The 144179-nt window shown below is 41.6% G+C and overlaps 3 protein-coding genes across 5 annotated transcripts in view; 1 reads left to right on the top strand and 2 right to left on the bottom strand.

Moving 5' to 3' along the window:
• Positions 1-9172: 9172 nt before the first annotated feature.
• On the bottom strand, positions 9173-11801 carry FZD5 (frizzled class receptor 5). Its single transcript, XM_014064826.2, has one exon. The coding sequence runs from the start codon at positions 11424-11426 to the stop codon at positions 9705-9707; it is 1722 nt and encodes a 573-aa protein (XP_013920301.2). The 5' UTR covers positions 11427-11801; the 3' UTR covers positions 9173-9704.
• Positions 11802-38830: 27029 nt separating this feature from the next.
• On the bottom strand, positions 38831-107805 carry PLEKHM3 (pleckstrin homology domain containing M3). Its single transcript, XM_087706685.1, has 8 exons — positions 107721-107805; positions 96458-97336; positions 89724-90647; positions 74048-74193; positions 70925-71118; positions 60389-60452; positions 46333-46490; positions 38831-39270 (listed from the first exon to the last, which is right to left on the bottom strand). The coding sequence occupies exons 2-8, from the start codon at positions 97056-97058 to the stop codon at positions 39093-39095; spliced, it is 2265 nt and encodes a 754-aa protein (XP_087562811.1). The 5' UTR covers positions 97059-97336; positions 107721-107805; the 3' UTR covers positions 38831-39092.
• A 23045-nt stretch (positions 107806-130850) lies between these two features.
• The window catches only part of LOC106557415 (uncharacterized), a 16131-nt gene continuing 2802 nt past the window's right edge, over positions 130851-144179 (top strand). The window contains exons 1-7 of one of the 3 annotated variants that reach the window (XM_087706666.1): positions 130851-130973; positions 133054-133212; positions 133977-134098; positions 136294-136371; positions 139041-139129; positions 139825-140099; positions 141501-143309. In XM_087706666.1, coding sequence (XP_087562792.1) covers positions 130901-130973; positions 133054-133212; positions 133977-134098; positions 136294-136371; positions 139041-139129; positions 139825-140099; positions 141501-143309 — 2605 coding nt within the window. In that variant the 5' untranslated portion in view covers positions 130851-130900. Of the gene's footprint in view, positions 130974-133053; positions 133213-133976; positions 134153-136293; positions 136372-139040; positions 139130-139824; positions 140100-141500; positions 143310-144179 lie in introns of all 3 variants that reach the window. The other 2 variants (XM_087706660.1, XM_087706675.1) reach the window with 2 other exon arrangements.

The raw sequence follows: 144179 nt of genomic DNA, 5'->3' as shown, positions 1-144179 counted from the left end.
TCACCACCTGAACCGTGTGTTCCTTTCAGCAAGGGGGCCTTAGCAGGTGGCCGGACCTTTAGCTACCCTTGGTTGACCTAAGAGGTTATGTGACATCAGCTCTGATTATAGCACTTGGACGAGGGATAAGCTGCAAATTCTGGAAAACATGGTCAAAAAACAGTAGAAAGCAGCAATGGCAAATTGCCTCCGTGGTGCTGCTAAGGGAGCTGCGTATATGCGATCAGCATGTGCCAAGCTCAACTTCAGGGTACCTTAACATAGCAAGAGATCACAAATACTATGGGTTTGCTTACTAATGGCGAGTTTAATTCTTTCTCTGCTCTTCCTCCTTTATCAGAAGACATCCCCATTTTTTTTCTAGGAATAAAAGTAAAGATTGGTTTAGATGGCTCTCTTTCCCATGCTTACGTAGCTAAAATAAGAATAATAAAAAAAAACATAGGTACAAACAATTTAGAGCAGTGTTTCTCAACCTTGGCAACTTGAAGATGTCCGGACTTCAACTCCCAGAATTCCCCAGCCAGCGAATGCATTCGCTGGCTGGGGAATTCTGGGAGTTGAAGTCCCGACATCTTCAAGTTGCCAAGGTTGAGAAACACTGATTTAGAGACTTATCTGACTCCACGTGATTCTGGGGCAGTTTCACTTTTAAGAGCTGGCTGGGGAATTCTGGGAGTTGAAGTCCGGACATCTTCAAGTTGCCATGGTTGAGAAACACTGATTTAGAGACTTATCTAACTCCACGTGATTCTGGGGCAGTTTCACTTTTAAGAGCTGGCTGGGGAATTCTGGGAGTTGAAGTCCGGACATCTTCAAGTTGCCAAGGTTGAGAAACACTGATTTAGAGACTTATCTGACTCCACGTGATTCTGGGGCAGTTTCACTTTTAAGAGCAAGGACAGTAAAATAGCACAAGAACATAGGCATCCAGAAGGTGACCACACTTAGACAAAATTCACAAGGCCAATTTTGCAGTGACTTCTGAACATCACCAGGGTGGGACCCAAATGGCTGTCTGGGGAATATTGTTCCTGAGGGCAGGTGCTGTGCCAGATGTTTCTTGGAAAGCTGTTGCCGTAAACTTGGCTTGCTTCGCTCCTGGAGTTTTCACAAGGAATCCAGATGTTTTCCATTGGCCGTACTGTTTTTCTCACAACTGCCGCTGATGAGGGCAAGACCAGCGCTCTGCTTAGCGTCAAGGTGTCAACAGCTATGAATGAAGGCCTGCCTCTCACACGGCTCCATTGTCTTCATTAATCTGAGCATTATCAAAAGTGACCACACTCTTTTTCTTCCTTCCTTGTATTTGAGAGCTCTTCCTGGGCTGTTTCAAAACCTGTCTGACCCGAAGGATTTCCTTCCACGGAGGAGCATTTCCAGTTTGTTTCAACCACAATCTTCTAGCAGAGATACCTTTCTTCAGTGATATAAAAAAAAGCATTTGTATCTTTTAGTAAAGTTGGGAGATAATTGGATTTGTAGACGTATTACTTTATCTCGGCTTCTCACTATGATGTATAGTAAAAGCCAAAGCTTGAAGATGTTTCCATGTCTAGATCATTGAAGCTCCGTTTCAAAAATATGCAACTAAATTATGGACATTCCTAGGCATACCTAAATGTTTTCTTCTGAACCTCTCCTGCTGGAAACCAGGGGACACAAATTGGGTTCCACCACAAAACCGCGGTAGACTAAAGCGCGCTCGACAAAAGCGCGTACGTGACATCATCACAGCACGACGAAAACAGCACGCTGTGAGCGGTAAACTTAAAATTAACGCGTAAATCTAAACCTAACCACCCCCAAACCTAACCCTAAACCTAACCCTAAACCTAACTCTTAACCTAATGCTAAACCTAACGCTAACCCTTAACCTAACCCTAAACCTAACCCTAACGCTTAACATAACCCTAAACCTAACCCTAACCCTAACCTTACCTTTATGTGAATCGGCTTGCTTTAAAAGCGCTTTTTAAAGCACCCTTTTTCTTTCTTGTCGCGCTGCTGCTGATGTCACGTACGCGCTTTAATCGGGCGCGCTTTAGTGGACCGCGGTTTTGACGTGCCACGCACAAATTGATGCCCTGGACTTCTCTGTAATCCTAAGAGCCCTTCCCTATTTTCTAGGTTGGAACATGGAAAGTTATATAGTGATGTGACTTTTTTTATTCATCAAAACCATCAAAACCCAATTCTGCTTTACTTTGTGGGAGGAGTGCCTGTTCTATTTGGTAAAAACTCTAAAAATATACATATATTTTCAAACTACATCATGTGCACCTATATTTAAGATACAGTATTCTTAAACAACTGAGCCCAACGGACATTGAATTGGGTCAACAATTTGATTGTCTTGTATACCATGTGCTTCTCCTTTACCACCAATTTTAGGTTTGATACAGAATTTTAGAGGACATGATCCATTTTTTTTATCACACCGGTGACTATTGTGTGTAGCAGTAAGTAACCTAATCCATATTTTAAAAGTTTATGTCAGTTTGTGGTCCCATATTAAACAATCATCTAAATATGTACACCATAATGTTCAAATATTTATTAAGTGACAGACTGAAGCCCATTTCTTTTTTTAAAAAAAAGCTTTTTACATATTTTTTATGTCACTTGTGTAACCTTTTGGCATGTTCATAATCGTACTGCAAGTAGTATGTAAAAATTTCATTTCCACAAGGCACAATTGAAAGAGCAGTATGGCCGAAGCATGAATCCAACTTTAAATACAACGATTTAATGCCCTAAACTTTCGTCCTGTTATCTACAGCTTTCAAATTGTTTGGACAAAAATGTACAATCTTCTCTCAACCCATATCTGTTATTCACACTAGATTCCGTATATACAAACATCCTTCTTTGAAGACAATTGTACAGCTATTTACATATTATACTACATGTAATTTGATCTTATTTGAGAGTACCCAATACCTTAATTAAAGAAACCCTGTCACACCTTGCTTAGAAGAAGCTTTAATTTCAAAGCTAATAATGTACTTGACAGTTTTCTACGCTGAAATAAAGCTTTGCATTCTGTTTGTTAATTTTCCATTTTTTTTTAAAGCCATGCTTTTTCAGCTTGCTCGCAGGAAGCAGTAACATTCCTAAAACACCAAACATGTCACTTGGATTCACCAAAGCCCCCTTAAGCCATGAAATTCTATAGATGGATGTATGCTCGGTTCCCAAGTTCACTGCCTGGTGGAAAAAGGGTGCAATAAAACTTTAGGTTGACTTCAAATGCTCTTAAAGAGTTTTGTTGTAACCTTTCCCCCTCAGTCTGGATACCCCCATGGAGCATATCATCTTCATGAGTCGCCTTACTTTATCACTGGAGGAAAAGCTCGGGAGTTCTAACTGTATATATAGCAACAGCAATAGCAGTTAGACTTATATACCGCTTCATAGGGCTTTCAGCCCTCTCTAAGCGGTTTACAGAGTCAGCATATCGCCCCCAACAACAATCCGGGTCCTCATTTTACCCACCTCGGAAGGATGGAAGGCTGAGTCAACCCTGAGCCGGTGAGATTTGAACAGCCGAACTGCAGAACTGCAGTCAGCTGAAGTAGCCTGCAGTGCTGCATTTAACCACTGCGCCACCTCGGCTCTTATATATATGGTTCTATTATTAAACATCTATGATTGGTTATTTTCAGGCAAATATTCCCATCTGGAATTAGAACTCCCTGTTTTCTAGTATCTTAGCTTTGGGGGCCAAAAAGCCTATTTGAATACTGGGAAAATGTTGTTTTCCAAAAATGTCTGCCAGGGAAGTCGGCCCATGCAGTCACAAGCTTACCCCAATCCTTTTATGGGTCATCACCAAATACCCAACAGGCAGAAAAGCAGATTTCTGAGGCTGCTCTAGCTTTTCTTCAGAATAGATGGTGGATGTTAATACATCAGCAGGCAACCATTTTCTTCCATTAAAACTATGTCCTGGGGTGGGGATACCGACAAAGCAGTGGGGGAGTGGGGGGAGGTAGCTGCAAATAAACCGGTGCAGTTGGATGGGGAGGGACCCTAAATACAGAGCGGTCAAGCAGGGCCCTGTGGACAAAATGTTTCTGCCATTCACATGACAGGCTACAAGGGCTATTTCAGACTTTTTGCAAGAGATGAAATCGAGCAGTTGCCCCTACTAGGCATACCTCATAACGCAGGCACATCGGATCTAGTTCATGTAAGTGTATCAAGTTGGTTAATTTTATACTTGAATGGATGGTGTCTTCCCCAACTGCTTTTGTATCAGAGTGGACTGGGGGGGAAAACAGAAGTTGTGCTAAATAGATGCTAGGAACACTCCCAACCCCCTTTTTTATTATATATAATGCAGCCAGGTTTAACTTGCTTGCAACCCTCAACTAAGTATCCCTTGTCCGCATGGCTGGGCAGTGCCATATCGCCCCCGAGGAACCAATGTGAATCTTGGGCAGTTTTGATGCAGACCTTTTCAGACAGTTTGGACTGAAGTCAACTGTTCTAGGCTGAGTGTCCTGCGTGTCTACACAGCACACAGAACCGTGACCCGTCAAAACCGCGCTCGACTAAACCGCGCCCGATTAAACCGCGTCGCTGACGTCATCAACAGGGCGACAACAGCCAGCGCGGAGAAAGAAGGGTGCTTTAAATAGCGCTTTGAAAGCAAGCCAATTCAACTTAAGGTAAGGGTTAGGTTTAGGGTTAGGTTTAGGTTAAGGGTTAGGTTTAGGATTAGGTTTAGGGGGGTTAGGTTTAGGTTTAGGGGTTAATTTTAGGTTTAGGGTTTACAGCGTACTTCTGTCTCCACGCTGTTGTCGCCCTGTTGATGACGTCAGCGATGCGGTTTAGTCGGGCGCGGTTTAGTCGAGCGCGGTTTTGTGGTGGAACCCACAGAAGAACTGTAGGTAAGTCATTTCAGCTGAAATTCCAGATTTCTCAAATATCTGAAATTTGATTGAGACACTCAATAACTAGCGGATAGAACAAATGAATTTTGTTACTTTAAATCAAGTAAATATTATTCAAGTCATAACTTTGATCTACGAGATTCTGATTTTCCTTATGTATGAGTTTATACTGTTCCAGAATCATTAAGCTGGAGCTCTTCCCATCTCTTAAAAAAGGGCAGTGAATCTGAAGTACGTGTTTTTTTAAAAAAAGCGTCTTCTCCACTATACATTCCCATTTGTAAGAAATAAATCTAAATAATGCAGTAGAGTTGGTTAAAGCGTTTCTAATGTAAAGTCGCCAATAGAACTTAGGGTTTTAATTCATTTAATTGTCTGCAATTCTACATGATTTAAATATTTAGTGCTACCAGGTTTTAGACCATCCGTCAAGGTGAACAAAGCTTTGCTGTTCAAAATTGAAAGTCTAGAGATGAAACTCTCCAAGTTATTTAGTGACACTGCTCCTCAGAATCTTTCTTGAAAAGCCCATGACCCGTCAAAACCGCGGTCCACTAAAGCGCGCCTGATCAAAGCGCATACGTGACGTCATCAGCAGCGCGACAAATAAAATTAAAAATAAATTAAATTAAAATTAAATTAAAGCAAGCCGATTCACATAAACGTAAGGGTTAGGGTTAGGGTTAGGTTAAGGGTTAGGGTTAGGTTTAGGGTTACGTTAAGTGTTAGGGTTAGGTTTAGGGTTAGGTTAAGGGTTAGGGTTAGGTTTAGCGTTAGGTTAAGGGTTAGGTTTAGGGTTAGGTTAAGGGTTAGGCTTAGGGTTAGGTTTAGGGTTAGGTTTGGGGGGGTTAGGGTAAGGTTTTCACATTAATATTAAATTTACCGCTCACAGCGTGCCGTTTTCATCGCGCTGTGATGACGTCACGTACACGCTTTCGTCGAGCGCGCTTTAGTCTACCGCGGATTTGTGGTGGAACCGAAAAGCCAACCTATTGAATACATCATAAAAATTTATAAAACACAGAGGTAATGGGTCCAGGACTTGTAGCGTTAAAGCTAAAATCAAATGTGACCTCTACATGTTTTCAATGTCTTATGGCCTAGAATGGTCTTCTATCCCATACCAGGCATTCAGATCCACTTGCCTAATGCACCATTTTCTGCTGTGCCTTGGTGAGTAGGGACCACAATGTCAGAACTATGAACTGGAAGAAGCCAACAATATCCCTTCTCTACCTTCAAGGCATGGTCTTCTACTTAACCCTCAGCATCCAGGCTTAATTTGTTATCAGAGAAGTAATAAAAGACGGTATACGTGCAACGTGATCACTGAAAAGTAGTCCTAGATTAATATTTCCTTCTTTCAGGTATGACATTCAGAAGGTGACTGAAGGAGGCAAGGCCAGTGAATGAACTCCCCGCGGAGATCCGGACCCTCACCTCTCTCCAGGCCTTCCGGAAAGCCGTCAAAACCTGGCTGTGCCGGCAGGCCTGGGGTTGATGAGTTCCCCTCCCCTCTCGACTTGTATGGCTGTATGACTCTTGTGTATTTTAATTACGTGTATTGTGTTTGTATCCCCTTTCCCCCTTTCTGAGTTGTTCGCCGCTCTGAGTCCCTCCCGGAGAAGGGCGGCATACAAATAAACTAAATCTTAATCTTAATCTTAATCTCAGTGTGGTTAACAGGGGTTGCTGCAATTTAATCCAGGTTGGGATCTTCTCGGGGAACAAAAGAAGATATAAAAATCCCGCAAGCCCTTGAAAGTCCCTAACTTACCTATGGGAAAGCTCCTTCAGACTCAGCCACTGGGAACATTTCTAGCTCAGAAAGCAGCGCCTAGGCCCCAATTACGTTACGTCTTTAGGATTTCAGTTCTTTCCTTCAAGTAATCCTCAAAAAACCTTGCAAATTATTTGGGTTATATTAAAGATCTTTTAAATTATTTAATGAAATAAGAGCCATAAAGAGTCTTAGGCAGAAAGGGGAAAAACAAAACAAAACAAAATAAAAAAAGATTGTATAAAGTTCCGTGGTTTAGCATTCATAATACAAATGAAAAGGGACACTTGGTCGTAAGTACATAGTCTGCCAAGCTTAAACTGCATCTGTGGGAGAGCATCCGATGAGGTGGACTCAAGTTCACAAAAAGCGCTCCGCGGTCTTTACAGCGTCGCACAACTGAGAAAATGCAGGTCTCCTTCTTCTTCTGGGCAGTTGATTCAAGCGAAGAGTTACAGCTTGCAGTTGAAGAAGCCATCTGGATTAGTTCATGTGCAGAACTGACCGACTGTAGAACTGTGAACAAAGACAATCAATATTCTGCCCCAGCGGCTTCTGTTACTTTCCATAGAACAGGAGGAATAAGTCAAAAGTATTGCTAACTCCAATCCAGCCCCCAATTTCTGTGGCCATCTTTCTGCAACGTCCTGGTCAAACCTCCATTCAGGCTCCTTCTACTTTAGGCGTGTGTTGAACATCTGACCCTCAATACCATAACCATCTGCTCCAGGATCCAGATGTGATCCTTTCAAGTGGCCTACTTGCTTTCAGTTAACTATGGCCGGAATGCACGTGAGGTCTCCCTCTTCATTCTGGCATCCCCCACCCTATACAAACCCAAGAGCAAAGAGACATTCTGCTGCTGAGACATTCCCTAGACCAGTGGTTCCCAAACTTGGCAACTTTAAGACTTGTGGACTTCAACTCCCAGAATTCTCCAGCCAGCTCTGCAGAGCTGGCTGGAGAATTCTGGGAGTTGAAGTCCACAAGTCTTAAAGTTGCCAAGTTTGGGAACCACCTTAGGAAAGAGGTCCTCATAATGCCCATGGGTGCCTCTCTCTCCTCTGCACACAAGGCAAATGTGCAGAGACGGAAGGCCACGAGCCAGGTTAACTTAGTAGGGCAAAAACTCTTGGGAAAACAACAGAGATCCTTGGAAGGTTCAGGTGAAAACTTTAAAGTGCACGGTGACGACTATATTCAATAAAGCAGTATAAAAAAGCAAGGCTACTTCACCAAAGAAACATTTAGAAATGTTTAGAAAACAGAATCCTTCTAAGATTCTTGGAAATCTAAGAATTTCTAAAGGGACGGTTTTAATCTTTTCCTCAAGAATGGGGAATATTAATCAGTCCACGTCAAGCATGTCTACTCAGATGTAAGTCTCACAATTCAATTAGATTTATCTCTGGGGTCAAAACCATAGCCTCAAGGAGCAGGGAAAGAGTGACATTTGTGAAGAGTTAAGTCAAATCCCAGGCATGTGGCTATAAGCCACCCTTAGAAATAATGGCCTATAAAAAGAAAGTAAAACTTTCTGCAATCTAATTTCCAGGAACACGCAATATGTTCCCTGTAGTGTATATTTAAATTGCTAACATTTGGAAATGGGACTTTTCTCCCTTTTGATTTATGGCTACTTCTAACACTGTTTCACTTTGGTAAGAGCCGGCAACTTCAGGTGGTTTACAAACCACTTAAGGATATGATATGACCACTCTCTGGAAGATGAGATCCCAGTGATCAATCTTTTACAGAGGCGTCCTTGCTTTCTAAGAGTGGAGTTGCGAAGGGATGGAAAATTGCTCTCTGTCCCTGCCGGGGAGCCAAAATGCCAAACATTAACTTGAACAGCCAAGAACTTTGCACCAATTCAATCTGTGACGGGCAGCAAGTGGAAATATCTGCCTTGTCTTAAGGCTGCCCTGTTGCCAATTTGCAGGCAACTAATTCCCACCGCACTCGGCAAAAACATCAAACAAGCTGCCTCTCTCCTGCCAGATGTTACTTCTGTCAAGTGTGAATAAGCTTTCATTCATAAGATTTTGCACTGCATATGTTGCCCTACATCAACTCCAAAGGCAATCAGGTTGCCTTTGCAATTATCATTTGGAAATCAGCAGCAGAGGAGAGACAATCACTTCCCTGTCTTAGGTGGCTACCTGGCAAACATCTGTGTGAAAAAGGACAAGGGTAGATTTAACACCAAACTAAAAGGTGAAACTGGATTCTGTGAAGTCCTACAGTCACAACTGGCCACTTTAAAGTAGCCTTTCCCCTTCAAACTGATTCTATTTGTTTTCAATATTAACCTGTAGCTTCAACAGTGATACAACTGCATTACTACCTGTAGAATGTATTAGATCAACAACGACTGACTGCGGGAACATTTCTCAAACTGACAGGTGCCTACCCAGAGTCCAATATTGTGGAGTTCCCCTCTTGTGGTTTACATTCCATGAAAGCTGTAAGATTTACTTCTGAGTAAGGGTTTGCTTGCTAAAAAAACAAAACGATAGTTGCCAAACAGAAATGTAGGAATTGTTTAAACTTTCAGTTTCTTGTTATTTGTAATCTGCTCAACTTACACATTCTGAGTTTTCTCACAAGGTGGACAAGGAAAAGGGTGAAAAGAGCCGACTTCATTTTGAATTAAGCAGGTTGAACGGAAGAGACTACGTATCTCGTCCTCCCTGATCCTGTACTTTCACAGCCTTCATGGATTTTTTTTTTATTATTATCCAAAAGCAAGCTCTTGTCCAGAGATGGATTTGCCCAATTCCCATCATCTATAGTTAACCCTAGTCCTAAATCTAAACATGCCTTGCCCAAGGGCTCAGTGGCTTTCTACCAACTCTACCAAGTCTCGACCTCTGGCCAGATCTTCTCCCTCCCCTCCCTTTTCTGAGACCAGAGGCAAATCCGGGAGGCCCAGAATGAGCAAAACTCCCGAAAGGCTCCCGATGGGCCCTAGGATGAGTGGTGCTTACCTGCCCCCCTACAGACCAAGCAAGATGCTTTTTTCACACATGGGACAGGGGAACCTGTTTGTGGTAGGAAGCAGAAGTAGCCAGCCCAGTCCGTCCCGTCAGTGCTATGTTGGCCTCGCTGTACATGGTGGCGCTCACCGGCTTCCCTCCCCTGCAGCATCGACCCGTGAACTGCTTCCAAGACTCCAGCGTCTTGCCTGACCAAATCCAGACCCCAGAGGTGATGCCCACCACCAGGCACATGAAGTACTTGAGCATGAAGACAGCGTAGTCGGGCTTCAGTCTGGCCTTGTCCCCAGGGCAGGAGCAATTCTGAGCCGTCTCCCACTCCTCCCTGTAGTGCTGCTCGTAGATGTAACAGGCCACCACAATGGTAGCCGGGACGGTGTAAAGAACAGTGAAGATCCCGATGCGGATCATCAGCTTCTCCAGCTTGTCCGTCTTTGTGCCCCCTTGTTTAATCACACTCCGAATTCGGAAGAGGGATACGAAACCAGCCAGCAGGAACATGGTCCCGGTGAAAAGGTACACCACCAGCGGAGCGAGGACGAAACCCCGCAGCTTGTCCACATTCTGATTGCCCACGTAGCAGATCCCAGCGACCGGGTCTCCGTCGACTGAGCTCAGGGCCAAAACGGTAATGGATTTTACGCTCGGGAGGAGCCAGGCTGCCATGTGAAAATACTGGGAGTAGCTAGCGATGGCTTCGTTCCCCCACTTCATCCCAGCTGCCAGAAACCAGGTAAGAGACAAGATGACCCACCAGATGGAGCTTGCCATGCCGAAGAAGTAGATCAGGAGGAAGACCACGGTGCAGAGGGCAGGCCCCGTGGTCTCGTAGTGTATGTGGTTGTAATCTTTGTTGCAGGCCACGTTAGCATGGCCCACAATCAGCCGGATGATGTAGCCAATGGATACAAAGAGGTAGCAGGCCGATAAGAAGATGATGGGGCGCTCGGGGTACCTGAACCTTTCCATGTCGATCAGAAAAGTGGCCACTGTGGTGAAAGTGGAGATGAAACAAAGGACGGACCACAAGCCAATCCAGAAGGTGGCGAAAGTTTTTTCGTCTTGGGTAAAGTAGGGCTGGAAGCAAGGAATGGCGCAATTGCGCACGTGGCCAGTCTCGATCTTGTTGTAGAGCGGGTGAGTTTCTTGGGAGATGAAGACGAAGGGCTCCCTGCAGGCGCATACCCTCTTGCAGTCACTACCGGTTAGGGGGGTGAGGTTTTTGTGGCTCCCTTTGGAAGAGCGGGTGGGCTTGGTCAACAAGGGGGCCAAGGTCGTGACCTCCGTCTGGTTGTGATCCATGCACAGCATCTCCGCATCTCCTGGAACGGGCAGCTTATCGCAGTTCATCCTTTCCGGCCAGGCGAAGCCGTACTGCCTCATCAAAGGGGAGCAGCCGGCTTTGGCCCTCTCGCACACTGACCGGCAGGGGGGCAGAGGCTTGGCGTAGTCCAGCAGGCAGATGGGGGTGTACATGCTGCAGAGGAAAAACTTCAGGTCCAGAGAGCACTGAATCTCCACCAGGGGCCAGAACTGGTGCACCTCCAGGCCGGCTTCGTCTTGAGTATCGTGGTTGAACTGGTTGGGCATGTAGGTTAGGTTGTAGCCGATGCCTTTGCACATGGGCACCGTGATCTCCTGGCAAACGATGCCCTTGGAGGCGGCCGGAGCAGGCGCGGGAGCCTTCAGCACCAGCAGCAGGAGGCTCAGCAAGGCGCCTCTCGGGCCACGGCGGGGCCCGGCCATGGCGGAGCGCGGAGGGCGCGCGGATCAGCCTCCCCCGTGCCCGTCTCCTTGGCTTCAAGCCCTCCGGCTGGTCGCAAGGCGGGAGGCGCTGGGCTCACAGGTGGCCCGGAGAAGGTCCGAGGGCCTCCCGGCCGGCCTGCGTCTCCCTCCCGCGGAGCCCCGCTCTCCCCATGGCCCGAGCGGCGGCTGCCGATCCCGCGGAAGAGGCGCTGCTCCGGCAAGGCAGGTGCGCTCCGGGCGGGAAACCCGGCAGAGCCAACAACGGGCGAACTCCATACCAAGCCAGCCTGGCGGGCGCCGCTCCTTCGCTCCGCCGCTCCGCCGCCGGGAAGTTCCGCGCAGAGCCAGGCGGGGAAAGTTTGGCCCAAAGTCCTGGCGGGGAGAGGGCAGGCTCGGCTCGGCTCGGCGCGCGTCCTCCGGCTCCTTGCGCCTTCCCCGGGAGGGGAACCGGTCAGCGGAGAAGGCGCGGACTCCCCAGGCTTCAGCCGCAGCCCCGAAGGGCTCCCGGGGACGGGCTCCGCGAAGGCGAGACTCCCTGAGACCCTCCGGGGCGCCCAAGCCGCGATCAGCGCCTCCCGTCCGCCTCGGAGCCCTCCAAGCGCCACGGCGGGCGACTGCAGCTCCCAGCCGGAGCCACCTGCGCTCTAATGCCCGCGAGACCGCCTCCCGGGCCCGCCCACCCGGGCTGGAGATCAGCCCCCTCGCCGTCCCCGCGGGAGGAAAGGGCCGCCTCGGGAGGGAGCCTCGGGGGAGGCGGCGCGCCGGAGCCTCCCTTTGCCGGCCGGGGAGGAAGAGCTTTTTGGAATCCGCGCCCACTGGAGGTCGGAGAGGCTCCGGTTGCGCTTAAAGCCCTTTACGGCCAGCCAGGTCCGCTCCGGCCACTGAGCGCCTCCATGAAGCCTCCACGTGGAGAGACGGGGGAGCCTCGAGTGGAGCTTTCCTCCCACGCCTGGAGGCCGGATTCTCTCGCGAACAACGCTCGGCCACCGAGGTTGATGGATCCCAAACGGTGATTGGGATATTAGAGTTGATTTTCAGCTTCCAAGAGTCACGTGTGAATTCGAGGCCCTATTAAGAACCCAGTTAAACTTACAATCATGCTGTGAAATAAATTAACAACATACAATGAAAAACTTATCTATCTATGAATTGAATACTTGAGAATTTTTTGCTTTAAAAAGGATAAGGATAATCATGATTTTATGTATACTTGATAGAGGATTGGTGATATAATGTATAACCTTAAGAACATGTTACAATGATATCTTGTTGTTGATAAATAACTTTAATAAGGGAATAATTTAAAAATTGGTATATATGTATGTGTGTGTGTGTGTGTGTGTGTGTGTGTGTATATATATATATATATATATATATATATATATATATATATATATATATATATATATATATATACACACCAATATTTATTTATCAGCATAAATATAACATATGTATATATATATATATGTATATATGTGTATGTATGTATGTATGTATGTATGTATGTATGTTATATTTGTGCTGATAAATAAATAAAGGGAGACTAGTATAGATCTATTTCAAGCTATTTAGCTCTCATCAGCTAGCCACACCCTTACTGGGAATCGAGCCTGGTAAGGGTATGGCTAGCTGATGAGAGCTAAATAGCTTGAAATAGATCTATACTAGTCTTCCTTTATTTATTTATCAGCACAAATATAGCAAATGTAACAAAAAGGCAACAGTAAAAAATATTGGGTTTCTGCCTGGATGGTCTCTTGTGACGAGCCGAAGGACAGAAAATGGAAGTAGTGATCTTCCTCCCATATTTGGGCATACCAGGGGCTGTGACTTTAAATATATATGTGTGTGTGTGTGTGTGTGTGTGTGTGTAATTAATATAATATATTATTATATAATATATTATATAATACTTATAATATTTTGTTGAAAAATGAAGGAATAAGATTGCTGTTTGAAGGTATGAGGTACAAGGATAACAAGGAACATAAGCATACCTGATAGTTGATTGGTGGAATTATGTATAATGGAAAATAGTGATATACAAATATAAATGGTTGGTACCAAAAAAAAAATCTTTCACATGTGACTATATAAAGGTATATTGTTATCAAATAGATAATCAAGAATGTAAGGGAACTATGATTTATTGGAAAAAAGAATAACACTAATCGTAATTGAACGTATACTGTACAATGAAAGTGAGGCTTTTAGTTATACCAGATGAAAAATCCGTGATGGTAAATGTTATTCGAGAATATGGATGTTAAAACACCTGTAACCAAACGACATGCTGTACGTGATGATGCTTTTTTGTGTATTTTTTTTGTTCTCTTTTTTATTGTTGTCTTTATGTATTGTCTATGTAATAAAAATAAAAATTTATATATATATAAAAAGAACCCAGTTAAACGATATCACGGGATTTGTTAGCACAGCACCCTGTTGCTCCGAATGATATCCTCAAGAGATCCCCAGGCAGTTCATTGTCCTGCTTCCTCCCTGAAAGTGGTCCCTCTTGCTGAGCCTGGAGGTTCTCCAGCCATCCAGGAACCTTCCCTGTGGAGCTTTACGGCATAGCAATAGCAATAGCAGTTAGACTTATATACCGCTTCATAGGGCTTTCAGCCCTCTCTAAGCGGTTTACAGAGTCAGCATATCGCCCCCACAGTCTGGGTCCTCATTTCACCCACCTCGGAAGGATGGAAGGCTGAGTCAACCCTGAGCTGGTGAGATTTGAACCGCTGAACTGCAGAACTGCAGTCAGCTGAAGTGGCCTGCAGTGCTGCATTTAACCACTGCGCCACCTTGGCTCTTCCCCCTTATAGAGTCCCTTAAACCTCCTTACAGCTTCAGATGCTCCCAATTAATAATGTGAAGTATGAACAAGTCCTTTCTATGTTGCCCTGAATCTATTGGCCCTACCTGTCCCACTGAATTAAGAGGAACTGAAGAAGCAACCATACTTTTTCCCTTTTTAAAAGTTTGCCTATAATTTCAGAATATCTGCTAATTATGTGCACCTTTTAGAGACTCCGGTTGATTTAAAGAATGTTTATACATCTCATTTCCAGGGTACAATTGGCTTTCTCCATATGCCGGAAACAGTGAAATAAATCTGAGATTAATTGAAACATTCAAAACGTTAAAACATCCAGACAGCAAACCAGGCCAGTTGGTAAAAGTGCTGTTGAAGGGATTATTTGCTCACTTCCAAATTTCAATCCGGTCTTCTAAATGAGTTGATATCCACAGAGAATTGTAGCCTAGCATATCTGGTGCTCTGCTTGCCAAGTTTGGAGGCTGCCATGGGAACAGGTGTGCATGAGTGTGCCTGTATGTGTATATGTGTATACGTACACACCAGTGGTGGGTTTCAAAAATTGTCCGAACCTACTCTGTGGGGGTGGCCTCCTTTGTGGGAGTGGCTTGCCGCCCATGTGACTGGATGGGAGTGGCTTGCCACCCATGTGACCGGATATGAAGATGCCGACGACACTTGTCAGAACCACCTTAAATTACCCCACACACAGCACTGGCATGCATAAGAATAGGATGTCAACTTGTTTTTTAAAAGGCATCTTTGGTTTGCGTTAAAACAACTTCAAGACACGCAACGTTCTGACTGCACCACAAACGCAGTAGTCATCCTTACCTTTCACAGAGGCACTGAGTTTTATAAATAGGAGCATGATAGTGTAGAATAATCACATCCAAGGACCAGTGGTGGGTTTCAAAAAATGTTGGACCCTCTTCTGTAGGTGTGGCCTGCTTTCCGGGTCCACTGGTGGAACCTCTTCTAACCGGTTCGGTAGATTTGACGAAGCGGTTCTACCGAATAGGTGCGAACTGGTAGGAACCCACTTCTGGTACACACATAATTTTAGGGTTTTCTGTGTGTTTTTAGCATCTTTGTTGACTCTTGCTTGATTTTGTTTCTAAAGTGGGATTATAATTTGGGCTCTTGGGTTCCTAGCCTGATGCCTTAACTGCACCAAACTGGCTCTCATCATTTCACTACTTTTCTCTACTTCTTATGTCATAAAAGCAACGAAGTAGATCATGGGCAGTTGGGATCACCCAATAGACTGCCAGTTTCCCCCTACAAGTTATTTAAAAATAGCACTGATTAAAATGGTCATCCCGCCCATTCCTGATTAGGGTGCTGAGTTTAAGAGAACCAGGAGTGTATATCTATGCAAAAAAAAAAAACTGGATTCATGATCATGGGTTCCTTCAGTTCAAGTTTCCCAAATGCTCAATGGAACACATACCTACTTCTCAAAGACAATTGGCCCAAAATAGGAACTGCTGGTCTCTTTGTAATGCTACCCATTGTTGTTACCCTCTGAGCTGCTGATACACCAGTTGTGATTTTACTTTGCTTGCACCTGAAGCTCATCTGTTCTTTATCCCCTCTGTGAATCTCAACTCATTCTTCTGATTTCCTGAAACCATCTATGCAAATCTAGTTTACCATTGTGTGTGTGTGTGTTTTCATTGTCAGTTTTTTTAATCTAACTTTTTTCTGCAGCTTGCTAGCTGAACTGTAGCACTTTCCTCGAGGAACCAGAGATTTAGAAAGGTAATGCACAATAGACACAGGTGCACCAGCGGGGGGGAACAGGACACAAACCATTGTGGGATTTCTCCTTTATTAGTGAATTAAAAGCATGCAAGCTTTTGAGGCAAGATGGTAAACAAGAGCCACTCTGAGAAAGAGATGGCGGGGGGTATCTAAATCTGATAAATAAAAGTTACAGAATATTCTAACCGCATTGAACTATCTTTCCTCAAAGCATATAATTAACAGAATTCAGAGCTGCAGTATAGATTGCTCAATCTTGAGTTGTACACACATCGCGGATGACTTAACTGAGTTTCTGATTCTTCTCACTCTTCATATAAAGTTATTTATTGACTCGGGCTTAAAAGTCCTTTGCCCTACAGCAATGAACGTTAGCGGTGGGATAGGAGAAAAGAGTAAACATTTTGCACCACTACTGGCACTGAAGCATCCAGTAACTTCAGTAAAAAGGGCCAGGGATGTGGTTTAACGGCCACAGAAGCTTCGGATTGGAAGTGCAAAAATCCAAACATCTCCTGAAATGGGTCTTTCACCCAGAGGCAACCAGAGATATAGCCGGTATGGCCTGGCCAGGATTTTGCTTTTCTAAGTAGCATAATACACACCTCGTGTAATTACATTTGTAAAATTATGTGTAACCAATTTTCCAGTTTTGAAAATGGTCCTTAAGCAGTATAAGCACCTTTCCCTTCTATTACTCGAATACTTCATAGTCAGAAGGACAAAATAGGGGATTGGGTCCTGGTGATTATATTCCCTTGCTTAAGGGATTGTTTAAAATCTTACTTGTTATAAAATATATATATATATAATGCATTTGTATACATTATAATTATAATATAATGGGCTCTAATGTAACCTCTATCATCTCTGCTGTTAAGACAATACTTAAGATTTCTTCAAGCTGTACTTCTGATAGAGCCAAGGTGGCGCAGGGGTTAGAGTGCAGCACTGCAGGCTACTTCAGCTGACTGCAGTTCTGCAGTTCGGCTGTTCAAATCTCACCAGCTCAGGGTTGACTCAGCCTTCCATCCTTCCGAGGTGGGTGAAATGAGGACCCAGATTGTTGTTGCGGGCGATATGCTGACTCTGTAAACCGCTTAGAGAGGGCTGGAGAATTCTGGGAGTTGAAGTCCACAAGTCTTAAAGTTGCCAAGTTTGGAAACCACTGTGGTAAGTCATTGCTTTCTCCCAATGTGTTGTTTTTTTTTAATTTCCCAGGCTAACCTACAGAGCTTTGCTTTCCTGGTGGCCTCCCAGCCCAGCATTATCCACGTCTGTCCCCCGTTTGGCTTTCAGGATAAGCCAAGGTTGGCCAGTTGCTGCCATCTGCTATATTTATCTAAACAAAACGTCTCTTTCTGTAGAAGGCACTTCTGTATACAGCAGAGAGAATGAGAGTCTCTGACCTCCTTCAAGGAGTTCAAAGTATCAGAAATGTTTGGAGGCTGACCTTTCGGCACTAAGGGATAAGGGGCTCCCCTGAACAAAATTGATGATGCAGGTCACAATTTTAGCAACTTCAGGGTTTACTGGCGCAGGCAGTTTTAATCTGAAAACTAAAGGTTGAAAGTTTTGAAAGAAAAAACAATATGAAACTAGATCCATACCATTTTTCCAGAAAGCTACATGAATCTGATTTGATTCCAGGAAGTCTTTTTTTTTTTTCCAAATAGGAATTAGTGTCTTCTTGATACAGTGAAATGTGTGATAAAAGATTTTCAGGTTTTTTTTTAAATACTGAATTTTAGTCATTATCATCAGATTAAAATGATGCGTTATGGAAAATGGAAAGTCTTCCTTATACTTTTTGTTTCATATAAACATATTTTTATTTCCATTTTCATAACATACAATCACATGTATACTATACATAGCCAGTATCATATAGTATTAAATAATGATTACATCAGTTCCTCTTGTCCTCCACGCCCCAAAAAGATTAACACCCATTATTAGCTCTACTCTCCATACACCTCTTTCTTCTACCTCTCTCTTACTTCCTATCTTCCCTCCATCTTCCTTTTCTACTCTACTTCCCCTTCCTTTCTCCTTCTCCTCTCTCTACATTCCACTCCTCCTTATCCTCATCCTCCTCATCTTCCCCCCTTACCCTCTCTCCTATCCCTCTCTTCCCACTTTTCTTCTCCCTTCTGTTTCCCACTCTTCCTTTCGTTGGTGTATTTCCGCTTCCATACTATATTTCCTCTTCCTTTCTCTTTCTCCTCTCTCCCCTTACCACTCCTCCTTATACACCTCATCTTCCCCCTTCACCCTCTCTCCTATCCCTCTCTTCCTATCTTCTTCTCTCCTCTACTTCCAACTCTTCTATATCCTGACTTCCCTCCATCCTTTTCTATTCTACTTCCCCTTCCTTTCTCCTTCTCTTCTCTCCCTTTACCACTCCTCCTTATACACCTCATCTTCCCCCTTCACCCTCTCTCCTATCCCTCCCTTCCCACTTTTCTTCTCCCTTCTGCTTCCCACTCTTCCTCTCATTGGTGTATTTCTGCTTCCATACTACTCTACTTCCCCTTCCTTTCTCCTTCTCCTCTGTCCCCTTACCACTCCTCCTTATACACCTCATCTTGCCCCTTCACCCTCTCTCTCTTCCTTAATACTTTTTGACAAACCTGTGTATCAAGGTGGGCGTTGTGATCCCACCCACTATCAGAGTCTTGATCTTTTCTCCTGAACGTTTGGATTATCAGATTTCAATTATTTTAAAATGTTGACAGTATGTGTACATGCATGTATGTTTGATTAAGCACAGTTTCTCCAACAATGTAAACTGACATCTCATTTGAGAAACAGCCGTGATAAATTATGCTGGGTCAAGGGGAGTCACCCAGTATTGTTGAGGAAATATCTCAGTTATAGACTTTGAATCAGTGAACTACATTAAGGACACATGAATAACTTCTCCCATTCCTCACCACGTTTATTCAACAGAACTTAAATGGGTCCTTCAAACCAATTAGGGCTCATTATGTTGGAAGCAGTTGTGTGTTTTAGAATATTTTTTAATGCAACAAGCTTTATTTGCTTAAAACAAGTCGATATTTATTCAAGAGGTTCTCTATAGTAGGGTTGGGCAGACTTTTTGAAAATGCTTCAGAAAAAGTGCTCTGGGCTTCACACAAGCGTAGCCCCTTTGCAATTCATTAAAGCAGCCTGGTCTCGCCACCCCCTCAAGGTTTTGGCAGAAGCCAAGAAAAAATAAATGAGATTCAGCCTGCTTTTAAGGAGTCGATTCTTATTAAAAATAATGCAACTCTTACAGCAGATGCACAAACACACACACCCCAAACACACACACATATTTACTGTTGGGCAGGAATAGATGTGGCTTAAAAAAAGCCATGGGAATACTCATCTCGTAAGAGCCTTGATGGTGTAGTGGTTAGAATGCAATATTGCTCTGTCCACTGCCAGCAGTTTGATCCTGGCGGGCTTAAGGATGACTCAGCCTTCCATCCTTCCAAAGTCAGTAAAATGAGGAGCCAGATTGTTGGGGACAAGATGTTTTGTTCCTGTAAACTGCTTAGAGAGGGCTGTAAAGCAGTGTTTCTCAACGTTGGCAACTTGAAGATGTCCGGACTTCAACTCCCAGGATTCCCCAGCCAGCATTCGTGGAACGATCTTAACCAATACATTTTTCTGTTTGTTTATTAGTCATACGCGTAGAATTTCTCCTTATTTTTGGTTCAGTGTTTTAGTGTTCACTGTTTTTAGAATAGTGTAATTTTAATTTTGCTAACAATTTGAATGTAGGCCCCTCTTAATCTTGAGGCCTTAGGCTGAAGCCTAGTTAGCCTATCGGAAAATCCGGCCTTGGTCCCCCCTCCCAATTACTGTATCTCCATCTGGTTTACAAAACCCAAATGAATTTGGTGGAGAGAAAAATTGGTTTTGCTCCCACTCTGAAATCAATGGGCTTTAACGGCCTTACCTGGAAAACAGATACAGATTGTACTTTATTAATCAATGTAGCCTTTCCTCAATCAACAGACCGCGGGGGGGGGGGGGGGGAAATAGCGGCATTGCATAAGATTCCTGAAAGAAGGAAAGCCTCACCTTGCCAAAAAAAAAAGAACACAAAATCCCAAAACTAAAGTGGAGGCCCAGGTCGTTTTTGAAAACCCTCCTTGTACAACTGACCACACATTGGGAGAAAATGCCCTCCTCCCCTTTACCTGCATGCCTCCTCCCCGTGTTTAAAGGAGCGCAGCCAGGCGCGCCGCGGTACGGAGAACAAGAAGTGTCTGCCCCCCCCGCGCCCCCCCCCCCTGCGCCTTTTCTATCCGCGGAGGGAGGGGAGGAAAAGTTGGGCCAAGCTGCTAAAGGGGCACAATATCCTTTTGCGCAGTTAGCCCACTAATTACTATTAAGCTCTAGTTCTCCTTTGTGTTCCAATGGGGGAGCCTTCAATGAGACGCTGCCTCTTGGGTCTTTCATGAGGTTGGCCAAACTCTTGAATAGCAGACCTCTCTCTCTCCCCCCCACCGCCGCTCTTCTTAGCTGTTTCTCCCCCCCTCTTCCCTCCCCACGTCCCCCAGCTTGGCTCCGTTTTCTTCAGATGCTCTCCCTCTCTCTCCCCCCCCCCTCCGCTTTCTTTACTTTTCTGGTAGCGTTTTTTGTTTCGTGCGTGTTGTGTAAAGCCCCAAATGAATCTTGACTGCCCCCACGGCCGACTGGAGAAGCACAAAAGCGCTCTGCTCCCCAGCTCCATGCTCCATTGTGCGCCCTAACAATGCACTAATTGGCGGTGACAATCGTGCTGTTGGGGAGGGAAGGGTGGGGTTGAAGGGAGGGGGGGGGGCTTTGTTCCTTTCTAATCAGCGAAATTAATTTTTTTTCTCCCCCAAAAAGGAGAGAAAGAGCGCGCAAGGCTTTTGGGCTTGGAGTGGCGCGCTGGAGAACAAGAAAGCAAGGGGGAGTTTGCAAGCCCTGGAGTCATTTTCTTGGGGTCAGGGGATTTCCAGGAAAGCGCCCCCAAGTCCTAAAGTGGGGGGGCAATGGGGGGGGCTGAGGAAGCTCCCTGGGCTTCCCCTCTGAAAAGCCCACTTTCCGCCTCCCCCCGAGGGAGAGAAGGGAAGGCGACCCCAACCCAGACAAAAGACATCACCGCGGCGCGCGCTGCTTTCCAGAGGCGCTTTGCGCCAGTTGGTTTCCGTGACTCAACGGAGGGAAGGGGAGGGAAACGCCGCCGGGTGTCGGTGCGCAGCGGGACCGTTTGGGGGGGGGGCTGCTTCTCACCTGTCCCACCCCCCCAATTGCCCCGCGGTCCATCTGATTCCCCCGCGGGAGCCTCGGGAAGAAGCTCCAGTCGGTATTCCCAGGTTTGCGCTTCGTACCTGCAAAGAGGCGTTTTGGTTCGGTCTCTGAATACCGTCCGTAGCCCCCGACTTGTGCAAACTCAGTTGCCCCAAAGGGCGCGAGTCGAAGCGACTCTTGCCGGTTACACGCAGTGGTTCCCAAACTTGGCAACTTTAAGACTTGTGGACTTCAACTCTCAGAATTCTCCAGCCAGCATAATCTTTTGTTCCTTTTGCATCTCAAGAATCTGATCGTAGCATCTTTGTGCAGTGGCCTTGCAAACCTTTCCAGGAACATTCTAGTCTGAGAACATATTGACTGGAAGGGAATTTGCCTATTTTAATTTCTCTAGAAATGAGGTTGGTGCCTGGTTATGTATCAGTATTATTACTCATAAGTGCACAACACAATATTTTTTGCTAGCTTCAATTTAGCAAATGTAAGAGCAATCCTATGCTGCTACCAAGTTTTAATCACAAGCAAATATGTCTAAGTGCGTATGAGATTTCAATTCAAATTTCCAAATACAGTTACTGAATTTGAGTTAATGGTTTCTAGATATGAAGAGCTAAGACCTCCTTGCTTAATTCTTAATAAAGTGTCAAAAGAAAAACAAGCAGTCCTTTTAGATAGGAATTCCCAAATGATAACTCTTTTATGTCTGAGCTAAAATTAATAAATAAATATTAAGATATTAAATGATGCTTACATGCAAGACAGCAAATACTTCATGTATTCCAGTGGTTCCCAAACTTGGCAACTTTAAGACTTGTGGACTTCAACTCCCAGAATTCTGGGAGTTGAAGTCCACAAGTCTTAAAGTTGCCAAGTTTAAAGTTGCCAAGTTTGGGAACCACTGGTCTAGGGAATGTCTCAGCAGCAGAATGTCTCTTTGCTCTTGGGTTTGGAGAAACCCAAGAGCAAAGGGGGTTTGCTGGCTGGAGAATTCTGGGAGTTGAAGTCCACAAGTCTTAAAGTTGCCAAGTTTGGGAACCACTGGGTTACAGGAATGGGTATTTATGGCCCTTAATTTGACATGAAAACGAATGGGGGTGTAGCTGGCCTGAATCATGGTCCAACACTTGATAATTGCTTTTAAAAAGGTTCTTCAAAACGTTCAAGGGCATGCCTAAAGAAATACATAACATGAGGAAATGGATCATACTTTCATACTATGTACTCCCAATGTCAAGACTCAGGAAGTCTCTTCTGGATAATTGTCATTTTCCTGCGTCTGGCATTTTGAAAAAAAAAAGAAGAAGAAACAGGAAGGTGTCAATGTTTACTTTCTGCTATGGACAAGTAGTTTGATTTTGAAATCTCAGCATGATTCCGCCTTGGCAAATCTTAATCCTGTCTTCTGCACATTGTTTCTGAAATTCTTCCAATTATTTCACTAATCATTGTTAAAAACATGCGATAGATGCAGCCTTCATGGTGGATGTTCAATTTGCAACAATCTATGAGTCTGAATGTTCTCAGGGTGCATAGCAGAGGTGGGTTCCTACCAGTTGGCACCTATTCGGTAGAACCGGTTCGTCAAATCTACCGAACCGGTTAGAAGAGGTTCCACCAGTGGACCCGGAAAGCAGGCCACACCTACAGAAGAGCTTCCAAAATGTTTTGAAACCCACCACTGGTCCTTGGATATGATTATTCTACACTATCATGCTCCTATTTATAAAACTCAGGGCCTCTGTGAAAGGTAAGGATGACTACTGCGTTTGTGGTGCAATCAGAACATTGCGTGTGTTGAAGATGTTTTAACGCAAACCAAAGATGCCTTTTAAAAGACAAGTTTACATCCTATTCTTATGCATGCCAGGGCTGTGTGTGGGGTAATTTCAGGTGGTTCTGACAAGTGTCGTCGGCATCTTCATATCCGGTCACATGGGCGGCAAGCCACTCCCATCCGGTCACATGGGCGGTAAGCCACTCCCACAAAGGAGGCCACACCCACAGAGTAGGTTCGAACAATTTTTGAAACCCACCACTGGTGCATAGGGCTGCATTAAATACATAATTCACGTTTCTCCCAGTTAAATGCTAAACACTAAGATCCTAAGGACTATTTGTCCTATTTGTTGGCTAATTCCTCTGCCTCATTTGCTCTCAACTCCCCCAGCAGGTCTAAGGACTTTCTTGGAAGAGAGAATAAGATTTGAACTAGTTTCAGTTTGTAGTGTAAACATGCCTGACGTTTAACATAGTTAGAACTTGTTTGCACATGGTGGTGTTTGATCTGATATCTTCTAATTTTTCAAGCACTGAGCAATATATTCTAGGGCAGTTTTTTCCCCAGCTGGGCCCCTTCTGTTGGATTACAGCTGAGATCCTCTGCAGACAGCAAAACAACACGGTATGTGGGTGATGGAAGTTGTAGCTCAAGAGATCTGGAGGGCACCAAGCTGGGAAAAGCTCTTTGTAGAATATGTGGGCATTGATAGGATACATTTTTAACTGCTATGAAGAAAGTCTCTGTGCTGGGTGTCAGTTTTGATCCAGCCATATTAAGCTATTAGATGAGCAAAAATGCACTTTCTCAGAAGGCAATTAAAGCTATGAGATTTAATTGCACTTGCTTTTTTAAAAGCCAAAATGGAATAGAAGATAGAATAGCAAATAGGATTGCCACAACCCGCTTTCAATCCTGTCCATCACAAGTTGCAGAGGTTCTGGTTACAAACTGTTTAACAAGCCAATGTGGTTTTTAACACACACACACACACACACCACCACTCCCTGAACATATTCATAAAAAAGGAAATCCGGCTATCTTCTGTCGGGCTTAATCCCAGATAAATGAGCATAGGACAGCAGCACCAATGTGCCTAACATTGCAGAACTAGGAAAGAATGAGGACAAGAATGCTTGTAGTAAAATACTTATTCCCTGCCACCCAAAAAATCTTAATCAAAATCTTCTAAGACCCACATCAAGAGCCGCCCTGAGTCCCCTTCGGGGGAAAAGGGCAGCATATAAATATAATAAACAAACAAACAAGAGGTGGGTTCCTACTGGTTCGGATCGGTTCGGCCAAACCGGTAGTAACTTGGTGGCCTGGCACTGGAACCGGCAGCGACCCAGGCCTGCCATGCCCCCGAACCGGTTCTCCTCCGGGGCCGACATTTTGTTTTTCAGTTCTGCGAATGCGCATAACAATTTTCATTGCAATTTCTTTTCATTTTTTAAAAGGTTTTGCCCATGTGCAGACCTTTTTATTGGCAAATGCACATGTGTGTGAGGGAAAGGAACCGGCAACATGTGTTGGCAGCAGCCCACCCCCTGCCCACATCTATTTACATCTTAAGCAAAAGATGTAGTAACAGAAGTGCAGAATGGCCATTGCCGTACTGAGGATAGATAACAGGTAGTTTTCAATTTACGATTATTTGGGGCCAGAATTTCTGTTGCTAAGCAAGGCAGTTTGTTAAGTGAATCGTGCATAATTTTACAGCCTTTTTTTTGCCATGGTTGTTAAGTGAACCACATGGTCATTAAGCAAAATGGGCCTCCCTCATTGATTTCGCTTGTCGGAAGCCCGCAAATGACGATGACCCTATTGCAACTTTTGTAAAGGTGTGTTAGTTGCCAAGCCCCTGAATTTTGACCATGTGACTGGGCATTCCGCAGTGGTTGTAAGTGCGAGGACTGGTCGTGAATCACTTTTTTTTCAGTTGTAACCAAATGGTTCTAATTTGAGGACTACCTGTATTATAATTCTGTTTTGATATGTTTTAGGCCTTAGGGCCATTCGCAGTCTACCGTAGCGCAGTCGTGCCCTAACAATCCCAAGCCTTTCCCCATGGCTGCACAAAATCCATTTGCCTCGCAACCTTTGAGTAAGACAAGCTTAAGTTGTCGAGGGGGTGTAATGGTTTTGAAGGAGCAGTTTCCAAGCTGCTACCATCACACCACAACTTCAAGGCATGCCAAATATGCAGCACTTTTTATCACCGAGAGCTTGGGAGGTGAGGTCAGGTGAACCGTTGTGATTAGAGCAGTGTTTCTCAACCTTGGCAACTTGAAGATGTCCGGACTTCAACTCCCAGAATTCCCCAGCCAGCGAATGCTGGCTGGGGAATTCTGGGAGTTGAAGTCCGGACATCTTCAAGTTGCCAAGGTTGAGAAACACTGCTCTAAATTGTTTGTACCTATGTTTTTTATTATTATTATTTTAGCTTATTATTATTATTCCCCAGCTTATCTGTGCTGGATTGCTGCCCAAGCTGGTCTGTGCCGGTTTGCTGCCAAGGACCTGTCTGTCTGTTAATTAAATGCCGTAACTTATCTTTGGCTCGGAGTGTTGGTGTGGGACGAGGGGGGGTCAGAACAGGAGGGGTAGCACTTTCCCATTCAAGGATGGTGCATAATTTCGGGGTCTTCCTAAAGTCACAACTCCTGCTTGGTGAGCAGGTAGCAGCTGTGGTCTGATGTACTAGCTGTGCCCTTTCCTAGATCAGGGGGGGCTTTTAGACTGTCACTCACGTCCTAATCGCCTCATTGCTTGACTACTGCAATGTGGTCTTCATGGGGCTTCCCTTGAAGGTCACCTGGAAGCTCAATTGGTTTCGAATGCAGTGGTGCAGGCAGTGATGGGGATGCCTCAGTATGCCCATATAACACTTCTGCTTCATGAGCTGCACTAGTTGCTAGTTTGCTTCCAGTGCAATTTAAGGTTCTGGTCACTACCTATAAAACTCTATATGGCATATAGCTTGGTTATCTGAGGGATCATCAGTGCCGCATAGTATCTGCCCAGCCAATCTGATCTGGCAGGGTTGGGACCATCCAGGTTCCTTCAATCAAACAATATCATCTGTTGAGACCACAGAAATATGCCGGTAGAAGAAGGAATGAGGTTTTCTGCGAAGTACCCGTGGTTCGCCCATGAGGCCAATGTTGAGAAAAGACACGGACACGAGCTTTCTCGGGATGAGGCGACCCAGAATGGAGTCTGGTAGCCTCTTTTATTGAGATAGGACAAAGGCAGGAGGACCAATCAGCATGTGATTTAAGACAGCCTGTCAAACTACAATTGCTAATCTACTGCTCAGGGAAGTTCTGTCTATATATGGTCATATCCTGGTCAGGATGTTTTATCTTTTGGGACTTGTTTTTTCCTGTGTGGTTCAGCGTGGCTGCGCATGCCCTGTTATGCACTGGGCCATGGGTGACCGCCACACCTACACAAAGATTTATGTGACAACAGTTCCCCCCCACCCCAAGATTCAAACAGCTTCACCTTACAGATGTCTTGAATGGCCTAACTCTTCATCTAGGTCTTCAGCAAGGTGATTGAAATCACCTTTTATTCTTTTTATTTGTTCCATCTGGATTTGTTATGCCTACCATATTTTTATTATTTGTTTTAAGCCTTTTACAAACTACCCAGAATCTTTTGAACTTAGGCTGTAAATTCAGTCGATCGATCAATCAGCAGTTCCTGAATTAGTGCATGTTCTCCCTAATAGCTGGTGATGTATTGGAAGGAGATGGCATCAAACCAGAAAACGAATAATCTTGCCTGTAATAAATGATAAAATGGCTTAATGATGGAGACAAGCTGCTCATCACCAAGTGGGCTGGATAGACCCAGCTAGAGAAATATTACATGCATCTTTGCAAAAGATCCTGATGAGTCCCAATAGTCTCCGCTACACATTTTTAATACTCTGGTTTATGCAAATACGTCTGCATTATGTTAATTAAAGCACAGAGATTTCTTTTAGAGCCACCTTTGGGGTGTGAAAGACAAACAATCAATGCAGCAAGACTCGGCAATTAAAGCAAGTATTTGAGAGTCTGTAAATTCCTTTTTAATTACAGATGCACCAGACTTCTGAGAATCATGGTATTCTTACATAACACAAACACTGGGATAGGTTTATTATCAATGTTTAAAAGAGCTCAGTTTTTTCTAGGAAGTGGGTCAGCCCCGATTAGTATTTGCACAGGGAGCCGTCCATAAAACTCCAGGGCTAGATTGAGTGGTCAAAACAACACAAATCATTCCTCTGACATTGCCAAGAAAACTGCATTGGTGCAGCCAGGAGTCAAACTGCCCCCCATTCTCCCTCCCCTCAACCCCCAGCCTCAAACAGAACAAGTTGCTTTGCTGGGTTGAAATAAGGGCCACCAGTCTCGTTCCAATCCTTGCAAAGAATGAATGCAAGGGTTTTCTTTTGTTGCCTTTGTTGCAAGCCAAGGCAATGCGGTTCCCCAAACAGATATTTTTAGCTGCCATAATTCATGATCTCTGATATGCTAGTCTTGTTAAAAGCCATCTCTATTGACTATCGGCATAGTTTGCAGTAATCCCCTGAGTTCCATTACATCAGTGTTTCTCAACCTTGTCAACTTGAAGATGTCTGGACTTCAACTCCCAGAATTCCCCAGCCAGCATTCGCTGGCTGGGGAATTCTGAGAGTTGAAGTCCGGACATCTTCAAGTTGACAAGGTTGAGAAACACTGCTTTACAGCCCTCTCTAAGCAGTTTACAGGAACAAAACATCTTGTCCCCAACAATCTGGCTCCTCATTTTACTGACTTTAGAAGGATGGAAGGCTGCGTCATCCTTTAGCCCGTCAGGATCAAACTGCTGGCAGTGGACAGAGCAATATTGCATTCTAACCACTACACCATCAAGGCTCTTAAGAGATGAGTATTCCCATGGCTTTTTAAAAGCCACATCTATTCCTGCCCAACAGTAAATATGTGTGTGTGTGTTTGGGGTGTGTGTGTGTTTGTGCATCTGCTGTAAGAGTTGCATTATTTTTAAAGAATCGACTCCTTAAAAGCAGGCTGAATCTCATTTATTTTTTCTTGGCTTCTGCCAAAACCTTGAGGGCGAATGCTGGCTGGGGAATTCTGGGAGTTGAAGTCCAGACATCTTCAAGTTGACAAGGTTGAGGAACACTGCATTACATATTATATCAAATTGCACTAACTGCAGCCAATAATGCTTGCTGCAAGCATAATCCCTATTGTTCAATAACAGGAGAGTATGCGGAAGGTTGCAACAGAAAAAGGATAAAACAGCTAAGCACATGGCTATCACCCATGGCTCATTATGTTTCAGTCAAACATTAACATGCTCCCTATGTCCAAGCCTCATTTCCTCCTGTGGATTTGAGGGAGCTGTGGGAAGTAAAAGGCAATAGTGAATTCAGAACCCTCTTAGACACTTTCCAAGTGTTTTAGAATAGAAATATTCAGTAACCAACACTTCATTTGAAAAAAATAATCAGCAAATATAAGCAGTCCTCCCCTCTCCCCCCCAAAAGAAATGTCTGATCCAGCTAGGCAATTTATTAAAATTAGATTTCATTTTCTTTATCAGTAAGATGAAAGGACCCACAAAGTCCTGTATAAATATATTTTCTCTGGATGCAACAGTTAATCCACTCGTGGTAAATACAGTCTTACATAGTTGTTTCAAGTTTCAAGTTTGATTTTATTTATAGGCCGCCCAATCCCGGAAGACTCCGGGCGGCTTACAGAGGGGGGAAATAAAATAAAATAAAAATAAAATAGACAAGTTAAAAAAACAACACAGATACATTCATTTCAGTCGGGGCTGGACCTCGACGATGAAGTCAACAGCCCCAGGGCTGCCGGAATCGTGGCACGACAAAACCGCGCTCGACTAAGCCGCGCCCGATTAAACCGTGTCGCTGACGTCATCAACACGGCGACAACAGCGAGCGCGGAGAAAGAAGGGCGCTTTAAATAGCGCTTTGAAAGCAAGCCGATTCAAGTTAAGGTAAGGGTTAGGTTTAGGGTTAGGTTAAGAGTTAGGTTTAGGGTTAGGTTAAGGGTTAGGGTTAGGTTTAGGGTTAGGTTAAGGGTTAGGATTAGGTTTAGGGTTAGGTTAAGGGTTAGTTTTAGGGTTAGAATTAGGTTTAGGGGTTAATTTTAGGTTTAGCGTTTACAGCGTGCTTCTGTCTCCGCGCTGTTGTCGCCCTGTTGATGATGTCAGCTACGCGGTTTCGTCGAGCGCGGTTTAGTCGAACGCGGTTTTGTGGTGGAACCTGCCGGAATAGCCAGGTCTTGACAGCTTTTCTGAAGTTGTGTGAGGTTGCACAGAGAAAGTTAACACTGATTTGTTTCAGTGCTAAATTCTACTAAACTACAAAGTCCGATTAAGAAGCAAAAAGCAGCAGCAACAGAGACTGTTTTCTCCACCAGTTTCCAGATAAGGAGACCCCACCTTTGTGGACAAAGGAGATGGCCTGATTGCTAGGATACTTTCTCCCCCTTCCTCCACCCTTATTTACATACAGGAAGGAATGAAAACCTTTTCCTTCTTGTTATCCAGTGGCTCTTGCATTGTCAAGCACTACAACGTGGTCTATATCAGGCTAGCTCTCTGAAGAAGCAGACTCAAGTCTCTCCCAGCCTGGGGCATGGAAACTGATTCAGAATTACATTGTTCCACCTCAGGATCTAAGCTGCACCTGATTCCTACCCTGTTACACTGGGTTTTACACAGCTCAGCCTTGTGGTGTGGTCTTTTAAGTGGGGAAGATCCTGCTTTTAATATTATCTTTTGATTTTTTTTCTTTTTTCTTTCCCAATATTTTGTATATTGAAATGGAATTATGAATACCATCAACACAAAAGGGAGTTTGCTCAGAAGCTGAAATGCACCAAGTGAATGAGAGGAAGAGTGGGAAGCAGAGGAGAGAAGAAAGATAGGAAGAGAGGGACAGGAGCATTCGCTGGCTGGGGAATTCTGGGAGTTGAAGTCCAGACATCTTCAAGTTGACAAGGTTGAGAAACACTGTTCTATAGCCTTAAGACATAGCGAAAGCTTCTGACTGTGTGGAATGGCATTATAAATAATTTGGATGTAAGTTTGCAAATTTGATCAGCATGATATACTTTTCAAGCCTGGGAACTTTTGGATATGCTGTAGGATTTCTTTTTCTTTCTTTAAGTCAATGTTGACTTCTGGCAACTGTAGTTTCCTTGGCAAGGTTTTTCAGAAGTGATTTGCTCATACTTCCTTCTGAGAGTTTGTGATTGTCCCAAGGTCACCAGGTGACTTCATGGCTGAGATGGAACCAGAGCTCCCATCTCCCAGTCCCTAACTGATGCCTTCCCTATTACATCAAACTAGCTATTTTGGCTATGTACCTCAAGCAATTTCCCATACTTATAATCAGAGCTTCTCTGGTTATACATGTAAATGACATGGGGGGGAGGACACTAAACTATGAAATATACTATTAATCTTATAGTTATTTCTACATATACCATATTTTTCAGAGTATAAGACGCACCTTTTTCCCTCAAAAAAGAGGCTGAAAATCTGGGTGCGTCTTATACACTGAATACAGCATTTTTTGCCTCCTGAAACCCCCATAACCAAAATGGCCGTGCATACCCTTATGGAGGCTTTCAGAGAGCTCCTGGGGGCTGGGGAGGGCAGAAATGAGCAAAAAATGGACCTTTTTTTGCTCAATTTCGCCCCCCCCCCAGCCCCCAGGAGCACTCTATAAGCCTCCTAAAGGCTATCCATGCCCTTTTTTTTACACAAAACGGGTCCTTTTTTCTCTCCCCCCCCCCCGGAGCACTCTACAAGCCTCCTAAGGGCTACTCATGCCCTTTGGGGTGGGGGGAAACGGTACCGTTTTTGCAAAAAAAGGCCGTTTTTGGGAGGTTTGCAGAGTGCAAAAACTTTTTTTAAAATTTGCCTCTTCAAAATTGTCTTGTACTCTGGTGCGTCTTATACTCCGAAAAATACGGTACCAACAATGAAGGAATATTCTTCATTAAAATAAAACTTTTTTAAAAGACCAGTTACTGTTAATTATGACACAACATCAGTCCCATTTACCAGTTTTAGCTAATGATCATTTAGGGCACATCTTTCCCCAATAATTGCATAAAGCAATAACCATCTTAACATATTGCACAACTGGTCCCAGAAATAATACACAAAGTTAACATTCCACTAAGAACATGAACTTATTCTTTCATAAGTGAAATATATTTGAAAAAAACCTACACCTTTAAGAATTACCCTATGAATTCAGCATTATAACAATTCTATACATGTATTCTTTCATACAATCACATTTTCTTAATCCATAAATTTATTCTCTCGGGGAGAAAAATTCAGCTCACAAGAATCCATTGATCCTATGTACCAATTTATACCAAAACACTCCACAGCCAACAGCAATGAGTTCTATTACACAAGCGTAGAGAATTTCCACAACAGTGAATTTATGAAGTAAAATACAATGACCATTTTTAAATTAAAGTTCTCCCGTTTATTTCAAAAGACATACACAAAAATGGAACCTGATTTGAAAATCCAATGCAGACAAATCACTTAAATTATCCAAGCATTTCCCATTATTTATCAATTATTATTATTATTATTATTATTATTATTATTATTATTATTATTTCCACCGTATTTGTAACTGGCAAACATCTCTTCAGGCTGCCAACTGAATACTATATGCCCCCTGCCCCCACCTCAATCAGCACATTACTCAACATGATGCTTCAATTGCTATTATCCATGGTCATTTAATAAGTTTATATTTCTGTCATGAAAATGGAAGCACATAGCAATAGCAATAGCAGTTAGACTTATATACCGCTTCCTAGGGCTTTCAGCCCTCTCTAGGCGGTTTACAGAGTGAGCATATCGCCCCCACAGTCTGGGTCCTCATTTCACCCACCTCGGAAGGATGGAAGGCTGAGTCAACCTTGAGCCGGTGAGATTTGAACCGCCGAACTGCAGATAGCAGTCAGCTGAAGTGGCCTGCAGTACTGCACTCTAACCACTGCGCCACCTCGGCTCTTCATAGCATACTTTGCTCAAGAAAGCTGCCAATATTAGACTAATCCATCTGGATTGCCACTATGTGCTCCCTTCTGCATCTATTTTAGCTTTCCTTCTATCCAAGATCCTTTAAATCAGAGGCTTAGTAACTTGAGAACTGGATCTTGTTCCAGTTCTCCAAATGTTCAAAGGAAGTTGTACATTTAAAATATCAGTCTCCTCTCATCTTGTCCTTTCATGCATGGAAAGGCCACAACAGATATGAGAGAACAGACTTTGTGTGAGGGGAAAGATTTCCAGTCTTGTCAAAGAGCACTGAAAAAAAATGTGTTACGCTTGAAACCCTTGGTAGATAGGGAGGTATTTGGATATGGTTTGGATTGGCACAAGGCATAATATTTTGTTCCTTTTGCATCTCAAGAATCTGATCGTAACATCTTTGTGCAGTGGCCTTGCAAACCTTTCCAGGAACATTCTAGTCTGAGAACATATTGACTGGAAGGGAAGTTGCCTATTTTAATTTCTCTAGAAATGAGGTTGGTGCCTGGTTATGCATAAGTATTATTACTCATAAGTGCACAACGCAATATTTTTTGCTAGCTTCAATTTAGCGAATGTAAGAGCAATCCTATGCTACTACCAGGTTTTAATCACAAGCAAATATGTCTTAAGTGCGTATGAGATTTCAATTCCAATTTCCAAATACAGGTACTGAATTTGAGTTAATGGTTTCTAGATATGAAGAGCTAAGACCTCCTTGCTTAATTCTTAATAAAGTGTCAAAAGAAAAACAAGCAGTCCTTTTAGATAGGAATTCCCAAATGATAATTCTTTTATGTCTGAGCTAAATTTAATAAATAAATATTAAGATATTAAATGATGCTTACATGCAAGACAGCAAATACTTCATGTATTCCAGTGGTTCCCAAACTTGGCAACTTTAAGACTTGTGGACTTCAACTCCCAGAATTCTCCAGCCAGCAGAGCTGGCTGGAGAATTCTGGGAGTTGAAGTCCACAAGTCTTAAAGTTGCCACGTTTGGGAACCACTGATGTATTCCATATGCTCAAATCATCCAATCAATGAATGCCACAGACTAGTGTTGCATCCCAGTTCTAATAAAGCTATACGTGCTTTCCCTGTACTAGCACCAAAAATAATTGCCGTAAACCCATGTTTTGGGATCTTAGATTAGATTCATGCTTTAGACATCCCATTTTAGAAGCCGCCTCTGGATTTTTACAATTCCACAGGCACGTCTGTGCATGAAAGAATGCAAAAAGCAGTAGAAGACCCATGACACGAATAATGCCACAAATGACAACACATCAGTGCAGCAACAAAAAAGGAGACACAATTTTCGCAGGTAAATTCAGATGTTAATAACAACTTTTTAAAAAGAGTATTTTCCCTATGAAGCTACTGAAAACCTGAATTTATCAGGTTTTATATAAAGCACCTAGCCTTTCCACATCCAGAAGAGGCAGATATTTAACAGCATAAGCAACTAAATAGAATGAAGCCACCTCTTACCACTTATTCTAATCCTCTAAAATATTTCCTTTAGAAATGCAGCCTTCCCAGTAATTCTAGAGCCCCCTCAATGTGTCTTGGTGTCAGGAAGAGCATAGCATCACATCCAAAAGAAATCAGCAATCAAAAGAGAGGCAGCCTTTCGAGGCCAGTTCCACCACAAAACCGCAGACGACAAAATCGCGGTCGATGAAAGCGCGTATGTGACGTCATCACAGCGCGACGAAAAAGATAGAAAAAAGTAAAAATAAAGCGAAAACCTTACCCTAACCGCCCCAAACATAACCCTAAACCTAACCCTAAACCTAACCCTTAACCTAACCCTAAACCTAACCCTTAACCTAACCCTAAACCTAACCCTTAACCTAACGAAAAACCTAACGCTAGCCCTTAACCTAACGCTAAACGTAACGCTAACGCTCTAAACCTAACCCTAACCCTTAACCTAACCCTTACCTTTATGTGAATCGGCTTGCTGTAATTTAATTTTTATTTCAATTTTTCGATCTTTTTCGTCGCGTTGTGATGACGTCACATACACGATTTCGTCGACCGTGCTTTTGTGGAACGCAAAATTATAACCACTTGAAGTTATGAGGCCAAGTCATAACCGCCAAAATGCACTCATAAGGATGTCCTGATTTCTCATACTTGTTGAGAAAGTTTTCTTTTTCCCGTGTGTAGAAGCAGCTTCCTATTAGAACAGCAGGCTTCCAGTATCAAACACACATTTGTTCTGATCAATATTGTCAGATCCTGTGAAAATTTATATTTACCAAGGTGCAATTTTAATTTTGCATATGAATTATTGTTCATTTCTAGCCAAAGGAATAAACTGTTTACTTCAGCCTATATAGTCAAATAGCAGCAATCTTAATTACATTATCTATGGCAGCAAGCATAATATTGCATTGTAATATAATGATTAAACAGGAGAAAAAAAACTTTCCCAAGTGGGAAGTTTCCTATTTAGCCATGAGATAATGATGTGCTTATTCTGTTTCCCGTTTTATTTTTCTACCGTTTGTAATTTTAAACAAATGCTACCTACGTTGGAGAGTAAATATTTGCCAAATAGCTCCAAGGAAGAGATCTGCACAGTGCTGGGCTTGCAATAGAAACTGACTACTAGTAAAAAGAGTGGATTTTCCCAGGAAGGGCTCTATAGCTCTTCCTCATTTGTTAAGTAACAAAAGCCATTTCAATCTTTTCCAGCAGTGGCAAAAGTTTCTTGTCGTTGTCTGCCAAAATCTCATTCTAATCAAAGATGTCCCATTTAGTGCAGTGGTCTCCAACCTTGGCAACTTTAAGACCTGTGGACTTCAACTCCCAGAGTTCCTCAGCCAGCAAAGCTGGCTGAGGAACTCTGGGAGTTAAAGTCCACAGGTCTTAAAGTTGCCAAGGTTGAAGACCACTGCTTCAATGGGACAACCATGACCTGGATGACTGAGAACCTCCACAGACCTTCTAATCAAAGAGTGAGCACATTGTAACTAGCACTAAATAGAAAACGCCTCCATTCTGGATATCCAAAATATTGCTCCACACGCAGCTTGTTATCCTCGTGGTCATCCCATCTTTCTATCCTTAATGGGTTTTCTAACGTAGGAACGGATGCAGAGGTGGTAGAAGAGCAGCACTGGCTGGACCTTCTGATCAAATCAGCCAATGGCACCAAAAGTCCTTGCTGGGACATATCTGTGGTTCCAAAGGCTGCATTTATACTGAACGCAAGTCCCAGTGGAATTAAAAATGTGCCACTGAAGTCCTGCAGAATTGTGACAGCGCTTGGCAGTTTGAAGGATTTGTGGGAACATGCTGATCAGATCCTATGCAGACGCATTAACAGAAATATATTGCGAACAACAGCTTTGAATGCCTGCATTCTCTTCAACACAGGGATATTTTGCATGGAGGGGCAGTTCTGGTTACTGTGTTGTTTAGGCTTCTGGGAACTAACTACAGGTTGACTTGCAGGTCAAACTACATGCAACCATATAAAAAGGGCCTGTTGACCACCTTTGGCCTCAAAAATATCCTAAGAACTCTTGGCATCACCATGAGAACTCCACAGGCTGGGTATCTGAGAGACCGCCTCCTGCCACATACCTCCCAACGGCCGATAAGATCTCACAGGTTGGGCCTCCTCCGGGTGCCATCGACCGGACAATGCTGGCTGGCGGCCCCTCGGGGGAGGGCCTTCTCTGTAGCTGATCCGGCCCTATGGAACGATCTACCAGTAGAGATCTGGACCCTTCCCACTCTCTCGGCCTTCCGAAAAGCCACTAAAACCTGGCTATTCCGGCAGGCCTGGGGCTGTTGACCTCATGAATGAGGTCCAGCCCCACCTAGACGGAATGTATGGTGTGTTGTTTTTAAATTCATTTTTCTTTTTCTGTTTTTAACTTTTAACTTTCATCTTGTTTCTGTAAGCCGCCTGGAGTCCTACAGGATTGGGCAGCATATAAATTTATTAAATTACTAAATTATTACTAAAAACATTTTATATTACCACAGCAGCCCATTGCAGAGGAAGAGTAAATTAAGGCAATTTCAAAGTAGGAAACTGATGGAGGTCTTTGATTAGTATAATACAGAAATATATATTTGAGACTGTTCATTCTATTGTAGCTACCAATGTTCCAAAAAAAAGCTGAGAACCAACATTAAGCACAAAGAACTGAGGTGATGGAATGGGAGCTGTATGCAGTGACACACTAAAGCCATCCTTTTAACTTCACTTTTAATAACTCACTGGATAAAATGAAGACAATGATGGGATAACTTAAGGAAATGTAAAAAAAAAACAACAACATTACAATGCATTGAAAAAAAGTTGGTAAACACCAGTGGTGGGATTCAAATAATTTAACAACCGGTTCTCTGCCCTAATGAACATCTGGGTAGGTGGGGCTCGATGGTCATGTGACTGGGTGGGCGTGGCCAAGTCAATGTCACTCAGGTCGATGGGCACTTCGCCTTAGCTGTGACAATGTAATAAGGGTTAACCGGAGAGGCAGTTTCTGTAAGCAGGGCAATAAAGATGAGGCTAGAAACAACACCAGAATGTTTCCTTCCTGCCTTCCTTACAGGATTAGCCCTGGAAAGTGGAAAAAAACAAAATGAGATTTCTTCCAACAACCGGTTCTTCAAACTGCTTAGAAAGTTAACAGCTGGTTCTCCCAAATAGGTGCAAACTGGCTGAATCCCACCACTGGTAAACACACATTCCACATGCTTGATTCACTTGCCCAGTCTGCCTTAAAAAATTAAAATAATGAGGAAGTTCCAAGATACCCCCCCTCCCAAAAGAAAACATCAGAACAAAACCAAGCAGATTATTTATACCAACTTCTTCTTTGCTCTGGATTCTGGAAATCATGCAAAAGTCAAATACACACACTCTCTCTCTTTCTCTCTCTCTCTCTTTCTCTCTCTCTTCTACTACTTTTGCTTAAGTAAAAGAAGCAATGAAAATAAATCTCAATATAACATATGGGCTTCAGCTTATTGACAAATGCATGAAAATAATTTAAAAGACAAAGCAGATGACCATTCCTTAGGATGGTCCATTGCAGTTAGCCTATTTGCTCATAAAAAACTGGGTGCCAACTAGTCCAGAAGAACCAAGCAGTACGTCAACAAGATTATAAATTAAATCATAAATTAAATAAATAAATTTAAATAACATGAATTGTGGTTCTCCTAGTCCAGTGTTTCTCAACCTTGGCAACTTGAAGATGTCCGGACTTCAACTCCCAGAATTCCCCAGCCAGCGTCCGGACATCTTCAAGTTGCCAAGGTTGAGAAACACTGTCCTAGTCACTGCCAGTTCTGTTGATTGTCTTCCAGATATGCAATTGCTAACAGCCAACCTATAACAAATCAACGTAACACATGTAGAGAAAGTAAGTTGCGGTTTGAAGGGAGGAAGTAGAGAGAGAAATAAAAATGTGTCCCCTGCCTGCACAAATTAAGTGGCTACTCTTGATTTGATATATGCCAGTACCAAGCCAGATCTATAATTACAGATAAAACTTGTGCTATCCTTCACTATAGCAAGGAAGACATCAGAAACAAGGTCTGCAGATGGCTTGTTTCAATTAATCATAGTAAACACTAATCCCTGTTGCTGGCTGGACTGGAATATAATGTTAAACTATTGTTAGTTGAAAGCAGAAGTAAAAACCTCCAACCATTTTTATAATATTTTCATTATTTTCAAATGTTGCATGTTAAGTGGTTAAAACATATGTCCCGGTGCTTCTTAGTGCAGAATTTAAAAATATGCAAGAAATTTCACTTTCAGGATGAAGTGTTCAAGCTCTTACTGACTCTGCTACAGTACTCAGAGCCTTGGTATATATACTATTAGAATATGAATCTTAAAAGCGGCAAAGAATCAGATTCTAGTTCCATCATCCAAATGCAGGAAATTTCTTCTACAAGATATGAGCAAAGCAATGTACATTATTTAACATCAAAGGGGATTAAATATTCAAGTTTTATGGTGTTACACGTGGGAAAAATCAGAATCTGAATTAATGATTTGTGAACAATTGTGTTGTGAACAAGTATTCAACTGTGAATATTTCATTACTGAAAGCATTTTTTTTTTCTAGTATTCTGGAATATTAACATAAGCCCTAGACAAGTTTTAGCACTTGGTTTTATAGAGGTTTTAAGGACAATTACCATGCCGTGCTTCTAAAATGGAACTGGCTTGATTTTGGGGGGAGCAGGGAAAATATTCATACAAGCAGTTTATTAAGTCATTTTTCTAAGCTGCACAAAGCTCTACAGATACCTGTCCACAGGCACATTGTCCTAAGTAATTTGTGAACTTTAAATAGCAATGCCATCTATTTCTACCAAAAAGAAAAACCACTTGAAGTCCAGTAATAAATACAAGCCAGTGAGATCTTCCAATGCAAAGAGAATGCAATCAATGCAGACAATAGTAAATATTTCAAGCAAACTACTTTCGGTGTAACACCCGTTGGTTCCCTAACCCAGTGTTTCCCAACCTTCTCAACTTGAAGATGTCCGGACTTCAACTCCCAGAATTCCCCAGCCAGCATTCGCTGGCTGGGGAATTCTGGAAGTTGAGGTCCAGACATCTTCAAGTTGCCAAGGTTGGGAAACACTGTCCTAACCACTGCTGGGGAATTCTGGGAGTTGAAGTCCAGACATCTTCAAGTTGCCAAGGTTGGGAAACACTGCCCTAACCAGCTCATAATTGCAATTTAGCCTTTGAATTTCTTAGCGTTCTGAACTCCAGCTACTCAGGAACAAAACATACATCAACATTATTATTTTTTTGGTAGTAAAGTATTCTCCCTGGCAACGAACCAGCGCCTTAGAGCATTCATTCCAAGCTGGGGAAGGATGTCGGCTGTCACGTTTCCCCCTCAGATCATGTATTCTGATAGGACAATTCAAACATGCTGCAGGCCTCTTCCAGGCTCTCATCCATATTCAGTCTTCTCCAAAAGGATTTCTGCTTCATCTGCAGCTCTCTCCTCACACATCTGGGGCACGGAACGGCCTTTTCTTTGCATTCTGAATGGAAGACAGCGCTACAGCTTTCACACCTGTAAGCACAAAGTGGGATAGTTGCACATTTACACTCACGTTTCTACCTTTTCTCAGCTTTTCTCAAAAGATCATCTCTGTAAAATAAGCAGAATCCCTAACTCCTATGGGAGTTTCCTGGGATCAGGTACATTATTACCTCTGACAGCCAGTCATAGAGAATTGTTTGTTTGTTTATTATATTTATATGCTGCCCTTTCCCCCCGAAGGGGACTCAGGGCGGCTCACAACTCAAACCAGGGAAGGGGGATACAGACAAAAAATTAAAAAACGACACATAACAATGCATAATTTAAAACACACGACAGTCATACCATTCGAGACGGGGGGGCAACAGCTCTTTAGCCCCAGGCCTGTCGGAGCAGCCAGGTTTTAAGGGCTTTGCGGAAGGCCTGGAGGGTGGTGAGGGTGCGAATCTCCACGGGGAGTTCGTTCCAGAGGGTTGGAGCAGCCACAGAGAAGGCTCTCCTCCGGGTAGTCACCAGTCGACACTGGCCGGCGGATGGAATTCGGAGGAGGCCTCATCTGTGGGATCTAATCGGTCTATTGGAGATAATTGGCAGCAGGCGGTCTCTCAAGTACCCAGGTCCAATACCATGAAGGGCTTTATAAGTGACGACTAGCGCCTTGAAGCGTATCCGGAGACCAATAGGCAGCCAGTGCAGCTCGCGGAGGATAGGTGTAACGTGGGTGAACCGAGGTGCACCCACGATCGCTCGCGCGGCTGCATTTTGGGTACAAAGGATGCCCAGATTTTTATAGATATTTTTTTTCCCAGCCAACATGCCCATTGCTGGGAATTCTGGGTTAAAGTCCATGTATCAGAAGTTGCTGTGATTGAGACAACTTCACACTCTACTCTTGTTCTACAGTGTGCGTATTTACTGTATTCATAGTTCAATAAAACATTTGGGCTGCAACTCTGCATGTTATTACTGAAATCAGTGATTTGTGTGCAGTTTAACTGCATGCAGGATTGTTATTCTCTTACCGATTTGATCTTTTATAATATTGTTTTACGAGACTGTGAGTCACCCAGAATTGCATGACAACAAGATACGCTGCATATATATTTAATAAATAAATAAAAATACTCAACATTTGCTTGAAATCTCTTGTAGACCTTACAAGTTTAATTAAAAGCATGCTACTCACTCTTTACTGCATTCAAGAAACATATTGTCCACCTAAGTGTGAGTTTAAACAACAGTCAAAGAAAACACTTTGTGTGACTTTTAAAAATTTTAAATCACCTCCCCTGACACTAATGCTGACTTTATAAAGTTAATTCCCCTTTCATTAGTGACTTGCAATTCCTTGCAATGGTTGGAGACTAATGATTGATGAGAATGTCATTTTGTATTCATTCATGGCCTCTCCCTTTCCCTCTTTTCTCATTCAACTGGAAAATGTAAAAGCTTATCAGGAATTTCTATTGAAATGAATGCCCGGAGGATTACGAAAGAGTGGAACACACCTGCCACTCCTATCCAGATGCGTTAAATGTAGGGATAAGGGAAGGAGAAGAGAATGTTGAGATACACATTTAAGAACAACCACTTTGGTAAAACAATTTGTAATGAAGCAAAAAGCCCATATCTTCTGTAACATCCATAATCAACTAATTTCTTAGTAAAAGCAAGAATGGGATGTCCAAAAACACTACTGGAAGAAGAGGTTGGAATTCTACTTTCCATAGATTTCACTTAAAATCTCATTAGCTTCCATTCTCTAGATTTCCAGAATATTTTATAAACCACTTTATCACACATCTACTTAGAAATAACTCTTTCAGATACATGATTCTATATGCACTTGATTATAACTCTCATTACCAGCTAAAATCTAATTGATTAATTGCAATCTGAAGCATCCTTTTCTTCTTTGTCTCTAGAGGAATGGGATTAAAATGTGTATTAAAGGAAATTTAAAGAAAGAGTATATGAAAAATGGAATTCTGTTGATTCAGTAGGCAGTGAGAGATGCAGCTGGCTTTTCAGAAGAAAGACAATATCCACGCTGCAATCTTCAGCATTGGTAGTTGTAAAATTTGGGAGAACTTATGCTAACCCAACTTTGGATCCTTGGATTTTGCTTTGTTTAGATCAGTGTTTCTCAACCTTGGCAACTTGAAGATGTCCGGATTTCAACTCTCAGAATTCCCCAGCCAGCATTTGCTGGCTGGGGAATTCTGAGAGTTGAAGTCCGGACATCTTCAAGTTGCCAAGGTTGAGAAACACTGCCCTAGTGCCTTAACTACTACACCAAACTAGCTTTCCTATTCGTAACTACAGGCTTATTTATCACTGTTCATATTCTACAGAATTTTTTCCATCAAAATTGGTCTTTATTCATCTTTATTCTTTGCAGCATTCAGTATTCTTTGCAGTGAATGCTGGCTGGGGAATTCTGAGAGTTGAAATCCGGACATCTTCAAGTTGCCAAGGTTGAGAAACACTGGTTTAGATTTAGATCCCTCTTAAAAAGATTTCAACTTTTCACTGATTAAAGATTGTTTTCTTTAATCACATGAGTCAGCATGGAGATACCTTCTGTCGTATCAGCTATCATTGTTAACCAGGGGTGACACAGCACATTGTCCAATTCGTTCACCGTATGCAACGCAAAAGGAAAATCGCCGTAACCTGAACGAGAAGTCCATTTCAGGATTCCATTGCGCATGTCATGGGTCCCAGGAGCTCATAGAAGAACGTAACCCATGTGACTTGCAACAAAAAAGTCAGCCAGGTGACATAATAGGAAATCTGCCATTTCTAAATGGTTATTTCAGGTATACTGAAATACAAGGAAGGATGTGTCTCTTTTTAATAAGCCCCTGCTATAAATTTTATATGAAATAAGCATGTGAAGCTGATCTCAATGAGAGAACACAACCTGGTCATTGTGCAGTTTTAACCCTTTACGCATAAACCTGATAGTCAATTACCCCATTACACTCTCTATCCCTATGATTAAGAGACGAATTAAAATACTACAGAGGATTCTATTTTCAACAGCTTTGAGTCCTTGTTTAAGCCTCCTTTTTGTTTGCCTGAAACAAACTACATTTTGTATGGCCATAATTGTGACTCGTTCATGACGACTCGTGTTTACTGCAACTTCTATTTTTAGACTAATGATTGAAAAGGCCTGGCGCTACAAAACTCAAATAAGAAAAGAAAAGAATCCGTGAACATCGTCTAGCAACATGTTAGGAGAGAAAATTTGGATTTGTCTCTCCTTGGGCAGGATGTAAGAAGCCTGCAAGGCACAGCCCGCCAACCCCTGCTAATTAAGTGAAATGATTGTGTTTGTTTTGGAACCATTTGGCCAACAAAAGAATGTGTCACACTGATTAGCAAGAAAGGGGTATGTAATATATGTGTATTCAAAGCCAGATGAATGCATTATCCAGGTATTTTAGCTGTTTGCTCAAGGACTGACACACACACACAAAGGAGAAGAATGCTGAGCAAACAAGCTGGTGCAAATGAAAACCCCAGCTCTCAGGAGGGTTGCCCTGGTTCTAAGATTTATCTGTTTCAGGGAGAAATAAGCCTTCAAAAATTGCACCTGAAAATGCATCCACAGAAGACGGTATTTTTTTTAACAGAAAGTATTCCCTCTTGCTAATCTGTCTAAGATGCTACACTGTGGGGAGACTCACTTCGAAATAGCTAACCATCGGGGAATCAATCATGGGTTTGCATTTTTCCTATGAAAGCAGACTCCATCCACAAAGGGAGCTGTGCCTTGGCACAGAGAAAGTTCAAGGCAGCACCATCAGCAGCAAGCTACAGAAACAAAGGTAGAAATGCACTTAAATTGCTTGTCTCTCAAGAACAGAAGGAGGCTTTCTTATAGGATCATTCACAAGGACACCTGATTTTACAAGGGATGCAATTGCTGTTTCATCGGTCTTTTTCTTTTTGCTGGTTTAAACAAGGCTTAGTGTTGGAACGCCATTGATTTATGGCTGCAATCACGTAGATGAGCTTGTGCAAAGCTAATACAGCATCAATTCTCTCCTACTTTTTTCTTCATTCAAAGGCATCGTTTCGGATCCTAGTATACCCACTGACTCCCAAATGGTACATTTCAAACGTGAGAAAACGGTAGCACACAGATAAATGTATGTGTGAATAGCATGAAATGTTGGTGAACACTGCAAATATCCCAAAATGTTATTAGACTAAATAATTGTTGACCTGAAGACTTTCAAGATGTCAGCACTCCGGAATGTTTCCGCCAGGAATTTCAATACACATTTAAATTATTCAAATATTTTGTCCAAAATTAATTTGACATCATTAGAAACTCTTTAAAAACTTTAAACTAACTAAAATAAAAATAAAACCTCTGTCTCAAAGTATGCCATCATGGAAGTAACGACTGATAATAAGTTTTATCTATGTACCTACTCTTATGCATGTGGTATGGGTTTTTCATGGTTTAGAGAGGAACAATTGAACTAGTTTTGCACTAAAGCATGCCAGTGAAAATTTGATGATGATGATTTAAAATTATTATGGCTCACCCTCTCTATAAGACTCTGGGCAGCTTACAACACTGGGTTATAGAATTAAAACAATTAAGAACATAATTACAAAACACGGCATACTAAAAAACAATCAGAACAATCAGGAAATATGACACAAACACTTTTAACAGCCAGGCTTTAACTCAGGAAAGAGGGCTGGTAATCCTCAATTTACAATAATTTGTTTAGTGATTGTCGAAGTTACAACAGCACTGAAAAAGTGACTTATGACCATTTTCGCTCATTTACGACTGTTGCCGCATCTTTGATCATATAATCAAAATTTGGACACTCGGCCAGTGGCAGGTATTTATATGATTGTAGTGTCCTGGGGTCACTTTTGCAACTTTCTGACAAGCAAAGGCAACGGGGAAGCCAGATTTACTTAACCATGTTACAATGACTCACTTAACAAGTATGGGAAGAAAGGTCATAAAGTGGGCAAAAATCATTTAACGGTGTTGCTTAACAAAGCAATTTCTGAGCTCAGTTATGGTCATTAAGAGGGTTCCATCACAAAACCGCGTTCGACTAAACCGCGCTCGACGAAACTGCGTAGCTGACGTCATCAACAGGGCGACAACAGCATGGAGACAGAAGCACGCTGTAAACCCTAAACCTAAAATTAACCCCTAAACCTAACCCTAACCCCCCTAAACCTAATCCTAAACCTCACCCTAAACCTAACCCTTAACCTAAATCTAAACCTAACCCTTAACCTAACCCTAAACCTAATCCTAACCCTTAACCTAACCCTAACCCTAAACCTAACCCTTAACCTAACCCTAAAGCTAACCCTTACCTTAAGTTGAATCGGCTTGCTTTCAAAGCGCTATTTAAAGCGCCCTTCTTTCTCTGCGCTGGCTGTTGTCGCCCTGTTGATGATGTCAGCGACGCGGTTTAATGGGGCGCGGCTTAGTCGAGCGCGGTTTTGATGGGTCATGCATTAAGAGTCCCAATGGGAGTGGGCGGCATATAAATGTTAATAAATCTAAATCTAAATCATTAAGTCAAGGATTGCCTGGGTGAGGGACTGGGAGAATCTTGCTTCTTTGGCCCCAAAAGGTGAAAATATTTAATTGCAGGAACCTCAAAACCACCCATTCTGCCGGACCCTATCAGGTAGACAGAAACACTTTATGAGGGGCAGCCCTCAGACCCTACGCCACAAAGGGCTTTATAGATAATGAGCAGCACACTGGATTGCAGCTGGAAACTGGTAGAGCCAAGGTGGCGCAGTGGTTAAATGCAGCACTGCAGGCTACTGCTAGATCAGCAGGTCAGCGGTTCAAATCTCACCGGCTCAGGGTTGACTCAGCCTTCCATCCTTCCGAGGTGGGTAAAATGAGGACCCAGATTGTTGGGGGCAATATGCTGACTCTCTGTAAACCGCTTAGAGAGGCCTGAAAGGCCTATGAAGCGGTATATAAGTCTACTGCTATTGCTATTGCTATTGGTAACCAACGTAGCTTATGCCATAGTGATAACATGTGGGCACATGAAGAAGTGCCCGTTTCTCAGGTGTCTTTTAGTGCCATCAGACAAAGAACTCTTCCAGTATAACCCAGCAGATGTCCTAAACCTGTGCCAACTTTATAACAAATCTAGGGAACTCCAACCTGCACAATACCTGTACGAGCTATCCTATCCCCTTCTCTAGAGAGAATGGGCCTTCTCCAGGACATGCTTCAATCTCCTTCTCTCTGGAATTATGAACCACAGATATAAGCAGACTACACTTTCACAGAGACAATGGGTTCCACCACAAAACCGCGTTCGACTAAACCGCGCTCGACGAAACCACGTAGCTGACGTCATCAACAGGCGACAACAGCGCGGAGACAGAAGCACGCTGTAAACGCTAAACCTAAAATTAACCCCTAAACCTAACCCCCCTAAACCTAATCCTAAACCTAACCCTAAACCTAACCCTAAAACTAACCCTTAACCTAACCCTAAACCTAATCCTAACCCTTAACCTAACCCTAACCCTAACCCTTAACCTAACCCTAAACCTAACTCTAACCCTAACCCTAACCCTAAAGCTAACCCTAAACCTAACCCTTACCTTAAGTTGAATCGGCTTGCTTTCAAAGTGCTATTTAAAGCGCCCTTCTTTCTCTGCGCTCGCTGTTGTCGCCCTGTTGATGATGTCAGCGACGCGGTTTAATCGGGCGCGGCTTAGTCGAGCGTGGTTTTGTCGTGCCCCAGAGACAATGCTCCTGTGTTTCTGATGAAGTTGAAACCTTAGAACATGCTTTTTTTAAAAGGTTTTACAAGGAATCACTTTTCCAATTAATCCAACCCTTGCCCTGAAATTACTTACGTGTTAAATTCAGTGCCCAAATCATCATTTTCCGCTGTATTCATATCCAAGAAGTAGGATATTCACACCTTTATCAAAATTGTAGGTAGCCAGTAGCATGAGCTGGGTTCTTCTGCAGTTCAGTTATTCTGTTGTATTTTTCTATCGACCTCTAGTAATAATATGTCATACAACTCAAAAATCATAAACTCTAACCTGCTTGTAGAACTGTCCTCAAAGGGGTACAGAATTTCACCATTGTTACAGATCTCACAGATGAATCCCTTTTGACTACAAAGGCTGCAGCTGTAAACATGGGAGGTTGCAAACTTTATCACTTTCCCAAGGAAAGGGGACAGCTTCCCTTCGATAACCTGGAAAATAACAAGAAAAATATAATAAAATCTTGATAAACCGTAGAAAGGAATGACAAGGTATCAATTTTGCTTACACTGATTCTCACTGAAGTCAGTTTCCATGTTTTTCTACTGTTGCAGATGATACAATGGATTAGAATACTTTCCTACATGGCTTGGGACCTGGATATCTGCGGGACCGCCTCCTGCTGCATACCTCCCAATGACCCATAAGATCTCACAGGCTGGACCTCCTTTGGGTACCGTCGACCGGGCAATGCCGGTTGGCGACTACTCGGGGGAGGTCTTTCTCTGTAGCTGCCCCGGCCCTGTGGAATGATCTACCCGCAGAGATCCGGACCCTTCCCACTCTCTCGGCCTTCCGGAAAGCCATTAAAACCTGGCTGTTCCGGCAGGCCTGGGGCTGTTGACCCCAAAATATGGTCCAGCCCCATTTAGAACGGAGTGCATGGTGTACTGTTTTTAAATCTATCTTTTCTTTCTCTGTATTTTATTTTTTTGATTTATTTCTGTACTGTAAGCCTACGGGATTGGGTGGCATATAAATGTTATTAAACTTGCAAACTTGCAAGACAGAGACTTCAAAAATAAATGATCAGCACTGAAAACAAAATCCAGTAAAGGTGATTTTTTTTTTAAGGCTCACATTTTCAAGATTTGGGAAGCACCGAGGCATACTAGCAAAGAACTGAAAAGCTTTGCCTTTCAGTTGATACATACGCATATTATTCTACTAAAACTGGAAGATACATAGCATTTTCCCCAGTGTGCTGTGAACTGGACAGAATTCTAAGTCACAGTGTCTCTATCAACATTTTTAGTATTACTTTGCTGTAATATATATCAGTGGTCCCCAAACTTGGCAACTTTAAGACTTGTGGACTTCAACTCCCAGAATTCTCCAGCCAGCTCTGCAGAGCTGGCTGGAGAATTCTGGGAGTTGAAGTCCACAAGTCTTAAAGTTGCCAAGTTTGGGGACCACTGATATATATCATAGTTTTGTATTAGTATATAAAAGGAGATATACCATCTGCCCATCAAGCATAATTCTAAATAATTGGTATCTTTCTGAAAGATGTCAGATTTCAGAATTTTACTAAGATGCTTTGTTAAAAACAATCCATGAAATGTACTCCGCATGTGTAAAGCTATACTTAATGGACAGTTAAGCATGACCCATCTATACACCTACCAAATATTTGGAATATTACAATTTTTATTGCAAGCAATACGCTATCGTGACTGATATTTCAAGTGCCTGGCATCCAGAGATAATTTTAAATGTATTTGGGAAATGTGCATTCCAACAGGAATAGTTACCTCACTTATACTCAATATACTTTTGTAAGCGATAGTTAAAGCCACTGCACAGATGTGGAATGGAAAAATGTAGCCAGCACAGGAAGTCCTGGGAAGTGCCTGGATTACTGTCCCCAAATGGGAAAGCGAAAAAAATACAGCTGCAGGAAGCAGGAAAATTATTGCTAGTTGTGCAGTTTGACATCTGTTTGGGATATAGGAAAATGGTAACGTTATAGGAAGATCCCCTCGTGCTGCACATTAAACAATGCATAAAGGTCACCATCTAAAATTAAGATTCAAGGCCAGCTACTGTTATAACAGAAGGTCTCGGTCAGTAACGTAAGCAACTTTTCTGGAGAGAGAAAAAAATGTTCTTCCTTAATTAATTTTATTCCTGAGGTTCAAAAGTCTAAATGAGATCTAGGGAAGTGATATTTAACAAAAATAAGGAAACAGAATAAACAGTGGGCTATTATTAATGAAAGGGCAAACAAACATGACTGAAATGAGGAAACCTGAACTATAAACCAAGAATAGATACTGTATGTCCAGCACCAAGCGTTCAGGCTTTATTTTACTATAAAGTAAAATACAGTATGAGGCAACTTGGTGAGTATGTGTGTGTGTGTGTGTGTATGTATGTATGTATATATATATATATGTGTGTGTGTGTGTGTATGTGTGTGTGTGTTTTTAATTTGTGCTGATAAATAAATAAAGGGAGACTAGTATAGATCTATTTCGAGCTATTTAGCTCTCATCAGCTAGCCATACCCTTACTGGGATTTGAACCTGGGCTATATTACTTACTAGGCAGAAATCTTAGCCATTAGGCCACAGGCTCTTATCTGTTATCAGCGAAGCCAGGGTGAAAGGTATCTATTAGATTTTTTACAACCCCTGGTAAGCCCCAATTATGGGAGGAAGCTAACTGCTTCCATCAACTGTCAATTGGCTCGTCACACTCTTGTGTATTTTCGTAGATTTATATATGAGGCAGCCCTGTGTAGTAATAATATCACTGGAGAAGATATTTACAACATGTTTGTCTTGATAATCGTGTTGGGATGTAGAGTTGGGGTTAAATACAATAGGTGTCCTACATATAACGCATCCACTTGGTCCTAAACTGAGTTAAAAAGACAATAAAAAGACCGTATTTCAACAACAAAATATGGAGAATCTGAAAGAAGTGGTAAAGAGACTCCATGATAGCCATATGTTAACAAGGCAGCTTATGGTTATCATAGTAATACTATAAATTATTTAAATAAACCAGATTATCATAAACATTCCTTTTTGCATAAGTGGAATATGAAAGGCTTCGCAAGGTCTCTGTTAGTTTGAGGAGGAAAATTAGTAGCAAGAGGAAACTCAAATAGCAATAAAGTGTTACCTCTACAAGACAAGGCTAGATTGTCAGTAGCTTAGAAAACGCCTGACCGATGGAGACAGTTAATTTATTGCATATTGCAAAAAAGACTATTGCCCCTAGTAAGGGTTGCTTATGTGGATGAAAGATAAATGGAGAATTGAATTGAATTGAATTGATTATATTTCTATGCCGCCCTTTTCCCAGAAGGGACTCAGGGCGGCTCACAACCCAAGTCAGGGGGTGGGATAGGGGATACAAATAGGGGAAAAAGACATAGACAAACAATACCACAATTTTAAAAACAACTCATCAGGCACACCATTCGAGCGGAGACAGGAACTCATCAGCCCCAGGCCTGTCGGAACAGCCAGGTTTTAAGGGCTTTACGGAAGGCCGGGAGGGTAGTAAGGGTCTGGATCTCTACGGGTAGATCGTTCCACAGCGCCAGCGCAGCTACAGAGAAGGCCCTCCCCCTGGGGGGCCGCCAGCCGGCATTGTCCGGTCGACAGCACCCGGAGGAGGCCCAACCTGTGAGATCTTGTTGGTCGTTGAGTTATGACGATTCCCATAATTCTGAACAAGTCTGATCTGTGATTGGAATTAGTGAAAGCTGTCTTTAAACTCCATTAAAAGTAGATTGATTGGGAAAGGATGCTTTAGAGACAAATCTGGAAAATGCTTAGAGCAAATAGTCACAAATAAGAGTCTTCATAATCAGATTCCTTGGAAATGCTAATCTCTGAAGTGAGAGAAGCTTACACTCATCTACCCACAACATTGTGGCCAGATTCTTTATTTTTATTTGTGATGGCCAAGAATATTTTAGATTGATATTACAGATTCTCTGTGGGAAATAATATAATTGCTTTATTGCTTTCTGGCCTTTATGTAAATAATTGAATTGAATTGAATTTATTACATTTGTATGCTGCCCTTTTCCCCGAAGGGGACTCAGGGCGGCTCACAACCCAAGTCAAGGGGGGGGGGGGTACAAATAAGGAATAAAAAGACAAACAAAAACAGTACCATAGTTTAAAAGCACACAACAACCATACCATTCGAGGAAGGGACAAGACTCATTAGCCCCAGGCCTGTTGGAACAGCCAGGTTTTAAGGGCTTTGCGGAAGGCCTGGAGGGTGGTGAGGGTGCGAATCTCCACGGGGAGTTCGTTCCAAAGGGTCGGAGCAGCCACAGAGAAGGCTCTCCTCCGGGTAGTCGCCAGTCGGCATTGGCCGGCGGATGGAATTCGGAGGAGGCCTAATCTGTGGGATCTAATCGGTCTATTGGAGGTAATTGGCAGCAGGCGGTCTCTCAAGTACCCAGGTCCAATACCATGAAGGGCTTTATAAGTGACGACTAGCGCCTTGAAGCGTATCCGGAGACCAATAGGCAGCCAGTGCAGCTCGCGGAGGATAGGTGTGACGTGGGTGTACCGAGGTGCACCCACGATCGCTCGCGCGGCTGCGTTCTGGACGAGCTGAAGTCTCCGAATGCTCTTCAAGGGCTGCCCCATGTAGAGCACATTGCAGTAGTCCAGTCTTGAGGTCACAAGGGCACGAGTGACTGTTGTGAGGGCCTCCCGGTTCAGGTAGGGACGCAACTGGTGCCCTAGGCGAACCTGGGCAAATGCCTCTTGGCCTTATAACTACAAGGTAGCCACAGAGCACAAACCATACCCCTGATTCCATCTTTTTTAATAAAGTTGTATAATGGATGTTACATTCCATATTTAAAAAGTATCTGGAAAGTACAAATTAAAAAAAAAAAGCTGAAGGAATGTAGTTACACAAATTAGATTTAACATAGTTTAAACAGTCAGAAAATTTATTTCGAGCCTGGAACATGGAAAGTACCTCTGCAGACAAGAGATTCACGTTAGCCATGTTATTTTCATAAGGTTATAAAGCAGTAAATTACTTCCTGGATATATTTTGCATAGAAAGGAAAATGGAATTATATGGAGGAACAAAACATATATGTATGCCCGGCCCTAAAAAAAATAACTCAAGGTGATGAACATGCATAATACCTCTTCTACCTTTCTCCCCCTCTAATTTCCTAAAATCTTGCAATATTAGAGTTTCAAATAAATTCTAGGTTCTAGAGCAGTGTTTCTCAACCTTGGCAACTTGAAGATGTCTGGACTTCAACTCCCAGAATTCCCCATGAATTGTGGTTCTCCTAGTCCAGTGTTTCTCAACCTTGGCAACTTGAAGATGTCTGGACTTCAACTCCCAGAATTCCCCATGAATTGTGGTTCTCCTAGTCCAGTGTTTCTCAACCTTGGCAACTTGAAGATGTCCGGACTTCAACTCCCAGAATTCCCCATGAATTGTGGTTCTCCTAGTCCAGTGTTTCTCAACCTTGGCAACTTGAAGATGTCCGGACTTCAACTCCCAGAATTCCCCATGAATTGTGGTTCTCCTAGTCCAGTGTTTCTCAACCTTGGCAACTTGAAGATGTCCGGACTTCAACTCCCAGAATTCCCCATGAATTGTGGTTCTCCTAGTCCAGTGTTTCTCAACCTTGGCAACTTGAAGATGTCCGGACTTCAACTCCCAGAATTCCCCATGAATTGTGGTTCTCCTAGTCCAGTGTTTCTCAACCTTGGCAACTTGAAGATGTCCGGACTTCAACTCCCAGAATTCCCCATGAATTGTGGTTCTCCTAGTCCAGTGTTTCTCAACCTTGGCAACTTGAAGATGTCCGGACTTCAACTCCCAGAATTCCCCATGAATTGTGGTTCTCCTAGTCCAGTGTTTCTCAACCTTGGCAACTTGAAGATGTCCGGACTTCAACTCCCAGAATTCCCCATGAATTGTGGTTCTCCTAGTCCAGTGTTTCTCAACCTTGGCAACTTGAAGATGTCCGGACTTCAACTCCCAGAATTCCCCATGAATTGTGGTTCTCCTAGTCCAGTGTTTCTCAACCTTGGCAACTTGAAGATGTCCGGACTTCAACTCCCAGAATTCCCCATGAATTGTGGTTCTCCTAGTCCAGTGTTTCTCAACCTTGGCAACTTGAAGATGTCCGGACTTCAACTCCCAGAATTCCCCATGAATTGTGGTTCTCCTAGTCCAGTGTTTCTCAACCTTGGCAACTTGAAGATGTCCGGACTTCAACTCCCAGAATTCCCCAGCCAGCATTCGCTGGCTGGGGAATTCTGGGAGTTGAAGTCTGGACATCTTCAAGTTGCCAAGGTTGAGAAACACTGCTCTAGAGGCTGTAATAACCAGGGACCTCAGTCTTGTATTTCTTATGATATATTCTGAATGTAAATAAATGTCATTATACACTCTTGCCCACTTCTGAACAATTCAGTTTCTCATATTCCTTCTCTGAAAGGCCTATAGAGAGGCCTGAAAGGCCTATGAAGCGGTATATAAGTCTACTGCTATATTCACTTCTAAATGTTGCTTTCTGGTCATTGTACAATATCTTCAAAAGGCAGATGAGGTAGCTCCCCCCCTCTTTTTAAGGACTATTCACAATTTATTCTGGTTTACACAGTCAAAAGCCTTCGTATAATCAATAAAGCAAAAAGTGACATCTTCTTGGCTCTGCCTTGTGTTTCTCATTATCCATGGATGTTAGCAATGGGATCTCAGGTGTCCTTGGCTCTTTAGAATCCAGCATGTATATCTGTTAGTTCTCATGCTATGAACTGTTCAAAAGTGCAACAATTTAGCATGTGCGATAACCCTAGTTTCCCCCTAATCTGAGCATTTGTAGCAATGCCCTTTTTAGTGCATAAAAAATATAAATGCATCTTTTACAGTTGTTTGGTCATTGCTGCATTTTTAAAAAAATCTTACTGCTTTTCTTAGGAATATTTTGTAGGGCACATTTATCTTCACTTTCCAGAATATTTTAGTTCAATGATCTAATCTTAATTCATATCATCAATGTAGAGATATTTATGTCCAATTCCTTAGTATATTCATGTCATCATTTCATGTATCTTTTTTCTGCAATAGATCCTTGCCTTCTTTATCTTTAAGCATGCCTAGATTTGCATAACAAATTACTTTGATTTCAATAATTTTCTTAAATAAATACTTTACTTTCTTGTTATCCTTAACTTCCTTGTCTTACTTATTCAGATATAACTCATTTTCTATTTTTGCTCTTTGGATGTATTCCATCCTGGAAGACTCATCTCCCAATATCATATTGATGCTGTCCTGATTTAAACATCCATTTGGTTTTCTTGGAAGATTTTTGGAATTTGAGAATTAGTTGCCATTCTCTTCTCCAGGATTATCCATGTAGTGTATGCTCCATAAGTAAAGTTCATTGGGATGTACAAACCTTTTTACTATTACAAAGTAACAATCCATAAAAGGCATAGATATGTGTTCTGTCCCCCCTTCTCCGCTCGTTACACAGACGACAAGCAAACAGACTTAAAAGGAACTCTCTTTATCAGTTCTCGACTCAGACTGGCTGCGAGCCCAAAAATAACATAAATACAGTCTCTGACTAGATAAACAGAATACAAAACAAAAACTCTTACAACGCAATGCACTTCTCCAAGTGTATCCTTGAATCAGGGTTACAGAAAACAAAGCACTTTTCCAAGTGTATCTTACATAAACCACGACTGATGATCAACCAATGTTGTACGAACCAAGGAACGTTGACTCCTGCAACTAGGGCGTGGCACCATCCGTCCTTTTATCCCCAGAATATGCCCCTAACGAGCCCCAGCTGCATAATTAATCTTGCATCCTGAAAAGACTCACAGAAGACGTCTGCTGAGTCATAACAGATATGTAATACCCTGAAGAGCCAGGCTCATTATTTTAAAAATAATACAGGGAGTCTGAATGTATATGACGTTTATATACAAGAACGTATCTCCATGGTGTTTTGATACAGGCACAATATTATTTGGAAGCCATTCTGGAACACATTAATCATTTAGTTTAGAGCCAAGGTGGCGCAGTGGTTAAATGCAGCACTGCAGGCTACTGCTAGATCAGCAGGTCAGCGGTTCAAATCTCACCGGCTCAGGGTTGACTCAGCCTTCCATCCTTCCGAGGTGGGTAAAATGAGGACCCAGATTGTTGGGGGCAATATGCTGACTCTCTGTAAACCGCTTAGAGAGGCCTGAAAGGCCTATGAAGCGGTATATAAGTCTACTGCTATTGCTATTGCTATAGTGATATGGAAAGGTTTTCTGCAAGACGCCTCAGATAGATGCGCATGCAAAGAATCATGTTTAGAGAAGTTGGGTGCTTCTTTGTGCCACTGACAAATTTCTACAGCCATCAATTTTCAAACTTTACCCCACCATATGGACTCATCAACATATAGAAACACTTCTATTGTCTTTATATGGATATAAATATGTTTGGCAACTCTCTAAAGCAGTGTTTCTCAACGTTGGCAACTTGAAGATGTCTGGACTTCAACTCCCAGAATTCTCCAGCCAGCATTCGCTGGCTGGGGAATTCTGGAAGTTGAAGGCCAGACATCTTCAAGTTGCCAAGGTTGAGAAACACTGCTCTAAAGCATTGTTTCTCAACCTTGGTGACTTTAAGAAATGCGGACTTCTAATTCCCAGAATTCCCATGCTAGCTTGGCAATTGTGGGAAATGAAGTCCGCATTTCTTTAAATTGTCAAGGTTGAGAAACAAGTGTTCTAAATACAGAAACATAAAGCTAAGAGAAAACTAAGATGTACTATGTTTCACTGTAATTTCCCAGCAGGAATTTAACCCTAATACCTTGTATGCTGAATGGACACATTGCAGAAACCTTAAAAATGGAGTCAAATCAAAGGCAGCCATGTAAAGTTCAACATGTAAACAGAAACAAGTAAAGTAAGATATCCTTAGTTGATAAAATATAAAGTTGCACAAATCTTTGGTGCAACACATCAATACTGACTTCCAAGATAATATACACAGAGTAGATAAGGCAAATGTAGTCCAGTGGAAATAAGTTATAGTTACTCCCTTTAAATTTAACGAGATTGCACTGTATTGTGTGGCCCTGAAGGCAGAGTTAATAATTGAAGTTACAGAAGTGACAAAACCTCCATGCCAAGTTTGATTGCCACTGGGAAGCCAGGGTTACGGCTACATTATCTTATGACCCTATCATTGTAAGTCAGTGTGTTAATCATTATCATTATGTAGACACAAGACTCCTTGTAAGTCAACACAAACGGTGTAATTTAAATGGTCTGTTCATGATCTGAATTATTTCCATGAAGATAACATTTATTAAAAACAAAGACTTTTAGAAATGCCAGTTCATCATGGGAGTGTCAGATTTAAAACATACATGGCAATACGTATGTGAGTATTTAGGTGAACAGATAAAAGATTACAGCTACAGTCGTGTTCGTGTCATGTGCTTAGCCTGATTGCTGAAATGACTGATTTTCTGCATTCACACAATTCTTAAACTAAGCAAACAAGCCGGGATTGAACTACACACTGAGACATCAAATAAAGAAACACATCTAACTGCTCAGCAGATTGCACAAGTGCAGCTGCTGGGTTTTTAACTGAGATGGTTAAATGTTTTACAACGATAATCTGTTTGTATATGAACTGGCATGCATATAAATTTCAGCCCCACACAGGCTTTTCTAAAGACTTTTGCACATTTAGAAGTGAGATCTGAAAGAGCTTTTGTTGCTCTGTATCTTTCCTGCTTCCCATACTCATAGTGCAGGCAGATGGAGAAACTCTTAAGCAACGTTCTGTCGTGACCCGACAAAAGGGCGAACGTCTAAACCGCGCCCGACTAAACCACGTTGCTGATGTCATCAACGCGGTGACAACAGCCAGCGTGGAGAAAGAAGGGCACTTTACAATAGTGCGTCGAAAGAAAGCTGATTTAACTTAAGGTAAGGGTTAGGTTTAGGGTTAGGTTAAGGTTTAGGTTTAGGTTTAGGGTTAGGGTTAGGGTTAGGGTTAGGTTTAGGATTAGGTTTAGGGTTAGGTTTAGGGTTAGGTTTAGGATTAGGTTTAGGGTTAGGGGTTAAGTTTAGGTTTAGGGTTACTTTTACAGCGCGCTTCTGTCTCCGCATTGTTGTTGCCCTGTTGATAACGTCAGCGACGCGGTTTAGTCGGGCGCGGTTTTGTCGTTCGCCCTTTTGTCGGTGAACCATGTTCTGTATGTAGAAGACTTAGCCTGTCAAAGTCTCTCTTATTTGCACCCATGAAGCTTTCTAAATTATGAGAGATTAATTACTACTTGCATAGATTTATAAAATTAATATACTCTTCTTCACAATTTTCTCTTGTGTATTAAACTTATCTTCATAGAGTATGTTGAATATTAAACAATTATTAGGCAGTGGGTTGCTTCTGGACTTTCTTTTAAGTACCCTGCAAAAACTGCTAGCTACATCCTCTCTTATTCCCTAAGCTGCCTAAAACTGTTCCAGAGAGTTGGGGGACACTTCTGAATAGCATGGCAAATAACATAAGGAAGGTGAAGGATATCTGCTAGTAGAAGTCTGTGTTATAAACTACACAATGCCTTCCATGACAGGAAACCAACAAAATATAACCATCTCCTGAAATATTAGCATTTTCTTATATTAATTGGTCCCTTAGCATTTGTAAAAAATATTTTGCATAATTTAATCAAGTAATTTAAGAGACAATAGATTTAAATGTTTTACGTTTGTTCCAATATTTGACTTTAGGAGAAAAAAAATCAGATGTTAGCAAACTTCCTCCCCACACGCGTTTATCTATAAGGTAGTAAGAAATATCTCAAGATAAATCTAAGCTTGAATACTCTCCAATAATAAAACTCTAGTAAGATGCCAAGTAACTAGCTATGTGAAAAGAACACATTAGAGTATGAATGATGAAATCGAAGTGGCTGTGGGTGAGAGAAAAGCACAATGTAAGAGAATGCTGCAAAGAATAAAGATGAATAAAGACCAATTTTGATGGAAAAAATTCTGCAGAATATGAACAGTGATAAATAAGCCTGTAGTTACGAATAGGAAAACTAGTTTGGTGTAGTAGTTAAGGCACTAGGGCAGTGTTTCTCAACCTTGGCAACTTGAAGATGTCTGGACTTCAACTCCCAGAATTCCCCAGCCAGCATTCGCGAATGCTCGCTGGGGAATTCTGGGAGTTGAAGTCCGGACATCTTCAAGTTGCCAAGGTTGAGAAACACTGTACTAATGTATAAAAAAGGAAATTTTACAGAGTATGTAAATTATTATACAATATCTTTAATTTCAAAATAATGTTTAGGATCATCCAACACATCCTGCATGATGAGAATCCAAATGGAAACGGTTCAAGCTGGCTTTAGAAAAGGCTGAGTAATAAGAAGTATAATTGCAGAGACACGCTGGAAAATTAAGAAAGTCAAGGAATACACAAAAGAGTAAACATATGCTTTACTGACTACAGAAAGGCTTTTGATCATGTCAACTACATCAAAATATGGAATATGCTTAGGAAAATGGGAATCCCAGAACATCTCATTGCCTTCATAAAAGACCAGTGGTGAGATTCAGCCGGTTCGCACCTATTCGGGAGAACCGGTTGGTAACTTTCTAAGCAGTTCGGAGAACCGGTTGTTGGAAGAAATCATTTGTTTTTTTCCGCTTTCCAGGGCTAATCCTGTAAGGAAGGCAGGGAGGAAACATTCTGGTGTTGTTTCTAGCCTAATCTTCATTGCCCTGCTTACAGAAACTGCCTCTCCGGTTAACCCTTATTACCATTGTAACAACTAAGGCGAAGTGCCCATCGACCTGAGTGACATTGACTTGGCCATGCCCACATGATCACATGACCACTGAGCCCCACCTACCCAGATGGTCATTAGGGCAGAGAACTGGTTGGTAAATTATTTGAATCCCACCACTGTGAAAAACCCATAGACAGGTCAAGAAGCCACAATCCAGATAGAACACAAAGAAACAGATTGTTTCCAGGTTAGCAAAGAAGAAGGCTCTAAACTGTTCCCTTATATATTCAACCTATATGCTGAAAATATATTGAGGGAAGTTGGATTGGAAGTTGAGTGTGGTTTTAAAAGTGATGGAAGAATCATCAATAGCCTGAACTATTCAGCTCACAATATTCTGATAGCAGAAAATGCAAATTATCTGGAAGCTCTAGTAATGAAAGTCAAGAGGCATAGTGAAAATGGGACTAAGAAGATGAAACAAACGATTTTGACCAAATTAATGGGAACAGATAGAGCAACCAATCTTAGAACTGATATATAAAGAAATTAGTGATGTGTCTTTTAGGATCAACTATCAAAGTTAAGGAACTGGGAGTCAAGATATATACCACAAAAATAGGTCAGAATAATCTGTGAAATAGTTTTCCCTGTTACACCCTGTTAAAGTGAAAATTGGTCTTTGAAGACATAGCATAAAGAGTATTAATGTTTTTGAACTTTGCTGTTGGAGAGGACTTTTGAGAATACCATGCACAAGAACGCACATTAAAATATATCATAGTTTTCAGTAAATAATACACCACATGGTCAAGATGAATTATCATCTTTTGGGCACATTATGCAAAGACCTAGTGCTCTTGAGAAGTCTACAGGAAGGAATAAGAAAAGGATGAACAGCAGAAAGACAGATGGACTCAATTACCGTAGCAATGGGTATATCACTAAAAGATCTGAAGGACCAGTTTGGGAGCAGATTATTCTGGAGAAAATCTATTTACGTGTTTGTTAAGAGTCACCAACAGACACCAACCTGATGGCATATAATCATCATCATTATCATCATAAGTATCTGTAAGAGTCCTAATCTTGTTTTTTTTTCAATCCTTCCTAATACATCTTTTTAACAGAAATGAAGCAGACAATTTTATTTCAAACATAACAAGTAATGAAACAAGATTTCAAGGACAAAAGAGTAGCAGAAAACTTTCTAGGCTGATAATAAGTACTGAGCTAGATTAAAAGCAAAAATTACTCACTAGAGCAGGAGCAACAGTAATTGAATTACATGATGAAAGGTTTGAAGTGCAGAGGAGGGGGGAAAAATCTAAATGTATATCAACAGACAAAATTATCTGTCAGAGTGGCTAAATAAATGGATGAAATATGAGTCTGAAACCCTGATCCCTTTACTCTTTCCCCTCTCCTCCAGACAATTTGAGAATCCTTGGATGGCATTTCCAAGTCCATTTTTGAAATGCGGTAGATCAAAAAGCATTAGAGATTTACAAACTGTCAGCTGGGGAAACTGATTTTCTTCTTGTAAGCTACTTCCTCTTCTGTACTTAGATTATTCAAATGAAGATTGGACAAAAGTAGCATCTACTGGCAGATTTTGGGGTGAACTAGAGAACATAGATAAAGGAGTTGCGACTCTACATGGTTAAGTTGTAAGAGCAACAAGATTTTTTTAAATATTTATTTCAGGCTTTCACAACAACATAAGCTTGGAATCATCGGGAAGTGACATTTTGTATGAAAGTAACCAGTGTCCAATTTACTTGCAGCACTGAAAAAAAAATTCTTAGATTCAAGTATACTTCAAGCATTCTGTATGTGTCTTTTGTAAGGGAGATGGATTTTGGAATTCTACAAAAAATGTAGGTGGTTCTGTAAGCATCCTGAAGCATTCATATCCAGCAGGTAATTTATTATGAGAGTCAGCCTGGAGTTCAATAGCAATAGCAATAGCAGTTAGACTTATATACCGCTTCATAGGGCTTTCAGCCCTCACTAAGCGGTTTACAGAGTCGGCATATTGCCCCCAACAACAATCCGGGTCCTCATTTTACCCACCTCGGAAGGATGGAAGGCTGAGTCAACCCTGAGCCGGTGAGATTTGAACAGCCGAACTGCAGAACTTCAGACTACCAAAAGTCATTTCCATATAACACAGTGCCATATTTACTCATTATTCATTTTCTGCAATGCACTTCACATATTTAAATCAGTTCACAAACATCAACACTGAATTTTGGCAATCACCATTGTAAAAAAGACTCCTATTATGGCAATCTACTTTTAAAGAGATAAAAATCAGTATCCTTCTTGTCCACAGATTACTCTACTTACACCTCGATTTGTGAAATTCTTACAAATATTTATCCCATAAACACTTTATACAGTATTAAAACAGAACTATTAGTTCTGTTATCAAGGTTATCGTTTGGGAAACACTTGAAATATTTTCATTACTGACTGTAAATAATCAGGTTGATACATACAGATATATAGGGTCTGATATCTAAAACCATTTACCTGCTGTAGATCTGCCAGAGAATATAGGTGAGTCTGCTGAAGAAGATACTCTCTGGGAAAAATTCTGAGAAGGAAAGAAAGAAAGAGGGAGGGAGGGAAGAGAGAGAGAGAGAGAGAGGGAGGGAGGAGAGAGAGAGAGAGAGAGAGAGAGAGAGAGAGAGAGAGAGAGAGAATGAGAATGAATAAATACAAGCAGCAAAATATTATTTGAAAATTTCCTAAAAGATAAAAGAAGTATCATGCACTGTCCTGGTTAATAAATTCTAACTGTATATGCATAAAATACTGTAGATAAGTACACACTGTGCAAGAGAATAGAAATGTCTGGTCCATGTGTGTTTACCAAAAGGGAGTAGGGAAACTATATTCAAATTGACGTATCAAGTATTCAGAAACCAGGTAACCTTTTTAGTAGGTCACCGCTCAATTCAATTTAAGCGTTAGATTCAAAACTCTAGAAATAGTTTCCCCATTTGAAATCTGCCTAGCAGTAATTTGTTCTGATTCATTCTCAAGTCTCTAAGATTCTGTATAGAAGCTAAGAGTGCATGAAACCCCCCCCCCCTTGCAGTTTTCATATGCTCATCCTATTCTTGTTAACATTTAAAATGGAAAACATTAACCTTTTGTTACAAAAGTTGGGTAAGAAATATGGATGGCTCTCTTTCAAAAAGTGTCAGACTTCAAACATCAAGCACAATAATGAATCTTCACTTTCTGATCACATAACTTCATATTCGGGAACTTGCAGAAGTTCACTTTCAAGGTTTCAAGGTTTATTAGCATTTGTATGCCGCCCACTCCCTAGAGCAGTGTTTCCCAACCTTGGCAACTTGAAGATGTCCGGACTTCAACTCCCAGAATTCCCCAGCCAGCGAATGCTGGCTGGGGAATTCTGGGAGTTGAAGTCCGGACATCTTCAAGTTGCCAAGGTTGGGAAACACTGCCCTAGAGACTCTGGGCGGCTTACAGATAAAAACGGGGGGGGGGGGGGACATATATAAAAATTAAAAAGAAAACAAACATTAAAATTACACAACATGCATACAGCTTAGAGTGGGGCTGGATAAAATCAACAGCCCCAGGCCTGCCGGAACAGCCAGGTCTTAATCGCTTTGCGGAAGGCCGGGAGGGTAGTAAGGGTCCGGATCTCTACGGGGAGATCGTTCCATAGGGCCGGAGCAGCTACAGAGAAGGCCCTCCCCCGGGGAGTCGCCAACCGACATTGACCGGTAGATGGAACCCGGAGGAGGTCTACTCTATGTGATCTTAATGGTCTCTGGGAGGTAAATGGCAGGAGGCGGTCTCTCAGGTTACATGTGCAGACAAAACAATAGCTGCATACACCCAGCATAGTCAGCCACATACACCACATGGTTCCACCACAAAACCGCGTTCAACTAAAGCGTGCTCGACGAAACCGCGTAGCTGACATCATCACAGAGCGACAACAGCGTGGAGACAGAAGCATGCTGTAAACGCTAAACTTAAAATTAACCCCTAAACCTAAACCTAACCCCCCCTAAACCTAATCCTAAACCTAACCCTAAACCTAACCCTTAACCTAAACCTAACCCTTATCCTAACCCTAAACCTAACCCTTAACCTAACCCTAACCCTAACCCTTAACCTAACCCTAAAGCTAACCCTAAACCTAACCCTTACCTTAAGTTGAATCGGCTTGCTTTCAAAGCGCTATTTAAAGCGCCCTTCTTTCTCCACGCTCGCTGTTGTCGCCCTGTTGATGACGTCAGCGACGCGGTTTAATCGGGCACGCTTTAGTCGAGCGCGGTTTTGTCGTGCCACGACACCACATACCATAAAAATCAAGTTCTATAGATCTGTATGCTAAATGTTTATATCCCATCTTTTCAAGTCAATGGAAATGGGAACTCTCTTTTCCCTGCCGTGACACACCTTATCTACAACAATATAGTAATAGCAATAGTACAGACTTACAAACCGCTCCATAGTGCTTTACTTTCCTCTCTGACTGGTTTACACTGTGAGCATATTGCCCCAACCAGCTGGGTCCTCATTTTACTAACTTCAGAAGGATGGGAAACTGAGTCAACCTTGAGCCAGTTATATCAAAATATGATATTTTATCAAATATGAAACCAATGATTCCCACTTTGTCACCTTCAGCCTGAACTGAAGGTTGCTAACTTAATAAATGATCTTCTGTTGGTTGAAGATGACAAAGTGGGAATCGTTGGTTCTGAATTCACTGCCGGGTTGAGCCAACAGCGTGTACTTTAAAAAGGCCCTCCCGAATATTAGGTTATTATTTTGAGGTTTGCCACTACTTGCTGGAAGAAATATGCTTCAAATTTATAAATACCCTTGAGATGTACAGTAGTTGTTGTATTTTTATTTTTATTTAAATAGGGTGAGCTCAGAAAACACCAAATCATTATTTTCTTTAAATATAAATATTATGACCATGGTCTGAAGTTATGCCCCTTATTTTTACCAATATAATATATTTTAAATATTATTTAAATGAAGAATTAAAAAAAATGCATGAAAATACCCAAAATATGTAGTGGGCAAAAAAGTTATTTGTGTCTTGTGAGACTGGAAGGTATTGATATTCCAACATTTCCTCAATTTAATTCTAAATGAAAAGTACTCTTAAGGATTGCACGCCACAAACATGCAATTTAAGCACATTATCAGAAAAAGAATTAGAGTAGGAAAAATATACTTATTCCTATTACCATGGAAACTAGATTACGGGAAAAGCTTTTTTTTTAAAAAAACTAAAGCTACTCAATTCTGTTGGGTTTTATGGAACCTCTCTTTATTGTGGAAATGTGCCTTGTTCATTTTGATGGAAGCAAACAGCCGAATGCAGCTGATGATGGCACTCCAAGTGCATTAAGAAGTTTCCCTCATCCCACTCAGAGAGAGTAAAGGACTCTCAGGGGCCACGAAGATCATGTGCTTAATGGAAGGAACCAGCTGAGTTGCATCCTGGGGCTGAGTGCTTCAAAAGTAATATTATGAACAAATCCCAAGGCTGGACCAAGGACAGTTGAGACAGGACAAATTTAACTAAGTTTTACTGGGCATAAAGGAGTACCATAAAATATAATCATTTAGTCAAGTTAATAAACATTCAAATTAAAAATTAACCATCAACCAAACCCATATCAAAACAGCACCATAAAACAGTTATGAAAAGGAATGAATCCATGGCATTATCCAAGGAAACTAATTCCAAACTTAGGAGTCGCCCGTTTAACAGATACTGGCATTATTTAAAGATTCCCTTCTCCCAGTTTTTAAAAAGGAGTTACACTAGGGGCACAAAGAAATGGGCCTGACCCCAAATAACTTAAGTTTAAACCATAAGGGACTTTAAACAAAAATACCTATGCCTTAAAATTTAACCTGAATCAGACTAACATCCATTGCTGCTCTCATAAAAACAAATTCTTAATCAGTAACAATTTTCACCTAGCCTTTAAGGGGGATTGCACGCGCATGCACGGGGCAGGGCCAAGCAGGGGGTCGTGAGCGCATGCGCAGGGCACATACATGAGGGTCATGCGGGGGGAGGGTCATGCATGCATTGCATTATGGGTGTGCACGCGTGCTTTTGGTCGTGACCTGACAAATGCGCGAACGTCAAAAGCGCGCCAACAAAACCACGGCGCTAAAACCGCGATGTCAAAAGCGCGCCGACAACAGCGCGCCGACAGAAGCGCGATTTAAGTTAAGGTAAGGTTTAGGGTTAGGTTTAGGTTTAGGTTTTGGGTTACAGCGTGCTTCTGTCGGCACGCTGTTGTCGGCGCGCTTCAGCGCTCATTCGTCGGCGCGCTTTTGTCGGCGCGCTTTTGTCACCACGGTTTAGTCAGGCGTGCTTTTGTCGTTCGCGCATTTGTGGTGGAACCTCTTTTGGTATTCGGCGCCAAAAAAGTTAGTCATCACTGCCCTATAGAGGGCAATAGAACAGAATATGAGCTGTAGTATCAATGGGCCTTGTCGACAGAAGCACAGTTTCAGTTCATTTTTAACTTCTTTATATCAGCCGTCGAGAACTGCTGTGGGCAAAGTGTTAAAACCAACTAGAGTTAATACGCTCCAAAATTTAGAGACAGTTATAAGCATCTCACTAGTTTGTGAGGAGGGGCCTGTCTCTTCATGAAAACGTTCTTGGGTTAAGTGGACAAGTCTTGTTGACCTTCCTGATCTTTAATACATTGTTTAAATGCACTAATGCTCATAGCCCATCATTAGGAATTCCTCCTTGGAGAGGTGGAGATGTTGGAGTTTTAACAGAATAGTTCTAATCCATGTTGCTTTATACCTATTCCCCATAGGAAAGGGCACAAACCTGTGGGGGAAGAACAGTAGTTTCAGCCAATGTTTATAATGCACATCCATGCATTAGTTTCATTCTTGAAATCCCTGCCTTTCTCCTTAGATTTGCATTAGAAACACAGGGGGGGCCTTATAAATCTGGACTGAACCTTTTTAAGATGAGCAAAAGAGGAAGAGGAATCCTCCAAGTAGTATAAGGAGGTCAAGTTCTTTCAGCCATATCCTCCTTTAATATTATTCCTTGCTCAATAGTTTTCTTCCATCTTTTCTCTTTACACAAGAGATGTGTAAATAGCACATAGTAGCTTCCTAATATATGATTAATTACAATAGTTGTAAATAATTGAATAGATTTTATGTATCCATCGGATGGATGGATACATAAAATCTACTCAATCCATCCATCCATCCATCCATCCATCCATCCATCCATCCATCCATCCATCCATCCATCCATCCATCCATCCAACAGTTCGATCTGAAAGGGTGTGGAGGAAGGATTTGGGCTACAAGCTGCTTCTTATGACTTTTCCTTTCTTTGCTAATATAATTAGTTTGAGACATAACTTTCAACCCCTTTCATCCATCCTCATCAGGTTTGCCTCTGCACAAACAATAGGTAATCTACGAACAAAACTTAAAACGGATGGTGGTGTCTACAATTACAAAGGTTGTAGCTATATTTTTGTTAGCAGTATATATTATCAGCAGGTCATTAACAGCTAGTTTGATCAGATCATAGGAACTATTTCTTTGAATTAAATAAGTTGGTAGCTAATCCAAAATGATTGCAAATGGACTGGCCTATACGTGGTATCTTAAGAACCATACAAGATTCACTTAATGACCACAATTGGAACTATCAGAACTGCCATCACAGTTGCATGATTTTCTATTTAGCAACAGAGCTTCTGGTTCCAATTATTGTCATTAACTGAGAACTACTCATAGGCCTATTTGCAACCATTATTTATTAGTATCTATGGAGATTCTCAGTCGTCTCGGTCATGGCTGTCTCAATGATGTGTTTTCAAAAAGGCGACTGGACTGGGTTTTCTTTTCTTTTTTATTTTGTGGAAGAATAAGTTTCACTTCTCATCCATCCAAGTTTTTTGGATGAGAAGCGAAACATCTTCTTCTTCCTCCTCAAAAAAAACCCCACAAAAAACCCCACAGTCCAGTTGCCTTTTGAATAAGCACCTTTGAAACATTATTTATTAGCTATTTTTTCTTTGCATTAGTGACTGGAAATGAAGCTGCAACTAATTAAAAGCAAGAGTTTTAGATTCTAATGAAAATGACCAGCAAAGTTGAAGTGCTTTTCAAAAAAACACTTTTTAAAGTGTTTTAAAAGTATTTAACTCAGTGTTTCTCAACCTTGGCAACTTGAAGACGTCTGGACTTCAACTCCCAGAATTCCCCAGCCAGCATTCGCTGGCTGGGGAATTCTGGGAGTTGAAGTCCAGACGTCTTCAAGTTGCCAAGGTTGAGAAACACTGAGTTAACTCTTTCAGGTTTTCATCCTTCCTATTATGATAGCTAGAGAAAACCTTTTCAAGCACAGAAAGTTTTCAATTCAGTTGTCAAATGAATGGCTAGGCACTGCTGTGATTGTGACTTTCTAATGTAATATGACTAATTTATTCTGATTTATGTTAAAAAGAACTACCATCTCATTTTGTATGAAATACTGTATTATTTCTTCAATAACCTTTGACAAAGCAAAAGGAACTCTCCGCATTCTACCGAGAGAGACAGTGAACTCAGGCATTCCAAACTTATAAATTACCTCCCCTCGAAAAATAAGTCTAGAAAAATGCTGTATTTGATTAAATAGCCTTTAATATATTGAGGTTGCAAGAATTATCCTACGAATGAATTCCACTGTCACATAAAATGTTACCCACATTGTAAGATGGGGAGACATCTACAGCTCTGAACACTGCAGCCAGAGCTCCAGGGCTGCTGAAATCTACACCAGATTTGTTCCCGTGGGTTTCCATGCTTCAGTTGTTCATGTCCCGGAACTTCAACGCTGCTATATAACAAGGCTAAAGAGAATCAGACCTCCAGCTTCACTTCCAACCTCCAATGCTCTTTTGTGCAAGTCAGAAGTGATGGGAGCAGTGGTGGGCTTCAAAAATTGTTGGAACCTACTCTGTGGGTGTGGCCTCCTTTGTGGGAGTGGCTTGCCGCCCATGTGACCGGATGGGAGTGGCTTGCCGCCCGTGTGACCGGATATGAAATTATGAATTAGTAGTTAGGTCGGTCCAAGTAGCTATTCAGAAACTCTGGCATTGAAGCATGCAAGTCTTAAAGCTGTCAAGTTACAAGATCCTTGCCAGTGGTGGGTTTCAAAAATTTTTGGAGCCTCTTCTGTAGGTGTGGCCTGCTTTCTGGGTCCACTGGTGGAACCTCTTCTAACCGGTTCGGTAGATTTGACGAACCGGTTCTACCGAATAGGTGCGAACTGGCGTGACCCGTCAAAACCGCGGTCCACAAAAGCGCGATTGACGAAAGCGCGCATTTGACGTCATCACAGCGCGACGAAAAAAATTAAAAATTGAAATAAAAATTAAATTAAAGCAAGCCGATTCACATAAAGGTAAGGGTTAGGGTTAGGGTTAGGTTAAGGGTTAGGGTTAGGTTTAGAGCGTTAGGGTTACGTTTAGAGTTAGGTTAAGGGTTAGCGTTAGGTTTAGCGTTACGTTAACGGTTAGGTTTAGGGTTAGATTTAGGGTTAGGTTAAGGGTTAGGTTTAGGGTTAGGTTTAGGTTTGGGGGGGTTAGGGTAAAGTTTTCGCTTTATTTTTACATTTTTCGATCACAGCGCGATGTTTTCGTCGCGCTGTGATGATGTCAAATGCGCGCTTTCGTCGACCGCGATTTTGTCGTCCACGGTTTTGTGGTGGAACCGCGAACTGGTAGGAACCCACCTCTGGATAGGAGCCCAAAGCAATCTATCCAGTCAACCTATTGTTTGTACACTCATAACATTACAAATAATCCTCTGTACTGTAATAGACTTCCTTTAAGATTAATCATCCCATGTTCAGTCCTCCTTGCAGTGCATTGTTCAGTTTGGTACACTTTGCTTTATGAAAGTTTAACGTAATGACTGTTTTCAGACAAGCAGACACATGCCACCAGGAAGGAGGGCGAAAGGAAACTGAACATCATTTGTCTGGCGACTACAGTGTAAAAGCAAGAACTGGAGTTCTGGCGGCACGCATGCTGATAAGTTATAAGGTTCAAACCAGGTAGTATACCAACCCAGATGGCTTTTTTAAGTCCAAGGTTAGCTACAGTTTATCTGAATTAACAGAGAAAATTAAACTTTGTACTGTTGCTCAAACGTTAATCTTTTATGGACATTATTTAGCCCACAATAAGATTTGTTTTACATCTTCATTGTTACTTCCTCAATCACCTTCCGCAGGTGCACACACGCCCATCTTAACGTCTTTCCCCCAAACGGTAAACTTAATCTAACCTTTTACCAGGTTTCATTAATAATTCAACATTTTAGCTCTCTGCATTATTTCCAATCTACGTCCTAACTTTATCGTCTTCATTTTCTACACCATGCCCACTCAGCCGCTTTAGTCTCTAATCCCGCTCTGCTTCCTTCTTTGTCATTTGCAATGGTTCTTTATTTTCTCAGCTTTACTGTTGTTCCTGTGCTACCTTGAATGCCTCTTCACAGCTTCTTCCTCTGCACCCTTTTCGATCACCTTTTTCCATCAGCGCTGGCTCTTCGTGCCTCTGCTGGTATCCTCATCCCCCCCCACCTTTGCCCCATGTCTTGGAGCCCAGTTGTTTTTCACTCTCTGTTTCCTTTGATCTCTTTTTCCTGTCCTCTCCATTGACTTGGCCCTCCCTGCCTCTTTATTTTAATCAAACCCTCTTTTTTGCTGTTAATCAAAAGCTTGTCATCTCTTTCTCTGAACTGAATCTCCCATAAGGCATCTAGTCTTCAATCTCATACTAATTGAAGGAGACGTTACAAATGAAGGAAGTCTTTAAAAGTAAGACAGGGGGAAAGCAAGGCGATTCTTATATGATATTAAGAAAATATCGCACGTACCTTCTTCAAGGACAGAGATTTTCAACTTCCTTTGTTTCACAGTCCCAGATAGAGACGGTGCAAATGCATTTATAAAAGGAACGTAGCCACTCAGTTTCGGCACTTCAGTAACATTAATACTTTTATTGGCATTTGACATTATTAATCATAACATCAACCAAGCTTATCTCCTAAACAGCCAAAATGATTTCCTTTGGATTACATGAAGATGCCAAAGCAAATGTGTGTGTGTGTGTATGCGCGCACACACACACACACACACACACACACCCTTTCCACCAGTGTTCAGAATAATGGGGACATGGATGATAGCAGTAGCCATAGCACTTTGACTTATATACCACTTCATAGTGTTTTACAGCAGTTGACAGAGTCAGCATATTGCCCTCGACAATCTGGGTCCTCATTTTACTCACCTCAGGAGCTTGAAGGCTGAGTCGACCTTGTGCCGGTCAGAAACAAACTGCTGGCAGTTGGCAGAGTCAGCTTGCAATACTGCGTTCTAATCACTGCGTCACCATAGCAATAGCAATAGCAGTTAGACTTATATACCGCTTCATAGGGCTTTCAGTCCTCTCTAAGTGGTTTACAGAGTCAGCATATCGCCCCCAACAGTCTGGGTCCTCATTTCACCCACCTTGGAAGGATGGAAGGCTGAGTCAACCCTGAGCCGGTGAGTTTTGAACTGCAGATAACAGTCAGCTGAAGTGGCCTGCAGTACTGCACCCTAACCACTGCGCCACCTCGGCTCCTATCACCCACCACGATGATCGTGAAAGACCAAACGCTCCCGATTTTATCCTGCTCTCGTTCTCCCAACAGATCCCAGGCCAGAGAAAGTAAATGGGGAGCATTTGGGACTCACTTTTTTTTTTTGTAGGCTCCTGGCGACCGAGATTATATTCTCAGTCTCCTATATTTTCAGAGATTGGAAACTATGTCCTGCCTAGAAGGGAGGTACCTCATCATTTGAAAATCAGGCCTGGCTTCACTTCTTCCTATGGCTGAAGCTGTTGTTAAGGTGATAGATGAGAGAGTGACAGAAGAAATGAAGAAAAGTGTTTTCAAGCCCAGAACTTTCACCCTATTTGTTTAGGATGCCAAAAACAGCTGATTTTTGTTTTATTTTGTTTCAGTGATGACAGATTTAAATTTACTGCTGCTCTTTCAGCATTAATCACAATCACAAGAATCCTGGACTCCAGGTCCATAAAATTTGCTTTTATGCAGGGACCGATACATACTCCGGCATTTCATTTTCAATGTACAAAATTCTCAAGCAGCAGAACTGTGATTCCAGGGCAGAATTGGTTAGTATATTAATCTAACAGTGACTAGATCAGCTTTTCAAGTGCTGCAGTTGTATAATCTACATAGTTTGAATGTGATGATATGCAACTGTACTTTGATATAGATCAGGGCTGTCAAACTCGCGGCCCACAGGCCAGATGCGTTATGCACTGGCCACGCCCACACCCGGTTTAGCAAAGGGGGAGGAAAGTTGCGATATGTCACATGATGCCACTGTGACGATGTAAGTTTGACACCCCTGGTATAGTAGGTAGGTAAAAAGAGAGAGAGAGAGAGAGAGAGAGAGAGAGAGAGAGAGAGGACGAGGAAGGAGGGGAAGAGGAGGAGAGGGAAAGGGAGAGGGAGAAAGAGATAGATAGATAGATAGATAGATAGATAGATAGATAGATAGATAGATAGATAGGATAGATAAGATAGATAGATAGGATGGATAGATAGATAGATAGATAGATAGATAGATAGATAGATAGATAGATAGAGGAAGAAGGAGGGGAAGGGGAGGAGAGGGAAAGGGAGAGGGAGAAAGAGATAGATAGATAGATAGATAGATAGATAGATAGATAGATAGATAGATAGATAGATAGAGGAAGAAGGAGGGGAAGGGGAGGAGAGGGAAAGGGAGAGGGAGAAAGAGACTGATCCATCCCTTTGGCCAGTGAACCATCCAATTGCACTGAAAGTATCCAGTTATCCTTCCGAGGCAGACACAATGGGCTATATTTTAATTGCTGGGTGATGGGAACTAAAGAAAGGAAGTGTAAAAATGGCCAAGGAAAGGGGGACCCAGGAACTGGTCTTCTGTTTTACCTCCTTCGCAGGTCTTCAGCCACTGCCGCTCTGCAGCTGAATAAATAGGCTCGGAGGGATTTCAGTTGCTGTCTCAGCCGGGCCACACTTGCCAATGGCTCAACATGTCTGTACAATATGGGATTTTCTCTCTGAATGTCAATGAGGGGTTCTTCATAAACATATTCCAGGAACTCTTTGGCTTGCTTTGATACCTAAAAGGGGGAAATCCATGAAACTTATCTTCTAATAAATCTTTTAACTGTCCAGAGGCAATCAGTACATCACTCTTAGTGGCATTGTGCTAGAGTTATTTGTGTTATAAGATATACTGTAATCTTATTTATTAAAAAAAAGCATCCTGAAGATGCTAGACTAAATTCTGGTGTTAAATATTTCACAGAAGCAAAATTCAGCTAGTGGAATGTTCCAGAAGTTATACTAACTGCATAGGTATTAAATAAATCTACACCTACGAGAGTCTGTGGAATTTAATATAAACTCACTTGGCAAAGACTACGTAGATACAGCATGTAAGTAGAAAAAGGCTCCTGCCATATACAGTATTTTCTCTTGTTCTCTTTGTTTTTACTTAATTATGTCTCAGAGTGTAAAACTTGCGTGAAATCTAAAAACCTGATAGAGCAAACGAATAAGAAGAGTTGTAAAATAAACAAATAGTCTCCTCTCTGAATTCCCAATCATTTTCAGAAGCAAATTGCGATGATGGAAATGGGAGAACAGAGGCTTCTTCAGTCATAAACATATATTTTAAACAACTTCAAGGTTGTTGCTATTTTAGTATTAAGATGAATGCCCACTATCTTGTAAACATAGCTTCACCTGCCCACAAAGGATAATATGCAGAAACGAAGAATAATAAGGAATGTCTCCCTCCATTTCTTTACTTTTAAAGATGAGCTATGGATTTTCAGTGTTGTTCTTAGGTTTGTAATTCAATAACATGGTGAAATAGTCTAATAAGGGAGATTTTTCTTTCTCTTTTAAACCTCAAGCATTGCTTTTTGTTTTATATGTTAGCCCAGTGTTTCTCAACCTTGGCAACTTGAAGATGTCTGGACTTCAACTCCCAGAATTCCCCAGCCAGCGAATGCTGGCTGGGGAATTCTGGGAGTTGAAGTCCAGACATCTTCAAGATGCCAAGGTTGAGAAACACTGTGTTAGCCCATCTCCTACATTTTCTTGATTCTTCATTCTTGTAGTCCAGAATGAAAGTTTATCATATTTTTCACACCTAGGGGATGGTGAAACACTGACCATTCAAACAATAGCTTAGTGAAATACACCATTACTAAAGTTGTTATTATTTGCAATAGCAATGAGAGTTTAAGTGAAATTTGTTACTTTTTATATTTTTGGAGCCATTTTTGTTCCTTTTTTTCCCTGTTTGGATGCATATCTCTAAGAACTTGCCAAAATCTTTAAGATATTCAAGAACTCAAAATATCTCCGTTTAATATCTTCTGTTCCCCTTTCTTTATAATATTAAGTAGCACTTAATACTTAAACACTTTAGTTAAATAATGTATTTATTCTGCTATGTGGTACACTTTTATATCACCATATTTAATCCCAAAAGCTAAAGTTATAATATAGAAATAATCATACTAAGCTATGTTAGGATAAATGCTTGAAAGTTAGATGCCAGAATTAGATGGCATCAAGTTCTGCATTTGTTAGATTTGTATCTATATATTGGTTCTCTTACAGAATTGTTAACATTCAATTTCATTTATTGAATTTCTAAGCCGCCCAATCCCGAAGGACTCCGGGCGGCTTACAGAAATGAAAAATATTAAAAAAGAATTAAAACAGAAAACCTTTTTTCTTATACTTTAGTGGATTAGGGAGGGATGTGCCTGAACTACTTCTGAAAGTTATGTTGTTGGCCTGAACTTAAAAAATGTTTACCCACTCTACAGGTGGGTAAGCTAATTAATGGTTTCAGCTTTTCGACGTCTCCCCCCCCAAACTCAGTGCCCAGATTGGTAAGAAGTGTCTAGTTTCCTGCCAGCTGTCCTTTATACAACTTTTAGAGGTTTTTTTGAGGATAATGACAATGAGGCCACAAAATAAACAAAGGTTTAGCTGCCACAATTATGGCCCAGCTGCATGGATACCAAATGGCATGCATGCTGATTCTAACGTTAGCAATAGCAATAGCAGTTAGACTTATATACCGCTTCGTAGGGCTTTCAGCCCTCTCTAAGCGGTTTACAGAGTCAGCATAATTGCCCCCAACAACAATCCGGGTCCTCATTTTACCCACCTCGGAAGGATGGAAGGCTGAGTCAACCTTGAGCCGGTGAGATTTGAACAGCCGAACTGCAGAATTGCAGTCAGCTGAAGTATCCTGCAGTGCTGCATTTAACCACTGCGCCACCTCGGCTCATCAACGTTTGTTGATGTGGGCAACTGAGACTTTCTACTGGAGGCTGTGAGATCTTGTGTGCTTCGGGGTGTTCACCTATCCGCGTGCAGAATTGCATTAGTCCTTGTTGCTTGGGCTTTCAACTTGGCCAGATCATCATGAGGACAGAAATGGGAGTTACATTTAATCGTCATTAGAATTCATTTGGCACTGGTAAGGTACTGGAAATTAGAAAACCTCCAAGATTTCCACTTAGTAAAACTGTTTTATTTGCATTATATGAGGGGAAATGAATGAGGCAAGCTCCTGTCTCTATCATGCAATTATATCTCCTCCTTCCCTCTTGGCCTTTGCGGTGTGAGCATCAATAGCTGAACCACTATTTTACCTCCTTGCAGATGTGATTACAGCTGTTAGTAGTCAGGATGCTACCTTTGCAATATTAAACTTAAAGAAATGGTTAAGCCCTCGGTTTTAAATATTGGCTCCATCTTAACCTGATTCACTGCATGCCTTTTTCATTTGTTGGTATTTTCCCTCTCCCTCTTAAATTATTTTCTTTTCTTGTTTCATAGTTTTATATAATATAGTGACACGCGTTCACAAAATACCGATTGACTGATGGACATAATGTTTTCCCCTTGGGTACTTCCACACTATAATCAGGGAGCAAGAACTAATTTCGTTGTATTTATTTTGTACAATGACAATAAAGGCTAGACTACTATTGTTAGCACGTATCTACTTTTTACCTTGTATTTTGAAGTATCCCAGTTATGAACTAGCCGTGCAGGAATTAGAAAGGTATCATCAACGTGACAGAGATTGCAGTAATACCATCCACTGTAGTTGCATACTTTTGCTTTCCCACTGCTTAAGCCAATGCAACGCTGACAACCTTCAAATAGGGAGGGGAAAAAAGATTTTTAGTTACACTGAAAAAAAAAAAGTTTCCATTACTTTACCATGAAATTACCGTATCTCAGCCACAGAATTTCACGGAGCTTCAGATACCATTGGCTTTCGCTTCTTGCAATTGCTTTTCCAGTTTTTCTCCCTTTATGCAAGCGTGCATGATGAGAATAATTGTGTGTTTTGATTTGCATCCCTAGGGGCCATCCACCTGATATATCTTAATACGTTTTCCTTTAGTTTTGCAGAAGACTTCATGAGAGCCAGCTGACTCAAGAGATTCCAAAAGGAAGAGCAGGGAGCAAACTGTTTTTCACGTGTGAAAACTAGAAATTCCGACCACTGAAGTCTTAAGATTCAAAGCAATACCAGTTTCTGCAGTGTTATAAATTGGATTGAATATTTTCCAGGCCCCTGTATCTGTACTGTCAAATGGATAGCAATAGCAATAACCTGAGAGACCGCCTCCTGCCAATTACCTCCCAAAGACCAATTCGATCGCACAGGCTTGGCCTTCTCCAGGTTCCATCTGCCAGCCAATGCCAGCTGGCGACCCCCCGGGGGAGAGCCTTCTCTGTTGCTGCTCCGGCCCTCTGGAACGAGCTCCCCGTGGAGATCCGGACCCTTACTACCCTCCCGGCCTTCCGTAAAGCTACCAAGTCCTGGCTGTTCCGGCAGGCTGGGGGCTGTTAAAGCTCTCAGCCCCGTCTTAATTGTGATTGTTGTGGATTTTAAAATTGTTTGTATTGTCTTATTTATTCCCTCCCCTGTTTATTGTGAGCCGCCCGGAGTCCTTCGGGAGTGGGCAGCATACAAAACCAATAAACCTAAACCTAACCTAAACCAATAGCAGTTAGACTTATATATCGCTTCATAGGGCTTTCAGCCCTCTCTAAGCGGTTTACAGAGTCAGCATATTGCCCCCCAACAACAATCTGGGTCCTCATTTTACCCACCTCGGAAGGATGGAAGGCTGAGTCAACCCTGAGCCAGTGAGATTTGAACCACCGAACTGCAGCTAGCAGTCAGCTGAAGTGGCTGCAGTACTGCACTCTAACCACTGTGCCACCTCGGCTCTTCTCAGATCAGTTTTTTAGCATTCTATTATTCATTTTTAAAAACAATTCCATGATCAATACTAATACTAATTTTAAGTTTTTCTCTTCTTTAAGATTTATTTAGTCAAACAAACTTTAAAGATATATGCCTTTCAGTTGTAACCTGCAAAATGATTTTTCAGCTATTTATATATTTAGAATTTCTAATTGTTTTTGAAAATCAATGCGCCTTTCCCTTTTATCCAGTAGAATCACATTACCTTTATGTGGTATTTTAATTCTACACAATTAAGTCTTTCCTCCCAACACATAGTAAATAATTCTTCTACATTAACTCTTCTTCTACATTAACTCTTCTCTAATAATACTTTCCAATGCTCCCTTTCCTTCAGAGCATGGATATGTACCATGTGGTCTTTCAGGGGTTGTTAAACTGCCTTTCTCAGATTTCTCACAACTAGCTATGCTGGTTAAAGCTGCTGAGAGAAGATGTAGGAAGAGATTAGGGAGAATTATAGATCTGTTGAATTTTTGTTTCACCATTTTTACAGTGGCAGGCATATTGGAAAGGACTCTCCCTTACAGAAATGCACCAGGTATAAATTAATCAAGGGCTTCTCAATCAAGCAAAATCAAATATTTATTAGGATGCATACCTATCCAGCCCAAGGTACATGAATCTTGAGATAAAACTATCATAGCAAAACAAAATCTTTATAGCTAATTAACATTCTAAGTAAATAAAGGTTTATGATATTACCTTAAATATGCTTTTGAAGTATTGCACATTGATCAGATTCTCCCTTCCTTACAAAGTCTATATTCTTATTTTCCAACATCTCCCAAGGAAGCAATTTTTGCTCATCCTGTTTTCATACGGTATTTCTCTACGTTTTCCCCGTGATTTCTACTTCTACTCCATTTCCTTAACAACACATTTTACCTGGGTCATATATCATATCATGCACAATAGTCCGTGTTGCATAGAGCACTCAAAATGTCAAATTTAATAAAAAGAAATGTATATAAAAAGTTCATGTTACGAGGCCACTGCAGTGTTACATTTTCTATGTTCAATTGTGCAACACCCCTTTGTACTTTCCGTCAGTTGTGTGACTGTTGTTTTTTAACGAGGCTGCTATTTTGCAATCCTTTTACTTCTAATTATGAATACAGTTGATTCCTTTGATGTTCTGAAGCTCAACGTAATGCGTGGTGACAAAATGCATGTCAGTTGCAGACAGCAATTAAGCTATTTTCTTCAAACAAGGAAAGAAATAAGGAAGCAATGATATAATATAACACTGTGTTTTGTTACACAGTGGATGTCTAGGCTTCAGGACTTACAAATGGAGTCCAATTGTTAAGGTTTTTTTTAAAGGTTTAATAAACATTTCATTATATCTAAAGAAATAAAATAGCATTCTCTATATTTGCACCTTCCTCTTATTAAATTCTACATGAGATATTTCTAGAACAGTTAATTTCTCTTTTGAAAAATGAAAAGGGATTTTTGTTTCACCAGCACTTTATCAAAAGAAGTACCGTACTGATATTCTATCAGTATTAAATCATCATTGGTATCCTAACATTTGGATCATTCTGGAAACATAGAGAGATGTTTTTGTGTTTGTAAATATAATTATTCTTGTCAATGTTTATTAAAGGGATTTAAAAATCCTTTAAAACATACCCCACAAAGGGATATATGACTTTCTAGGAATGAAAAGAAAAAATGTTAATGGAGTGGGGTGGAACTAGATTTATGTAGATTTGAAAAATGTATCCCTTACCTCCTCTCCCCCCCCCCCCAAAAAAAAGCACTGAATTTTAAGAACATTTGTTGGAGTTTTCTTAAAAGATTCAGAAATCAATGCTTTCAAGTAATAATCATATTTAGTTTAAATTATGGTTCTGACTCATTAATTGAGACCCTTGATAATAAAGACAAAAAAGCATACATTTTTTGAGAAAATTTACTGTCATCCCATCAAACAAATTGTATAGCAATCTTAAAATGTATAAATATGTCATTACCTAAAGTTCCATTTGATTTTTAAAGTTATCTCATTAATTAAGCAGCATTTTTCACATTTAAAAAAGGCTGAATGTATTTACCATAATTCTATACATCCTCTCAATAGGAGATAAGAATAAAAAATCATTAAAAAGAAAACAAAGATTAAGTATTACAATAAAAAAAAATTTTTTTTAAAAAAAGTGCATTGCAGGTCCTAAACTACAGACTTTGAGGGGTGATAATGAGTGGGATACTCAAGACCCATCTCTGATTATGGGGTGAGAGGAAGTCAGAAGATGACCTCTAACGTGACCCGATAAAAGGGCGAACGACAAAACCGCGCCCAACTAAACCGCGTCGCTAAAACCGCAGCGTCATCAACGCGCCGACAACAGCGCGTCGGCAGAAGGGCGATTTAAGTTAAGGTAAGGGTTAGGTTTAGGGTTAGGTTTAGGGTTAGGTTTAGGGCTAGGTTTAGTTTTACAGTGTGCTTCTGTCGCCGCGCTGTTGTCGCCGCGATTCAGCACTCATTCATCGGAGCGCATTAGAACACACGGTTTTATCACCGCGGTTTAGTCGGGCACGGTTTTGTCGTTCGCCCTTTTGTCGGTGAACCGACCTCTAATGCTTCCCAATCTTATAACATCCAAAGAGAGCAATACTGTTTTTGAGGGAGCATTTTATGTCTGGGAGAAAGGATAACCCATCATTAAAACCAGAAAAAATATTTTCAAAATTCTTTATTAGTTTGCAATGTGCAGTTTTTTACAGTGACTTGTTTAAATGTGCACCCATTTGAATGTTATTCAGAAGTCTGCATTAAGTTCATCGATGTTTCTTTCCAAACGAAGTGGATTTAAGCTTGCTTCAAAAACCCATACAATTTGTCATGTCGGGTTTCTTTAATTAGGCAGCAGTCCCAACAAAAGCAAAGAAAATATGATGTGCCAAAGAGATAAGGCATGTCTGAAAGCTGACCTTGTCTTTAAAAAGTATGCGTGTCCATGACCCCCCCATGTGTCATCTTTCTAGTTCATGAATTCATGAGTATGAATTATTGGCGGACTGAAGGCTGCCCTGTAGCATCAGGAGGGAGTTTAGTGAGTCTTTCTGATGGTGCTGCTTTCTGGCTACTCAAGGACAGCAGTTCAGATGGCTCAGATTCATCTGTTTTTGCAGCCTTGTGGAGGTCAGCGAATACCACCCAAAACTCTACACTAAGAAGAGGTCACCACGGGGGTGGCCAGCTAGTGCCAAGTAGTGAATGATGTTGCCTCCGCATTGTAAGTGAAAAAAGTGGAAAGGGAAAGGAAGGCCAAATAATTTTATTTTCTAGCACTGATGAATGGGGCCATCATATTCGGGCTATGCTCCTTATCTAAAAGTAGGACTAGAAAGTTTTTTCCAAAAAAATTGAATCGAAAGTAGGCATGTTGCCCAACTAAGCTCGGAGGAGAGGAAAAACTAAAGATCTGTTGCAAGGTTATGTATAGTTGCTGGGAATTGTTCTGACACCCCCCCTCGTCCCACACCAACACACACTCTGAGCCAAAGATAAGTTACGGCATTTAATTAACAGACAGACAGGTCCTTGGCGGCAAACCGGCACAGACAAGCTTGGGCAGCAATCCAGCACAGATAAGCCATGGCAGCAATCCAGCCTGCCAAGCTCACAAATAATGTTCTCCGACATTAATTCCTGCGTTGACTTCTGCAAGAGGGGCGTGTGTACAAGCAGTCCTTTTTATAGTCTGGAGAGGAGCCTAATGACCACCAGCTGAGTGCAATTACCTCCTGTACTTGCACAACTCTTCCTGATGGATGCCTAGTAGCTCTTTGATGGTGTGCATCCAGGAACAACTCACTACTGGCCTCCGGCTTACTCTCCCTTGTCTCCTCCCTACTGGTCCAAGGCTCAGGTGCCTCCTGGTTGCCAACCAGCCTCTCTGCGCCCCGCTCGGAGTCAGAACCCTGTCCAGGATCCTCCACATCCTCCAGAGCCGACTCATAGGGCCCCTCGCTGTCGGAGTCTGGTGGCAGCTCCAACGGCTCCTGTTGGGCCACAACAGGAATATAAGCAAACAACTGATTCTCCACATGATTGACGTCCTTGTGTCAATTTGTGGCAGGAGGAACCTTCACCTTTGAATGTTTTTTTATTCCTTTGATTTTAAAGGGTATTACAAAACCACTAAGCACAACTCTAAACACAAAAGCACACACATGTACAGCTTACCTAGTAAGCTAGTGGGGCTAAAGGTAATATAAAGCCAAGAAGGGAGTCTTTTAAAACTCATAGTACTATTCTAAGAGCCGAGGTGGCGCAGTGGTTAGGGTGCAGTACCGCAGGCCACTTCAGCTGACTGTTATCTGCAGTTCAGCAGTTCAAATCTCACTGACTCAAGGTTGACTCAGCTTTCCATCCTTCCGAGGTGGGTAAAATGAGGACCCAGACTGTTGTTGGGGGCGATATGCTGACTCTGTAAACCGCTTAGAGAGGGCTGAAAGCCCTAGGAAGCGGTATATAAGTCTAACTGCTATTGCTATTGCTATTGCTATTGCTATTGCTATTGTTATCTGCAGTTCAGCGGTTCTAATCTCACCGGCTCAAGGTTGACTCAGCCTTCCATCCTTCTGAGGTGGGTGAAATGAGGACCCAGACTGTGGGGGCGATATGCTGACTCTGTAAACCGCTCAGAGAGGGCTAAAAGTCTAACTGCTGTTGCTATTGCTATTCTGACAGAAGAGAGGGAATAAGGAAATGGGTCTCTGTCTCCCACAGAAGATGTGCTTGAAGTGGAGGAAAATGCTCAGATGGGAAAAGTGGGGTGGGTGGGTGGGTTTAGAAGCGGCTACTCAAACAATAGAGAACATAGCTGTTTAAAAAACAACAACAACTCCCGATCAACCCAGGGAGATACTAGGTATATTTTCCTTTTTGTAGCACTGAATTCACAGGGATTGCACGAGGAACGTTGAAGGGATAGAATCAGTACTGTGCAGGCAAAAGAAATTGTTTCACACAATCCCAGTTCATCTGCTGCATCCGCTGATTCATAGCAGTTGCTGTGGCTTTGAAAAGGGAAATGTCAAATTCATAGAGAAGGAACTCCTCATCCCTACAACCTTTTCCCTGCTAAATGGAACCTGGCCCTCCAAGCAGCAAGGCTGCTGCCTTCAAGTTTGGCCGGGGCACTTTTTGAAAGACCCTTATGAGCCCCTCCTGTTGGCTGGCTGGCGGTGGGGGCTAAACAAGATCTTCATCTGAGCTAGCAAAAGGCAGGGAAAGAAAAATCCAGTTCATCTTTCTTTACTTTTGTCATGCAGTCAGCGTCTATTATCTATCTATCTATCTATCTATCTATCTATCTATCTATCTATCTATCTATCTATCTATCTATCTATCTATCTATCATATCTACTGTATCTATCTATCAACCCTATCTATCATCCATCCATCCATCCATCCATCTATCATCTGTCTGTCTGTCTGTCTGTCTGTCTGTCTGTCTATCTATCTATCTATCTATCTATCTATCTATCTATCTATCTATCTATCTATCTATCTATCATATCTATCTATCTATCTACCATATCTACTGTATCTATCAACCCTATCTATCAACCCTATCTATCAACCCTATCTATCTATCTATCTATCTATCTATCTATCTATCTATCTATCTATCTATCATATCTATCTATCTATCTACCATATCTACTGTATCTATCAACACTATCTATCAACCCTATCTATCAACCCTATCTATCTATCTATCTATCTATCTATCTATCTATCTATCTATCTATCTATCTATCTATCTATCTATCTATCTATCTATCTATCTATCTATCTATCAGCCAAATGCCACTCACTCCTCATGAAATCTCCAGAACTGTAAAGCCTACAAACTTGAAATTCGGCATGTATCTTCCTCTTGGCTTCTAGGTGCTCACTAAGAAAGGATTTTCAAAATGACCATCAGATCATCAGTCTTTCTTATACAATATTATATTAACACACACGTCGATGCTAAGGAGTTAGACATTCTACTCCCTTAATCTATATAATCCTGACAATAGCCATATGGGAAAGTTTTCAGTCTTCTGAATCTGATCTAGTTTCTTGCAGATTGAAAAATAGCACAGCAGTGGAAGATGCTATTCTTTGGAGTGGGGGTTATAATTAGTTGCAAACTCCAGTGGACTCTCATATTCACAAAGATGTAAGCCTCGCTGACTTAATTTTATATAGATGTATTGAGAATGGTAGCCTTAATAAAGTTTCTTTATTCCCGGGGGCTAGGGAAGATATCAATTCCTGAAGCATAACGATTTTCAGGCCGGGGAATATGCCAGCCCATTTTGTAAAATGCTCTTCTGACCCTGATATACACTTGGTTAGCAAATGCCAAGATAAGCTTGTCTTAAGCAATATTCTTTTTTCATTCACTTCCGAAAGTCAACTCTTTGTCTGGAAGCATTTGCTGAAAATGCTTTTAAAGCAAAGAATAGCAAGACAAAATAAAACCCACAGAGAGCCATTGAAATAAAACAAATCCCTATCGCCACCTTCAAATTTGGATTCAAGGAAAAACAAACTAAAAAAAGAAATGGAAAAAGGAAAAAAAAAAACCTTGTCTCCATCAAATCCGTCTAACAACCTTCTCTACCGGTGAGTCATTGTCAATCAATTTTGACAAGGCTGTGGGTATCTACAGCTTGGTGGAAACTGGAGGGACCACTCTGTCGTATTGCTATTTAATCAATTTTACTAAATAAATAAAGCAGCCCTTAAGGTGCTGTCATGTCAAGGGAATTCACAGCAAAACAAAAACCCCAAAGGGGGGGGGGGAAACCACCTTGATTTTCCTATTCACCATTACTTTTCTCCTCCTCCCTTGAAGAACAAGGGAGGGTTATTACTGTAGCCTTAAGTCTCATCTTTCTGAAGCTAAATCTTTAATTCCTACTGGACCCGGCCACTTTCTGGCGCTAATTTGTCAGGCTGAACAAAGAAGGGATTTGTACCTCCTGTAAAGTCTCAATTAGGAAAGGCTTCTGCTGCATTATGTGCCATTCAGGCAGGACACAATGATGGTAATTACAGGAATTTGCACTAAATGGCTGAAGAATTTGCAGCAAAACTTTCTTTTTTTTATCTACACAAAGCTTACCCCACTTTTGCAGCTATGGGGGTGGGGTGGGGTGGGGAGGGGGAGAAATTGGTGTGCCTAATGCCTATAAGATGCAATTATCAGTAGCAATCCTGGTAGGTTAAACAGTCACCCTATGAGGACAAGACAGCCAAAATCTTTCAACATGGGAAAAGGCCAATGAAGACATTTTGCAATTACTATTGGCTTGTTTTTTTTTTACACTGAAAACCATTTTAATGTAATGCTTCATAATAACTACTGATGAAAGAAATGTCCTTCTGGGTTCGGCTCCAAGTGGGGGAAAAGACACTGGAGACATGGAGGCTGCTTGGAAAGATGGTTTATTGTTGGACAGGGCCACGTGGCTTGAGCCCTGAACAGAAAAGGTGATCACATGCTTCAATGTTGGTGGAGAAGAAGAGAAGGGCTGAGGGAGGGGCTTGCTAGGCTTTTTATAACCTCTTCAGTCCCACCTCTCTGTTTCCTGTTCCTGTGTAAGAAATGTATTCTGATTGGTTGTCAGACTCCCATGGTGCCATGCAGGGGCAACTCTCTAGGCTGTGTTTTGAATCCAGGTTTGGTTGAGTTCTCAGATGCCATGTGGTCAGTTGAGTAAAGGGCCAATATTATCATGCTTTAATCCCATCCCCCTGGAGCTGAAGTGGAGAAGTCTTTATTATGTAAAGTGGACTAGCTTGGCCTTCTTAATGGCCCATTGACAAAGTGGGGATGGGCAGGAAGCTACAGGCAGCTATCCTGTCTTTTAAAACATGTTTCTTTCTTTTCACATCCAGAGAAATATTCTGCCTTTTCAATATTTCCTAGGATATTTCATTTTTTCTGGGAGAGGGCTGGGTGATAACTTCCTACACTACATTGTAATAACTTCATTTCATTATTTTGGGGATTATACAGCTCTTTATATGGGGCCAAGGTGCTGTTAGGCAGAATTCCACCTTAAGCTCCTGGATACATATGGAATTTTGAGAGCTAATTGTTCCAGTTAAAAGTATGTGCGTACATGTTTATATGTTATAAGGAGACAACCAGCTATAAAGCATTGATTTATTGGATTGTTATTGTCATCCTCTCTAGCTTTACTACTGAATAACAGAGCTGGAGAAGCTTTTTGGATGAGAAGCGAAACATATTCAAAGAAAATCCAGTTGCCTCTGGACAAAAGCACCTTTGGGACCACTATGAGCTGGATGACTGAGAACCTCCCTAGATATCTACTGAATAACATTATCTATATCAGTGTTTCTCAACCTTGGCGACTTTAAGTCCTGTGGACTTCAACTCCCAGAATCCCCCAGCCAGCATTTGCTGGCTGGGGGATTCTGGGAGTTGAAGTCCACAGGACTTAAAGTCGCCAAGGTTGAGAAACACTGATCTATATCCTTGGCTTACTCTTCTTTTTTAATCAAAACACAGGCGCAAAATCCCAACTAAAGGAATAGGCTGCAATCATCCAACATTATTTAAAAGAAAGTTCATTTGAGGTCCAGAGGTATTCTTGCAAACAAATATAATGCTGGAGTTTGCACTTGTTTTGCAGCATATCAGCTCCTGTTACTATTTAAAGATTAAAAAAAAAATGCAGAAAACAGGGCAAGGCAAGTAGTTGCCAAGAATACCATCTGCGGTCACTCATATTTGCAGGTACCTCCCAGTATAGATTTTTTAAAAAAATCAAATTAATCTATATTTGATGCTGTTGAAAGAAATGTCCTTCTGGGTTCAGCTCCAAGTGGGGAAAAAGACACTGGAGACATGGAGGCTGCTTGGAAAGATGGTTTTAATGATGGACAGGACCACGTGGCTTGAGCCCTGAGCAGAAAAGGTGATCACATGCTTCAATGTTGGTGGAGAAGAAGAGAAGGGCTGAGGGAGGGGCTTGCTAGGCTTTTTATACCCTGTTTAGTCCCACCTCTCTGTTTCCTGTTCCTGTGTAAGAAATGTATTCTGACTGGTTATCAGACTCCCATGGTGCCATGCAGGGGGCTACTCTCTAGGCTGTGATGAGTTCTCAGATGCCTTGTGGTCAGTTGAGTAATATCCCTTCCCCCTACAGCTGCAGTGAGGAGAAGTCTTTATTATGTAAAGTGGGCTAGCCTGGCCATCTTAATGGCCCATTAGCTGGGGATGGGCAGAAAGCTATAGGCAACTATTCTGTCTTTTAAAAACATGTTTCTTTTCACATCCAGAGAAATATTCTGCCTTTTCAATATTTCCTAGGATATTTCATTTTTCTGGGAGAGGGCTGGATGATAACTTCCCACAGTGCATCCTCATCAACAAAAATAGCATTTTGGAGCAGGTCCATGCATTTGTTAAAGGCATTATTTGCACTTACAGAGTTATCTTTCAGTTAATTTACCTCAGGGAATTATAGGCCCATGAAGCCAGCATGATGTTCTGAACAGAAAATTGAGTCTAAGGAACTACTCTAAAATACTTGCTCATCAAAAAAGTTGACTTACTTGTCCTAGGCGAGGGGACCCCAACCCATGGGCCCTAGCCCACTCCTGGGTTGTGGGCTATTTGAAACTGAGCCATGCAAGCAACAGGCCGGTGCGCACACACACATGCACAGTTTGACTTGCATGAGTGCGGGCCAGCGCATGTGCACACGGGCGCAGCTCAACTTGCAGTTCCCCTCTCCCCCCCCCCCACACACTGTAAGTATCATATAGCTTATCTTTACCAACACAGTAATTAACAGCCGTGACCCGACAGAAGCGCGCCGACAAAACCGTGGTGCTAAAACCGCAATGTCATCAACGCGCCGACAACGGCGCGCCGACAGAAGCGCGATTTAAGTTAAGGTCAGGGTTAGGGTCAGGGTCAGGTTTAGGGTTAGGTTTAGAGCGCACTTCTGTCGGCGCGCTGTTGTCGGCGCGCTTCAGCGCTCATTTGTCGGCGCGGTTTAGAACTCGCGGTTTTGTCACCGCGGTTTAGTCGGGCGCCGTTTTGTCGGGCGCCCTTTTGTCGGTGAACCATTAACAGCTGGTGTTGGAGAACTTAGATTTGCAATATGACTATGCTATGGATGAGAATCGTCACCTGGCATTAACGGTATAATCTATTTCTTAGTACACATTTGTCAACATCATTGCCTAGTGCAGTGTTTCTCAACCTTGGCAACTTGAAGATGTCCGGATTTCTACTCCCAGAATTCCCCAGCCAGCATTCGCTGGCTGGGGAATTCTGGGAGTTGAAGTCCGGACATCTTCAAGTTGCCAAGGTTGAGAAACACTGGCGTAGGGGTTTTCCAAAGGGGTGTATGTACACAGCTAAGGCTTGTCTAGCTATAAAACCAATCACAGGCAACTTCTCTATTATTTACATGGAGGTTTCACACATTCCTAATTTTAGAAAGTTGCACTATAGTCCTGCATACTATTTTTCCCACCTGCAAAGCGGTTCATACAGCCTCCGCAATCAACACTGCCAAATTCTAAGTTCAGATGTGTCAGAAGGATGAATTCTCTAAAAATAAATTTGGAGACAAGAAATGTGGCCTTCGTTTTCAAGTAATGAAATATAATCTAATTAAAAGTAAATCAATTTTTTTTTCCTGGTCCTGCCCCTGTCACACAAAAACTTAATGCAGCCTTGAACTAAGAAATGACAGTACATAAAGCTAACTTTATCAAAGGATCCAAAGAATTCCTGGATATATTAACTTGACTGGGCTAATTTTTATCACATTATTTCCAGCATATAGTGAAGAATCTGATATTTTTCCAAAATAAAAATCAGTTTCAGGTCAAAACTTGATGTGAGGCAACTTCTCTGGAACATCTGTGCCATTTTCTGGGCATGATATAGAAATGGTTTCCCACTGGCTTTTTCCAACATTCCCATCTTCTAAAAAATAATTACTCTAGTGCAGTGATGGCTAATCTTTTTCTAAAGGTGTAGCAAAATTGCGCATGTGTGCTATTGCACGCGCATGCGTGCTCCACCCACCCTGAGCATGCATGTGGAAAAACCCCCAGTGCATGCATGGGGTGGGGGAAGTTTTTGCCCTCCCCCAGGCTATGGAGGCTTTCCTGAAGCCTGGGGAGAGTGAAAACGGCCTCTCCCACCAGAAAGGTCCTGGAGCCTGGGGAGGGCGAAAAAGGGCCCAACAGGCCAACCAGAACTTCAAATATGGCTCTGCGTGCCACCTGTGGCACTCGTGCCATAGGTTCACCATCACGGCTCTAGTGCTATGGACTGAGAGGAAGGGAAGGACATCTTAACTTTATCTATTTTTGTACTTTTTCTTCTTTAATAAATGATTAATAATGCATATATATATGTATGCATATATGCATATATCTATCTATGTATGTAAGTATGTATGTATATGTGTGTATGTATATATATACATATATATGTGTATGTTTATATATATATATATATATATATATATATGTGTGTGTGTGTGTGTGTGTGTGTGTGTGTGTGTGTGTGTGTGTGTGTGTTGAATTTGTGCTGATAAATAAATAAAGGGAGACTAGTATAGATCTATTTCAAGCTATTTAGCTCTCATCAGCTAGCCATACCCTTACTGTGTGTGTGTGTGTGTGTGTGTGTGTGTGTGTGTTGAATTTGTGCTGATAAATAAATAAAGGGAGACTAGTATAGATCTATTTCAAGCTATTTAGCTCTCATCAGCTAGCCATACCCTTACTGTGTGTGTGTGTGTGTGTGTGTGTGTGTGTGTGTTGAATTTGTGCTGATAAATAAATAAAGGGAGACTAGTATAGATCTATTTCAAGCTATTTAGCTCTCATCAGCTAGCCATACCCTTACTGGGATTTGAACCTGGGCTGTATTACATATCAAGCAGTTATATTAGCCACTAAGCCACAGGCTCTCTTCCTTTATCAGCTAGGCCAGGGAAATAGATATGTATTGTGTCACAACCCCTGGTATGCCCAAATATGGGAGGAAATCTACTGCTTCCTTTCTCTGTCTATCGGCTCATCACAAGAGACCATCCAGACAGAAACCCAATATATACATATATATATTTTCCTGTTGCCTTTGTTACATTTGTGTTGCATTTGTGCTGATAAATAAATAAATAAATAAAGGGAGACTAGTATAGATCTATTTCAAGCTATTTAGCTCTCATCAGCTAGCCATACCCTTACTGGGAATCGAACCTGGGCTGTATTACATATCAGGCAGATATATATACACATGCATACATACATACACACACACAAGGCTCAGGTGCCTCCTGGTGGCCAACCAGCCTCTCTGCGCCCTACTCGGAGTCGGAACCCTGTCCAGGGTTCTCCACATCCTCCAGAGCCGACTTATAGGGCCCCTCGCTGTCGGAGTCTGGTGGAAGCTCCAACGGCTTCTGCTGGGCCACAACAGCCCTGTGACTTCACGTGGGAAGCCCAAAAGAGCAAGCAATTGTGGGACGGGTTTGGTGCCATGAGAGCTCTCCCTCCGCCTTTGTTAATTAATTTTAACAGGTTTTATTATTCTTGCCTCCTTTAAATATTTTAGTTGTAATATTTTAATTTTATATACTGTTTTTATATTATGATGTTTTATTGTACGCTGCCCAGAGTTCCTTTTTGAAGGCGTTGGGAGGTTCAAAAATGTGAAAAATACATATTTTTTATTGGAATTGTGTATGGTGTTGTTATTGCTTTGCATTTTTTTGTCTATAGCTTTTTTTTTATATTTAGAGAACTGCGTTGCTAACCTTTCCTTGCACAAGATTGCACAGCTGCCCTTTTGTGTTTTATAACAAGCACAATTCTTGACCAGAGAAAAGAAAAGATTTTCTTTCTAACATTCTAGAGCTAAAGGGAAAACTTGAAGAACTCCCAGCTGCATTGGCCAGGATGTATCAGCATATTCAGACTGACTGGTGGCAATTTATCACAATTAATATTTACTGGTGAGCCCTTGGAAGAAGTACTACTCTGGAGTTTCAAATTATAGCAATAGCAATAGCAATAGCAGTTAGACTTATATACCGCTTCATAGGGCTTTCAGCCCTCTCTAAGCGGTTTACAGAGTCAGCATATCGCCCCCCAACAACAATCCGGGTCCTCATTTTTCCCACCTCGGAAGGATGGAAGGCTGAGTCAACCCTGAGCCGGTGAGATTTGAACAGCCGAACTGCAGAACTGCAGTCAGCTGAAGTAGCCTGCAGTGGTGCATTTAACCACTGCGCCACCTCGGCTCTTCAATTATCAATTATCCCAATTCTCGATTTGCAAACAGAATAACAATCAACTTATGTAAAAATGTGCTACACCAAAAATGCCAAACTGAGACATTCTTGTGCAGCGTAAAGATATATTAGTGAAGTGATTTGGAAATGACAAAACATCTTCTTTTGTGCTACAGCTGATACAGATAAGATCCCACAGGGTGGGCCTCCTTTGGATGCCGTCAGCCGGACAGTGTCAGCTGGCGGGCCCCCGGAGGAGAGCCTTCTCTGTGGCTGCTCCGACCCTGTGGAATCAGCTACCCCCAGAGGTCCGGACCTCACCCACCCTCATGGCCTTCAAAAAAGCTGTTAAAACCTGGCTGTTCCGGCAGTCCTGGGGCGGTTGACCTTATTGTCAAGATCCAGCCTCGATTAGAACATTTGATTTGATTTGATTTGTATGCCACCCTTTTCCCTGAGGGGACTCAGGGCGGCTCACAATTCAAGGAAGGGGAAGAACAGACAAGTTACAAAACGTAACATGAAGATCATACATCATTAAAAAGCACAACAGTCATACCATTCGAGTGGGGCTTTAGTCTTTAGCCCCAGGCCTGTCGGAACAGCCAGGTTTTAAGGGCTATGCGGAAGGCCTGGAGGGTGGTGAGGGTACGAATCTCCACGGGGAGTTCGTTCCAGAGGGTCGGAGCAGCCACAGAGAAGGCCCTCCTCCGGGTAGTTGCCAGTCGACACTGGCCGGCTGATGGAATTCGGAGGAGGCCTAATCTGTGGGATCTGATCGGTCTAGTGGAGGTAATTGGCAGTAGGCGGTCTCTCAAGTACCCAGGTCCTATACCATGAAGGGCTTTGTAGGTGACAACTAGCACCTTGAAGCGCACCCGGAGACCAACAGGTAGCCAGTGCAGCTCGCGGAGGATAGGTGTTACGTGGGTGAATCGTGGGTGAACATATGCGTGTTGTGAATTTTAAACTATTCTTTTATTTTGCTTTTCTTTTTCTTCTTTCTTTGTAAGCCGCCTGGAGTCCTCCGGGATTGGGCGGCCTATAAATTTAATAAATAATAATAATAATAAAATAACTTACCTGCACACTTGAAACTCTGAGCAGTCAGGCCTCTTTCCAAGGACAAGGTAGTTAAAATGCTCAGAAAACTGGTGGTGACCGACTGGCGCTTGATCTTCCTATGTTCTTTTCCACGAGACAGACCTTGAACTTTGTTCCTAAGTGTCACCTGCAGATTTTGCCCTAATCCTGCTGCTCTGCTTGCAGCCTTCAAAGCCTCCATCCATTCCTGAGCCCTTTGGAGAGTTTCTGCACGGAGACGAAGCACATCTTGAGGAAAGATCACCTGAAAGCAAGAGTCGCAATCGTCCAGAACATCCGTTTGAACAGAGACGCACGCCTCAAGGTTGTAGCTCCACAGAGGGTCCTCTTCAAGCCCACCGATCTGAAAGGCCAAGAGGAGAGACCCACTGAGTACAAAATGGAATGCTTTCCAGTTATTCTGGAGGGTCAACCTGTAGAGAATCCCTGATTTGACAATGCTTTGGTAATCCTTGATGTTTGGGGTCAAAGATGTGAACTGGAAAAATCCAGGCGGCTCCTTCTGTAAGCCGTGATTTTGAGTGAGGCTGCTCTCGGCGTTATCCAACTTCCATGAGTTCACCAAGTCTCCTTTCGGCCTCAGGAACGATGGAACTGAAGAATGAACAGCTTGCCGAAGCTTTTGCCCCCAGTCCAAAGCTTCCCAAGGCGATTCTGCTTTGAGTTGCAGGTGCAAATTGTTGAACAGGACTGCATCAACCACGTTGGTTTCCACGTTGATGCTCTGGAAGTGCAAAAGCAGATAGACGGTTGGAAGATTCTGGTTGCCGCTCTTGTCAAGCTGATACAGATAAAGTTCATACGGAGAAAGTTCGGCGTAACAAGCCTGCCAGTAAGAGCCATGGTTGTTCTTAATTTCTACGTACCCTTTCTTCAGGATATTTGAATACGTAGGCTTGTGTTCTAGAAAAGAGTTTAAACAAAGGTAATTTATAAATGCTTTAAAACATCTCTATAATGCTTAAGTTGACCAGTAACAATTTGGTCATTGTTGGCTTAGGAAATCACAGTGGCTGGACATCTTTTATCAACTGAGGTTGGTTAGGTTTCATTACAACTCTCCTCTTCACATAGAAAATTTAGAGCTATAAATCTACACCTTGATAACGGTTTACTTGGATTAAAAGACTGTTCTTACAAAGGATCTTGAAACAGCTGATCCAAAATAGCTGTCAGGCCTGCAATTATATTCCTTTTAGAATTTTGGCCTGCCACACTTTCTCTTATTTCATTATGCTGTTTCATTAGTATAGTGGATGGGAGGGGGGAATAGAAAGGAGTAGGGTTGTGGAATGTGTCATTGTCATTCTTTCCTAGAAGACCAAGGTCGTCTTTTGTCTCCGCACTTTTACACCTGACCGGAAGCAGCTGGGTGTGGATGCCAGCGTGGAAGAAGAAGATTGGATCATGTGATGGATTTGTGGGTTGTGGGGACAAGATCATGAACTTTTAACTGGGTGGGATTCTGATGTCATTTCCAGAATTGGGATTTACACAGATGTGCTAAGATGTCTGCTTTATTAAATTGGAACTTTAAGGATCGTTTTGCCTTGGACTCTGATTTAATTCTACATGATACTTGGAACGCTGACATTAGCAATGTTAATAGGAGTTGGCAGAAATGATCATATTATGCCTATTCTTTGCCATCTACTCTGGCTTCCAGGCTATTACTGGACCCAATTCAAAATGTTATTAAATTTGACATCCCTAAATGATTCAGAACAGCTTACTTGCATGATTTCCTTCTCCCATAAGTACCTTTAAGATCACCTCTGGAGTGTCTACTTCGACTCCTTCTTCCATATCTTTAACATCTATTGTTACTGTGTGTATATGTACACACACACACACACACACAAACAAACAAAATAAAAAAATACTCTAAAATGTCTAGGGAACATGTTTAGTGGATGGTATATACTAACACAAATATGTTTCTGCAACCAATGAGCAAAATAATATTTTTTATTATTTTAATATTTTCAGATATATTTTACACTGAAATGTATACACACCCGCTAGTTTTTTTTTCTTTTTCTTTCTTTTTTCGTTTCTGTTATAATTTTGCACCGGTGAAGTTAAAACCAATTTCATTATATTTAAGTACAATGACAATAAAGATTATACTTATATATAAATATTCTCATATAATGTGTAGAAGTTCAATAGGAAGATGAACCTTTTTAGGTGATAAGATATTTAAGTCGTAGGAAGGCAGATTCTGATCAACAACAAAAAATTCCTAACTACCCCTGAAAATAAGACAGTGTCTTATTTTCTTTTGACCCCCGAAATAAGCACTGGGCCTTATTTTCGGAGAGGTATTATTATTTTTGAGGTGCAGAAGGCAGCGAGCGTGGTCACCTCATGGCTGCTGCTGCGTTGTAATATTTTTGGGGATGGCTTATTTTGGGGGGGAGGGCATATTTTAGCACATGCTCTCAAAAGCCCGAATGGGGTTATTATTCGGGGAGGTCTTATTTTCGGGGAAACAGGGTAACAATAGCAATAGTAGTTAGACTTATTTCAGTCCTCTCTAAGCGGTTTACAGAGTCAGCATATCGCCCCCACAGTCTGGGTCCTCATTTCACCCACCTCGGAAGGATGGAAGGCTGAGTCAACCTTGAGCCGGTGAGATTTGAACCGCTGAACTGCAGCTAACAGTCAGCTGAAGTGGCCTGCAGTACTGCACCCTAACCACTGCGCCACCTCGGCTCTTCAGCAGCAGTTTGATGGTGGAACCAACAGCCAAAAGATGGTGAGCTCCCCTTCACTAGATGTGCTCAAAGGAAGCCATCTGCCTGGAAAGCTTTCATTCTTGAACTGAATGGTGGGTTGGATAATAGTCAGAAGCATGAAGAGGATGGGAAGTGAAACGTCTTCCAAGAAAAACAAGGAAGTCCAGTTTCCTCTGGGAAAATGCCGGTTGCCCCATAGTTTGGGACAACCATGACCTGGATGATTGGGAATCTCCATAGACATGCAGGCTGGGGAATTCTGGGAGCTGAAATCCACACATCTTAAAGTCCCCATGGTCAAAAACATGGGCCTAAGGGGTACAATTCAGCTCTAGAATTTAATGAACCTGAAAATGATAGTTTTCAGAAATATTTTTAATGCTGTGTCTGCATTTTCAACTTGTGCTGTGGCTGCATTTCCACTCCGCCGAGGTGGCGCAGTGGTTAAATGCAGCACTGCAGGCCACTTCAGCTGACTGTTATCTGCAGTTCGGCGGTTCAAATCTCACCGGCTCAGGGTTGACTCAGCCTTCCATCCTTCCGAGGTGGGTAAAATGAGGACCAGGATTGTTGTTGGGGGCGATATGCTGACTCTGTAAACCGCTTAGAGGGGGCTGAAAGCCCTATGAAGCGGTATATAAGTCTAACTGCTATTGCTAACTGCTATTGCTAGTTACCTAGATTATTACTCTTTAATATTCCAAAGCTCTTGGATGCTCATAACAGATGGAATGGAATGATATTGGGAACCTTTCCTGCCATAGGAGAAGCACTCTGGCAAACAGGAAGCAGAAATTCTGTCTGTTCTAGAGGCCTCCTTTAGAGGAGATCTGATGGATCCTACACTCAACAATTACCTGCAAAATAATTAATCTGCAGTCCAACTTTACTGGGGTTTCTATAAGGTGGCGCAGTGGTTAGGGTGCAGTACTGCAGGCCACTTCAGCTGACTGTTATCTGCAGTTCAGCGGTTCTAATCTCACCGGCTCAAGGTTGACTCAGCCTTCCATCCTTCCGAGGTGGGTAAAATGAGGACCTGGATTGTTGTTGGGGGCAATATGCTGACTCTGTAAACCGCTTAGAGAGGGCTGAAAGCTCTATGAAGCGGTATATAAGTCTAACTGCTATTGCTATTGCTAACTCCAACCTCGGGCACTGAATGTGACAGCTGTTCCAGTACATGGCACCATGATATGTTTATCCTCTCACACTGCACTAAAGCAAGTAATAAAAGACTGCTCTGGCAACATGTATTTTATCCTCCCTGGAAAAAAAAAAACCCAAAGAAAGATTTCATTTAATTTGTAGGCGACAAAAGAAATTCAATTTAAACTTGAAGGAAAGAGGTGTCGATGAGACAAAAGAATTGTGTAAGAAACCAATTTTATTTGCTTTCCATCTCTTACTCTCGGATTTATTAGAGTTTCTAACTCAAAACCCATTAATTTTTCTGAGCCTCTCCCACCCCCTCCCCTTCCCCCACGCCTTTGTAGCCGAGATAATGGGCACAAGACATTCAATTGCCATCTTCCTTTTCTGTTAATCCAATAAGGGAAACAGCACGGCTATTGCGGATCCAAATACAACTCCATTCAGTTGTTCTCATTTCTATCCAAGACAGATGATGCTTCAGGTTCTCCTGGTTTTCATGCCACATCCATCCATGTGTTCCCCTCCTTGCTTGCCTTAAACTGTCTCAGAGATTTGCTTGTCTTTTGTTAAGCAAGACAAAAGCTCTCTCTCTCTCTCTCCTCCCATTGCCCCCCACCCCCAATCTTCTATAGCCAGCCATTCTTTCTCTCTACTAACTGTCCTTCAAGCTTCTGTGAACTAGCTTCCCACTTCAACAGGAATAATAGTGAGGAATGACTTGATTAACATGCATATCCAGCACACTCTTTGGAGCAGCACAAGCTGGCCGGATCACATCTCTCTGGCCATTGCCTTCCATCAATTGTTCCTGTCCCACCTCACCTGCCTTATGCACCAAAGCTACATGATACCTGTCCCCCCCAGAGTACTTTCTCTCCAGCTTCTAAAAGGGGAAGAAAATTTCTCTTTACTTTCACCAAACAAGGAAATTCAATTGAGGCAGAGCAAATCAGAGCCCATCAAAGTAAATAGGAGATAATCACATTAAATTGCCCACATCTGGGCTATTTTTTTTTTTTTGAACTGTAATTCTACAGAAATAAATCCCAAAGAAGGAAACATCAGAGAAAAGAGCAGGGTAAGAATTTTCTCTCTACAGATTCTATCCCTTTTCTTTATTATGTCTCATTACAATTTTTATAATGTATGTTATATATCTGAAATGGACACTGAGAGTAGCTAACATCTCTCTCTCTCTCCCTCCCTCTCTCTCTCTTTCTTTGTTTTCTAACAACGTCTCCAGGTAATAGAAGCACAGATCACACTGTAAAAACCTTGGGTTGCATTTCTCATGGTCCACACTCCTTGGGTGGTGTTATTGTCTGCATATGATAGAGGAGTTACTTTATTAAATCACCCCAAAGGTCCATCTAATTTTAGCAATCTATTTACAGCTATTACTAGTTAGCTGTTCAAGAATGAAGAAGCAAGAAAGCAATACTTCCTCATTCTTTACCCATTTGAGCATCACATATTTAGAGGTACGATGTATCTAAACATGGAGGTTTTACTTAGGTGTTAGGACCAAATGGCATTAATGAATTTAATTTAATAAAAGGCATTTATTCCTCCAGAATCCTCAACCATACCCATTAGTGGCCAAAGATATTGGCTATTGTGGATGTTAAGACAAATAAACAGTTGAGAAGACCTTTAAATAAACCCCACTCACAAACAGTAATTTTAAAGGAATTTTTTTTGTCATATCATTATAGAGAAATTAGGACTTCGGCATTATTATTATTAGCATTAAATATCACATCTACTGTAGAATGAGCAGGCATTGGCAGCATTTTTTTCTTAATGCATTAGTGAACCATTATACTTATCAACTATCATTTATACTTATACTATAAGATTTCGGAGTTTTCCTTTCTCTCTTTCAGTATATCCTTCAACATGTATTTGTATCGCTTGCTTCTTTCATTTAAAGAATATACAGTGGAATTAAAAACTGAATCCAGAACCCTAACCCTAACCCTAACCCTAACCGTAACCCTAACCGTAACCCTAACCTAACCCTAACCCTAACCCTAACCTAACCCTAACCCTTCTTGGCTTACTGCTCCCTCAGTTTAATACTGCTGAGTTTTTACTACCAGGAATTTGCTACAATAGCAAGAATTTCCAAACAGCAACAAGACAGAAAGTTTGGAAGCAAGCATAAAGCAAACATCTTCTCGGAATGTTAACTATTTGGCCACTTGAAAGAAATTAAGAATGAAAATAACGAGAAACAAAAACAATCCAGCAATTTCCTTTTTTGCTCTTAGATACTTTGCAGAGCGAGATGGAAAGCATATAAATGTAATAAAAACGCTCAATGAAAAATAATTTTCATGTGTCACAAAGTATATACATGAACTAGGATACCCTACAGAAGTGGTGTCTGCATTTTTATTGGATTGAGTATGAAAGCTTTGCACAATTATACATTTATACTATAAGATTTTGAAAGGAGTTTTCCTTTCTCTCTTTCAGTATATCCTTGTATTCGTATCGCTTGCTTCTTTCATTTAAAGAATATACAGTGGAATTAAAAACTGAATCCAGAAATCAGTGCTGTAGTGTCAATCAGGCGTATCCAACCTTGGCCACTGGAAGACTTCAACTCACAGAATCAGGACTTGTGGACTTCATGTTCCTGATTTTCCCAGTCAGCCATGCTTGTGGAATTCCCCATGTTGGCTGGAAAATTCTGGGAAGTCCACAAGTCTTAAAGTTACGAAGGTTGGAAACCCCCGTCCTAAACAGTTCGTTCTTCTTTCAAAAAGAAATGGTTACGAACAAGGAGAGTTGGAGCAAAATATTAGCACTTACCAGTGTTCCCTTGAATATCTTTCCCCTTTTTGAATCCAGTTGGTGTAAATGAATGTTTAGAGCACTGGCTGGCCTGATTAGACAGCTGTTGTGGAGAGGCATTATTGAAGATGACACTCCAATTTATGTGACTAATATCAGAATGTGAGCGGTTATGGCCTGGCTTGAAAGAGGAAGTTTCCTCATTTTGGACTATAACATCATTCACAGAACGCGGACGATCCTTCCTCCTCTGGCAGATGTTAAAGATATTAAAAGTCGAAGCATCTCCCTGTTCGACCCAGGACAGATTATCTGGAACCGTTCTTCTTTGCACTCTAAACTGTTCTTTGGCAGGAAATGCAGTCTCTACTTTGGTTTCTGGAACTCCGTTTTTGCAGTGTGCCCAAACGACGTTATTCTTCCCTAAAGAAGCAATGTTTCTTAAATCTTCACAGGCTGTGATTTTATTAAATGCGTCACATCCAACCAGTTCCGGAATCTCCTGAACACCATAAACCTCCAGTGGCTGCACATTTTCCAGCTTAGCATCAAAGGAACTGAAGAAGTCTTCAGTCACCTCCAAGGCTGGACTAATATCATCAACTTCTAAGGCCTCCATTTTATTTGTAGTCAAGAGACCTATATCTTTGGGGGTACCGTATTTTAATAAGACAAAAAAGGCAAAGACGTATCTCTAGGAAGATTCTTGTAGGTATTTCTCTTAGCCTGGTGACGGAATTAATATATTTTTCATTGCCATGGGCCTTTGACTTCAGGAGCTTGAAACCACTTTCATTTGTAAAAGCTGTCATGTATAATAGTTGTCGTCAGCTTTATCTTCCTGAATGAAGAAGTATTGGCGGTTCAGCAAGAATTCTGTATAGAAACTGGATTTTCCTGTAAAACATGATAAAATACTCTTAAGTAACCTTAGTTCAATAGATTCATATGCCCTACCAGAAAGCACCTATAAACAGTGGAATGTTAAGAAGCTTTCAGATTCGGGTTAATGTCAAGATTCCAAGTTAACGTCCCCAACGAACAAAGACTCCAAGGCTTCCCGAAAGTTCCATTTTATTTGAGATGACATATTGGCACATCTGGGAAAACCTGAATCTGAAAGCTTCCAGATTTTCCCACCCAAGTGAAAGTTCAAGTCCCTTCTCTTCAGCTTGTGGGGATCAAAAAGTGTGTCTTATGGAGCAAAAAATATTGTTATCATGGGGCCAGGCTAATCAAGGGGTTCAGTTTTGGACGGTGGGGTAAAGCTAGGAAGAGTTCATTGACAGAGATCAAAGGCCAGCAATGGCCTTTGCGTGTTCCTTACATCTGCCTGAAAATGTCAGAATTATTTGTGCAGTTACTAGAAGATAAATTATGCAGGAATGCACCAGATTATTAAACATAACAACAACCTGTGGGCATAGCAGTTGAAGGAATGGTAGTGCCTATTCAGTCACTTATGCATAATAACATAATAACTTATAACGAATTCACTAAGCGAAAAAATTAAGTTAAACATTCTATATAAAGAAGGGGAATTGATTTGCTCCGGCCCTCTGGAACGATCTTCCCGTTGAGATCCGGACCCTCACTACCCTTCCGGCCTTCCGCAAAGCGACCAAGACCTGGCTGTTCCGGCAGGCCTGGGGCTGTTGAATCATCCAGCCCCATCCTAAGTTATGAATGTTGTGGAATTTTTAATTGTTGTTTTTTTATTTTTATATCCCTCCCCCTTTCCCTTTTTATCTGTAAGCTGTCCTGAGCCTTCCGAGAGTGGGCAGCATACAAGATAGATAGATAGATAGATAGATAGATAGATAGATAGATAGATAGATAGATAGATAGATAGATAGATAGATAGATAGATAGATAGATAGATGATAGATAGATGATAGATAGATGATAGATAGATAGATGATAGATAGATAGATAGATAGATAGATAGATAGATAGATAGATAGATAAATAAATAAATAAATAAATAAGACAATGTTTCCACCCTTGTCTTTTTGGTGCCTAAGATGCATACTTCAGGGATCTTAAAGAATGCCTAGGTCTCTCCTATCCGAAAAGAGAAAAATATTTTTCCCATGTTTGTTTTAATTTTAATTTTTTTTCCTCTTAAGTTTATTATTTCCCAAACAATTACAACACTATATATTCCTTTTGCTAGTCCTTTACTATGATAGTTATTTATGAACATTCAGATTGCTCCCTATTGATTTCTATGAGTTTTATTTGTATAGTAGCATTATCCATTGTGCATTATGCATAGTGTGCAGTCATCATTTCTGCTATTCAATGTCTTCTTCGGAAACAACTGAGATTTTGAAATAAAGCATAAGTCTACCATATTTCTTTTTCGTTGTCTTATAGCAGTTAGACTTATATACCGCTTCATAGGGCTTTCAGCCCTCTCTAAGCGGTTTACAGAGTCAGCATATCGCCCCCAACAATCTGGGTCCTCATTTCACCCACCTCGGAAGGATGGAAGGCTGAGTCAACCTTGAGCCGGTGAGATGAGAACCGCTGAACTGCAGATAACAGTCAGTTGAAGTGGCCTGCAGTACTGCACTCTAACCACTGCGCCCCTCTGCTCTTGGTTGGATGCAGATCAGCTGACTAGTATGCTTACAGTACTTTCTCATACATATCACAGAATAAGGTCCATTAAACCCCTTCAACTTGGATTGCACTAGCCTTATATTAGAATTGGACACTAGAAGTTGGAAATAAAAGGGAAAAGATATATGGACTTTTAAGTTTTCACTGGGATTTACAGTGATAAAAAAGGTAGAAAAGGGGGAATGTACCCCCCCCAAAAAACACAACAAAAAAACAGCAAGGAAGGGAAGAGACTAGGGAAACCCCTAGAGAAAATTACTAGAATAAGAAAATTAATAGTGAGAAAAAGAATTTTGAAGAAAAGATGCAATAATCATAAAAACAAGAAAAAGAAGAAGATAGGAGAATGGGGGAAAAGAAAATTAAGAAGTGGGAATTTTGAGAGCCCAAGAGAAAATGGTTAGAGGAGCAGGAAGAGAAAGGAGATTATATATATATATATAGATAGATAGATAGATAGATAGATAGATAGATAGATAGATAGATAGATAGATAGATATAGATATAGATATAGATATATAGATAGACATAGACAGAGATAGAGATAGAGATAGATAGATAGATAGATATAGATATATAGATATACAGATATATAGATAGATAGATAGAGATAGATGATAGATAGATAGATAGATAGATAGATTATATAGATATATAGATATAGATAGATAGATAGAGATAGATAGGTAGATAGATATAGATAGATAGATAGATAGATAGATAGATAGATAGATAGATAGATAGATAGATATCAGTAGATTAAAGGAAATAGAAATAAGATTGTTAATGTTATGTAGTTAATTAAGATATAAGGATATTATAGTAACATTGTTAATTGTGAATAATTAATTAAATTGACAGCTCTCTATGTTAAAACTGAACAAGGATATATGTTGCTTATAGTAAAATAGACCAACAGATGAAATATAAAATGATAATTTGGTTTAACTTTGAAGGGGCAATTAGTGATATTGTTTATGTATGAAATTGAGGAAAATAAGTATGATGAAAAATATGGAAAGAGAATAATATGGCTGAAATTGGAAACAGAACTATGAGGTAAAATGGATTATATATATGAGAGGATGTAAAAAAAAAAGACCTGGGAACACTTTGTTTATAAAATATGTCAAAATTTGTAATAAAAAATAAAAATAAATTCTAAAAAAAAGATCAAAACAAAAAGAATTGATGTGCTATGTCTTTCATCATTTTCTACAGTGAATTTATCTCACAAATAAATAATAATGCAATAGCATTTAAGCATTTCTTGGCAAACTGTTCTCAATATCAATGTATCCATACATCTCATCTTCCGATGATCAACAGTATCCTCATTTAAGATATATCCTCATATAAGAGCCGAGGTGGCGCAGTGGTTAGGGTGCAGTACTGCAGGCCACTTTAGCTGACTGTGATGTGCAGTTCAGCGGTTCAAATCTCACCGGCTCAAGGTCGACTCAGCCTTCCAGCCTTCCGAGGTGGGTGAAATGAGGACCCGGACTGTGGGGGCAAGTTGCTGACTCAATTTGCTAAAAAATTTGTAAACCGCTTTATAGGGCTGAAAGCCCTATGAAGCAGTATATAAGTCTAATAAATAAATAAATAAATAAATTTAGCAAAGCAACACATCTACATCTCTTATTGGCAGAACTCCATGTGATTAACAACCTTCACAACTTCCTGTTTTTCCCCCCCACTAATGTCCATTATGTAACTAATCCAATTACATAGAATTATATAAAGAAGTAGAAATTTAACATACAGGTGGGTATGCCAAGCAAGATACCAACTCACTAAGGAAATTATTGTGCTGTAGTGATCTTTTTAGTACAATCTAGCTTATCAAATAGATTGATTCGGACAACTTAATAAAAGCAAGGAAACTGACTAAACACGAAAAACAGCCAGCCACAATTTGGGTATTTCTCCAATATCTAATTTTTTTGGCTAAACAAAGGAAACTGTTCAGGATCAAGGCTAGGCAACCACATTGCTATTGATGTTGTACAATATTCTCAATCTGCTGCAATGCAATGAACAAATAAAAAGTACGAATCCACCATGTTCAATTTCTGAAATGCCCCATGCAATGTTTATGAATTGAGGCTGAGCAATTAGTACTATCTTCCTTGGGGTTCCTCCATTTGGCCTTTGATGTTCATTGTTTTTTCCTGCTGAATTCCTGGCTGCGCCATTAATGCTCTATATGAAATAAGGGTCCCATGATGTCCATTGGCTTCCATTTCAATGTCCATTATGGGCAAAACCGCCTGTATCTGCTGCATTCAATAGAACGTTAGTTTCTATGAATAGATTCTTGGGAATCTGCATGCTTGCCCTATGACAACATTAGATGTTTAGTGCGTCATTAGGGATTATATTTAATATAATTTGAAAGAAAGTACTGTAAAAGATAACAAAATCAAACAAACGAAAATTATTGTAAAGGTAACATTTAGAGTCTTAGAGAGTCTTAGAGTAATTTATTTATATGCCGCCCTTTTCCCTGGGGGGACTCAGGGTGGCTTACAACTCGAAAAAGGGGGGGAAACAAACAATTAACACATAAGACAGTACAGTACATTTATTGTGGGATCCTGCACTTGTCTTGTATGGAAATTTATGATATTAAAAATATGATATTTCTAATCAATGGGAAGATGTCCCACAAAACAAGGCCTACTAAGCGACCAATGAAACATCTATGCTAGGAACCCGTGGGAAGTTATCACCCAGCCCTCTCCCAGAAAAATGAAATATCCTAGGAAATATTGAAAAGGCAGCATATTTCTCTGGATATGAAAAGAAAGAAACATGTTTTAAAAGACAGAATAGCTGCCTGTAGCTTCCTGCCCCATCCCCACTGTTAATGGACCATTAAGAAGGCCAAGCTAGTCCCTTTTACATAATAAAGACTTCTCCACTGCAGCCCCAGGGGAGATGGGAGTAAAGGCATGATAATATTGGCCCTTTACTCAACTGACCACATGGCATCTGAGAACTCAACTAAACCTGGATTCAAAACACAGCCCAGAGAGTTGCCCCTGCATGGCCCCATGGGAGTCTGACAACCAATCAGAATACATTTCTTACACAGGAACAGGATACAGAGAGGTGGGACTGAACAGGTTACAAAAAGCCTAGCAAGCCCCTCCCTCGGCCCTTCTCTTCTTCTCCACCAACATTGAAGCATGTGATCACCTTTTCTGTTCAGGGCTCAAGCCACGTGGTCCTGTCCAACAATAAACCATCTTTCCAAGCAGCCTCCATGTCTCCAGTGTCTTTTCCCCCACTTGGAGCCGAACCCAGAAGGACATTTCTTTCATCAAACCAGTTAAGTTATGGAAGTTTGACCATTAATCAGGTGAGAGCTGGTTTGATGGGAGAGTTAAACAAAAAGGGTCAATAGCTCAAATGAGTTATTAGGGACAAATCTACAAAAAAAACCCTCTCTTCTATGACCCTGTAACGCCTTAATTCAGGGTAGAGTCTGGGCGACAATGGAGCACAACATTTACTGGCAGCTACAGGAAATATAGAAAAAGCATAGAAACCGAGAGAGGCAATCCCAAAGGGAAAGAGCTGGACTCAATGTTGGCATCAGGAGGCTTCTTGATGGATTTGCACTCTTGCTCCTCTGAGGAACTGAACTTATTTCGCCAAGAGGTCTGCATGAATCACTCATATTGTGATTAAGTTGGAAGGAAATAATTTGGCTTTTGAAGAGGAATTTAGTAAACAATTCCATAGATAGAGCATGAAGACGATTTTGACACATGCTCTAACCAGGAGTCTACCTTGTTGCAAAGGACAGACAAAGCCACCCTTCTCATTCATTGACAGACAAATGCATTTTAGTTTTCATGTACCATCGAGATAACTGCGACATAACTTGTGATCGCACACACAGGGAGATTGCCTCTTTTGAATTGCTCCCTTTGTGCTACAGGGGAATTTTTTAAAAATCTTTTTTAGACTGTGAAAAAGAAATAGGTTTCTTTTATTTCTCCAACAGCTTTAGAAAGAACTAATTACAATCTTCAGGAATCTTTAGGAAGGGAGGAACTGAGACAGAGAAACATTTGTTTAGATCTGAAATGATTTAAAAATTTTTAACTAGACCGTTTTTTAAAATTCTGTGTTTAAAATCTAATCTTTTGTCTGTAGCGTTCTCGTTCCCCATGTAGGTTCAACAATGCTGTGTTTTAATGAACTCTGATCTTTAGAGCAGAGTTTCCTCTAAATTAAGAGTAGATCATCTTTTGGTTTACCCAGAGCCTTATGCATCCTACAATCTGATCAAATCCCTTCCTTTGCTTATTCAATGCTTGATTGTGATTATCTAAAATCAAAAATATATTCATATTCTTTATTCCTTTTTTAAAAAAATAATTACCTATTTTTTGTGAGATTGCCAATTTTCCAAAATTGAGATTGAGATTTAGTTTATTTGTATTACCTCCCTTCGACCGATTAGATCGCACAGACTGGGCCTCCTCCGAATCCCATCCGCCAGTCAATGCCGACTGGCGACTACACGGAGGAGAGCCTTTTCTGTTGCAGCTCCGACCCTGTGGAACGATCTCCCCATTGAGATTCGTACCCTCACCACCATCCAGACCTTCCGCACGGCCCTTAAGACCTGGCTATCCCGTCAGGCCTGGGGATAAGTTTTTAAATTACCCGCCCGAGTGTTGGTTGACTGTTGAATGCAAGTTGGTGTTTTATTATCTATCTTGTTTACTCACTGTTTGTCTTGTATTATTGCACCCCCTTCCCGTGATTGTAAGCCGCCCTGAGTCCCCTCAGGGAGAAGGGCGGCCTATAAATCGTAATAAATGTCTGAAAAAAAAAATGTCTGTATGCCGCCCTTCTCCGGGAGGGACTCAGGGCGGCGAACAACTCAGAAAGGGGAAAAGGGGACACAAACACAATACCCGTAATTAAAATACACAAGAGTCATACAGCCATACAAGTCGAGAGGGGAGGGGAACTCATCAACCCCAGGCCTGCCGGCACAGCCAGGTTTTGACGGCTTTCAGCCAGCTAGAATTAATCATATCTAAAACAGAGGCATATCTTTATCATCCCAAAATGAAGTAGATAGGAGTAGATGGGAAGAAGGGCTGCCTTTCAGTGTTACTGTGTCAGCAGGCAATATAGAATTCAATTATTCTCTTTTTTTAAAAATGCCAGAAAGTAACACAGGTTAGGAGCAGACAAGGTATTCCCTAGAAAACAGAGAGTGGCAGTGGGAACAATCACACAGAAGATGGAATTAAGCTTTATAGATGCAAAGGGTTTCTGTTAGAAAAGGTTTGAGATCACCAAATATTCACTGTACAGGCTTAGCCCTATTTTTGCACACATTTCCAAACAGCTCATGGTTTCTACAGTGTTCATACCATAAACTAAGAGTACATTCACAAATATTTCATATCTCAAACACAACATGTACAGTACTCTCCTAAACGTTCGAAGTAGCTTGCAGAAATACAAGCGAATTAAAAAAGAGAAATATATCAAAACCAATCTAAAAAAAACATTAGCACAATACTCTTATAGCTGTGCACATTTTTCTCTCATGGAGAAAAATCTGAAGCATTGCATCCACTCAGCAGAAATAAAAGCAAGTCATATAATAACGGGAACAGATGCTCCCTGGGATGAAGTCATTAAGCCAGAGCAAGAATGAGGCAGTTGTGAGCTATGTCTCAGCTGATTCCAGTAATTGAAACAGGAAGAAAGAACAATAGCTATAAAGTGAAAGATACATACAGCAAACAGGCCAGGTAATTACAAAAGTTGTTGAAACACTTCTTTTGGGATGATAAAGATATGCCTCTCTTTTAGATATAATTAATTCTAGCTGGCTGATTTCACATTATGTTAAGGTAGTTATTATTTAATCTAGTTTTATTGAATACATTACAATAACTGTTTACAAATCATACCAAGTTACAAACAGCATAAAGCACAATGTTGGAGTTCATACAACTTACTATCCCAAAACGTAACAAATTACCCTATGGCTTAACAATATGTGTGAATTCTGCCATTGTGTTTCATGTTGTTTAATCCTGATCTCCAGGTAATTCATAGTAATATCGATTCAACTACCAGTAATAATTATTTCAGATTTTACATTCGTGTACACAGGTATATAGAAAGATAATTTCCTCCTGCCAATTACCTCCCTACGACCTATCAGATCCCACAGACTAGGCCTCCTCCGAATTCCATCTGCCAGCCAGTGTCGACTGACAACTCCCCGGGGGAGGGCCTTCTCTGTGGCTGCTCCGGCCCTCTGGAACGATCTCCCCGTTGAGATCCAGACCCTCACCACCCTTCCGGCTTTCCACAAAGCCACTAAGACCTGGTTGTTCCGGCAGGCCTGGGGCTGATGAGTTCCCAGCCCCACTTGAATGCTGCGAATGTTGTATTTTAATCTGTTTGTCTTTATTGTCCTATTTGTATCCCCTTCCCCCTTTGGTTGTTAGCCGCCCTGAGTCTCTCGGGAATAGGGCGGCATACAAATTGAATAAACTACAACTAACTACAAATCAATTTTAAAACTAGAAAGGCAAAAACTGTAATAATTCGTTTTTGATAGAGTGGTCTGCATGCAGACCAGGAGACATAGTCAGGATATTTGTTTTCACTCTTATTTACCTGGAATATTACCCTCCCTATTGTATGATCTTGAATACCGTACAATATTTCCTTGCAAACATATAATAGTTACCAGTTATAAAAATACTATACAATTCTGCTACCTTATTCATCATTTAAATTTCTCTGTCCCAGCCCGAAGGAGGAGTTTATACCCATGGTTACTTTAAACTGTACCGCTGAATGTGGAACTGATCCTTAAATTAGAAAGATCTGGGTTCAAATTCCAGCATTCTAACCAAGATCCTGTTGGATGCCTCTGACCTAATCAGTATCTCCAGGGTTAGTCTACTTTACAAGGAATGGAGGCGTATAGTGAAATCTGGTCCATACCTTAGGCTACTTGGAGTAAACTATTGGCTGCAAATTGTGAAAGAAAACATAAAAGCAACAAAAGCAGCTAATATAAAAGGAACTTAACGTGGGAGTTTGTGCAAATTATTAATTGCAGGTATTTCAACATAAGTCCTGAGTCCTTGGGAGAAGGGCGGCATATAAATCTAATAATAAACCATAATAGCTTTGTGCTTCTTGCCTTGATTCTTTTGTTGAACTGCCCTGGGCGAAACCGCACCTTTAGCAAGCTGAGTTATTCTTGTCCTATTTACAGTAGCAGAAAAAAACATAAACTATAGTCAAATAAAAAGGGAGGCATGAAGATGTTAACTTAATAAATATTTGAGTTAAGATATTTCAATTAATATGAATTATATTTGATGACGGTGGAAGAGATGCACAAAAGCCTTTTGTAACCAGCGGATACACTTTCTACAGTATGTAAAGAAGGAGGAGTTGTATGTTTGTTTTGAAAATAAATAATAATTAAAAAAAATTACAAAAAAAACCACATAAACACACAAACATGCAGAGTCCATGAAGGCGAAGAACCTGCTTGTTATTATAGAGCTCTGTGTGATTTAAAAACAATGAGGGCATGCCTAGAGTTTTTTTTTTTTTTAAGTAATTCAGGACAAGGGACATTTACTGGGGAAACCTATATAATAATGTTGATAATGAGACTTTGGGTCCTTCGGAAACACCCAAAAGGCTCTTATGCTATGTTATGTTTTAATATTATTATTATTATTATTAATATAATTAATATAATATAATATAATATAATATAATATAATATAATATAATATAATATAATATAATTAATATAATATAATATAATATAATATAATAATATAATATAATATAATATAATATAATATAATATAATAAATATAATATAATATAATATAATATAATATAATAATAATGTTATGTTATGTTTTAATAATATTATTATATAATATAATATGATAATAATAATATAATAATAATATAAACATTATGTTATGTTATGTTTTAATGTTATTATTATTATATAATATAATAATATAATAATAATAATATAATATAATAATAAACATAATGGTATGTTATGTTTTAATAATAATATAATATAATAATATAATATAATAATAATATAATGTTATGTTATGTTATGTTTTAATAATAATATTATTATATTATATTATATTATATTATATTATATTAATTATATTATATTATATTATATTATATTATAAATATAATATGATAATAATATAATATAATATAATAATAAACATAATAATGTTATGTTTTAATAATATTATAATAATATAATATAATATAACATAATATAATAATAATAATAATATAAACATTATGTTATGTTATGTTTTAATGTTATTATTATTATATAATATAATAGTAATATTATAATATAATATAATAATAAACAATGTTATGTTTTAATATTTTTAATATTAATATTAAAATATTTAATATTTTAATATTTTAATATGATATAATGATAACATAATATAATAATAAACATAATAATGTTGTGTTATGTTTTAATAATAATAAACGCTCCCATTCCCAGACATGCATCTATTCTGCAGAGCAGATGCCCTCAGGGGCGTATGAAGAGGGGCACCTTTACCTGGCTCCCAAAAGCTCCGCGCTGCGAAGCCCGCCGCATCTCCTCCTCCTCCTCCCGCGACCTCCTCATCCTCGCCTGGGCTCGATGACAGCGGAGAGGCGCCGGCGTGTTGTTATTCGGCGCTCCTTCCTTCCGCTCCCCTCCCTGTGCTCCCCTCAAAGGGCTCCCCCGCGACAACCAGGGAAACGGGAGCCGGGGAGAAGAAGGTTCCGGAGGCGCCCGCCCGCCCGCTCGCTTTCCCCGTGGAAGGCAGGCGGGCGAGCGAGCGTGCGGGAACCACCTTCCACGCGGGACCCCGTGTGTGATATCGATGGTGTCTCGTCAGCTTGACGACGGTCGTTAGAGCGAGCACCGCACACCTGCTTGTCGTATTTGCAGACCCGTGGGAATGCCTGCACTTTGACTCCGCCTGCAATCCAAAGGAGGGCTGCGGGACCCCGAGAGAGAGAGAGAGAGCAGAGTCCCAGCTGTTCGACGGGAAGGGTCCGAAGTCTGTAAGGTTTGGCAATACGCTTAAAGCCAAAAGTGAACCAAAAGGAAGACTTAAAGGGAGGCTTGAAAAACAGAGAAAACAGACTTTATTCTTTGATCAAAGTTAAAGTTCTGGGTAAGAAGTTCCAAACCAATGCACGAGAGACACGGGAGGAGAGTTCTACAGAAACTCAATGATATACTGTGTCCTTTCTTATACCCAAAAACTCTTTCGTATTCTAATTATTCTAAATTACTCTACTCATATAATCTAAATACATTGTAAAACTCAAGTCATATATCCTAACTTACTAATTAAATAATACTAAGTTAGGATATATGACTTGAGTTTTACAATGTATTTAGATTATATGACTAGAGTAATTAGTAAGTTAGGATATATGACTTGAGTTTTACAATGTATTTAGTTTATATGACTAGAGTAATTAGTAAGTTAGGATATATGACTTGAGTTTTACAATTGCTTGCTGCGACCGCTGCCTCTTTAAGCGCCCCCCCCCCTGTTCTATCGGCTCTACTGGCTTGCGAAACGCGGCGCCCCCGGCTCCTTTTAACAATCTTTGTTTGCTCTCCTATGCTACACGAACTTCAGACTATCCCAGAGAAGGGGCTGGCTTGGCAGAATATTGGGCGAGGTTGGGGAGTTGTTTGTGCTGTCTCCGTGACCCCTCTTGGACGCCCCCCCCTTCGCCCCATTTGAACTGGCCTTCCCCTTGGTGTAGCTTGTCCTGTGTGACTTTTCCACGGCTTCGGGGCCTCTCTGCCACCTGGCCCCCTTTATTTATAGTAGCTGGATGCCTGGACTTGCAATCTGGTCACCTTGTGGGTTTATTATCATCTATGGAGGCCCAGAGACGTTATCTCAGCCCTTTCAGAGGAAACCCTTCTGGCTTAGGGCACAGTTTCTGGGACGTGGAGGAAGGGAGAGGGACAGAATACCCCTCTCTGGACTGCTCCCCCCCATTGAACTGCTCCCCCCCATTGAACTTAATGAACTCTTGCCAGAACTCCCACCGGACTTGTAGAAGAGAAGACTAAGACAATTAAGACCTTATACAAGCCTTATACGCTTTTTGCACATTGCGCAATTTTTAATTTTTAATTTTTAATTTAAAATTTTTATTTTAAATTGGTATGATGAGTGTATGTGATTGCATGTGACTGAGTGAAAGCGCCCACTTTTATTACCCTATATTGTTGTATTCGTGTGTTTTAATTATCACGTGGGGACTGTTTGAGTGAACGAATGAGTGTGTCTGATTCGGAGGGCCTGATCGGGAATGCGGGAGCTGTAGGTGTGGTTGGGGGAACCACGGACACGGGAGTGGGTCGGAGCATTACGGTCATAACGGGGAGGGGCAGATATGGCGGGGACTTTAGGGCTGGCCATTACCGGGGAAGGAGGGTTCGCTATGTTACAGCGATCCCTCCTTCCGGCCCTATAGGTCCCACTCCGAGGCCAGATGGCGCGAGTAGTCAGGACCCTGGTCTCCGGCTGTTGTCGCTAAATGCCAGGTCTGTTGTTCACAAGGCTCCCCTCGTCCGGGACTTAATTTTAGACGAGGGGGCAGACCTGGCATGTATTACTGAAACCTGGCTGGGCCCGGAGGGAGGAGTCCCCCTCGTAGAGATGTGCCCAGAAGGATTTCAGGTGCTTCATCAGCCGAGAGCTCAGGGAAGGGGTGGGGGTGTGGCTATCGTTATTCGGGAGTCTTTGGTTCCTCGTAGGATCCCTGCTCCGGAGCTTGTCGGGTGTGAGTGCCTGCTGGTGAGGTTGGACCTTAAGGGTCAAGTGGGTCTGCTGCTAACGTACCTGCCTCCCAACAGCGTTGCAGCAGCCCTCCCCTCGCTCCTCGAGTTGGTAGCCGAGCTGGCAGTTGAGTTCCCCAGGCTTATGGTCCTGGGGGATTTCAATTTGCCTACGCTCGGTGAACACTCGGATGGGGCGCAGGAGTTCATGGCCTCCATGACAGCCATGGGCTTGACCCAGATAATTCAGGGCCCAACCCACTCTGCGGGTCACACGCTCGACCTCGTATTCCTCTCGGAGCAGTGGACTTGTGATCTTGGTCTGAGGGGTAATGAGATCATACCCCTGTCGTGGTCAGACCACTGCCTACTGAGGCTTGACTTCCGAAGACCAAACCCCCACTGTAGGGAGGAGGAACCGACCAAGTGGTTCCGCCCCAGGCGACTTATGGACCCTTTGAGGTTCCAGACGGAGCTTGGGGTTATTCCTGATACTCTCGCCCACAGTCCGGTAGAGACTCTGGCTGCCGCCTGGCATTCGGCAGCATCGGAGACCCTCGACCGGATTGCGCCACTACGGCCCCTCCGAGGCGGCGGATCCCGGAGGCCTCCTTGGTTCACCGAGGAGCTCCGGGAGAGGAAGCGCCGGAGGAGACGCCTAGAGCACTTGTGGAGGTCCGATAAATCCGAACCGAACCGAGCACTCTTAACAACCTGCACCAAGGATTACATCAGGGCACTTAGGGCAGCAAAGAGATCTTATATTGCCACCTTGGTTGCGTCCGCCGAGTCTCGTCCAGCCGCCCTGTTTAGGATAACCCGCTCCCTCTTAAATAAGAGGGATACGGGGGACCCCTTGCAGGGTAGGGCTGAGGATTATGCCCAGTTCTTGGCGGACAAAGTTGCTCGGTTTCGGTCGGATTTGGACTCCACCTTTGCAGAGCCAGCCGAGGCACGAGAGGACGAGTTGGTTGACCATCGCTGGGTTGAGTTTCAGGATGTTACTTCTGGGGACGTGGACAAGGCCATGAGGGCTGTGAGTGCCTCCACCTGTGTACTGGACCCGTGTCCCTCCTGGCTGGTTGCTAACAGCGGGGAGGTGACACGGGGCTGGATCCAAGCGGTTATTACCGCCTCACTTCGGGAGGGGCACTTCCCCGCCGCACTTAAAACGGCGGTGGTGAGACCCCTCCTGAAGAAACCATCTTTGGATCCAGCCATACTTAACAACTATCGTCCAGTCTCCAACCTCCCCTTCATTGGGAAGGTTGTTGAGAAGGTGGTGGCCTACCAGCTCCAACGGTCCTTGGAGGAAGCCGATTACCTGGACCCCTTCCAGTCCGGCTTCAGACCTGGTTACAGCACAGAAACCGCTTTGGTCGCATTGACCGATGATCTCTGGAGAGCCAGGGATGGAGGCTATGCCTCCATCTTGGTTCTCCTCGACCTCTCAGCGGCTTTCGATACCATCGACCATGGTATCCTTCTGCGACGACTGCGGGAGGTGGGGGTGGGAGGCACCGTTTTACGGTGGTTCTCCTCCTACCTCTCGGACAGGTCGCAGTCGGTGTTGGTCGGGGGTCAGAGATCGACCACGAGGCCCCTATCATATGGGGTGCCGCAGGGGTCGGTCCTGTCCCCCGTACTATTTAACATCTACATGAAACCGCTGGGCGAGATCATTCGGAGGCACGGGATAAGATACCACCAATACGCGGACGATACGCAGCTGTATCTGTCCGCCCCGTGCCAACTCAATGAAGCGGTGGACGTGATGAACCGGGGTCTTGAAGCCGTTAGGGACTGGATGCGGGCTAACAAGCTTGTACTCAACCCAGAAAAGACCGAGTGGCTGTTGTGTTTCCCTCCCAAAAATTTGGCTAGTGTACCAACGATCAGGCTGGGGGGTCAAAATTTACACCCCTCAGACAGGGTTCGCAACTTGGGAGTCCTCCTGGATCCACAGCTGACTTTTGATCACCACCTGTCGGCTGTGACCAGGGGGGCATTTGCCCAGGTTCGCCTGGTGCGCCAGTTGCGACCCTACCTGAATCGGGAGGCTCTCACAACAGTCACTCGCGCCCTCGTGACCTCTAGGCTGGAATACTGCAATGTGCTCTACATGGGGCTGCCCTTGAGGAGCATTCGGCGGCTTCAGCTAGTCCAGAATGCGGCCGCGCGAGTGATCGTGGGTGCACCTCGGTTCGCCCACATAACACCTATCCTCCGCGAGCTGCACTGGCTACCTGTTGGCCTCCGTGTGCACTTCAAGGTGCTTCTTACTACCTATAAAGCCCTTCATGGTAGTGGATCTGCGTACTTGGGAGACCGCCTTCTGCCAATTACCTCCTCTCGACCCATAAGATCCCACAGATTAGGCCTCCTCCGAGTGCCATCTGCCAGCCAGTGTCGGCTGGCAACTACGCGGAGGAGAGCCTTTTCTGTAGCAGCTCCGACCCTCTGGAACGATCTCCCCGTGGAGATTCGTACCCTCACCACCCTTCAGACCTTCCGCACAGCCCTCAAGATCTGGCTATCCCGCCAGGCCTGGGGGTAAAGACCATAGTTTGCCCCCGCCCGAATATTGAATGAATGTTGTTTGATCTTAGTTATATATTGTATTTTTATGTTATTGTATGTCTTCCCCTCCCATAAGTTGTTAGCCGCCCTGAGTCCCCTCAGGGAAAAGGGCGGCCTATAAATAAATAAACGCAACCTAAATAAACGCAACCTAAATGTATTTAGTTTATATGAGTAATTAGTAAGTTAGGGTATATGACTTGAGTTTTACAATGTATTTAGTTTATGTGAGTAGAGTAATTAGTAATGTACTCATATAAACTACATTGTAAAACCCAAAGTCATATATCCTAATTTACTAATTACTCTAGTCATATAATCTAAATACATTGTAAAACTCAAGTCATATATCCTAACTTACTAATTACTCTACTCATATAAACTACATTGTAAAACCCAAAGTCATATATCCTAATTTACTAATTACTCTAGTCATATAATCTAAATACATTGTAAAACTCAAGTCATATACCCTAACTTACTAATTACTCATATAAACTAAATACATTGTAAAACTCAAGTCATATATTCTAACTTAGATTTGCATCCTTTCTGGCAGTGTTTATGTTTTGTTATCTTTTCCCTTCTCTGTTTGCTTAATTGCCCATTTGCCCCCTTATTAGCAGTACAAAAGGTGTGAGGATTGCTCTGGTATTTGAGATAGAGCATAGTTACCTGCTGATTCCTGGAGGAGGCAGGGTGACACATGAAGGATTTAGATCTTATCACAGGAAAAACGCAATTGGTTGCAGGCATATGTTTTTACAGATGCTTAGAAGGAAAATACTTTCCCCTGTCCAATCCCAGGCCCATGTCTTTTTGGGTCAATTGATACAGAGGTTTAGCAATAACACAATACATTGGAATCCATAATCGTGCATAGCCAGCAATGCCCAAAAAGGTTTGCAGCTGCTTAACATTAGTTAGCACAGGGAGGGCTGAGATGGTTTGCAGGTGGCTCTCATGAAGTGAGCTGCAGCCTTTGGGCAGAACAAAATCCAGGTACTGTACTTCCGAGCCGAGGTGGCGCAGTGGTTAGGGTGCAGTACTGCAGGCCACTTCAGCTGACTGCTATCTGCAGTTCGGTGGTTCAAATCTCACCGGCTCAAGGTTGACTCAGCCTTCCAACCTTCCGAGGTGGGTGAAATGAGGACCCAGACTGCAGATAACAGCCAGCTGAAGTGGCCTGCAGTACTGCACCCTAACCACTGCGCCACCTCGACCAGGATATGAGTGACTGAGTGGAGAGCCTGCCTAGAGAAGAAAGGGTGTAATTGTGCACAACACAAAGTTGCCACCTTTCAGCAGGAGCGGTGTCCAACAGGATTCCCAAGGTTGTCTGGAAGTATGCAATCCCATCCATATATTCTCAGTGGTTTACAGACAGTCCAATGGAGGGATTTTTTTCTCCCACCGAAAATGCAGAAATATTGCCCTCACTTTGCTGGTCTTTGACAAAAAGAACGTTTGGAATGTTCAGTCTGGAGTTCAGCTCTTTTCAGTCTGCTGTCAACCAATATTTGCAATCAAATTTAGAATAGTACTAAAGTATATTGGAGCAACCAAGACAAATGTTATGGTTTTTTTAAAATAAGTAAATAATGTAAATCCAATCTTACTGGCTTACAATCTGAGATAGGGATAGGGCTAGGGAGGGAGGGAGAGAGAGATCCTAATAGCTCCATTTAATAGCCTTTTTCTCTTAGAGAAGGAAATCCACTTCATTGGAGAACTATATCAGCTTGCTAGAAGCACTCTAAAGAAGCAGAACCAAAGACATTTATGACTCCTTTTCCTGTCTTTTCCTATGCACATTCTTTTGCAACTAGACATTGTGGTCATGGAAAGAAAACCCTGATTATATAATTTAGGACAGATTCCTTCTTTATTAGAAATTGATTTTTGGTGGAGTGATTTTATTCTGAAGAAAGTATGCAGATGATAAAATGCACATAGATTTTTGAAGAAAAGATAAACAGCCTGGAATATTTGGCTTTTTTTTGTAAATCAAATTTCTTTGGACATTAGTTTTACCTTTTGCTTCTAGTCTCCCTAGAAATTGTTCTGAATTACTTCCATGGAGATGGGAGGAAAAAAAGCAATATAGAACTAACCCTTCAAGCTAGAAGAAAATCATCCACTGGAATTTAGCCCTCAATCCGTTAGCTTTTCTTCGACGCTCGATATAAACTATGTTTTATGTCTCTTTTGGATAAGTTGTTCCCATCTGTGGGCCCTTATGCCAGTAGGCTACATCTTTCCCAAGCCACTTAGCTCTGGTCCTTTTCAAAACGAAGATTGTTTATTTTTTTCAACAAGGCTTTCCTGGCATAACTTCTTTGCTTCGGAGAAGTGTTCAGGCAGTGGGCAGAGTTCATTCCCACTGCTCGGCTACCACAAAGGTCTACGTCTACAGAAAGAGGACTGCTGTTCTTCTGCTAATGGGATTGGCACCGCTCAGAGCAGTCTGCTAGGACATTGTTTGAGGCCACAGCAAGAGAAACATTATTCAAAGGCCATTCAGGCCCTCCAAAGAAACGACAGAGCTGAGTAATTATTGGAGGCTCTCCATTAATGAGGGCATCTCTGTTCTTTTGTCTGTGTTACTTTAATAAAGCTCAGTAACAAAGTTGGGGAGGGGGGGAGGAGTCCACTAATGGCTCCCATTTCCACCACCCCCCTTCCTCACTCCCCCCCCCCCACTCTTTCCTCTTCTTGTTTGAAGAAATGGCTTTATGAAATCTGACAGCAAAGCCATGAGTTACCATACTGCATAATGACTTTTAGGAAAATTGTGCAATCTTAAATGTTTTCAGTGAAAGATCTTTCCTAAAAGGAGTGGGGGGTGGGTTGGGGGGAATCCCAGCAATTCTCCTTTGACCTACCTAATCCCAAAATATATTGTGAAGGTACCTCAAAGAGAAACTTCCTTGGGTCAAACAAAGATAAGAAAGATGGACAACGCTAGTTTTCTCAAATCAGCTCTGCATTATGGCATTGCTCTTCTGGTGTATATTTAAAAGTTGTGGACTATATAATTGTTGGTCACGTAAAGATTATAGTTAAGTGACTGTTCACTCAAGTATTATCACTAAGAGTAGCCTCTTGTTCAAAATGGGTAGCACTGTTAACAAATATTACTTTGAAGTCTCTGCAGCTAAGGCTGCACAACGGATACCATCAACAGGAAAATATTGCCATCGTGCCTTCCCGATTTTTCCCTGGTAGATGCTTTGAAAAGCTATAATCTGTCTACACATGCGGGGAGATCATGAGACTTCAGCCTGAGAAACAGATACTATAGGCACGGAATGCTGTTTTTAGAGGAAAGTTGACAGTTGAAAACTGCATTAATTCAAAATGCAATTCTTCACAATTTATTTTTTTTGAATTGCTCTGTTCTGTTAATTTTATATAGATTTCCAATATATATAGCTATGCATCACTTAACATGTCAGTCTAAAACAGGGCTAGCTAATTTGCATTTCAGTGTAGTATGCAAACACAGCCATAGGATAGCTGAACTGTGATCTTTAACAGTTGTATAGAAGAGAAACCTCGAGTAATTGTAATTCTGTCATATCTTGTACGTAACATAAGAAGCCTCATTTGTTGTAATCTTGTCCCCCAAAAATAAACCCTCTGGTTTCTATCCATTGTTATCTATTTTAGAGGTCATATTTGTACTTATCACTTAAATTGCTCCTGTTCTGTACTCTTGTTAACTTGACTCTAAGCTGACTGGGGAAAAAAACTTGTCCAGAATAAGATATTTTGGTACCATAGTTGTTTGAAGGTATTCAATTTGGAGTAGAGTCCATTGTGCTCACTCACTGAACAATTCCCAAGTAGCTATGCTCACCCACCTTTCTATTTTACAAATTGCTTTCCTTCTCATTCTTCTCAAGGAAAAGAAAGAAGGAAGGAAGGAAGGAAGGAAGGAAGGAAGGAAGGAAGGAAGGAAGGAAGGAAATGTTTGCGTACATGTTTGAATTATTGCATACATAGAGTTAAACTATCAAAATGTATGTCCATGCAGGTACACCAAAACCTTTCTAAAGAAAAGAAATAAATCCTTATTTCTAAGGCTTTTTGACTCACTTTTAACCAGGTAACCTGCTCTAATAACATAGTAATTATTAAACTTGCCTTGTAAGCCAAAGGCTGGCACTCAAACAAAACTATAACATTACTGCTGCTATTGTTGTTTCATAGCTTCTTACATCTTCTTGTAAAAATAAATCATATTTTTTTTCATAATTGGAGTTGCCTCATTTTACTATTTTTTCAGTCACTTGAATTAGAAAGATTGGTGGGGTGAAACTTTTTGTTTATTTTTTTCCCTTTCAGAATAAGCATAAGCAAAATTAAGAAGCTCAGGGGAAAAAACCTTCCTGCCAAGCTTCAATCCGACAACCTTTGACATATAAAGGCAGGCGTTGCACTGACCATGCTATTATAACCATCATTGCTTAAAGTTAGTGCAACAGGAAGAAGCTGAGTTTAATGCAGAGATGTTATTAACTTCTTTTTTTTATTTCCTTTGTCTTAATATATTTTAGACTGTATTTGTTAAAAATCTATACCGTGTACGGGCTCTGGGAAGTCGAGGGGGGAAGGGAGGTGGGGGTTAGAGGGGAGGGGGAGAGGGGGGGATATATAGTATGTGTTAGATTTTAAAGTAACGTGACTGCACTTGTATACTGTTGCTCTTTAATTTCACTGTAAAAATAGGACAAGCTGAATATATTGATAGATAGTAGAAATACACCGAAGGGAGGAGTAGAGGGATAGAAGAAAGAGGGGTAGAGAGGGTGGGAGAGAGGACTGGAGGGAGGGGGAGAAGGAAGGGAGGGAGTGTATTGGGAGAGAGGTGTGGTAGAGGGGGAGGGGAAGTAGGGTAGAGGGGAATGATGGAGGGAAGATGGAAAGTTGGAGGGGGACTGAAGAAAGGGTGTATGGAGGGTCGAAGTGGTACATTGGGTCTCTATTTTGGGGGGTATTATTGACAAGAGGAATGGCTGTGTTTATTGTTTAATGTTATATGGCCCCGGTTATGCACAGTATATATGTGGCTGTACGAAATGAAAATGGAAAATAAAAAAACACATTTACCAAAAAAAAAAAAAAAGTAAAGTAGAAGGGAGGTTTAAATGACATTAGAGCTAATGCGATGTACTGAATCAGTTGAAGTGACATTCTTCCTCTGAAAGAAAACAATGAACCTCTGGAACTCGCTTGTACCACAAACAGAAATGGAATCGAAAAAGATACCGAGGAACTGGGAAGAGTGTGAAGAGGAGCAAGAGAGGCTAAATCCTACAAAAAGCAGTTAAAGGGACTTGGTATGTTAGCTTAAAGAAAGCAGGGCTAAGGGAAGACATGGCAGCAGTCTTCCAATGGGAAGGTCATAGGGAATCCACGGTGTGGATTCATTCTCCCTCTAACCTGAGGGTAAGACAAGAATGGGTGTGTGGAAGCTTTACAGTGAGAGATTGAATTCAGGAGGAATTTCCTGACTCTGGGAGCTATTAAGAAACGGAATAGACTACCTCCTGAAGTTGTGGTGCTGGTTATCACCTTTAAAGCCCTACATGGCTTAGGACCTGGATATCTACAAGACCGTCTTCTGCCACATACCTCCCAGCGTCCGATAAGATCACACAGGGCGGGCCTTCTCCAGGTGCCGTCGACTAGACAATGTCGTCTGGCAGCGCCTCGGGGAGGGCCTTCTCTGTAACTGCCCCGGCCCTATGGAACGATCTACCCCCAGAGATCCTGACCCTCCCCACTCTCTCCGCCTTCCGAAAGTCTACTAAGACCTGGCTATTCCGGCAGGCCTGGGGCTGTTGACCTCATGAATGAGGTCCAGCCCCACTAAGGTTGAGTGCATGATGTGTTTTTTAACCTGCTTCCCCTCTCTATTTTAAATTTGTTTGTATTCTCTCTAGAGTTGTTTTTATGTAAGCCGCCCGGAGTCCTTCGGGATTGGGCGGCATATAAATTCATTAAATTTGGAATTTGGAATTTGTTAATACACCATCACTGGAGGTTTCTAAGAAAAGCTATTTGTCCAAAATGCTACGAGGATTCCTGCATTGGGCTGGAGTTGGACTAGAAGACATTCAAGGTCCCTTCCAGCCCCGTGATTCTATGATGCAAGAGAAAGAAATATTTTCAACCTGCAGCAGAAAAATGCACAGGGAGATCTGATTTGCTGTGGGAGTGTGATGTACCCGTGGTTCGCTCATGAGGCCAATGTTGAGAAGAGACACGGACACGAGTTTTCTCGGGATGAGGCGACCCAGATTGGGGTCTGGGAGCCCCTTTTATTGAGATAGGACAAAGGCAGGAGGAGCAATCAGCATGTGATTTAAGACAGCCTGTCAAACTACAATTGCTAATCTACTGCTCAGGGAAGTTCTGTCTATATATGGTCAAATCCTGGGCGTCGTTGGGTAAGGCACATCTAGAGTGAACTATCAGGATGTTATGTCTTTTAGGAGTTTGTTTTTTCCTGTGTGGTTCAGCGTGGCTGTGCATGCCATGGGTGACCGCCACACCTACACAAGGAGTTATATGACAACATGGGAGGAAAGTGAGTAAGGTTCACATTGTCTGTTTCTGTTCTCGAAATGCCTTCAAAGGAATAAAATTCGCAAGGGAAGAAGAAAAAAACAACACACTGCCTCTCTTGGATATCCTCATCAGCAGAGGAAATGGTGCAAATGAGAAACACAAATCTATTAAGTCCTAACAAATCCTAACTGCAATCCTAGCTACCCATACTAACCAAGTGCTCCATTACCAAATAACCACACTGCCTCCCATAAGAGAAACTTTGTGAGAACATTATTCAGATGGGCACAAATGCAGTAAAATAACCCAGAAGACCATATACAGGAAGCAAGACTGCCTTTACATCCTCCAACAGCCTCATGTTGTATATCTTTATAAACAATTATCCGAGCTATACACCATATATTAATACCAATTATTTTTCCCTTACAAGGATACTGCAGCTATGGAAGACTAATACCTATGGTTTAAGGGAGCACAAAGTGTTAGGAGTGGCTGTTGACTTGGTTGAAGATTTTAGCTGTCTAAAGACAATAGCAATAGCAGTTAGACTTATATACCGCTTCATAGGACTTTCAGCCCTCTCTAAGCGGTTTACAGAGTCAGCATATCGCCCCCAACAACAATCCGGGTCCTCATTTTACCCACCTCGGAAGGATGGAAGGCTGAGTCAACCCTGAGCCGGTGAGATTTGAACAGCCGAACTGCAGAACTGCAGTCAGCTGAAGTAGCCTGCAGTGCTGCACTCTAACCACTGCGCCACCTCGGCTCAATTGGTAGAGAGGGAAGGAAGGAAGGAGGGAGGGAAGGTGAGAGAGAGAGAGAAGAGAGAGAGAGAGCGCTACACTTTCATTAGTGGATTATAGAACAGCGAGGAAAAAAAGTAATATTTAACAAAATAAACCAATGGCATACCTTCCTACATACCATGGAGTTCTCTAATACGACCCAAAAGAATTGTGCCAAATGCTCATTAAATTTTATTCAGGGTGGTAAGTTTTCATCCTGTTGCTTTTATTCCTTGAAACCCAGCAAAAGATAACGGAGCCAAAGAATGCCACAGTTAATCAGCAATGTATTTGTTTGCAAGCTATTATGAATTGATGAATGAATTAAATATTGAATAGGAGAAGGACATAAAGCTTTGAAAGAGTTATTTAGTTTAGTAAATATGGGCTTACCAGCTTTGTCACTGTACTTTCCCAACTTTTGTTTAACTGCACAACATGTGGGAGTCTTGACAAATTATTGATGTTCTTTATTCGAGTTACATTGTTTGGCATTGCTTGGTTATTCACATTTCTCCTTTGACGCTGTATGTCTCGGCATTCATACTTAATTATTGTTAGCTCAAGAACCAATACCTGAAGTGAAGGAGGAAGAATAGTGTTATGATTAAGATTTAAGTTTTGGGTTTTCCGGATGTCAAGCGTTCTAGTGTCCAAATTCAGTTTTAAAAATGTAAGCAGCCAAATTCATTAGACAAGCAAGACACACAGCTTTTGCCTTCTTTGGATGTAAACAGATGATATAGTACAGTGTCATAATTATGGAAAAGACAGAAGATGCTAGAAAGCAAAAATAGGTTTGAGGAGTTCTTGCACTTCTGTTTTTAAACTTTACTACACATAGTCCTCAATCTACAACCATTAGTGATCCCTTGAGGTTACAATGACACTGAGAAAAAGTGATTTATGTTTTTCACACTTATTATTATTATTTATTATTTATTTGTCTTGTATGCCGCCCACTCCGGGAGGACTCCGGGCGGCTCACAAAAGACAAGGGAAAGGGGGGAACGAGACAAAGACAACATATTAAAAACAAAACCGACATTCACAATTTCCATGGAGGTAGATGCTTCTCAGCTCCCCCCAGCCTGCTGGAGCAGCCAGGACTTGGTGGCTTTGCGGAAGGCCGGGAGGGTAGTAAGGGTCCGGATCTCAACAGGGAGCTCGTTCCAGAGGGCCGGAGCTGCGACAGAGAAGGCCCTCCCCCCGGGGGGGTCGCCAGCCGACATTGGCTGGCAGATGGAATCCGGAGGAGACCCAACCTGTGCGATCTAATTGGTCTGAGAGAGGTAATCGGCAGGAGGCGGTCTCTCAGGTACCCAGGTAACAATGGCAGCACCTCAGTGGTGGGTTACGACCAGTGCGCCCCAGTACGGGCATACTGGTGCCTGTTGGGAGCACCGGGTACCATTCCGGTACGGTGCTCCGGAGGCCCCACCTGTCCGCCCACCCTTACCTGTATTTGAGCTCTCTGGGGCTTCCACGCATGCGTACGGCGCCTGGGCGACACTCAGCCAAGCAGCTGGAGCGTTGCGGTGGCGTCGCAGAGCATTCGCAGACGTTAAGTACGCATGTGTGCGCTGCATGCGTATGCTCTGCATGCATGTGCGTGCATGCTGGGCCCCACTGCACCATACCAGTTGCAGCGGGATCTGGAACCCACCACTGCAGCACCCCCATGATCACATGATCAAAATTTGACCACTTGGCAACTGGAATATATTTATGACAGCTGGTCATGTGATCGCCAAGTTAATGGGGAAGCCAGATTCAGTTAATAGCTGTGTTGCTAATTTAACAACTGCAGCGATTCATTTAACAACGGTGGCAAGTAATGTCATAAAATGGGGCAAAACTCACTTAACAGCTGTCTTGCTTAGCAACGGAAATTTTGGGCTCAATTGTAGCTGTATACTGAGGATTATCTATACTATTAGCCCTGATGGGGCAGTTGTTAGAATGCAGTATTACAGGCTAGCTCTGCCCACAGCCAGGTGTTCGACCCTGACTGGCTCAAGGTTGAATCAGCAGGCCATCCTTCCAATGTCAGTAAAACGAAGACCAAGATTGTTGGGGGTTAATATGCTGACATTTGTAAGCTGTTCAAAGAGTGCTTAAAGCACTATGTAACAGTGTATAAATCAAAGTGCCATTGCTGTTGCAAAGTTCTTTCATTCAAATTAGATCATCTGATTATTTTGGAAAAACAGTTTAACAATAAATAATCAGTGACTGAATTCACACCACATAGTAAGTCCTGATAGATTCTTATTGAATAAACTTCAACTGGCTTAGTTGTCATAACATTTCAAGTGATAAACCATAGGTTACAAACTGCACTGGCTATATTTGTAAATACAAAAGCACAAACTACCAAACCACATTTTTGCTTTTACGTGGTATGAACCCAGCCTTTACATGCATGTAGACCTTTGAATATTTGTTCGTTTCTATTGCATTTGCAATTTTTTTAAAAAAGAAGTCCACGGCTCCCTATCTGCTGATGTCTCCTCTGCAATTTTCCATTCTTACTGGAGCAATTAAGACATTGGTGGCCTCAGCCAGGCTGAATGAAGGGATTTCTTTGTTTCTTTATTCATTGTCATGCCCTCTCAGCAGCTTCCTCAAAGGAGATTCTGTGTCTTCAGCCTGATTTATGCAAGTCTAATCAAAGCCATTTAAATGCATGCCCCAATAAAGCCAAGTATATGAAGTTCCTTGATGCACAGTGACAAATGGTGGGGTCTGCATAGGGCCAGTGTTTTCCATAAGGCTTATACCACACCAATTTGAGGCTCAGATGTGAACAGGTTATAGCTTTTCTGCTTGCCATGCTTACTATGGCCAAGGTGGCTATGCCTTTGACAATGTGACAAAGGATTCCAAAGTTTCAGAATTTCAGAAGCTGATCATTGTGTAGCATTCACTGACCCCTTGTTAGCTGCAAAGTTGGGTAGAAGCTGAGTGGATTGGAGAACATCATGGTGCCTAGAATTACTTGACAATATAGAGCCTATAGCAGAGGTGGGTTCCTACCAGTTCGCACCTATTCGGTAGAACCGGTTCGTCAAATCTACCGGACCAGTTAGAAGAGGTTCCACCAGTGGACCCGGAAAGCATTCGCTGGCTGGGGAATTCTGGGACTTGAAGTCCAGACATCTTCAAGTTGCCAAGGTTGAGAAACACTGATCTAATCCATGTATTGAAGGAGAGATTTTACAATGTTTTGTAAAATGTTTGAAGGAGAAATTTTTCTCCTAGTTCAGATGGTTTAAAATTCTTCTAGAATTAACCATTTCCCCCTTAAAGCTTTCCTTCAGAAATTCATTATTGCCTGTCTTTTAGCAACTGTAAAGAACAGTTCGTGCTGTTTCCTACTGTTGAATTTCATGATTAGACAGATGATTGCAACCCAATATTATGATGGGCAATCTGGGAAGAAAGCAGATGAAAAGCAGAGCCCTCCACGTCCAAAATGCACTCCACACCTGGCTGCTGGCAACCTTTTGTGCTTCTTTGTTGTATCATATCTTCAGAGTCTAGGCTTTCAAGAGTACCTTTATTCATCTGATTACAAAATTAGTGCTGCTATAATGGGATCTCTCCTTTTATTTCTGTCTTCTCCTGGCTTCCTTCCTTCTTTTTGATGATACAATCATTTGCTCTTATCTATCTCCATGGTGATGTGCCTTGTCCCAAGCTTGCTTCTACCCCGCTCACCTCCAATTGCTGTTGCTGTGGGGATTTAGGCTAGATGCTAACCGTTAATTAAAACATTCTAGAGTAATATAGATTACAAATGGGTAGCATAAATAGATATAGCTTTCTAAATAAAATATCTCACTGTATGTAGCTTCTTCCCTGTTGTTTAGAAAACAAATATTTTGTTTAATTGGGAAGGAAATATCCTGAATTAGAGGCACCCCAGATGTAGATTTCCTTTCAGGACATTATGAAATCTTGCCTAAGAGTGTCAGGCACCTGCTGAAACCCTTGAATAGCGTTCGGAGACTGCAGCTAGTCCAGAATGCGGCCGCGCGAGCGATATTGGGTGCATCGAGATACACCCACGTTACACCTGTCCTCCACGAGCTGCACTGACTACCAATTGGTCTCCGGACGCAATTCAAGGTGTTGGTTATTACCTTTAAAGCCCTACATGGCTTAGGGCCAGCGTACCTGCGAGACCGCTTACTGCCACATACCTCCCAGCGGCCAGTAAGATCCCACAGGGTGGGCCTCCTTCGGATGCCGTCAGCTGGACAGTGTCGCCTGGCGGGCCCCCTGAGGAGAGCCTTCTCTGTGGCTGCTCCGACACTTTGGAATCAGCTACCCCCAGAGATCCGGGCCTTACCCACTCTCATGGCCTTCAGGAAAGCTGTTAAAACCTGGCTGTTCCGGCAGGCCTGGGACTGTTGACCTCATTGTTGAGGTCCAGCCCCGATTAGAATGAATGTATATGGTTTTGTGATTTTAAACTTTTTTTTCTTTCTTTTTTCTTTTTCTTTTTTGTAAGCCACCCAGAGTCCTTCGGGATTGGGCGGCATATAAATTTTGATAATAATAAATAAATAATAAGACAAATGGAGCACTCAGAGCTAATCACTTTAGGAGAAGAGGCATTTGGGAGTTCACAACCAGAGCAAGCAAATTGGAGGGCGAAAAGGAAAGGAGAGTTCCTTGAGGAAGTGGAGCAGTGAAGGAACAAACTGACTTCCCATGTTGAGACACTGAGGATTAAAGCCTGTGCAGAGTGGATGAGGAAACCTGGGCTTGAAACTGAAATTATAGCATAGAAGCTTTTAGATTAAACAGTTCCTGGAAAAGAAGAACACCATGTTATATTCCTGACTTACAATTGTTTGTTTAATGAGCGTTCAAAGTTAGATTGGCATGGAAAAAAGTGATTTATTGCCAGTCCTCACACTTACAACATCTCCATGACCATGTTTTCAAAATTCAGGCACTTGTATTCACAAAGATTGCAGAATCCTGGGGTTGTAAGTTGAGGACTACCTGTGATGCTGCTTTATAGATAAAAAGGGTGTCGCTACTTACCTGATATGCCTCTTCTAATAGGGTGGAGATAGCATCCATACATGGGTTGACATTGTCCTCCTTCTGATTGGACTGAGTCTGGTAAAAGTTAGTTTAGACACGCCTCTTGTTGCTAGCCTTACCCAGCTTTTCATCGAAGAACTTAGACAGACCCAACGTGTCATCGCACAAACATTTTGGTAAACCAACCTCTCAAACCAGAGAAATGAACCACATATTTACAGTAAATTTTTTGAATACAGAGCTCTTTGTAACACATAGCAGGCAAACTCATTCTTATAGCACTAATGGCATAGCAACGAGATCAGTCAGAGAGGGAGGGGATGGATGCTACCAATGCCCTTTCTCCATAGAGGTGGAGATAGCATCCAGACATGGGACATACCCAAGCCCACATGTCCCTACGAGAGGGAACCAGACTGATCCGGAACAGGTGCAGGAGAATGAACGGCCTGTAAGACCCTGCAGCCGAATGCTGCGTCTGCAGACACAAATTTATCAATTTCATAATTTGAAATGAATGGAGAAGGGGAAGCCCAGGTGGCTGCCTGGCAGATTTCTTTGAGAGACGCCTGGGTGGCCCAGGCTGCTGTCGTAGCCACACTTCTGGTGGAGTGCGCTGTTATGGCCTCAGGTACAGCCCAATGCCCTGGCTATACAACTGCGGAACCTCCTGCCAATGGCAGAGGCAGACACCTTCCTATCTAGGGTCTCAGCCTGAAAGGAGACAATCGGATTCGGATCTCCTCAATTCGGAAGTGTGAGAGATATAAATCTTAAGTGCCCTTCGCACATCCAGCTTGTGCCAACGTCTCTCCAAGGGATGAGCTGGAGAGGGTCAGAAGTTGGGCAAAACTACCTCTTGCGTTCTATGGAACCACAATGAGACCTTTGGCGTAAAGGAAGGATCTAATCGAAGATCCTCCCTTACTGACAGGGCCTGCAGCTCCGAGATCCTCCTGGTGGAGATGATGGCCACCAGGAAGGCCACCTTCCAAGAGAGGAACTGTAGTTCCATTGACCGAATGGACTCAAAGGGGGTGTCCGTTAGGGCAGACAAAACCTGTGGGCAAGTCCCACGTGGGGTAGCGGTGAACCACCAATGGTCTCAAATTGATTGCCCCTTTCAGAAACCTTTTCATGGCCGGGTGGTGTGATAAGGGTTGTCCCCCCCTCCCAAGTCAGAATCGTAGCCAGAGCTGCTACCGGTTTTCTCAACGTGTTGAGTGATAGCCCTTTCTCCAGCCCATCTCGGAGAAACTCCAACACCTGGGGAACAGATGCAGTGGGGCATAAATGGTCTTATCATCGCACTACTTGCAGAATATACACCAAGTGGCATCATATATGTGAAGTGTGGATGGCCTCCTGGAAGCCTGGATAATGCCAATGATCCTGGAAGAAAGACTGTTCTCCCCCAGAGAGTGCTGCTCAAGTGCCAGGTGGTCAGCTGGAGCCACTGAGGGTCTGGATGCTTTAGTGACCCATGGCTGAGGGCATCTGCACTCTGAGGAATCCTCCAGGGGCTGGCTACCGACAGGTCTGTAGGTTCATGAACCATGGCCGTCACGGCCAATGCGGGGCCACCAGGATAACCTCTGCCCATTCAGTGATTTCCTTGCATAACATCCGAGGATGTCCCTGTAGATCAGAGCCATAGCCCCACAGCCCAGAGGTATGTATTGGGAACAGGGGGCTGAAAGGACTAGGGGCCCATTCCAATGTAACTGGAGAGGGCTGGACAGGAATATTGCTGCTAGATTGGGGCACAGTATTCCCCTTTGAGGAAGATGAGGAATGTCTTCGAGATGAGGCCTCGGAGCTTTTGTCCTCAGGAGTTAGGCCATCTCCCTTGTCAGGTGGGACTGACTTGGAGGACTTCTTCCGTTTGGCATGGACAGTGTCTTTCTCAGACTTTTTGTGCCCCTTAAGATCTGCTGCCGCCTGGGAAGTGGAAGCCTCCACCGTGATTAGAAGCCCTTGGGCCCCGGTTCCCTCAGCATTTGGAACAGCAATTGCAGCATCCACCATTTTGAGAGGGAATTAGCAACCAAAATGGCAGCTCTGGGCAGAACGCTGCAGGGAGAAAGGCCTGGGCCGATTCAGGGCCTCACCTCCTGCCTCTCCATTTTGAAGGGATCCACAACAACACTGCAATCTTTCCTTGCCGTCCGAGATAAGCGGGGATTCGAGGTCCAGTTAGTGACCTTTCAAGAGCGCTATGCTCTCTTCTGCCTAGTCAGGGGCCTGGGAGGCAGATGGCCCATAGGGCGAGCTATGGGCCTAAACCCTCACACTCCAGCCCAAGTTGACAACTCAGAATACTTCACGCTCTCTCCTGCCGCTCCAGAAGCAGCGTGGTCACTATTAGGGTGAGAGAAGCAACGGCGTTGCCAAGGCACACTCATGCGGTCAGAAGCCAAGCCTCCAAGGAACGCAAAGTCCAGTTGCTCGGGGAAGCATGGCAGACACTAAGCGGGGTCTGGGACACACTTAGTGACCCTTCAAAGAGCGCTGCGCTTTCTCCCGCTTGGTGAAGTCGTAGGTGTCCCTCAGGGCGAGCTGAGGCTTAGAAGCCTTTGTCGCTCCAGTCTTCCCAGACCAATTTGGCTAAGGTGGAATTCCAATACAGCCAATCGGAGTAATCACCAACAATCAATTTCCTATCAATAACTCAATGAATTTTATCACAGATAAGTGCTCAGGAGATACACGATGACACGACCGTCCATGAAGTGGACTGAGTCAGAAAGCTGGGTAAGGCTAGCGACCAGGGGCGTGTCTTAACTAACTTTTATCAGACTCAGTCCAATCAGAAGGCGGATAGCATGGATGCTATCTCCACCTCTATTGAGAACAATGTATTGCTAACTGAAGTTAGTTAAATTGTGTTGATTCATACCCGAGGAATGGTGAAGGCTTCCCCTAACTTCCTGCCTCCAAAAGCATTGGTTGGCCTTTAGCTTTTCATACTTCTTAGCTAAGATAGACAAACCCTAACCTTATGTTCAGTTCATATTATCCCATCATGTCCCAACTACCTTTAGGCCATCTTAGATGGCTCTACAGTGGTATAAGGAATTACTCAGTTAAGTAGTGATTTAATACATGCAAGCGAATTATATTTGTGTGACCTGTCCAGAATAGAAATCCCCCATGAATTCTCCTAAGAGATTGAAAGTATAGTACTGTACTGTATGGAGAGTGCTTGTCAACAGAAGCAAGGATTTTAGTGGCCTCTTGTGATCATAATAGGAACTAGAGTCATGAAACAAAAATTCAACAAGCTGTTTTAAAGTTTCTGTATCTGAGCTGCAAAATTCTAGATGACCACTGGATACACAAAACTCTGAATGTTGCTGCCATCTTGAGTTTACCTTGCATTCAAATGACTTGGGGTGGGGGGAGAACAGGGATTGTATGAAATAAAATAAAAACAATTGATGTTTTATGGGAATTAAAATGTTCATACTTTGCTTAATATAATTTCTAAACTACTTAGAGATATGTATTAGAAATAATATATGACATTGAACCACTGTATTAATTTGTGTATTATAATCCTGGCTAGTGTCTCTTTTCACTTTTACCATTGGGCAGAAGACATCGAAGTATAGCTAGCCGGACAAACAGGTTGTCCCATGGGCTGTCAGACTCCTAAACACAATCACAATCACTCACATACATATCCCCCCCCCAAATTACTTGTATAAGGATTATTCTCTATACCCGTGATGGCAAACATGTGGCATGCATGTCCAAAGTGGTATATGGAGTCATGTCTCCTGGCACGTGTGGTGTCGCCCGTTGCTATTCCGGGTATCTGGTGCGCATGTGTGTGTGACAATCAGCTGGCCTTTTTGCATGCAGCAATGCTGGAAACTGGAAGAGCTGGTCTTCCATTTTCCAGTGTGGGCGCCCCTGGTCAGCTCCTTTTCCAGGTTACGGCCCTGGCAATGGTGTCGGGAGTGCTGAAGAGGTTCGACTCGATGCCAAAAAGTCCACCATCACTACTCTATACTATTCATGTTGTCTTGTATTTTCTATTATGCATTGCATGATGTACAATGACAATAAAGACTATTATTATTATTATTATTGCAACAACAGAATTGTATCACAGCAACCAGTTGTTTCGCTGGATTTGGCATTGATTACTAGTCGGGCCCCACCCAGGGGCCTAGGACGTCGTAACGTATTTTCGTAATATGCGTGCAGATCCAAGCAGTGCGGCTTTTTGCATTTGACTGATGGTGATTTTGTCAATTTTTAACTGTTTTAAATGTAATTCCAGTGCTTTTGGAATAGCACCCAGTGTGCCGATTACCTATTATTATTATTATTAGCTATTATAATTATCTATTATTATTATTATTTAAGCATTGGTGAGTTTTGCATTACTTTACATTTTGTAAATAGATAAGGTACAATTCATAAATCTGAAATTGCAAAACAAATGAGGACTAAATGTATTTTTATTCACCAGTTAAGTGAATATAAATCACATCACAACAATTTATATCAAAATTCAATCTGATAAATATAATCTTCATAAAATCATAATAGTGACATGCACATCCAAAGTATTAGTCATATCTTTCTCCCAAATGCCCTTTTAAATAGACAGGTTTTTAATTGTAGTTTCTGGGCAATCTTCAGTCTTATAGAGTGTGAGTTACAGAACAAACATGAAGTAATGGGACACAGGACAAATGCCAGGGCTTCTTGCTCCAGGAATGACCTCACCTAAATCCCTTCACTTTCTTTGTGGGGAACAAAACCCCATCCAGTGCTAAAACTGAAACTATTCTAGAATCAATTTGTTTGTGAATCAAAAAAATCTTATTAGATTTTTAATCCAGTGTTTTTCAACCTTTTTGTGCAAAGGCACACTTTTTTCATGAAAAAAAATCACGAGGCACACCACCATTAGAAAATGTTAAAAAAAATTAACTCTGTGCCTATATTGACTATATATAAAGTGTTTTTCCCACGGCACACCTTACACTATGTCACGGCACACTAGTGTGCCGCGGCACAGTGGTTGAAAAACACTGTTTTAATCTATTCTATTCCACTGACAGCAGACATTAGATCAAGATTGCGCTGTTGATGTGGATATCGGGGGCCTTCCATACATGTACACATGCAACCCCCCCTTCCCGTGCATGCGTGCACAACACCACCACCCTACATGGGGGATTTTCACCCTCTTCAGGCTCCGGAGGCTTTCCTGAAGCCTGGGGAGGGTCAAAAATGGGCCTAATGGGCCAACCGTTTCCGGCTTCCGGAGGGCCTCCGATTGAAAACAAAAAAGCCAAAACATCTTCTCGCCAGCAAGTGTAACCTCACCAGTCTTCTCAAGAATGAAACAAAAGCCATTTCAAAAGGAAACTTTTATTGGAACATTGTTATAGCAAGAGGTGTACCATTACAGACAGAGCCCCTCCATTAGTCCAATTCATCATCGAACCAATCCCGAGGTGTGAAGATATTATAGGACAGTGTTTCTCAACCTTGGCAACTTGAAGATGTCTGGACTTCAAGTCCCAGAATTCCCCAGCCAGCATTTGCTGGCTGGGGAATTCTGGGACTTGAAGTCCAGACATCTTCAAGTTGCCAAGGTTGAGAAACACTGTTATAGGAAACTCAGGGCAACGGCTGCCCTGACGAGGATGGCGCGGGGGGGGGGGGAGAACGGCGGTTGGCCCGCAGCTTCTCGCGCCACGGCGGTGTCCCGGGGGGGGGGAGGAGGAGGAGAAAGGAGGAGGGGGCGGGGCATCGCGCATCCCTTAAACCCCGCCCCCCTTGGAGCGAATCCCTCGTGGCGCTTATTTATTTCCTCCTCGCGGGGAGGGAGGGAGGGGGGAGAAACTCCTGAGGCGGCGACCGTTGCTGAGCGTCACGTGACTCAGGTTTCAAACGGGAGACATGGCGCAGGCCGGGAGCCGCGGAGGGGAGAGGGGCCGTTGGGCGCCCGCGACCGTCCAAAGGGAGCCGGCAGGCGAGTAAAAAAAATGCCGGCATTTTTCGACTTTTCCTCTAACAACATTTCCACGGGGGGCGGGGGTTGGTTGATGGGTCCGTTTCAAGATACCGAGGGGAGGAAAGGAACCGGGGGCGGTAGATCCGAAGAGGTGGTTTTGTTTTGTTTTGTTTAAATGAACGCCGGTAAACGGTCATCGTCTCTCCCTCAAACGGCGTGGGGGAAGGGGCGTGTATTTATCTCAAACAAAATAAATTATTGATATTTAATGTATGTGTGTGAGTGTATGTATGTACGTACATACATGCATACATACGTACGTACATACATACATACATACATACATCCTATCGGGGACTGGGGAACATGGAAATGCCTGGTGGTAGCAACTGTGGCTGCTGTGGCTCTCATCGTTCGCGTGTATTTATCTCAAACAAAATAAATTATTGATATATAATGTGTGTGTGTGTGTATACATACATACATACATACGTGTTGTATTTGTGCTGATAAATAAAGGGAGACTAGTATAGATCTATTTGAAGCTATTTAGCTCTCATCAGCTAGCCATACCCTTACTGGGATTCGAACCTGTGGCTTAGTGGCTAACACAACTGCCTAAACTGTAATACAGCACAGGTTCGAATCCCAGTAAGGGTATGGCTAGCTGATGAGAGCTAAATAGCTTCAAATAGATCTATACTAGTCTCCTTTTATTTATTTATCAGCACAAATGCAACACGAATGTAACAAAGGCAACAGTAGAAATAATGGCTTTCTGTCGTGATGGTCTCTTGTGACAAGCCGATAGACAGAGAAAGGAAGCAGTATGCCTCCTCCCATATTTGGGCATACCAGGGGTTGTGACACTAAATACATACATACATGCATCCATCCATCCATACCTCCTATTGGGGACTGGGGAACATGAAAATGCCTGGTGGTAGCAACTGTGGCTGCTGTGGCTCGCATCGTTTGCATGTATTTATCTCAAACAAAATGAATTATTGATATATAATTGTGTGTGTGTGTATGTATGTATATACATACGTACATACATACATGCATGCATGCATGCATCCATACCTCCTATCGGGGACTGGGGAACATGAAAATGCCTGGTGGTAGCAACTGTGGCTGCTGTGGCTTGCAACGTTCGCATGTATTTATCTCAAACAAAATGAATTATTGATTATTGTTAATTTTAATCGAATTTGCTTTAAATGTAATTGTGAATCTTAATTGGGTTGTTTATTGGATATTCTATCTAATTTTTTTTAAAACTTTTGTAATACGTGTTTCTTTTAATGTTGTACGCCGCCCTGAGTCCTTGGGAGAATATAAATCGAATAAACCAAACCAAAACAATTTCTTTATCCTTTTTCTTTTTTATGATTCTGTGTCTGCTTCTGAGAAGGCACATATTTCGTTTACCTTTATCCAGGCCAGCGTTTCTCAATTTGAATCCCCCAGTCTGGGTAGCAATGTTAATTCCCCCATTGATTTGGATTGCAAAGCTCTAGGGTAGGGAGTTATCAGATGATGGCAGGAGGCTCTCTTTCCTACCATCTAATGGTAGGAAACCAAAAACCTTCTTGCTCCCCAGAATTCATTAATATGCACAGCTTCAAAAATCTTAGGGTTAGGGAGGCTTTTCAAATATATTACTGACTTTCCTGTAGACTTTTTATATGAGAGTGTTATGGGGTTATATTACCTAACACTATATCAATGACTTGGGCCAGTGTGTGGGAGCTGTGGGTCATGCAGATGCGTTCATTTAGGGAGGACTTTTCCATACAAGGTGGGAACTACTTGGATCAGGGCCTCTACTCACTCAAAACCTGTATGTCCTTTTGTTAGGCCAAATATGAAGTGGAAAAAAATTATCTTATATGGCTCTTGGCTTGACAGGATCTGAGTTCAAAAGAGATATTTATCAATCTGGTGCAGTCCTTCTTATTAAGCTATTTACACTTCTCAAAAAGAGCCAAATAAGACCTTTGGTGCAGTTATTTTTGTGAAAAAAGAAACAATGATTGTAGACTAGAAAAAGAAGATGCTCTCTGATATCTCTGTTTCTCTATACATTTGACAGGACAGTTGGAGAAAATGTCCTTCCAGGAATGCGCAGAAACATCCTCAATGTTCTTTAAGAATGGAGTCAGGGAACGGATGAAGGAAAAGAAAAATGGAGTATTAAAAGCAGCAAAGATGAATGCTTCCCTTGCATCAAAGATTAGAACAAGAACAATTAGTAAGTCGTATTAATCACGTAAGCAATTAATGAAGGGGTGTGCATGCTGCAAGTCACGATAGCAGAAAAGTGACAGTTCCTGCCATTTTCAGGTGAAAGCAAATTAAATAATCCATAAGACATTTTGCTCCTTCATCTTCATCTTTTCATTTTGAGTGTTGAGGCCTGAAACAGGGATTTGGTGGATTGATCTTGAATAGTACCCCCTCTCTGCAAGAGCAATGCTGCAGAAGCAAGTGTGCCTAGGACTATTGGGGAAGGACAATGGTGCACAGACATTCTGTCCCTCCTCCCCTATGTTTAAATATTGTGGTTCTTCGTGTAAACGGAATCTTTATGTATGACTTTACACGTGCTCAGAGATTAAAATGCAGGTCTAGGATATCAAATGCTACTTCCACCTAAATCATGCTTATCACAAATTCTGAACAATCCAACTGTAATTGATCATGGTCCTGTAAGAGTTTTGTAGAGTGAATACCTTTTGGGACTTGCCTTGAAAGAATATTAGAGTATACTTAATTATATCTGAAATAACCACAAAATAAACAAAAGGAAAACTCACTCACTGATAGGAAGGAAAGCTGGCAACCCAAATCATTTACTACTTAAGATGAAGAAAGTTGTTGGTATGGAGACTGGGGAGCCTGTCCCAAAGAAACAAAACTTCAGAGCTGCCTAACCTTAGATTTGGGATCAAATGTGGCAAAGACAAAAACAACATCCCCTAATTTTTGTCCCCCCCCCTTTTTTTTTTTGTATAGATAATTCCTCTATAATTAAGGTCTCCCTGAAACAGAACAACAAGGCATTGGCTATGGCCCTCAATGCTGCCAAGATAACAGCCAAGAAACTTACCGATGAGAAGATGAGACTGCAGAAAGAAGTAGAGTTGGGTCACTTTGAAAATGCTTGCTTACGCCACAAGCTCTCTTCTGTGGTAGGATATTAGCAAAATTCTGTGCTTCTGGAGGAACTGGAATCCTTTTTTGTACAATTTGCACAATATCGAAGGGGATTTTGAAATCCTAAATCTAATCTATATTATTTGTGTTATCACATTCCCAGCGAGAAAAGAACTAGAGAAAATATTAAGATAATGTATTTTTCTGGTAAATGCACTATTAAAAATATTGTTACCACAGAATGCTGTAGATCAGTGTTTCTCAACCTTGGCCACTTGAAGATGTCTGGACTTCAACTCCCAGAATTCCCCAGCCAGCATTCGCTGGCTGGGGAATTCTGGGAGTTGAAGTCCAGACATCTTCAAGTGGCCAAGGTTGAGAAACACTGCTGTAGATCAATGTTCCCCAACGGGGGTGGGGAGGGAATAATAGTTCTGTGTGAGTGGGAGGCACATGTGCGCTTGCATACACGGCTCCATTTACAAGTGCAGCTATATGTGTGATACAAGCACTGGCACAAGAACCCACTGTTCGTGCCAGCAGAGGAGTGTGCGTGTGCCCTTGCCTGGCGCTTTCATGGTCTGGTAGTGGGCTGTGGCCCAGCAGTTGGGGAACCCTGATGTAGATTGCTAATTATAAAAAAAAATATTTTATACTTTGTTGCCATTTTTTAGAAATTGTAATCTTTATTGCTGCTCTGTTTTTGAGACCTAAAAACTTAGGTTAAAAAAAAAATCTTGGCAATTTAATTCAGATTGTTTTACAATCACCATCTTTGTTATGTCAAATTACAGTACAAATTTTGAAATACCTTTTCTGATTGTTAAATGAAATTCAGTTGCTGCAATTACGGTCAAATTGGGAATATATAGAGATAGTCCTCGACATACCTTCATAATGGACCCTGCCCATCATGATCGTAAAACTGTTTTATGATTTTTTTTTCAAATTGATTTTATTACCTTTTTTGTAGTTGTCATTAAGTGACCGTGCGGTCCTAAAGTGAATCTGTAGTTTCTCTGGGTGCATTTTTGCCATGAATGCAGCCATGTTGCCAAAAGTTCAGTCACATGACTGCCAAGGGACCCAATCATCGGAACCTTAAATCCAGGTCATAAATCCCCCTTTTTAGGCCAACATAAATTCGAACAGCCACTAATCATAGGTTGAGGACTACCAATATACAGTATAATACTTTATTATTAAGCTATATAACTGTTGGTGGAGAATTAATTTTATGGAAACTGATAAGACTTCCAAATTTTGTATGATAGATCAGATTAAATCTCAGTTGCAGATCTCTTAGATTGTACAATTTACAAATTATGTTCAACCACTTCTGGAGAACAAGTTAAAAACATTTCCATTCAAATAATTTTGGACGTAAAAGCTCAAAGGGGTACAGCTTTATAAGGCTGGCACACTGAAGTGGGTGTGCCTCTATAAATGCACCTTTCAAATTTAAAAATACCTAAATAGAACATGTTCATTTATCTCATAAAGTATTTACTTGAGAGTGATTTGAACATTTAGCTACAAAGATTAAATATAGAGGGTTTAACCAAGTTTATAAATGTGGCTGTATTTATGATGCTCCTCAGATTGAGGATATGGCACATACTGTATATTACTGAACTCCAGCTGTACTATATAGAAAAGTGAGAGATCAATATCTACAACACATTGAATGAATGATTTATTGGGATCCTTACATTTGAATAACAAATGTGATCAGAACCCAAATATTAATAAGACTTTATTTGAATAAAACAATATAACTGAAAATGCATATATGGATTGGCTTGGAAAAAGTTATAGGATAATAAATATGTAAGGCATTTTCTTCTAGTTTAGCCTTTCATGTTCCTTTATTGTGTTTTGATATGACCTCATGACTAATTAAATACATTATTGTTAATATTGGTATTCATGTAACGATTGTTCCAGGTGTCTCTGTAATGAAATTCATGTCATTGTAAAAATTATAAAACGGTCTGAGAGGTTATCGATTGTTTCTAATAACTACAATATTTTGAAAGGATATAATGAATAACATTATTTTAGCTGCTGAACTGGAGGGCATTGAATTGATCCAAAAAACCAAAATTTTATCCTGACTATTATTATAGTAAACTAAAACTAAAAAGATCTAAAAAGATGTGTTTCTTCTGCGCAGAAAAAATATATTGATGAACTGCAGCTCTTTATGAACAGCTGCTTTCAAACTGCAATCAAGATGACCAGATTTTCTGAGGTAAACAAATAGACAATATTTTCAGAATGCATTTCTTTGGTTTTTGTAAACATCATTTAATATGATTATATGCCAATATGTCAGTGTTAATTTTTTAGCAGCCACATGCCCTCTCCAGGATGATTTCTTCCCAGACTGGCCATTCAGGTCTCCCAGTAGCATAACTATCGTTGCTGAAATCAAGTCCATTCACCTTTGGATTTTGTCTTTTCTTTCTTTCATCTTTCCCAAATTTAAAGATTTATTTATTTAGAAAGATAGATTTCCCAAATGGAGTTATGTCTTTGCACAATGTGTCCAAAATATGATAATTTGAGCCAGCTAATTTGTGTCTTATGTGGGAACTCTGGATTCGTTTGCTAACTGAAGTGTTCTCAAGATCCAAAGTTTGGTCTTTATCACCAAAGTTGAAGAATGTCAATACTCCTTTTCGATTGATTCTTCAAAATCCAAGTTTCACATTGATAGAATGTCCAATAAAGCTGTTGCCTGACTGATTTTGATGAAATAACTTCCAAGACTTTCATTGGATGGGCAGAAATGGATACGTCCTTCTGCTTCATTTCTGCTTCCTAGGCCCTTCAGTCCAACTATATTTTCCTCATTATTTCTAGTTTGGGCATCCCACTCTCTAAACACAAGCATGTTCTCTTGCTTTCAGATTAAATTTGGCCATAAAACATGTCAATGCTTCTTCTTTTTTTTTGCATTAGTGGTTGATAATTATAATATTAAAGAACTCTCTGTGAAGTCCAGTTCATATTATCCAGTCATTAATTACATTGTACCTACATGCTGTCCTTCCAGTATCCTTCCTGACCATGAAGGCAATGCTGTTCCTTCTTTGTTTTTCATGACCTGAGTAATAACCAGGTTCTAATTCATTTCAATTTGCTGATGCCCAAGTGGTTGATTCATCTAACCTTTCACTGTGTTGAGTTTTTTTAAGCTCATGGGTTTTACATTCAATGTCCCTGCTGTAATTCTATGTTTGTAGCCTCAGACTATTCTTTCATGGCAACATCAGCAATCAGGTGTCCTAAAAGCTTTAATCAAGTCATAAATACAGGTAGTTTTCAACTTACAATAACAGTTGGTTCCACCACAAAACCACGGTAGACTAAAGCGCGTGTGACTAAAGCGCGGTGACAAAACGCACCGTCAAAACCGCGCGACAACAGCGCGCCAACAACAGCGCGACAACAGAAGCGCGCTGTAACATAACCCTAAACCTAACCCTAACCCTAAACCTTACCTTAAGTTAAATCGCGCTTCTGTCAGCGCGCTGTTGTCGGCGCGCTTTTGACATCGCAGTTTTAGCGCCGCGGTGTTGTCTGCACGCTTTTGACGTTCGCGGTTATGTCGTGCCACGTAACAGTTCATTTAGTGACTGTTCAAAGTTACAACAGCATTGGAAAATTTGACTTGTGACCCTTTTTCACATTTACTTCCATTGCAGCATTCCATGGCCATGTGATCAAAGTGCAGACACTTGGCAACTGACTCCTATTTGTAATGGTTGCAGTGTCCCAGGGTCATTGTGATCACTTTTTGTAACCTTTTTGTGACCTTCTAACAAGCAAAGTCAATGAGGAAGCCAGATTCACTTAACAGCCGTGTTGCTAACTTAACAACTGCAGTGATTCACTTACCAACTGTGTCATAATTGCTTACCAAAAGCAACAGAAATTTGGGGCTCAATTGTGATTGTAAGTTGAGGACTATCTGTACCAGTGTTTCTCAACCTTGGTCACTTGAAGATGTTTGGACTTCAACTCCCAGAATTCCCCAGCCAGCATTCGCTGGGGAATTCTGGGAATTGAAGTCCAGACATCTTCAATTAATGGTACAGATCAGTACAGACACTGATCTGTGCCATTAATACTCCAAAAGACCCATAGCATTTTCTCAGTAACTTGTTGAGTAACTCCTGGCATTATATCATGTATCAGTTTACCTTATATGCTTTTCTTGGTAAAATGCAGGAGTCATTTACAATTGCTTTATTCTATTGAGTATGAAATTATGCCTTTTCTGTAGTCACAAAAGCAATTATCCATCTCCCAGAACTTTCTACACTGTTGCTGCCATGTAGGTGTCTACTTGCTTTAAGTGGGCAGCTGGAATGATCTTCATGTCTTGGGTGGCATTATTTAAATCAGTGTTTCTCAACCTTGGCAACTTGAAGATGTCTGGACTTCAACTCCCAGAATTCCCCAGCCAGCGAATGCTGGCTGGGGAATTCTGGGAGTTGAAGTCCAGACATCTTCAAGTTGCCAAGGTTGAGAAACACTGATTTAAATTATATACTGTTGGCATATACTACTGGCATTCTTGCTCATTCTTCCCAAGAACATCTCCCTGCCACAATGAGGCAGCAATAGGGTTCTATGAACATTTAAGCATCATTCTAAAATGTACAGATTCATCCTTAACATTATGCCAGGATTTGAAAAAGCTACAGTAATTCAGTTTACGCATAATAGTCATCTGTAGTGGGTAAGTTCATATATGTTTTGCTTAACGAAGCATATTACAGCTTAGCAATATATATGAACTAGGCCAAACTCTCGCATCCGTTGCACAAAATTTCGGAATGGATTGTCAACTATAAAATTTAACAGTTCAATGTTAATCTTAAATCTTACATGGTGTTTTCTTCCATATAGAGTGATTTATATTCTTCATTGCTGGAGGAAAGAGGGCACGATGATGCTCATGATATTTCTTGCAGTCAGGATGATAGCAACTGTCCTAGGTATGCACAAAAGCAAGTTGTATTGTCTTCAGTGAAAAAAAAGATAAGTGTATCATATTCATGGGATGTTAAATAGTTGATGATCCTACTTTCTTTCTAAAATAAAGTGGTGTCATTGTCATTAGCATTATTTGACAAATATAATGATGAATAGTATCTGCCGTTGTTGTATTGATTTGGGAAGAGTCAGCCTTTTTGTATCCTAAAGTACAATTTTGCTTTTGTTCTATCATTGCTTGAGGGCTCTGCGTTCTAAATTTATTGAACATAAATTTTTAGAAAGATAAGCTTTAGAAAATGTATTCTCCCAGCTTAAAAATTCAGATCATCTTATAAATCAAGCTCATCCGTCCCTATTCCCCACCCCCACTTTTTTAGAAGTGATTTTCTATGGCTTGTTCCAGTCTTCTTTCCAAGGCAGTTTATACTTGAAAAGGGAACTGCGTATGTAGGGCTCCATTTTCCCCTATAATAACCCTGTGAAGTAGTTCTTGTGTGTGACTGGCTGGCCTGAAATCTTTTTAACTGAGTTTCCATGGCTAAACATGGACTTGAATATAGAATTCCAGCATTAATGAACATCTTAACTACTACACCACATGAAATTGAAAACTTAATGATAAGAACTTTAATTGCCGTATATATGGCACAACATTAACCTCATTTTGTCATCTTTTTTTCTTTTAATTTTCCAGAGTGGCACCAAAATTTATGAGGATTCCATTGTCTCATGTGGATGATGAAGGAAGCGGCAATGCCAGAAAGACATCCCCCAGTCTGGAGAAATTCCCTTTAGATGCATTAGAGTCTGCTTTTGGTGAGACTTGGGGAAGTATGCCTTTCCAGGAGGTGAAGAAGTCACGCTCTTCTTTCACGGACAAAGTATTGGCAAGCAATGGAAATAGTCATGCAGGGTTACATGGAGTAGATGACTCTACTTTGGCACTGAATTCAAGCACAAATTTTGGAGGTATGTTCTGCAACAATTTTATTGTACTGCCCCATACAGAACTTTTTACGATTCAAAGGAATATTGAATTGTGAAATTATCTTCTGAGCTGCATTGTTATATTTGCTTATTTGTTCTTTGGGATTTACTTCTATGTAGATATGTATTCTGTATTTACATAGAACTAAATCTCAGAATGCATGTTCTGAAGTTAGATGGTAGCTGCTGGGTACCTCTTCCCTTGATCTACAAATGTGTGGTATTCATTACTATCTATAGTAATGGCTTGGGACCAGGTTATCTGAGGGACCATCTTTTGTCTGTCACATCTATCCGACCCAGCAGAGTGAGGAGGCAGGGAATGCTGTGGGGTCCCATCTCCGAGGGAGATACACCTGCTGGGATCCAGAAGAAGGGCCTTTTCCGTTGTGGTTCCCTCTCTCTGGAACATCATTTCCCTAGAGATTAGAAAGGCCCCCACTCTCTTCCGGAAGATGCTGAAGACTTGGTTCTGCCAGTGGGCCTGTGGAACCCAGAGCGGGATTGGAGCCCATTAAATAGCTCGTGTGATCTGCTGTCGCTGGGGTGGGGGGTGATTTCATTATATTATATTATATTAATTTATTTAATTATTTTTATTAGTTTTATTGTTTTAAATGCGGTTTTATATTCTATAAGCTGCCTTGAGCTGCCGTGGGTGAATAGGTGGCAATATGAATTAAATTAATTAATTAATTAAATAAATAAATCTTGCTCTTTAGAATGGAATTTAGAAACTTTGTTTAGTTTCAGTTCAATCTAACATAGCAGCCTACTGATAGTCCTTAACTTATGACTATAATTACAACCAGAACTCCCATTGCTAAGCAATTTTGATTGTTAAGTCAATTGCACCTGATTTTGGAATCTTATTTGACACAGTTGACAATGAATCACCATGGTTGATAGTTGATCATGGGGTTGCTAAGCAAATATGGTTCCCCCCCCCCCCCCGCCTTGACTGTGCTTGTTGCAAACCATATAGAAAGGTCACAATTGGCAGTTATGTGACTCTGAGATGGAGCAACCATCATAAATATATGCCAGTTGTCAAGCACCCAAATTTTGATAATGTAATGCAGGGATACTGTGATGCTTAAGTTCAAAGACTGATCTTAAGTCATTTCTTTTTTAGTGCCATTATAACCTCCAATAGCTTTAAGTTAAGGACTATCTATAGTAAGTTACTCTATAATCTCCAAAGCAAAAGGCTGGGAAGTCAATTTACTAGTAGTATCTGGCTGATTTCCGCTGGACAAAATGGGTAAAGTAAATGGATTTTACTAGATCTCTTTTTGTATTTTTACTTCATCAACTTTTTAAAATGGCTTATTTTGGAGTGTGAAGGATTTATTTGCCTAATAAATATAGTTATCATTCTAGACAACCTTTGGAATGTGCCACAGAATTCCAGGAGCAACTCACTATCTCTCCTGGATAAGAATTATCCTGTCCATCAATGTAAGGATACTGCAAGATCACACAGTGATAGTATATTGAGTGAACATGTGACTAAGAGAAAAAAACGTAAAACAGGCATTTCTGCTACATTTGGGAACCTAGAGGCAGAACTCTCAGATATTGATAAGCTAAAGGGAACCCAGGAAGCAGAGTCTCTTATTAAAGACAATCTTGAAATCAGTCAGGTTGGCGAACTTATTACACTGAGCAGCAAAAGTGAAAGCTATATAAAGTACAAAGGGAAGGAAAGAAAAACTCCAGAAAAAGATACTGCTAAAACAAAGAACACAATGTTTTCTACCAGTCAATCAAAATTAAGCTTGAAAAATGATAATAATGGAAGACCGGATGTTAATGCTGCAGTGTCAAAAACCAGTGAACTGAACAGTAGCGAGGAAAAACTTCCTACGTCTGTCTGTCACATGGAAAATTTAAATCAGGATAGGAAGGAGAAATGCAGTTCCCAGAACTTAGGCCAAACAAGACCAAAGAGAAGAACGTTTGTGGTGGAGCCAAATTGTATAAATAATTCCACAACTCAAGAAATTGAAAAAGGAATATACTTGGAAAAAATCAAGAATTTAGAAAATCAAGCCAAAAGGCCAGAGTCTGGATCAACAAGCAATGACGTTCAACAAAATGAGACAAGCTGTAGTTATAGTACAAAATGCCTTAATAAACCCAAAAATTATAGAAGAACCACTGTGCTAGATCCAGGGCCTTCTAATGATAAGGATTGTTGTGCTTCTTTTCAACCTATTAAAGAAAAGACAGACTTGGAGAACTTGGATAGTTTAGAAACACGGTTCCAGAACCCAGAGTCTAATTCATTAAACATTGTGAATACAGAACTTCCAGTTGGTTTCCAGACGCAAATTCCTAGTCAAGGAGCAATTTTGGGACTTAATGTAAAGCGTAAATCAAAGAAGAAGGTGCATGAAAATAATGAATCCCATAGATTAAGTGAGATGGAAGAACAGAGTTTAGGTAATATAGATTCTGAACTTCCACAATCAGAAATTAAAAAGATAAAACATAGAGATAAAACAATGGATTTTGATAGGGATACCATACAGAGAGAACATTCCAGTGCTAATGCTGATGTATTTGATTTGAATGAAAAAGCTCCGAAAGCCAGTAAAAAAAAAAGAAAATCAAAATGTACGCCATCTTTTTTTCCAATTTCTTTGGATGATGAAGGTAACTTTTTTGAAGGAAGTAATAGCTCAGTCAAAAAGAACTGGGAACCCTCAACCGCCCTAAACAGTTTCTCTTTAACTAAAAAAAGAGGCCATTCAGAAAAGACGAACTGGACCGCCAACAGCAATGAGGCTGGCTTAAAGAAAAAAAGGACGAAATTTAGCAAGAAAACGTGCATTAGAAATGATTTGGGTAACAAAGGTACCGATTGTGAGCCGGGTCCAGAGGAATACGAAATCACTCCAACCAGTAAGACAGAATGGGATTTTCTCCAAGTTCCAGGCGGCAGCACTTTGCAAAAGCCTACTGTGGCGATTACCAAGACCTTGCCTCTAAATCCTGATTCGCCTTCAGTTGGCCTTTCTAAAAGCCCTAGCTATGTTGAAGTCCAGGAAAGCCCAGAAATAGATGGCGCTTTGTCAATACCCTCAACTGTCCTCAAGAAAAACATTAAGCAACTTGAGTGTTCTGAAAAAGAAGAGATGCCGCCTACACAAGCCATTCCAGAAACAAGTTCAGAACAAGAAAACGGTGAGTATTCGAAGGTTGGAGACAAATGAAATTGATGCTTTATAGTGAGCCCCAAGGAATTCCACCTGGTTTTGCCTTTGGCTTTCTTTTTGTGCAGTTGTATATGAGTCTAGTGCTTTCATTTCCGATTACCCTAACCTCCTACGATTTAGATCAAGATTTCCCCCCCTTATTGTTGATTAGAGTGCTTCTCTAATTGTTCACCTTTGAATGAAAAAAGAATGTCCTGGAAAGTAAAATTTATGATACAAGATACTTGCCTCTATTTACTCAGACTCTATCAACATATATGATAGAGCTGAGGTGGCGCAGTGGTTAGGGTGCAGTACTGCAGGCCACTTCAGCCGACTGCTATCTGCAGTTCGGCGGTTCTAATCTCACTGGCTCAGGGTTGACTCAGCCTTCCATCCTTCTGAGGTGGGTGAAATGAGGACCCAGACTGTGGGGGCGATATGCTGACTCTGTAAACCGCTTAGAGAGGGCTGAAAGCCCTATGAAGCGGTATATAAGACTAACTGCTATTGCTATGGAGAAACCTAATTTTGGTTTCTTTACTGTGAATGAAGAGGAATTCCAGCAAAGAAATACTTAAAAGCTTTTACTATAAGAATAGCAGAACAAACTAACATGTGTATAAATTAATTAATCTTTAAGATAAAACTTCATTCCTACATTTATCTGTTGCTTTACAAACTATAAGATACAGTGACTTAAGAATTGTTACCTGAATTCTTACTTTGTTTCCTAATTTAACTTTGTTTTTTTGTCAGATTCATTGTTCTTAATATTTCTAAAATGACATCACTGGGAGTTAAAGGCCTGTTCATGAACTTTCTAGCATGATTAAATAATCTGAGCAGATTAATTCAG

Source organism: Thamnophis sirtalis, unplaced genomic scaffold (genome assembly GCF_051295495.1).
Source record: "Thamnophis sirtalis isolate CommonGarterSnake01/CBP01778 unplaced genomic scaffold, rThaSir2_p1.2 scaffold_1, whole genome shotgun sequence".
Taxonomy (NCBI): Eukaryota; Metazoa; Chordata; class Lepidosauria; order Squamata; family Natricidae; genus Thamnophis; species Thamnophis sirtalis.
The sequence above is the reverse complement of the archived record's forward strand: the minus strand, read 5'-3'. Positions and strand labels throughout refer to the sequence as shown.

Excerpts from the sequence above, each read along its gene's own strand:
- FZD5 (XM_014064826.2), bottom strand. The coding sequence starts at position 11,426 with ATGGCCGGGCCCCGCCGTGGCCCGAGAGGCGCCTTGCTGAGCCTCCTG.
- PLEKHM3 (XM_087706685.1), bottom strand. The coding sequence starts at position 97,058 with ATGGAGGCCTTAGAAGTTGATGATATTAGTCCAGCCTTGGAGGTGACT. Across the intron at positions 71,119-74,047 it reads GGGATACTTCAAAATACAAG|GTATCAAAGCAAGCCAAAGA; the intron begins GTAAAAAGTAGA and ends TCCCCCTTTTAG. Across the intron at positions 39,271-46,332 it reads GAGGACAGTTCTACAAGCAG|GTGTGAAAGCTGTAGCGCTG; the intron begins GTTAGAGTTTAT and ends TTGTGCTTACAG.